This window comes from Spea bombifrons, chromosome 3 (genome assembly GCF_027358695.1).
Source record: "Spea bombifrons isolate aSpeBom1 chromosome 3, aSpeBom1.2.pri, whole genome shotgun sequence".
Classification (NCBI taxonomy): Eukaryota; Metazoa; Chordata; class Amphibia; order Anura; family Pelobatidae; genus Spea; species Spea bombifrons.
In genome coordinates, this window is record NC_071089.1 from 26,890,567 (window position 1) to 27,007,312 (window position 116,746).

General features: G+C 38.7%; 3 protein-coding genes across 3 annotated transcripts; all 3 read left to right on the forward strand.

The window, feature by feature from the left end:
- Nucleotides 1–4,107: 4,107 nt before the first annotated feature.
- LOC128484345 (alpha-tectorin-like) lies at nt 4,108–19,551 on the forward strand. The gene is made up of 9 exons (XM_053460686.1): nt 4,108–4,239; nt 7,823–7,911; nt 8,659–8,763; nt 9,632–9,792; nt 10,737–10,872; nt 11,542–11,636; nt 15,427–15,595; nt 16,963–17,077; nt 18,889–19,551. The coding sequence occupies exons 1-9, from the start codon at nt 4,152–4,154 to the stop codon at nt 19,056–19,058; spliced, it is 1,128 nt and encodes a 375-aa protein (XP_053316661.1). The 5' UTR covers nt 4,108–4,151; the 3' UTR covers nt 19,059–19,551.
- Nucleotides 19,552–25,140: 5,589 nt separating this feature from the next.
- On the forward strand, nt 25,141–36,440 carry FBXO30 (F-box protein 30). Its single transcript, XM_053460669.1, has 3 exons — nt 25,141–25,305; nt 33,423–35,436; nt 35,820–36,440. The coding sequence occupies exons 2-3, from the start codon at nt 33,436–33,438 to the stop codon at nt 36,021–36,023; spliced, it is 2,205 nt and encodes a 734-aa protein (XP_053316644.1). The 5' UTR covers nt 25,141–25,305; nt 33,423–33,435; the 3' UTR covers nt 36,024–36,440.
- Nucleotides 36,441–47,870: 11,430 nt separating this feature from the next.
- Nucleotides 47,871–73,765, forward strand: MTR (5-methyltetrahydrofolate-homocysteine methyltransferase). The gene is made up of 33 exons (XM_053459270.1): nt 47,871–48,004; nt 51,774–51,988; nt 53,193–53,282; nt 53,580–53,649; nt 53,982–54,074; nt 54,679–54,785; nt 57,361–57,420; nt 59,056–59,150; nt 60,480–60,580; nt 60,787–60,848; nt 61,206–61,273; nt 62,054–62,133; nt 62,374–62,486; nt 62,920–63,060; nt 63,225–63,410; nt 63,863–64,042; nt 64,192–64,308; nt 64,740–64,880; nt 64,974–65,063; nt 65,301–65,453; nt 65,540–65,647; nt 65,852–65,952; nt 66,334–66,401; nt 67,062–67,182; nt 67,409–67,490; nt 67,602–67,700; nt 68,427–68,502; nt 68,992–69,147; nt 70,367–70,563; nt 70,807–71,007; nt 71,713–71,905; nt 72,265–72,377; nt 72,621–73,765. Exons 1-33 carry the CDS (start codon nt 47,965–47,967, stop codon nt 72,708–72,710), a joined length of 3,807 nt encoding a protein of 1,268 aa, XP_053315245.1. The 5' UTR covers nt 47,871–47,964; the 3' UTR covers nt 72,711–73,765.
- The last annotated feature ends 42,981 nt before the right edge of the window (nt 73,766–116,746 follow it).

The following is a 116,746-nucleotide window of genomic DNA, read 5'->3' on the forward strand; positions in this document are numbered from 1 at the left end:
AAATCTAAATTTCAATGCAAAAAGAGGTTTATGCAATCTTCTAAAGTGACTTATAAAGGGATGTTTGGTATAATTTCCCACTTTGATTCTATGGTGTTCCATTTGTATCATATTGGTGTAGAGTACACCCACATCACGTGTCACCAACAGCAATGCCAATCATGGTCTGTAACCTATTAAGGAAACAAAACCAATCAAACTGAGCACTCCCGTAGCATAACAACAGAATGTAAATGTTGGGACACTGGTGAGGGATGCGCATCCACCAATCATCCATTGATCATCATGGATACTCTAATTCAACAGAAGAATCTGTCCTCCCGTATAAATCAACATGAGGTTCCGCCTCAATGAAACAATGATCTATTCTTGAATTACACAGGGCATCTGAAAATCAAACGCAGTGGGCTTCACAGTGCACGAAAGCAACAAAACATAAAGTGGCCGTAGAAGTAAAAATTATACTTACAGATCAGGATTGCTCTAAATCACATAATACTAAGGATAAAGTAGGACAGTATAAAACTACGTAAATAGTAAAATCTCAGAACATAGGCTTGAGGTCATTTTGTTATAGTTGAATTCTATGCATCATATAAAATGTCTTGTCATAAAACCTTTGCATCTTAACTTTGGATTTTATTAATTAGGGGAAATGGGATAGTCACCAACTACTGGAGAACTACCTTTCTGTTAACCTTGGTAAATAATTGTCAGTGGTCCTCTTTAAGGATAGTCCTTTTTTGGGAGTGAGATTCTTCTGCCCCTCTGTACTCCAGCCAAACACTAAGAATGGGATTTGCCACAAAAGGTGTAATAAAGATATGTAGGAGACGCCATTGAGCATTGGACTACCGGGCATATGACTAATGTGCCCAATATCCAGTCTAGACCTGCAGTAAAGTACTGTTTATAGAAAAAAAAAAATTTGATTTGTAAAAAATGTATAAATAAAATGCATTATTCTTCATCTTTTCTATACACCTTATTCAACTACATAGAAAGCTATAAACCTTTATAAAGCCTTGCCCACTAGCCATGCCTCTAACCATATCCCCTACAAGAAAAGTGCCCTTCGTAGGCTGCTTCATATGTTGGGAGATGTACTGGTTTACCTAATTTGAGAATGGCTGAAAAATGAAAGCCAACTAACTGTGTCTCTTTAGAGAATAAAGGTTGCCTGCTGTTGGCTAAAGATAGGAACACAGAGGAATCAGGTTAATGATTGCTCAACTGAGTACTACATTCTAAAATATTGATTATATCCTATGTTAATAGTGTTATTTACACTGTTTCGGGATAAAAAGAACCACTGTGTGATATCAAATTATTGTAACATTACTCCCACAACTTCAAAATGTGGTCAAAGTCTAGTTTCTGTAACTATCTAGGGATCAATTATCAAAAGCACCCTACCCACAGCAATCCTATGCCATACTGTACACACGTCCATTGTAAACTAAGAGTTGTCAGCAAATCTATGGGTCAATTAGGATTTAAAAATGATTAGGTAGCAATTTATTTGCTTTCCAAAGCTGCGGCTGCAGTAGGAATGATCAGGTTAACACTCATTGTGCTCCACAATACAGCTGAGATTTATACCATTGTGTATATTTCATCTTAAATTTAGGGGTGGTTGGGTGTCACCCAGGGCCGGCCTTTGGGGTGTGCGACCTGTGCGACCACACAGGGCGCCACACTCCAGGGGTCCTCCTCCGCCGCCGCGGGGTCCGCTGCCGCCCCCTCTGCACCTAAATGAAAACATTGTTGGTTTTTTTTGTTGCTGTTTTTTTTTTACTTTATTTAACATCCTTCATGTTAAATAAAGTTTTTTTTTAACTTTATTTAACATGGTGAATGTTAAATAAAGTAAAAAAAAACAACAACAACAAAAAAACAACAATGTTTTCATTTATGTGCTGGGCAGGGGCGCCGAGCGGTTGCTCGTGAAGGTCTCAGCAACCACTCAACGCCCCTTACTCTCCGTGACTCCGTCGCGGTGCCGGCATCTTATGTTGAGCGCCGGACTATTCCGGCGCTCAACATGAAATGCCGGCAGGACTCCTCAAGGTAAGTTAGGATAAGGAGAAGTAGGGGGGGGGGATAGTTTGAAGGAAGGGGCAGAAGGGGGTAGTTTGAAGGGGCAGAGGGGGGATAGTTTGAAGGGGCAGAGGGGGGGGTAGTTTGAAGGTACAGAGGGGGGGTAGTTTGAAGGGACAGAGGGGGGTAGTTTGAAGGGGCAGAGGGGGGTAGTTTGAAGGCACAGGGGGGTTAGTTTGAAGGGGCAGAGGGGGGTAGTTTGAAGGGACAGAGGGGGTAGTTTGAAGGGGCAGAGGGGGGGTAGTTTGAAGGGGCAGAGGGGGGTAGTTTGAAGGGACAGGGGGGGTAGTTTGAAGGGGCAGAGGGGGTAGTTTGAAGGCACAGGGGGGGTAGTTTGAAGGGGCAGAGGGGGGTAGTTTGAAGGGGCAGAGGGGGGTAGTTTGAAGGCACGGGGGGGTAGTTTGAAGGGGCAGAGGGGGGGTAGTTTGAAGGGGCAGAGGGGGGGTAGTTTGGGGGGGATGCCAGAGGAGTAGTTCGCACAGGACGCCGGAACACCTAAGGCCGGCTCTGGTGTCACCAACCAGGTTAGCGGGTCGGGTAGCAGCCCAGTCGCAGGGGATACTTGGGGTTCTGTCTGTACCCCACAATGCATAATAACTGTGGGATGATACAGACAGGCGCAAAGAAATACACCACAGGCAGAATACTAGGATATAGTCTGTATTGAGGAAACTGGCAGGACAATAAGTACAGGTAATAAGTCTCTTGGCAGGAAGCCCTCTGGTGGGGCACACGTCAGGAAGCCCACTGGTGGGGCACACGGCAGGAACAATACAGGGTCAGGTACAGAGCCAGAGCAAAGCGGTCCAAACACATTAATGCAAAGGCCCTGACTGAAGGGCAGAGCAGGTTTATATAGGCAGGATAATCCAGGTAACAAGGCCCAGCTGCTAGTGATAATGAGGTCTGGGTTACTATGACAATCTTCTTAATTTATGGGACAGTCAAGGTTCTCCTTGTCCTTTCCTTGTTCAGTTTTCTGATGCATGAAATGATGACATTGCCTCAGTTCTAGTCAACTATATTATCTTTTCTTAGCTCCTGCTACATAGCAAGCGTCTGGTGATAATGGTCTACAAGGCGAAATAGAGATCTGTGTAGCCACCGACAAAGACGTCTCCACTAGCAATTCCTCCACTGTGGTCAAGATATGATACTATCTTCTGGAGCCCAGCATCAGTCTGCACACAAGGAGGAATCAATAGCGTATAGTCCTGTGCTGGCATCTGCACCGACCTCCATTGCACGGCACCATCAGGGATGAAGGAGCGACACTATGATTAAACAAAGCCCTGTATCCCAGTACTTGAGTATACTGGCAAAATTAGCAGCCATTGCATAGACAAGGTTAACAAGAATACAAATAATGTCTCCATAGTTCTCAGAAACATATGGTTCTCTTTATGGAATACATGCTGTAAATTATTTATGATGCCTTAAAACACCTTTGTAAAAAAGTCTCCAAAGGCTTCTATGTTAATATTTACTATGCCCATTTGGTGCTAGAACAGCACTGTTGCGTTCTTATTTTTAAGGGTATCTTTATTTTGATTTGCTCTGAAAACGTTAGGTATTTATAGTTTCCTGGAATAAAAAAAAGGGTAGTTCTGACTCACAAGAGTTCATAGCTGACCGGACAAACACTATAACATTTAAAAGGCATCAATGAAGTAGGGCTTTCAAAGGGGTCCACACTCCAGGCCAATAAATAACATGTTATCATTCTGTTACAACACTACAAGAAAAAATGTCTTGTTTTAGACTTTTCATTGTGGGGCTATGTGGTCTTAAAAGAGAAATGTGGGTAGTTTGTGTGGGTTGCCCTGGTTATCACCAAAAGACTTTGTGAATTTGGAGAATCCCATTGTTGGCCTTTAGAGGTATTGTTTTCTTTCTCTGTAAGAGGCTCTTGTCTCTGTCAAGGTGATAAAATTTAGAAAAAAATATTTTAAGTGTTGTGGAAAGTCTGTTCTGTGATCATCTTCTCACAACTGCCTCTTACAGTGAAGGAAATCCCTTGGTTCCTGGACCTCTCCTGAGATTCACTGGCAATGCTTTGTATTAAAATGTTGGCTGCTGTGGGCCAAATATCTTTATTTTTGGTCTGTTGGACCTCAGCATATAATGATGTTGGAGAAGGTAAGTAAAACAGGATTCCATTTTTTAAATACTTTTATTTATTTTTATTATCTTTTATTTATATAGCTCCAATAATTTACGCAATGCTTAATACAATACATATATTCAAGGGGTACGACACGACGAGAACTGACAGACTAAGACAAATCGATACATTAGGTGGTGAGAGCCCTGCTCGCAAGCTTACAATCTTGAGGGAATGGGGTGAGGACAAACATAAGGCACAGAGAAAGGGTGAGAGGTAGTGTGCTGGTTGTATCAATGACAAGGAAGGTCTAGCAGCTAAGGTGGTGCGGCTTCTCTGAAGAAATGAGTTTTGAGATATTTCTTGAATGTTGGGAGGGTGAATGCTGAAGGTTCGGTGCAGCCCGAGTGAAATCTTGTAGATGGGAAAAGGAAGAGGTGATGAGTGAGGAGGAGAGCCTTAGCCCATTTCTAAACCTTTGGGTCCATGGCTTAAAGATTAGAAGACATTTTCTAGGACCACATGTTCTAGTCTTGTAGTTAGCGATAAGACGAGTTATCTTAAAATCCTACATTGAATCTATATTATTTCAATTGTTTCTTTTGGAATGTATTTCAAATACTCATTTCCTTGAACATGTTTTAGTCTTTTTCATATATCACCAGGAATATAATCTACTTTTATGGTGAAAACCAAAATGATTTGATTTTTTTAGCAGCTCATGGAAACAGTGATCATCTAAGTGTTGTTAAACTTAAAAGTCCATTAGGATTATGGAAATATCAGTTCAATATCAGCTGCATAATTAAGTATACCTGCCACAGTAATTGGTAATTTGCTAATTGCCACAGTAATTTGGCAATTTGCCATTACGAAAGGATTTTATCATGTGAGCACAGATGATACTTTCTGAAGTTCTAAAAGTCCATTAGGACTTATGTGACCAGATTCTTAAGAATCGTCCAACCTTCATTTGAAAGAACGTCAGGTGCTATAGAAGTATCTTCAGATAAATGTGATCATATTTTTTAGAAATGATATTGTAGTATTTTTGGTATACTTTCATGTCTACTTTAAAGACGGTCTGAATTTTTATGTTTACCATTAGGAGAGGTCTCTTAACTTTCTTTTCGTGTGATTTTCATGATTATTTCTCCATGTTATTGTATATGTGTCCTAATGTTAAGTTGTTCATAGATGCAGGCATCCTTTAAAAAGGAGATGAGGAGTAAGGGATAACTTAAGGACAGGATATTGACAGGTTCTTGTTATGCCACAGGCTCACAACTATACTGGGCATCAAAAATAAGTAAAAGCTAATTTAGGCACTATATGGAAATACATGTGTATTACAGTGCACATATCGCCAAATACAGTTCTGTACAAATAAAGTTGAGGTATGTCTATGGTTATTTTAACCATTTGAATCCCTATTCAGAATAAAGAGCTCTAGTTTGTCCTCAGCATCAGATCATACCCTTCATCTGACTAGTCCCAGAAGTTTGGGCTGTGCATGTAATAAATGATTCAATGTTCTCTAACCTGCTTTTTTGCAATCTAATGTCTGTGCTTCTGGAAAGCACTGCTTTACCAGCAGGTGGAGGACCACCACCTGCCAACTAGCAATAGATCCTCCAGAGAAATGAATGGCTAAACTGCAGGGAGCATTCTGTCATAAGGGCCCTCTAGCTAGATTATCATCTCTGTGCATGAAACATGAAAGCTTGCTCGAAGAATCTCCCAATGCTACTTCCAACCTCCCACTTCCCCTTGCTTGCCATTTATGTTACCTTATTTCTACATGGTGAAACACGAATGGTGGAGTTTGGAGTTGCTGCTTTGGAGTTTCTGTATATATGTTTATGGGACACACCACAACTGGAAACGTCTGTCAAAAAGCAAATCTAACTTGTCGATGTCTAGTCGGTTGTAATTGTCCCTAGTTTTCTAAAATGTTATTAACTTATACATTTTCCCTTTTATGGTGTTCCCTACAAGCACCAGTCTTTATTTTCTGAGAATTGTGTCTAGTATTTGCTTTTCTACGGTTTCCTCTGCCTATAGAGATCCTGGCAAGCAGTAATAATCAAAATTAAGGTCTCTGAATATATACGCAGCAATTTTTCGTAGTTTGGCTTTTAACTGGACTTCAGAACAATTAGATCCAAATCAATTCACACCTTAAAAGCAACCAGCAAACAAAAGGTATTTGAGAAAGCAAACAAGCCAGGGGCATAGCTGGAAACCACAGGGCCCCAGGGCTAAAATTGTCCCAGGCCCCCAACTTCACCATACAACATATTGCCCTAAAATAGATTGTGAGTACCTCCTTTGCCCCAAAACAGCTTGTGAGTGCTACATTTGCCCCAAAGCAGCTTATCAAACAGCCTGTCTGTTTCATCTTTGCTCCTGCTTGCCAATGCCCCCAAACAGCTTGTCTGTGCCATCATTGCCCCAACATACACTCTGGCACACATACGTAAATATACGTACACAAATTTACACATGCTAACACATACACTTACTCATATTCACTAACACACACGTAGATACTCATTCTAACACACAAACTCCCTCACACACTACTCATGCTAACACACATCACACACACGCCACCTTCCCATATGTGCTCACACACACTTACATATAGACCTCCATACTCACATAAACTCATACATAGACGCCCATGCTCACACACACTTATACATAGACATCCGTGATCACATACACTTATACATAGACATTCATGCTCACATACATACAAACATATATTCCCCTTCCCACTGGAACTCCCTCGCCTCCCCTGCAGCTTTCTGTCCAGCTGCTTGCACGGTTCTGGCTGCTTGCACACTCTGTTTCACCGCTGGGCCACGTGCTACATAAGGTGACCCCGCTGGGTTCCTCTCTCTCCGTGCCGGTTCAAAATTGTTTTGTGAACAATTTTGAAGTGGCAGGAGGAGACAGGAACAAGTGGTTGCAGGAGTAGCCCGGGCCCCCTAGAGAGACAGGCCTTGTCGCAGTAGCAACCGTTGCCAGCGCTTTGGCTACAAAACTGAGAAACATCACAAAAAACAAATGCTGAAATCACTTAAAATGTGCTTTAACTATACTCCATCAATTCTCAGAACGTTACACTACACTTGGAAAACAATGACTGAAGCGTTTCCGAAATCCTGTAAGGTCCTGCAACTTACCTTAGCTAACCAAGAATCCCTAAGCCAACGCATAACAGAGGAGAAAATAGATATTGTTCTAACACAACCGAAAAAATCCAAACGACCGGGCCTCGATGACGTCACAGCTACTTAAACCATATTTACAAAGGCTTCTCAACTCTTTTCTGTAGGGCTCCCCAGCACCTGCAGAGATGCTTTAAACCAACATAGTAGTCATCCCCAAAGATAATATGGACCCCAAATTAAGAAAGAGCTTTAGTAATGTGACAAATGTGTTTTGGGATATGAGATTGCTGGGTAATTTGGCCGAGCTGACACATTGGGCACAAAGTTGCAGTCATGTCCATGAAAGTAAACACATTTTATGATATGAAATGTTCCTTGACATATATTGAAAATCAAGTGAAAGGTGAATTTATAAAATGCATTCATAATCTTGCAGAAATCAACGAGACAGTCATCTGCACCAAGGACTTAATAGAAGTGGAAATCCCTAGTGTATTTTTCCTGACAAAGATCCCTCCAATATTAGTAAGTGCATCACTTAAACTTTTAGCAATGACATGTGATATTTATTATATCACATGTCATTTGCTAATGGTACATATTATATATTTGTGTGACAGAATGTTGAGCATTTAATTAAATAAATTGTAATGCATTTTTATAACAGTAGCTTTGACTACTTAAAATAAACTGTTTTTTACATACAATAGGATGTAAGTAGATATTAAAGTACCTAGGCACTTCCCCATATAGTCTGCACTTTTATAATCACTTATTGCTTCTGGACGATAGCGTTATCTTCTTGAAGGGCCCGGATGGGTTTTAGGGTCTACCAATTACCTAGAAGAAACCTGCTCTGAGCGTAATAACACGTGACACCCATGCCATGTTCTTGAAGAGGTTAGAACAAATTGTGAACATGAGTTTGTAACCAGATCTGGTGGAATAGACCCTCCTTGAAGGGTCATGGGAACCCAATAATTCTCTTAAGGGCTTTGAGAAATCTATCATATAAACCATTTTCTAGCCTTTTACCGTGTATTCCCCTATAGAGATCAGGAATTCATAGTTTATTTTATGAGAGAACTTTCATTACCTGGCAGTTCTTGGCACTCAAATGTGAGAATCTACCTTTTCTTGTATCAGAGAAACCCTATAACACCCGAGAAGGATCTTCAAATTCCATTTCTATGTTTTAGAATAAACATAGTACAGTTTTCATCAAGTTTCTTGGTGGATCAGAGTGCATCATAATATTAATTATTTTTCCAGATCACTGATTTGCACCTTAATGATCCAGAATGTCGCGGCAGAGAAATAGAAGACTCCTATGTTTTCAGTATTCAGACTAATTTCACAGAATGTGGAACTATAACGGTAAGGTATAACACATTTTTTCCAAATATGCTAGCATGTTTGGATCATAAATAACTAATCATACAATGCTTTCAAAATAGATATGAAAACCAGAGCCTATGGATCTTTAAATTCAACTTAAGAATTCAAGATGAATGCAAAGATTCTAAGAGACATGCAGTCTAGGTATAACCAACATCAGAAAATGACATCAGCTTGGCCATCATACAGATGTTCTTTTGGATAAATGGCCACCATGATAGGACAATTTCTGATTATATTAATTTAGCTTTTGAAATAGTTTTCTTCAATTGGAAAGGGAGTCAATTTCTGTTTTTTGGGGCCCACTACAATTATTTTAGAAAAAAATCCATAAACGAAAACATGTCTCCAATTTTTAAAGGTTTACACAAACATCCCAAGGGAAGGCATCATTACTCCCTCCTGGCCCACTCACCTTTTCAACATCCTCACTTACCCACATCTACATCTGCCACGCCACCATTCCATTTCCCCAGGCCATATTCCATGCATTTTGTCTTGAAACGCCATTGCGAACCTGATTTTACCGTTTGATTTGGGTATGTACTATATATGAATTGCCCTGTACTTGGCTGCTGTACTTACGTGGTGTCTCTGATCTTAAAAATGGTTTGTACCAAAGATGCTTCTGCATCACAGTACATTTTGTAGTGTATTTTCAGAGATTTTGTAAGAAATATATTCAATACAACAAAATCTGTGTTCAATATCTATATAAAAAAAGGTAAACGTTATATGGCATTCATTTAAATAGAGACTTATGAGTCCTTGCGCAAAGGACAGGAAGGTGCTCACCATTTATCATCAAAAATCCAATGACTCCAAAAATATTGGGGTTGTTTTTCAGGCCTCAGATGATTCGCACATTGTGTTCTTCAACACCATACACAGCAATTCGTCAGATGTGGTCACCAGGTCATATATCAACATCACTTTCGCCTGTCGGTATCCAATTAATTACATGGTGCGGCAACCAAATGGGGAAAGCAGAATCAGTGTTGATATCCGGTAGGTAAATACCTAGTATGTATATATTTTTCTATGTAATATAACTAAACATATACAGTATATTTATAGGCCATTTGGGCAGTCTTGACACAAGTGGAATATTGCCATCCTCACGTGTCTTTCCACCGTTAACACCCTTCTCTATCCTACAGCATCTCCCTCTCCCTCCAGCTACTCCGTCCAAGAGCTTGCCACCTACTTCAAGTTTCTCTCGTCCTTCCACCTCACCACCTGTCCCATTGACCCCACGTTCACATCTCCTTCCATCCGTTTCAAGTGTCCTTACCCCAACCAATGTTCCATCTAATTTTTCTTAGTTGGCGTGCGCAGAAAATTTCTCTTGTGCAAAAAGTTTCACAGAGCAAAAAGTTTGTGCGCACAATATCCACGCCGCATAAAGTTTCAAAAAAATGTAAAAATTGTTCTTTTTTGGGGGGAAAACTGTTGTGCGCAGAATTTTTGGACATGTGCGCTCTCTAAAAAAGCTATGTGCGCGCGCACAAGCGCACAGCTTAGAGGGAACACTGACCCCAACCCTAACTCATTCTCATTCTCCCATCCTAAAGAAACCTTCATCTCTCATTCCCATCAAACTAGCGTCCAGTTGCCCTTCTCCCATTTGCATCCAAACTGCAGGAACGATTAACTTATAATCTTTCTTCCTAACACCCTCAACCATCATCACAATCAAGCCATCTGAACAACTTCAACAGATCATCCGGACCCGATCAACTAATCCCCATCAAAGCAGTCCTCTCCTATTGTCTCACTTCCCCCTCAACCACGACTAGATTTTAAGCTCTCAAGAGCAGGGCCCTCTTCTCCTTTTGTATCAGTTTTTTATCATGTGTGACTTTAATTTATTCCACTGATTGTAACAACGCTACTGAATCTGCTAGCACTATATAAAAATGTAAATGTTATGTGAATTGGATTTTTTACAGTACAATAACACTGAGTACAGAAGACGGGAACTTCTCTGTGTCCATGATGTTATACAAAGACAAGGGTTTTCAAGATATGTGGACCACGGTACCATCACTTAAACTTGAAGATAACATATTTGTCAGAGTTCACATGGTAATGCATTTTACTTAGATGCCTTTAAATGTATATCAATTAAACCCTGTATTGTGCATATTTAGAACTTTTCTTTATATCTACTTTCTGGTTTTCTATAAATCTATGAATTTAAAGTTGTTTGTCAATTGTGCTCTGTGCATGAATCATTTCACAACTGTCTTAACTGAAAGTAGGTCTTGGCTGGTATCCTCGGGGTGTTCTTTATGCCTAAGTTATCTCTAAGTGTTAACCTTTACTGCCATCAGCTGCTTCCTTCCTACCTAAGGGTTTAGCATATAAAACCACCTCAAATGTGTCCCCATGATATCTATTAAGAAGAATAAACCTCTGAATGAAATCTTAAACTACCAGTCACTGGTAATAGTAACGTATATTCTATATTCTATACGGTGTATATTTATATATATATATATATATATATATATATATATATATATTCTACAGTCTGTTGCTGCCCCCTACTGGCTGTATACCAGAATCAGTATTTTATTTTATCATGTATCAAAGTAAAACAAAAAAGATATAATAACAGAAAAAAAAGTATCCTATCAAGAATAAATGCATTAAACCTCAATATCTGGTTCTATTTCATTTTAAGATTATGCTACCAATTGCTCGATAGAATTAATGACACTATGTTAAACTAATAATCTTCGTTCTTGACAGATTCCAGGTCATTTGATAATACGTTTGGAGAAATGCTGGGCTACTCCTACAAATGACCCTTCTCATCCTGTGCAATATACCTTTATACAAGACAGGTAAAAGCAGTACTAATAATGATGTGATGCTTAACAAAATATATGCTTTGTTTGGGTTTATAAAAAGAGATAATCATTTTTATTGCAACAAGATCAAACAACACAAAAACATGTCTTATGGGCAAAAATGCTGATAATTAGTATGCTTGGGAGGGTGTTGGGACTATGCAAAGCTGGCATGTAAAGAGTCCCCTATACCAGGGGCGTACCTAGAGTATTTGCCACCCGGGGCGGATCCTGTAAGTGGCACCCCCCCCCAAATGTAAAGACATCTACAAAATTATGTTGGCAAGAATATTTATTGCACCAATTTGTAAACTGTATGTCAACTGTAAACAACAAGAAATCTGAAAAAATAAATTAATAACTTATAAGTAAAATAAATAGGTTTAAATAACATTTACTGAACATATAATAGTGCTTTCTTTAATAACCCCCCCCCCAAAAAAACAACAAACACAACAAGTTTCTAAGAAGACCTAACAAATGAGTGACAAACATTACAAATTAAGTACTGGCTAAGCAGCTAAAGACACTATAAACTAAAAAAAATTCTGATATTATAATCAGGAGTCACCATAACATTGTTCTCTTTTCATTTAAGCATTTGCATATATAGTGTCGACTAATGATTATATATACCATATGAACCAGACACTGACTGTGGTATAGCATGACACCTATCACTATATACTGAGCCAGGCAGTGACGGTGGTACAGCATAATGCCTATCACTCTATACTGAGACAGACATTGACGGTGGTGCAGCTTAAGTAATTTCATTATATATTGAGGCAAACATTACAGTGAAACAGCATAACTCCTATCACTATACACTGAGCCAGATACTACAGTGGAACAGCATAACACCTATCACTATAACTGAGCCAGATATTGATGGTGGTACAGCATAACCGCTATCTTTATATACTGAGCTAGACACTTATAGTAGTACAACATAACTATCACCATACACTGAGGCAGACATTGACAGTTGTGCAGCACAACTGCTATCATTATATACTGAGACACGCGCTGACAGTAGTACAACATAACTGTTTCCATTATATACTGAGGCACGCGCTGACGGTGGTACAACATAACTGTTATTATATACTGAGGCCCACATTGCCGGTGATACAGGATAACACCTATCACTTTATACTGAGCACACATTGACGGTGGGGCAGCGTAATCCATATCACTATACATTGATTTCTTTTTGAAGCCTGAAAGTTTACATAAAGTGTGAGTGCATTACTTAGTCGTACAGCACCACTTTTTGTATACAATACTACGCAATCATTTGTTTTTTTCTGTTTCATTTTTTCGATTTTCCTAAACCGGTATACACGAGCGCCCCCTAGTGTCCTTTTTTCACTATACATTGAGCCTGACATTTACAATAATGCAGCATAACCCATATCACTATATACAAAGCCATTGATGTGGTGTAGGCCTACCACTTCAGTGTCTGGCGTAGTATATAGTGGTGGGGGTTATGCTGCATTATTGTAAATGTCTAGATCGATGTATAGTGATAGGGATTATGCTGTACTGCCCTCAACTGCAGATCAGGGGAAGACTGTGAGAGTCAGTACAGCCTTCCCTTCTTCTGACTGCACCGTGACATTGGGAGGTCCTCTCCCCGTAATCATCCCCAAAGTCCATTTGTCCCCTACGTCACTAAACCACAACTCTCTTTTAATTACTCCCTGTAGTTCAGGTGTAGATCAAATAAACAACACATGGAAACAGCACGTGTAACTGAATAAGACATAAATATCCTGTATTTACAGGTATACATAAATAATGTATGGAAACATAGCATTGCAGGTATAAATCAACAGAACACACAAACCCAGCATTGCAGGTATAGATCAACTGGAAATCACTCAGCACTGAAGGTATAGATCAAATAAACAACACATGGAAACAGCACCCCAGGTATTGATCAACTGAATAAGACATACAAATCCTGTATTTGCTGGTAAACATAAATAATGTATAGAAACATAGCATAGCAGATACAGACCAACACATTAACACACAAACCCAGCTTTGCAGGTATTGATCAATTGGAATTCACACAAAAACTCAGCATTAAAGTTATAGATAAAACACCCTAAATTACAGGCATAGATCACAGATTGCACACCCCAAAGCCAGCGTCCACATTGCCCACATAGAACCTGACCAGCACCCTGCGGTGGGGGTGCAAGGCCTCTGTCTCCCTGCATTGCCACTGTACGGAACAGTATAGAGTGATGGGAGTTATGATGTACTTTAGAGCATAATTATAATGAAAAAGACATTGGAAATGGTACAGCATAACACCCATCACTCTCACACACTTACCAATCCACACTTACCAATCCACAGATTCCACACATACCAATCCACACGTATACCAATCCACAGATTCCACACATACCAATCCACAGATTCCACACATACCACACATACCAATCCACAGATTCCACACATACCAATCCACAGGTTCCACACATACTAATCCACACACATACTAATCCACACATATACCAATCCACACATATACCAATCCACACATATACCAATCCACAGATTCCACACATACCAATCCACAGATTCCACACATACCACACATACCAATCCAGAGATTCCACACATACTAATCCACAGATTCCACACATACCAATCCACTCTCACTGTCACTCAGTCTTAATGAATGATTTCCTACCTTCTTTTCTACCTATTTTCTTCGTACAGCAGTCTTCCTCTTCGCTCCTCTTCTTCTGTCTTCTTCCGGGTCAGAGGGCACTGTGGGCGCGGCTTCAGTGCCGCCGGGGTTTGTTGTCAGATCCCGGCGGCACTGAAGCCGCGCCCACAGTGCCCTCTGCACAGCAGCAGTTGCCGCGCGGATCGCAAGGGAGCAGTATCGGAGGTCTTTAACAGACATCCGGCTCCCTTGAGTGATTTTTAAGCCGGTTCAGGGGAACCGGCTTAAAATCACTCAAAGGAGCCGGAGGTCTGTTAAAGACCTCCGATACCGCTCTCTTGCGAGCCTGCTCCTCCAGCGGCGGACATTACTGTCCGTCTCTGGAGGGGTGCCGGGTGCCGGCAAGTTGGCACCCCCCTGATGAGCGGCACCCGGTGCGGACCGCCCCCCCCGCCCCCCGCTAGGTACGCTACTGCCCTATACATCTTGTAATGCTTTTGTGACTAATCATTTTGTTTAGTAGTTTTATCGATAAGCTAGTAATCTAGAATAATATTACATAGAACATAGAATTTGACAGCAGATAAGAACCATTCGGCACATAAAGACTGCCTGGTTTTCCTGCTGTTAAGACCTTAATCTGTTGAATGATCTGCCATATACCCATTCCTTGCATGTTCGATTCCCCTTACTGTATTAACCTCTACCACTTCTAATGGGAGGCTGTTCCACGGATCTACTGTGTAGTCAGTAAAGTAAAGCTTATTTACATTACACAAAAGCCTCTGACCCTCTTGTTTTAGATTATAACCTTGTTCTAATATTTCCCATCCTTTGAAATAAACTTTCCTCCTATACTAAATTACGTTATGTATTTAGATGTTTCATCGCCCTTCTCTCTTATCTCCTCTGTATAAAAAATGTGCATTTGGTTAAACACATATAATGGATGTTAACTAAAGTAATTTTATTTGGATAAGGGCTGCCATGTGATAGATTTCCACAGGGTACCCTGCTTTCAAACATGGTTATTGTATATTATTTTACCAACAATTATGTAACAATAAATCATTCTTTTCTATATACTAGCTGCTCCCATGTATTCTTGGATGAAACCCTGTCTATTATAATGAATGGAGTTAGTGCAGAAGCAATGTTTAGGATCCAGATGTTCAAGTTTGTGGGACTCGCTTACAACAATGTCTTCCTGCACTGCACAGTCCAGATTTGCCATAACACCGAAAACATCTGTAAGCCAGTAAGTATTAGTATTTGAAGTGTAAAGCAGCAGCTAGTCCCAAACCTGCCTATTTTTCGTGATGTAGTCTTAGATTCAGGATAAAAGTAAAAAAACAACAAAGTTCCAACAAAGTGAAGTTAAAAGTTGAAAATGAGTTCCTCTACGACACAGGACAAGAACAACAACAGAAAAAATCCTCTATAGAGCCGTGGTCACTGACGTGTTTCGTCCATGTTGGTGACCATAGTCATGCTCTATTGGTGTTTTTTTGTTTTTCTGTTTGTGGAAATTCATTTTCAACTTTTAACTTCACTTTGTTGGGACTTTTAACTTGAATTTAGAAATATGAAGATGAAAGATTTACTACCATGTGTGACACCCCTCACTGCCTTTATCTGGCATAGGTAATATGGTTATGTGCATGTTTGGGATTTTTTGTTGTTGTTTTTATCTTTTTTTTTATTTGAATGACGGCTTAAGGCACCGTACCCAGGAGGCAACGACTACTTTAGTGGAGTTGCCACACTCTATTGAATTTAGATTCCTGATAGCTTTATGTCTATCCCATGTTTAAATTCCCTTACTGTATTAAGATCTACCACTTCTCCTGGAAGGCTGGATGGGGTCTCCAGAACTGTATACACTATTGTACTACAATACCCTACTCAAAATGTCTGGTACCCCTATTCACTATAGCAGTTACCCTACCAGCTCGATACTCTAGGAAGCTGTCTAGGTCCCCCATGAGACATACCTGACCCTGAGAAAGTTATCATGTTGATATTTTGCATTTTGTGTATTAAGAAGGATACGCAGTGAAATTCTCTGTGGTCCGCTGCCCCAGAGACATTTTAATGCCATCTCAATCCATATCTTGTCATGTGTCCAAGACCTATTGATAATTGTTGGAGTCTTTTTTTTAATTTTGGCAATAAGGCTAGTTACCAGTCTCTATTCTAAAGAAAATGGAACTAAAGTGAAAGAAATTGAAAATGAGTGAAACTCAAATAATTTAAACTTTTGATTTGATTAGATTTTTTTTCCTCCTGGTTTGGCTCTAGGTTCTATATGATCCAAATTTCAGATTTGCAGGTCCCTAATAATATGTATTGAGAATAAAATAGAGGTGTTTTTAAAATTATATTTGTGGTGAGTAAATCCAGTAATCTGGTAGTCACGCATCAATGAGGTGGTGGGATGGAAATGGGTGGCTTATTGTTAATAATGGGTAGGTCATAAAGCCAAACCGACCTATTGGGGGTACCAAAAAACCTACGCCCAGACACTAGTGACCCTACGCTCAGCCCTGTCACTATCCAAAACCAATTCCCATTACTTTGCTAGAAAGGTTGACTGACTTCTTGTTGTCATTTTTTTCCAACCAGAATTGTACTACTCACAGGAGAATAAACAGAAACAGGAGAGATTTACCTGCTGCTCATACAGTGACCTATGGCCCAATCGAACTAAAGATATCAGACGACGGAGGTCCTGAAACAGGTATGTTTTATTCTCAAAATATCTAATTTAATTGAGGCCTTAAAAAGTACCGTATTACATGTCTTTGGAATTATTGGAGTGCAAGTTCAATAACTAAAGGTGGGACTCAGGGAAGGGCTGGCACCTTCTGGCCCAGGAACCAGCTAAAGCCAAGGGGCCCCATCAGCCGTTTCCCTTCTCCACCCCGGTAACTAACTAGTGCTGACACACATACTTACACACACTCTCATACTAACAGTGACTTACACACTAACATACCTATACATACTCTCACACAAACACACACTTACACACTCATTCTAATACACACTTCATCTAGCACACACTCACACATACACATTCATGCTAACATGCAAACACACATACATATTCATGCTAACACACACTCTCTCATGCTAACACACATGCCCTTGCATGTCTCGGGTGCCGGCGCTTCACTGCTGAGCGTCATATGCCGGCGGTCAGCGTGAAGCGCCCGAGCGGTTGCTGAGCGCCGAGCGGTTGCCCGAGCGGTTGCTGAAAACGACCGCTCGGCACCTCTTGGGCCCCCCTGACTGACAGAAATCCAGGACTCCTCTGCTCCCCGCCGCTGCCGCCGCCGCCGCCTGCCTCAGCGCTGCCCAGAGTGCAGTGTTGGGAGCGTGAGGCGTTTGTCTCGGGTGCGGGCCCTTCACGCTGACCGCCGGCATATGACGCTCAGCAGTGAAGCGCCGGCACCCGAGACAAACGCCTCACGTTCCCGACACAGGAGTTGACGGTAAGTGACCTACAAAGGGGGGTAGGGAGGGAGTGGGTAGATCGTGAGAAGGGGTAGGGAGGGAGTGGGTAGATCGTGAGAAGGGGGGGAGTGGGTAGATCGTGAGAAGGGGGGGAGTGGGTAGATCGTGAGAAGGGGGGTAGGGAGGGAGTGGGTAGATCGTGAGAAGGGGGGTAGGGAGGGAGAGGGTAGATCGTGAGAAGGGGGTATGGAGGGAGAGGGTAGATCGTGAGAAGGGGGGTATGGAGGGAGAGGGTAGATCGTGAGAAGGGGGGGTAGGGAGGGAGAGGGTAGATCGTGAGAAGTGGGGTAAGGGAGGGAGAGGGGAGATAGTGAGAAAGGGATAGATGGGTTGGGGGGGCCCCTTAACAGATTCTCGCACCGGGGCCCTGAGGTTTCTAGTTACGCCCCTGCACACTTACAGATACACATTAACGCTAACACACACACTTACGCTTTCACACTCATGCTAACGCGTACAAACGCATAAACAGTCACATGCAGTCTCTAACATACATACGTACACACTTACTCACTGGATAAACTGTGTTTGTCTACTCCATTTTTGTGTAATCATCACAAAGAGCACTTAGTAGCCTAATTTGTCTCCTATCTGGTGACTAGATAGTCTTGGATTTTTCTTTTGTGTTTAAAATAAGCTGTGTTCTATAATTATATACTAAATCCCACCATTAAATATCAGTGTTTTCTTTCGACAGACTGGTGAATAGATGTTTGCTCCTACTATGTTCCACTGAACCCTGCTAATCTATTTAGAGGATCATGAACCCACAAAGAATCCTTTCAAATTGAATTCCAATAGCTAATTCTTGTTTTGGTAGTTTATAACAAATCTATTTGAAGTATTCTTATTTATTGGCTCATATAGTACCATCATTATTCTACAACGCTGAAGACTCTGTAAATGAATGTATATTGTATATCCAGCAGGCGGCCACATGTATGTAAAGTATCGGCTGCTTGCCTTAAAGATCTAGGTCTGATTTAAACCCCTAACTGGCCCTGCTAATTGCCCCTTCTTTTTTCTTTCTAGGTAAAATGAAATTTGTATCGGTGGAGACGTTAATCATCACCAGCGTCCTGGCTGTGGTATTCTTGATCATTGGAGTATTTGGGAAACTCATGCTAAATTCTCGCAGATCGTATCCAGCCACGCAACCACAGTTAACACTCGCCAACATCCACTCTGAAGTGGCGTCGTGATGAAACAAATTCACTATTAAAATTCGATATATTTCTAACAAAGGTTCTAATTCATGTTGTTTTGGGAAACTTTACCTAAAATGCAAGTTTAATGTCTACAAATTGTTAATTACAATATTATCAGATCTATACTTAACATATAAATATCCCAAAGTTGGAAGTTTAATATATTCAGCATTTGCTCAAATATAAAATGACCCTGATTCTAAAGCAATCCACCAAATATGAATCATCATAAAAGAAAATGTACTTAGTAGACAATGTTTAGAAATAAACTAAAATCATTAATAATTCAATGTATCTGGGCTATCAAAGTATCCCGGATTAGAATTTAGAAAAAGAAACAGCAATTTGATATTCTAACAGTTTAACTTGTCAAGGTATGTAATATTTTAACACAAATATTATTATTATAATTCTGCTAAATATCTGTAAAATATGCATTTTACTTTTTAAAGTTTCTGAAGTACCGTATATACTGGAATATCAGCAAAGTGATTATTCACAGCTTGACTTGTAAATTGTATTTGTTACTTGTTTTGTTTTATATTAATCCTGTTTCATGATACAAATTCAGATTTTTATGTTGCAAATATAACTGAAAAAAATGATTTAACTGGTTTAATTTACATGGGTTTATGGTTTATTTCCAAATTTGGGAAATTTGGGTTTGTAGGTAATTCTTTAAGATGACGTAAACACCGGGGCTATTCCTGGAAATTCTTTTTTAAAGTAAAACACATTTACACAATGGTTACTTTGCGGCGGAGGGCTTTGCACACTCCCGTAGTGCAGTACCAAGGCCAACCTGCCCGTACCTGGTGCCATATTTGTGTGGCTCTAGGTTTTTGGGGGCTCTAAGCAAAATATTGAGATGGAGCCAGTGATATGTAAAAATTAAATTGAGGGATGAATTTCTTTAACATAGGACTCTGTGTTTGCTAGGGTCTCAGTCTCCCTAAATCCCCCATCATGCTAGGCTGGGTCCTTATTTGATACCTGGGGCTCATATATTAATCAGGGGCCTTTAAATACTGAGGTGCCTCCAGCTACCCTTGCTGGAGCATGGTTGTCCTAACACTCTCGATTCTGAGATTATTTTATCTGGATTGTGACCCTTGATTTTGGGTTTTGGCTTTGGCATTCTTTGCTTCCCTCGTTGTACCTTGTTTCAGCCTGTCTCAGTATCTGGCTTGGACATTGACCATGTTCCTGTTTGATCCCTCGGTACCTCATCTGTGATATTCAAAATAATAGCATTTATAAGGAAGAGATCAGATCCCTTACGAAAAATTACTGCAGTTTTTTTCTGAAGTAATACTGCAGTTTTTTGGACATGAAAAACTGCAATACTGCACTTTTACTGCAGTATTACTGCACATTTACCGCAGTTTTACTGCATTTGTACTTCACTGTACCGCAGTTTTACTGCAGTTATTTTTGTAAGGAAGTACAAATGCAATAAAGCTGCAGTACATTGAAGCACAACTGTAGGTTTGCAATATAAAAAAGTGCAGTAAATGTGCAGTAATACTGCAGTAAAAGCGCAGTATTGCAGTTTATCATGTCCAAAAAACTGCAGTATTACTTCAGAAAAACTGCAGTAATTTTTTCGTAAGGGGAGTAAATGTTGTAGGCAAATAAGCTAAGAATTGTTTTACCTGGGAAAGCATTAGGATAAGCACTCCCACATATTAATCTAGAATATTTGTTATAAGTTAAGATCATTTGAGCAGGGCCCTCCTTACCTCTTATTTCTGTAAGTCAAATTGCCATGTTTTGTGCTACTTATTTCCTGTTTACCAATTGAACAACCCTGCGGAATATGATGGCGCTATATAAAATAATAAATAATAATATAAGTCTTTGTAAAACTATGTGAATGTAGGCAATCATGTATAATTGATAATACAATTTCAGGTAAGGACTGGCATGAGGTTCCCATCAAGGAACCCTAATTTCAAAACTGATACTCGCAGATTATTATTTTTTCCCCCTATTAACATCAATTATATAACAATACATTTTTAACATAGAGATAATGCAGTGATTAATAAGAAACCATGCAGTTCATACCTCAAATCAAAGTGCACTGGTGACACCAACATTTATTGGGTTTTAAGACCAAACTGAACAAATGTTTAAGGTGAGTATTGCTCCCTCTTTTGGAGTGTTTGAACCCAAATCAAAGTGGCATTCCAGCACATCCATATAAAATGTATTTTAAATGTTTTTTTTTTTTGTTTTTTTTTTTTAAATCATCACTTTGCTTGCATTGACATGTGGAATATAAATATGATATATGGAATATAAATACCGGCTTAGCTGGAGACCTGTGCCAGCTGACGGTATCACACGCTTTGTACATGTTTACCAGGACCCTCTCTCCTTATATCAACGCGGGTAGTAAGCGCCTTACTTTACTTGATGTGGTGGTAACATCATCACTGCATTTTCCCTTTTCAGTACTCTAGTCTGCAAATCTATATAGATTAGTATTTCTACACTATGCAGATATTTAAGAATAGCATTACTTCTCTGTTGAGCAACGGCATTGCTGGAGATTATTATTAGGTTCCAGGGGCATATGGAGACTAAAACCAGCACAGGTTTCTTTGCTGGGACCATTATTGGGAGTAAGGTGGGCTGTTGTTTGTTGAACACATATACATTTTACATGTTACTGACCAGCACACGTCAAGTGCAGCCCTGAAGTGAACAAGATGTATACTGTAAATTAACAGATAATCATCAATTTGTTATACTTCTTGTTTGAGATCTATGTACGTGTCCTGGAAAAATGGGCAACGTGGTCAACCAGGTCCTAGAGATTGCGAGGATTAATGGGTGGCCTGTACTGTCCCTATAAACTCACCAGTCTATAGTTTTTCCCTTTGTGTTTGTGACCTTCTTTTAAGTATCAGGGTCACACTAGTATGTCTCTAGTTTTTAAATAACTTCACTGAGCTTCTGAGAGTTAATGCCACAAGGGTCTGGTTCCCCTAGTTATCAATGTTATGTTTTTCCAGACGGGCAACCTTTTCAGATATGGTATATAGGTTTTAACAAGAATGGTTGACCATTGGCACTTCATCAGTGTGAAGAGAAAAATAAATTATTCAGCATGTTTGTGTTCACATCACTGGTTGTCTCCCATATCTGATCCTTAAAATCTCCAATATGTACATTTTCTATGTTTTTGTATTAATATATTTTTAGAACTATTTATGTTTGGGCTTGCTTGCATCATTCTTTACAATCCTCAAAATCATTGATGATTCCTTCTGTGTGAATAATGCCAAAGGCCTACTTTTTTTTTTTTTTTTAGTTTTCCCCCCTATTTATTACAGTGGCGTTTATGGCATTTGTTAGCATTTATTCCTAAACGGTAAATACTTCATAGGATAACTATTCAATAATGTTTTAAATGTTTTCTGTTGTTAACGGGATAGCTGTGTCTTCATTAGGGTACCAAGTATAGCTTATTTAATAGTGTTAGATAAATCAGTGAGATAGAATATGTCCATTAAGTTGTCCATGGTCCTTGCTTCCTGGTTCTCTCTACGTACGGAGGATGATATTTTTTCAGTCCTCGGAGCGCTGCAGCATCACCTCTCCCAGCTGGACTGCAGATCTCATGTCTCATGACCATACCTGTGAACTCTCTGGATTTGAGGTTACAGAGTTTTTGCCCCGATCTTAGGCTCTCGGGGTGAAGGGGCAGATTCTCAGGGTTATCCAGTCTGGAACTAACTCCTTATTATTATAGACTGCTGGGATCAAATCTAAGACTCCAAATTGGTGCTTTTGCTGCCAGTAATGGTTCATATTCCTGCTTGAATGCCAATGACTCAATTAAGTTTATCTTTCAATAATGACAAGTCAAGGATTCCATGAGTACAGGTATAAGTGCCATTTGGTTAACACATCTGGCAAGTATTAGGATACTACATAGAATCTTCGCAATAGGCCAAAAAAGGGTTAATATTTCAAGAGCCTCAGGGTCAGCTCATTTAGCTGTATTTTGTGTTTATTCAAACTTAAGATGAGCCACAGTTGTAGCAACAGTGGATTAGCTGAGTCCACCAAGGTTCAAAAATGAAATTAATAATAATGGAAATTCCCTAAAACAACCAACATGATTAATGAATAACCATTACAAAATCAAACATACACTACCAGGCCAAAAGTATATGGCAAACATTTTAAATTAAATATGATAGAAATCTAACATTTATTTTCGAAAATATAATTGTTTATTATGTTTCTTTTTCCCCCGGACACCCAGTTGGTGATGAAGAGACTTCACACTACATCCCCACCCAAGGCATACGGCCAGTATTGTCCTCCCCACCCCACATATGCCGTATGTGTTGCCAACCGCCACCTATAAAGTGCTCCCCTGAATTATGGGGGCTTGTGAATTTGATTAGCCTATTTACTTCCTTACGGGAGTTTATACGTCTGTCATAAAACAATGCAGCCCTATAGGTTGTAGTCACCAACATGTAAAGTTATACATGTGGTGGAAAAAGCAGATATGGCAACCCAATGCCCCAAGTAGCACATGTACAATGCCCGTTTTTGCCGTGAAATATTTTAACACTCCCTGACCTCAGAACAATCCATTTACTTATCAATGTTTCAGGGTCCTACTTGGACACCTTTGTATGTTAAATTAGGTAAAATTGTTTAGTGATTCACATAAGCCTCTTTGCTGGGACTGCACTGGCAAATTTAGGACTTTCGATGTATGGACAAAGAACCAGATATCCGGCTAACAGGGTGTTTAGGGACGTTACTAGGTTTTCCATATATCCAGACAAAAATGCTGGTAAAATATTTGGTTCTTCATTTATTTTTTATTGGTCTTCAGTTGCCAACTTGGCCACTTTTCACTGGCCTTATATTCTTACCTGGGAAGTCTGACAACCGAATCCTCCAGCTTGCGGCAGCGGGGTCCTGACACACGCCACTCCCTGCCTATTTTCCCTTTAAATGGGGGTGTTTCCCGCAACTTCAGCAGGCACGCCCACCAACATGAGCGGGACCGCCCAATGAGGTCAGCGGGCAGTCCTGGCCACGTCCCGCAAAGGTGGGCTGCTCAGATTAAGCAATGAAAGAAAGCCTCTGAGACACACATCTACTGCCCCTTCTTTACTTCCCAAGTAGCTGATAATGCTGGGTATGAGTGTATTACAGTGTTCTTTAACCCTTAATAATACATTTTAGATACAAAATACATTATTCCCTCTTAAAAGCCACAATTGTTTTAATAGATAACTATCAAGAAGTCACAAAGGGGTTTATTCACTAAAGCGAGAGTTGTCAGGAGAGTTGTTCCAGCAAAAGGCTGAGTTGACCCTGTATAATGTATAAGTCAAAGATTGAAGAAGTCTCAATGATACCTTATAAAAGAACAGTCAACATCTTCCTGCAGCAGAAGATCACTGGGGTTTGGACTTTCATAATCAAGCCACCACTCTCCTGAAATCTCCATTTAGTGAATAGACCCCAAACTCATATAATGTGTTCATGAAAAGCCCCACCCCGGGTCACGCCTCTAGCCACACCCTCTAAACCAAAACTGTCCCTCCTTGTTGTTTGGAAGTTAGGAGAACTATGGGGCATGTGGCTGATATACTCAGTCTGTAAGACTCCTGCCGCTTGAAGTGTTTAGAATCTGGAGTTTTACAGCTGGTGGAAAAATAAACAGTAATTGTCACTCGGTAAATATATTGTGAATTAATATTAAAATTAATATTGTATTAAAATAGGGTTTTCAACCATGGTCTCCCAGTTGGAATAGCAAAAAATGGAATGTTAAGCGTTTAAATGATACCCTGTTGATGTTATAACTTTGCCAGGTTTTTGCTTCTTTATTACATCGGTGCAAATATAGGACTCCAACATGGCGTAGCTTCCCCGGCACTAGCGGCATGAATCGTAGTTTGTGTTGTGTCTCTTTCCATTTAGAACTCTGAAGCCTTTCGTTTGGTGGGAGGCCAAAGTGGGGGGTGGTGCCTGGTGACGATGTTGGTGACGATATCCTCGAGAAGGAGGAGGACGTTGGCGGCGGAGGAGATACTGTGAGACTTGGGAGTAGTTTAGAAGAGAGCCGGGGCTCAGCCGGCCATAAACGGACCGGGCGAGTCTGAGCCGGGCTGTGTAGAATCGGACAGGCCTGTGGCGTTCGGAAAGACTAGGGCGGCGGACCAGCCTGCGACAGCTTCTGCTGGGTGACGAGGTGAGCAAACTGGGGCCTTAATAAACCGCTAATGCAAAACGTACTGTAGGAAGCACTGTTTACGGTCTGTATTAGAAGTGTAACTCAGGCTGAAGATCACAGACATGCAGTCATTTAGATCGCTAAACCCCACTGCGTATGGAAGCCGGCGTGTTCCATTTTTATTTGCAGTGAGCCGGCTTGTTTCTGGATTTTCCTCCCCTGCCTGGTATTTATAGCTGGGATGGGATCTGGTGTGTTGGGCAATATGGTGCTACTCCAGGGTAACCCGCAGGATAAACTACTGCCAGTAGGCTTTTTAAACTATAATCCCACCTGTTTCACTTTTGTCTGTTTTTCTAGTGCATCTGTGGCTTTTACACCTATAGATGACCTTTACATTTTCCCATCAGTCCCATCAAAGGTTTTTTTTTTCTTCTAGGAAGGTTTAAAGTGCAAGTAACTTTGTCTTAGTCCCATATGTTCAACTGATAGTAATTTATTACACAACATCTCTATACAGATCGGATAAGTATGTGTGCATATTGATGTTGACTAAAAGTAATTTACAGGCTGATTGCCTGCGGTTTAACGAATGTATCAGTTTGTCTTGGTCTGTCAGTTATAGTTTTTCATACCCGTTTTGTATTTTGGGGAAATTGTTAGCGCTGTATAAATAAATGGTAATGATAATGCTGTGACAATTACTGCAGGCGGGACCAGACATACCTGTGGAATTGATGATACAATATTAAAACTTACTAGCAGCTTTAGAGTCATGGCTTTCTGGCTCCTACGTATGCCTATATTGGTGGTGGTAAGGATGAGTATTTCCTGTAGGATAGTCTTAAGAATGGGAAAACATCAGTCCAAGGGCAGATTAGGACATTGAACTGGATTCAGCCCATTCATGTGGCACCTTCGTGGTCTAAGGAGAGGATCTTCTGATGGAAAAGTGATTAAATGAGATGGTTGTCCTGGGGCATCCTCATTCTGTAGCATCTCTGTCCACCGTTGACCTGAAGGCACCTCAGTTAATGCACAAATGGAATTGCCATAGCAATGATATTTGATATCTGTTTAGTACATTAAAAAGAACTCCTGCTTATATAAAACCAGCACAGAGTCCATACATATATTGACTATTCTGTCTCTTTTTTTGACAGTTTGTTACATTAAAATGTATGAATTTCATTTCACTTTGTAATATTATGTGCTTGCCTGTCAGCGATGGATACACATATGGTAAAATTGATACTCACTTTGGACTTTCAGCTCCCTTCCAGATCCATTATTTAATGTTTATGAACTGCAGTTACCGGACCTAACCCTTCAAATTATTTGCCTTATACCTTACACAAGTAGAAGTATGTGAATACACAACATATTTGCCACTTCTTCTGGATAAGGATCGCACGTCACAGTTTTGTTTTTCACCGGTGTTTCCTGGACAAGGTCTTCCGTCAGCTTGGTCCTGACTCGTGTCAAAGTCCTATAGTTCTAAGAAGACTGCATTGCCAGCCTTTTTACTTACCGTAGTGTCGGCATAGTAACCTTGGAAATCAGAGCAACAAATACAAGCAAACATTCTTTGGCTACCTCTGTCATTACATAACTCTTAATATTCTAGTTTTTCTAAATGTACATGTATTTTAGGAACCTGCTGGGAAACTGTGCCCCCTCATTGTTGTGTGGTCTGTGTGGCATTCTCCTGGTCTAGTGTGAGGACCCCTCTGTGCTGAGATGCACATGGTTCTAGCTTGGCATGTCATATTGTTGCCCACCTCTAATACCCCATGTTACCAAATTAGAATATGTTTCATAATGGGAGATCTAGAAAATCCTATATATATATATATATATATATATATATATATTTTTAATTTTTTTACACTACAGAGCTGCTTAGCTCTGTCTACCTTAAATGAATGCCATGTAAGGCTGTTCTGCAGTAAGCGTGGACAGTCCTAACATTATTTGCTCCAGAGCCCAACTACTGGAAGAAGATGCTTTGTGCCTGAAGTCATGCGAGGTAGATCTGGCCTGAAAGCGGGTTTTGGTCCTGTTTCATTTTTATCCAGATAGTTGTCTTTTTCTGGCACCTGTCTGGTTTGTTTGTGTGTGTGTGTATATATATATATATGTGTGTGTGTGTGTATATATATATATATATATATATATATATATATATATATATATAATGCAGTACACAAACACTGTTCAAGGCATCTGTGTGTGTATTGGTTCATGGCCATGTAACGTAAAACAGGTGTATACTGTAATTCTCGCTATACATTTATCACCATTATATAAAGGGGCTTGACTCACTGCAGTATATTTAGAAATGCATAACAAGACTTGAATGAAACAAAAATAAAATGTTATTTTTAGGACGTGAATGACACCCAGAAATAAAATGCACGCTGTCTGTTCTGTACATCTCAAAGTACCAGCTGTGGATGACACCGCAGTTTTTTTTTCTTTTTCTTGATTACAAATCATAACAATCTTAAGACATTAAGACCTAACTGCGTGGAGAGATATTTTTAGAGTTGTTAATAGTGACGACTTATAAGTCGGTAAGGTATGGGTTAATAAGCCCAAATGAAATACAGGTCAAATATGTGTACACATCTGCGTGCGTATAGCTGTATGTATGTACTAATGTCATTATTAAATTTATCAATAAAATAGTATATATTAATGGCCAATGTCAAACGTTAAACCAGAACCACATTTTCTGTATATGATGTTCCACTTGGCATGAAAGAACTCCAGTTGTTTTTATTTTTATACTTATCGGTTTCCCGAGACTCGTAGCAGCCTATCCTATTCCGTATAGTCCTGCTCAAAGGAGCTTTCAGTGGATCCACGCACAGCTGTCCTGCTGGCCACAAGTGACAGGCAAGGCTGATAAAAGGCAAAGAATGTTCTTCTGTTCCTTGTAAATCATCACATGCTTCTTGAGTCTTCATTCCTCACCGCAAGATATTCTACACTAGCTAAACCTTACAGCAGATGTTCTTACCATGCCTCCCGCATAATCTAGTTTAGTGTATGTTTTAATCATTGTTTTAATGGTTATTTTTCCCTTGGTTAATGTAAATAATTGCTTTTTAAGGCCCAAGATGTAAATTGTGGTGTGGAACGCTACACATTAATGTTCTGTTTTTTTATTAGCAGTTAAAGGATCCAAATCATCAAAACGTATGATATCCATATTGGCCCAATGTATATTATCATCAAATATTCTGTTATTTGGGGAAAGGGTTTATAGAACCATATGGACTTTTTCTTAAATCTTTCTCGCTATGTGGCATTGGGACGCTTTATCACTAGCTGCCTCATTCATCGCTTTGAAAAAGCAGAGGTGTAGAATGAGATCTATTTGTAGTTTTAGCATATATGAAGCTGATAAAGTCCACGTGATTAACTAATAGGAAGGTAGAAAATATGATTTCAGTTTAAAGCAGTCCTTGTATTTACGAATGAAAGCGCTGAATATTTTCACCCCAGTCATTGTTATGGTACTATTCCTATAATCCTAGTAACTAACCAGCTTTGCTCGTTTACTTTACAAATGGATATTGACCCATAAGTCTGGCAGCAGCTTTCAAAGGAGACACTCGCTTCTTTATGCAGACAGTTCGTTCATACCAGGATTCCATGTGAATGAAAGCTTGTGAAGTGGTTAATGGGTTTTTGTTTAAGAATATACAGTACATTTATTGCATCATCATCATACAACATCATCTTGTAATCTTGTATCTGCATCAGCCTCTGTACCCGAGCTCGATTTACCATGTCATGGAAGTTTAGTAGGATTTTACTATTTATGTTGTGTGTTTATTTTCAAACACGTAATTCGACTTCCTGAAAGTGAAGTGGTCCAACAATTCTACGTGTCATTGGGTTCAACAGTTGTATCTTTTACTTGGCAATGGGTGTTTACTAGCACAGAGACAAGTTTTGTTTTTTTTTTTTTTGTTTTTTTTTTTCTCCAGACAACTAAATTCTATCAAGTACTTTGTTCCTTCGTTGCAGACTAAAATATTTATCACTTTTATCCCTTTTGAAAGTAAAATCACCCTCTTATTATTTGACACTGCTGGTACAGTGCCCAGAATCACAAGGCAAAAAGCTGTACTGATTTTGTTTTTAAAATTAGTTTCTAGATTTGTGTTTTGGTTTTTTTTTGTTTTTTTTTTTTGTGTTTTGGGACACATAATTAATTGGACTTCAAGAGTAATGTATGTATGTTTTTAGTTCCATGGATTTTTTGGATGTTGCCTAATGTCTCCCACTTCATTGTTCCATTTTGAAGAGTGATTAAAGGAGCCTTCCACCTAGAAGAATCACCATTAATAACTAAACAGAAGGCAAACCAGGTTTGGGTCATTATCTCTACCAGCATACAAAGCTGTTTCTATGAACTATGAGCACTGATCCTAGTTGATCACTGGTGATGGTATCTGCACACACTTGGCATGCATGGGCACATTTAGAGGCTCCCAATGTATTTAGCATTTGTGGTTGGCGCTGGGTTTGGAGCCAATGGCTTTAAGGTTTGATGTAGGTACGGTCGGTCACCTTTTAAGCAGCATGGGGTGGTAACTTCAGCAGTCGTTGAACTTACTTATAACTTGGCCGCCTAGACTTCTGATTTCAGTATTTGTTGTGTAGAGTACATGTTGCTACCAGTTAGTGGTTGCTAAATTGGAAGAATCTCGTTATTGTTAAAACTATTATAATGTTAGTATTGGTGTGCTGCTTTGGCTGTAAATGGAATTCCAAGTTCATGTTATCCTCATCTTTGGTCTCTACCCAATATGCAAACAGATTTATCACATCAGTTGTACCACACCCAAGTAAGTTTGTGTCTTAAGTGTCAGTAAGGAATGTTTTGCTGATTATTTGAATGTTGATAACTTGAAATATATGGAATATTGTTGTGCAGGATTTCTCACTCTCTGAGGGGGGGGTGCGTTCATCTAACAAATTACACTAGAACTTCTCTGCCATACTCCCAAAGTCCCATACATGTATGTTTTTGTTATCTATGAAATGTACACATGCAAATAGAAACCTAAAAATGTATAGTCCCATTGGGCATGATAATGTAATGGTACTTTACCTAGAGCCTAGAGCTTCACCTGCCTCACCTACCTTCATGGCCTGCAGGGCGCCATGGCGAGAAGGAAATATTGTATAAGAGTGTGATTAGCAGGCAGGAAATCACAGCGAGACATGGTTAATATATAATCTATATATTTAGAGGAAAGCAAGTGATGTCATCGTGACCTTATTGGGCTGATACCTTCTACTTAAGAGAGATATCCATGAGGTATACGAACACCACAAGGGCATCTCTACTCAAGTTTCAGTGGTTTGTCGTGATGGCCAGTGCAAAAACGCTAAGAGTAAAAGTGTGTTAACAATAATGTAAAAATTATACATTTTATAAATCTTCCAAACAACTTAGACCCTTCTCGGTATAAACGTTACTGTAAATTTAAGAAACAAAAAAACCCTGATCCTATGGACCTGTTATACTTCAAAATAAATAGACCTTGTTTAAATCTCAGGCTGGATTTGAAGAGATGGCATCAGGGTTAAACAGCCAAGGCCCTGTTACTTTACTGTTTTTGGTCTCCGCGCATTTGTTTCTAATATAGATTTACTAAAGTAAACCCTGTGCGATGTCTGCTCTTTTGCATTGTCACTCCAAGATGGATACAGTATGAAACCCAAGCTTACTAATGAGTTGTCCTTAAATAAACTCTTCAGGTTCTGTCCTAGCAACTCTTGAGAGGATATGTGTGAAGCCAACACTATTTTTGAGTACAGCAGATCTTATAGAATATGTAATAAGCTTGCCTGATAGAATTATCTTGTCGGCATGTTTTCATGGACGCGCTGTGAGGCACAGCATACGTTTTTTGAACGAGATTTTGATGTACTTCTGGTGTGGTTCTTTAATATTCAGTAAATTTTATTTAGCGTTGCTAAGGAAGTGACTAAGATAAATGATAAAACACAGTTGACTTTCTTAGGTTTCTAAAGATTTGTTTGGGTGTGCTTTTTTTTTTTGGCAAAGAATAAAGTATGAAGCGGAAATATACTGAGAAATACTTTAATAAATCCTTGACCAGGCCTGGAAAGTAACACTAAGCTTTATTAGACAGCAGAAGGTCACTCGACGTTCAGTATGTGTAAACGTAAACCATTTTTTCATAGGTCTACTAGGTTTCCTTCTTTCTTATCTTCTTCCTGCAAATGTAGGGTGTTGATCCATAAGCTATAAAGTTCTAACTATGGAAGTGGTGACTCCAAATACCATGGATGCTTTTAACAATTTCAGCTGATATGGGACTCTACTTTAAGCATTTCATATACCTTATGCACAGTTTTCTGGCTTTTCTACTGTATGCTCCCTAATTCGTGACAAAAACCTTCCACAGTAAACATTTGGTCTACTTCAACAATCAGAAATATTTAATAATGTAGGACCTTTAGTCTATTACATGTGTCTAATATTCATGCTTAACTCCTACCTATTGAGTTCTACATTGGTTGCTTCACGTTGGTTTGTATGTCCAGAAGCCACCTCTATACAGAGCTTTACAGACTTTTCTATTGTCGTTTTACCCGTAGTAGTAACGCCGTAGCTCTTGGCTCCTATGTGACAGGTACTTTGTCGAGCCTCCCCATACATTATACATTATATTTTATCACTTTGTTTTCTTTTTGTATGGAAATCACTAAAGCTTAAATTGAATGCTAGTAATGATACCTTGATTGCAAACTTCCATTCCAAATTTCCCCGACCTGGCTATTTTCTGTGGAGGAGATGTATTTGACGGTACAGGTCTCCTTGCATGTCATATACCTAACTAGCCGGTTCCAATGGTCTGGGAGGGTGTGCAATAACTGTCAGGAAAGGGACGCAGAGGTCATGGGAAGTTGCAGCTTCTCCTTGAGGTGTCTTTTTAAACAATGGATATGAAAGTACTTGTAAGCGTTCTTCAGGTGCTCACTGCTACACTGGAGGTTAATCTGATCTCTTCTGGTCATGGTTTGTTACTGTAATCTGTCCGGTTTCTTTTTAAGTGCTATTTAACTTGAATGATAGAAATACTGTTGTCACCTTGACTGCTAACCTCTACTACTAAAGAAATCCTGTGCCAATGGAAATCATTAAATAAACATTATAGACACAACCGTAGAGTTGCTTAGTCATAGCAGTGTTTCTGGTGGACGGAGCTTCAACGCTTTTCATTTTGGAAGGCTTTGGTTGTTTCATTTACTAAACAGAGGCTCATATGACCCCTTTGAATTGCCACAGAGGGGCCTGTTGTTGCTCATTTAATCAGCAGGTTGTTTGTCTTTGGAAAAACAGACTTATGTTATGGAGAACCTCAGATCATGAGTTACCTCTGTTGAAATGTGGTTATATTTAGTTTCCCGTACTTGTTCAGCTAAACCGCCCTAGGCCTTTTCTGCCTCTAAGAAGTGGTAGCACATTACTTTAGAGATAGATTGTAACCAAAACCAAAGTATGGCATGTAAACAAAAAAAAAAAAAAATCTGGTGACACTACATAGGCAGCCTCCTGATAGAACTTCGTTTCACTTGGGAAAAACTCCATGACCTGATTTTAATCATAGTGAGTACTATGGGCAGTTTCATTTTTTTTAATATATATATATATATATATATATATATATATATATATATATATAATTTATTTTTTTAGAAAAGAGACTGTTAATATCACTAGCTGTGTGTATACTAACTTGTCTTTTATAAATATCCATATAGCGGGTGCCCCTTTTTGTTCCATTATATTGATCTTTTGTGAATATGCTGTGGAGATTGGTTAAATGTATTATTATTGCAATTTATATACACCAGGTAGTTAAAGCTACAGAATATTGAAACGTTTTTCTTGGGCAAAACAACAGTTTATGTATTTGCCCTGTTAGTCACTCCTAGTTAAAATGTGCCTTCTAATAAATGATAGCCTATAGTTTACTAAGAAACATTTAGCAGTCATGATGACAATTTAACAAGGTTTTAACATTGGTCTCTTGTATTTGCATGTAGCGCGTCTTAATTGTTTTTTTCTTTTTTACTAGACCCAGTTACAACATGGAAGAACAGAATCAGCATTCGCACTGTGTTCATTGTTTCAGTCGACGTTGTATGATTCGGCCAGAGTCTGGTGTTTCCTGTGACTTGGTTGGCTGCCCACATGTTTGTGGAGCCGTGTACCACTCCTGTAAAGCAGATGAACATAGGATATTGTGCCCCCTTGAACGAGTGCCTTGCATAAATAAGGGGTTTGGATGCCCTTTTAGTGTGACTCGTAACAAGTTAGCTGACCATCTACAAATATGTCCTGCAAGTGTGGTATGCTGTACGATGGAGTGGAACAGGTGGCCTGTGAGCTATGCGGATCGAAAATCGTACGAAAATCTCAGTAGAGATGTCGATGAAGTAGAGCAGTTAGATATGGCCTTAGCTTTACAAGATCAAAGAATGCTTTTAGAGTCACTGAAAGTGGCAACTATGATGTCTAAAACAACCGCGAAACATGAACCGCAAGAAGAAATTTCTGTCAAGCTCACTGATAATGATAGAACGCTCACTAATGGCTTAAGCGATGGTGAAGATTCTTACAGTGCACTTTATCAAGCAACTGTAGAGACCACTAAGAGTTTAGCAGCTGCTCTGGATGTCCTAAATAATGCTACAAGAGACATTGCTATGCTCAACGGAAGATTGCGTGATGCTAGTTGTGAGATGAATAAAAATTTCCAACTAACAGAGCAAAATGGTGCTGGTATTTTGAATCATAATGACCAGGAGTTGGAAGATGAAGAAGATGCTGGAGCTGTAGGTGGGATAGCTTGTAGCTCATTGAAGCACTTGCATCAAAATGGTTCAAGTGATTTCTATCCTGGAACAAATGGTTGTTGTGAGGTAGAGAATGATGCCTTTAACTTAACCGCTTCCACTGTCATGTGCAATGGCTTCCATTCTGAAGATGCACTAACTGAAGGAGAGATGCACGTAATTCGACCCAAACAAAATGGTGCTGATGGTGTTTTACAAATAGAATCCGGGGAACTCTTGAACACAAATAGTTCTTTGACTGTTACAGTTCAACAGCCGCTAGTCTCAAGTCAGATGAATGGGGTGAAGGAAGAGGACTCTCCAAAAGAACAAATATTAGACAAAAAAGATGAACAAGGATTAAAAAATGTGGCTGTGTTTGGTAGACGCCCTTTTCTTGTTGACGCTTATTGGTTTAAAGCCAAAATGGAAGACAAAGCAGTAGACACAACAGATCTGGAGATACAAGAAGATCCAATGGGCCTAAATGGAATTGACCTGATTACAGCTGCATTGCTGTTCTGTTTAGGAGACTCTCCCGGTGGTAGAGGGATTTCAGACAGTCGTAATATTGATGGGTATCATGTTGACTTTGGGACGCAGACCTTTTCCTTTCCATCTGCAATATTGGCGACAAATACAATGGTAGGGGACATAGCATCAGCTTCTGCATGTGATCATGCTAATCCTCAACTTTCTAATCCCAGTCCTTTTCAGACACTTGGTCTGGATTTGGTGCTGGAATGTGTTGCCAGATACCAAACCAAACAGAGGTCCATGTTTACATTTGTATGCGGACAGCTATTTAGAAGAGATGAATTTTCTTCTCATTTCAAGAATGTTCATGGTGATATTCATGCTGGTCTGAATGGTTGGATGGAACAAAGATGTCCATTGGCTTATTATGGGTGTACGTATTCCCAGCGTAGATTTTGTCCATCAACGCAAGGATCCAAAGTTATTCACGATCGGCATTTGAGGTCTTTTGGAGTTCAGCCTCATGTACCTAGTCAACATGAATCAACAAGATGTTCATCGTTTGGTCTGCCTGTTGATCGTTTCAGTAGTTTGCCTTATGAAGTACTACAGCATATTGCAGGCTTTCTGGATGGCTTCACATTGTGCCAATTGTCGAGAGTCTCTAGACTTATGAGGGATGTGTGTGCCAGCTTGCTCCAAGCTCGTGGAATGGTGGTTTTGTTGTGGGAAAAGAGACATTATCCAAATGGAAGTTCATGGCAAATTAAGGACAAGGTATGGTTTTGTGTATTTTTTATCTTTACCCCCCCCCGGTGCTGCCTTCAAGTGTCTTATTTATGATAGTTCCCATTGATTTTACCAAATGTATGAAAAACAATTCATTCTACTCAGTTAATCTAAAGTTTTGAATATTTCTATTACGAAAGAATAAATAAACCAATAAACATGCTGATTACACTTCTTTGCCATTTTGGTATGCCTAGTGAGAGTTTTTATATATTTTATACTGTTGGTGGATAGTCCAGGGTTATTCTAATGTATTTCCACTGTCGGGAAATTTTTTAAGGATTTTTATTATTGTACTTTAAAAACAAAAAAATGGTTTCACTTTTTTAATTTTTTTTTAAAACGCTTCCTGTGTTTTAAATTTGTTCTAGGTGTGGAGATTCAGCACCGCATTCAGTACAGTAAAAGAATGGAAGTTTGCAGATATCGTGAGTATGGCAGATCATCTGAAGAAATGCAGCTACAACACTGTAGAGAAGAGAGAAGAAGCTGTCCCACTTCCCTGCATGTGTGTGACCCGGGAACTTACAAAGGAAGGACGCTCGCTCCGATCGGTCTTGAAACCTGTTTTTTAACAACAAAAGTAAACTTACTCCACTAGCACGAACACTCAAGCACCAATTTTACTCTATATCATTTGTGACACTTTAATATTTAACTAAAAATCCACTGTATCACTGTATATAGCAATGGCTTTGGAAGTGATGTTTATTTTTTTACGTATATAAATATATATTAAAGAGAAAACCAGTATCGTTGGAAGGAGTAAAATCAAATGCCTTAAAGATTGACAGGAAATTGTGGTTCTCTGGACGACGACTTTCATCAGACATTAAATAAACAAATGACTAATATTCCTATAGGATCTCTGTCGTTAAGTACCGTATGCTGATTCACCAGTGCTGTTATCCAGACAATTGTAGAGAAACGTTTTACGAACAATACCAACCTTCTTCCTCTTGACCTGACCAAAAAGTAAGATTGTATTTTTTTTTTTTTTTTAAAAAAAAGAGAAATCTTTGTTCTTTTTTTGTTGGTCAGTTTGTTATAGCGGAATTCAGGAAAGGCAGATTATGTGGGTGTAAAACTCTTGGGGGGGCCTTTGAGAATATTTCAGAAACCCCTTTGGTATTGGAGAAATGTTCTTGTGGTAGTGCCATTTAATAGATTTTTTTTATCTAGTTCAGGATACGCACTTAAATTTAATCATTTAAGTAGTGAATTGAATGGAAATATATGCCTCAGTAGCACTTTATCCGGATGTCTCCAGGCTGCATTAGGGATCAAGTTTATCCAATATGTAGCGTAAAGGGATACTTTTTCTTCCTTTTTGGTTTTTGCATGGTTAGTCGAATTGGTTCTAAGCACTACCTTGAATGTTTATTGGCTGCGGAGCCCATTATGATAGGGGGTTCAGCGTATAGAGTATCAGACTTAGGTCTGCAGTTTTAACAGGCTGGGAAAAAAAATCCTTTAGAGACAAATTTTCTCTGTTTTACTACAAATTATTTAAACGTACAAGTTGCAAAGGAATTTTAAAATTTGGAGTTTTTGTGTTTTTACTTATCATCTTTGTAAGATGAGACAAAAAATGCAGTTTATCATTTATGCATTTTGTTATTGAGCTTTTATTCCTAGGCCATAAACTATCACGTCTTCCATATCACATGTTCTACTTGAGTGCCTTGCAGGCAAGCAGTGCTGATGATATTTTTTTTTTGTATAAAAACTTTTTTTGTGTGAGATTTGTAGCTTTTTGACATTTACCAGTTAAAGTCTATTAATATCCCTTTCAAAACTCTGGTTAAAAAAAACAATTACGCTCCTGTTCGTCGTTTTATCATTACAGGTGCCTTCTGAGTTGGAAATATTTGAGGGAACAGTTTAAGTTCAGGCTTAAAAGTTTGCATTGCGAGTTATAGAAAAAAAAGTATATATACCATGTGTACAAGTTTGGGTGCAAAGTTTTTTTTGTTTTTTTTTTTTGTTTTTCCTTCTCGCCAAGTCTCATTTATATAGTTTTTCAAAGGTTGTGATAAAAGCCCAGGTAAAGCACTTTGTATATTATGCAGTATTTAAATATCCTATTAAAGATGGTGGTTAAATCCAAGACCTAGTGTTTTGTGCTTGCCAATTTCATCTGGACCTTTTTGAACTTTTTCAACATTAAAAAAACAAACCTTTTTTTGATCTCTAAAAATGTTGGGCTCAATTAGTCATCGGCAAAACGTGCCGTGATGCTAATCAGTCAATGTGTCGTTTTGCATGGTGCCAATTAGACAACCAAGGCACTGTAGTTGAACACAGCAATACTGTTTTTGTTGGATTTAAGATAGATATGTGGCCCCTTGTATACCTGTAATGTAAATGCTACTTTAAAATGTTAAACGTTGCTTTATGTTACAGCTTTAGGACTAAATCTGAAAGATTATCCGTGGAATTAATGCAATGCCGACAGTTCTTCTGATTGTTAGTGCTGCTACTTGGGCCTACTACTCAAAGAGAACTCGCTAACCTTCCATTGATCTGTATAACCGTCAGGACCATGCTGCCATATGACTGCTTTACCTCTTCATGAATGATTTTGAAAAAGCCTTCACTATATATAATATATATATTACCTCCTCTGTCTAAAGGGAACGGTCAACAGACACGCAAATGGTTCATTTTGCCTTTGTGCGTATACAGCACTTCTTGACCGGAATAGACTGAAGTCTTCAGAATTTCATGTCAACAACTTAATAAATATCAAACAAGAGAGTACGGGCATTGGTAGAAGAGTGTCAATTGCCATATACATTATCGAGTAACAGAAGTATGGCACAGAGGGTACATTGAAGTATTGAAGCATGTTTTAAAAAAAATGCTAATACCTTGTGGTGTCCTTTAGACTATTTCAACCCTTCAAGGTGGCAAATTCCTTTTTATGTCTAACATGTCAGTTGTGCATGGCGTCTAGGTTTCTACCAACAACTCGATAACGTTTCCCTACCCTTAATTTAAGTGTTTTGTAATGGTTATATTTGATTCTGTTAATATCACTATTGTGTTCAAAATGCTTTATTTTCAATTACTATAAAATATTTTGGTGTCTAATAAACTCTAATAAAACATTTTCTTGTTTCTGATACATATTTATATAAGTTTCATTCCATTATTTGTAATTGGACATCGTGCTTACAAGCAACATGGTCCCCTGGTGTACTTGTTGGGACGTCCTGATAATCCGTGATGAGGTGGAGGCATCTCAGCAAGTTCTTCCACTCACAGAAATCCTCTACCCTGCCAGAACGTTCTCTGTGCTTTAGTTGGCCTTACCAAGTTCCCCCTGTAATTAGGACCGAATAGACTTGGATTAATTCTATACTTATGTCTGCCATGCCATCTACCGCTTTATAATATCTGTATTCCAGTTTGACGGTTGTTTGTATAGCCATGTGCAAGATGAAACATACTGGGTGCTCTCTGTTCTGTAAAGATAAATTGTCACCAGCCTTTACACATGTATGAACAGGTACCCGGTCTGTCCCTTTTTATAGTGTGTGATATTACACACTTATGGCTGCATATTGCATTAACTATTTCTAAAGAAATGTCTCAAGAACACAGGAAGGGACTGAAAAGAGATCTATTGGATAGTAGCATAGTAAATTAGGTTGAAATAAAGATACAAGTCCATTAAGTTCAACATTGGCAGTAATATATTGCATGAACTTATAGGTCATCTAATAAGATCATTGCTATCTTAACAAAGAGCTGTACGAAAGCCAGATGTTCATATTAAGACTTCATTATCTTTCCATGTATGTCTTACTTTTACAATAATTGGGAACTGGATTAGTATAAAGCACGTTATCTCTGCCTGCAGAAAGGATAATATAATTTAAAATGACTTTATTCTTGTTTTAGTAGGATTTCACTTTGAGGCTTCCGGTTTGATATGCGCTTCTGGAGATGAATATTGTCATCAAAGCTGAGCAAAGGACAGGAATAGAAATCTCAACGTTCCTGTCATTTATGATGGATGTGACATAACAGGCTAGGTACCATTCCTAATCCAATGGGATTTAGGAACTGTACAACGAAAAGGAAAACTTAGTGCAATGTACCGAACAAAGTTATTTTAACCTAGAATATAGGCATGTAATACATGTCATAGATCAGGGCCTTCCAAATGCGGCCCACCGGACTTCGAGGTGCAGAGTGGCCAGTCCTGTTCACTCACGCGGCGGACCGGCAGACCACATTCAAAACCCGGCTGCAAAGTTCAAAGCAGCTGTTGTGCGTTCCGGGGGGTGGGCCCACAGAAGGTGTTCCTCGTGGCAAGGAGAGGGTCATCACATCGGAGGAGAGCAGGAAAAAGTAAGTATTACCAATTGCCATAATGGAAGTGTAATTTCTGCTAGCTTTTGCTACTGTGGCGGCTTCTGCATGATAGGAGTGTCATTGCTATATTAAATATGATTACTAACTGCAGTCACACTCCTATCATGCCAAGTCAGCCAGTACATGCTGGAATCTGGGAATGCCTGGGCATGATAGGAGCGTGATTGCAGTTAGTAATCATAGATTTTACATAGCAATGATACTCCTATCATGCACAAGCAGCCAATACATGCACATGACCTACAGCCTCCCTGTACCCTGCCCCCTCTACTTACACATCCATGCTATCACATGCATTCATCTCAAACATTCATTCCCTCATTCACGTACACTCATTCATGCACCCATCCCCACCCTTACCTGAACTGCAGATCTTCCGGTGCCGCTCGCTGTTTGAACTTCTCTTGACCTGCCCAGGGGAATAGGAACGGAGCGGAGTCACGTGAGGTTATGCGCATTTATGTGACTCCGCTGGGTTCCTGCTTCCCCTCGACGGAGCAAGATACGCTGCTGAGCAACACAGAGGGAAGCAGCAGGGCCCCTACGGATGATTATTTTCGGTGGGTTTTTTATTTTTTTTTGTTTCGGCATTTTGCCAAATTAACCCTGTATTAATATGCATTATAAAGCTAAAAGGCCATATTTTCTCTCCGTGAAAAAGGAGTGCGGCCCACGCACACATACACTTCTGATGAAGTGGCCCACTGCAGAAAAAACTTGGACACCCCTGTCATAGATCAAGTGTGCAAAATGGAAGCAGAACAGTTGTCATTTCATAGTAGCAGTCATGTAGATATGATTCCTTATATTCAACTGAATAGAATTGCTAGATCTTTAACTATAAAGTGCAAGCTTTAAATATTTAAAGTGTGTTTTTATTTTGTTATTGATACTGTAACTCAACAGTCTTATTTTCACAACATAAAGGTCATTTAGAAATTAAATTCAGGGCATAACCTTTCCGTTCATTTAATTACATGTATACATTTAGTGGGAGGTTGAATATAATCTATCATTTGTATGCTTTTTTTACTCAAGCTCAAGTTGCTTGTTTCATTGAGGTTTTCAAAGGTTAATAGGGTTGGAAAGGTTATGACATTTGTTAAAATGTGATTATAAAACTGACCAGTTAATTCAAGGCGACAGGTCCTTACATTACATACAGAATAGATACAATCAGCCCTGCTTTTGTTTCACCAAGTGGTTATTAGTATGCAGATGCCTGGGTGGATTTTTTAAATGTCAAATTTGATTACAGCGGTAAATAATAGAATAAAAAATGTTTTGGTGGGGGGTAATTTTTTTTAAGGGCTTTGATTTTCCATCTCTCTTCCTGGTACCCTACAAAGAAGATGCAGCAAATTCTGTGCAAAACCGTGCCACGGAGCAGATGTATTTTCCTGCAGTAAGGAGAAACCTTTTAATCCTCCAAGTGTGATTCATAAATACCCCCTTTCTAGGAGCTTCAAAGTTCTCGACAGCCTTAAAACGTTACAATGTTTGAATAAGCAGCAGAAAATGTGCGTATTCATTGAACTGTGTAAATGGATCCGTTATCCTAATGTCATTTTCAGTGATAGAAATAGCTATAGATACACCACGTAGACACAACAAGTGCTTTGGTAAAACCCTGTTCCATAGTGTCCCTCCGGCCTTTTGAAATAATGGCATGTTGGCTGTGCAAGCCATATAACAAAATAATTACCGGTATATCTGGATTTTTCACGTAATACTGCAAGGTGTTGGGTGTTGACAGGAGAGAAATCAGAGCTGGGAAAAAGCAATAAATGTGAACTATTGGGGTATTGGCAACTTCTCTATCACTGGTGGAACAATAGGTTCAAGTGGGGGTGCAGTTGCCTCCCCGATCCATAGTCTCTAGGACCACTTTGACTGGTGGTCTTACACTGGAGCCTACATAAGCATATTGTATGTATTTATTCTCTTGTTCCTTCCTGCTAATTAGAGTGTCAGGATGTCAGATGATGGTTTGTTACACTTAAGTGTCCCAGACAGTCTCCTAAACAAGGAATACATATTAAAGTACTTTTGTGAGTACTCAAATATGCAGTCCTTATATTAACACAAGTAATTTTAATTCAGCAACCTCCCTATGTATTATAATGGGTCAACTTTCTGCCACAACAAGAGCTTGGATGGCCCCACATAGTATATCATTAAATAGGGAAAGATGGCATAATGAGTTTGGTTAATTGAAACCACAACTCTTAATATTATATTAACTCTTAGTCAATAAATTTCAGAAACGGCAAAACACAAGGATTTCACTGTTACGAACAGCTTTTCCCCGTCTGTAGGGAACTGTGGTTAAAGGCAATATTTGGTTATTCTTACTAACAAAAACGATACGGCCCAACAGTTCAGTTGTCAATTCTGACATTTCAAGAGCTACTTGTTTCAAAGATTCCCAGGGACAGAATTGCTACCTGTGACGGGACGCCCTGTACCCCGACTGGGTACACCTGTCAGCTGTTCATTGCTTTCTCCCTGTACCACAAGGGTTAACCGCTTCCAGCGCTAGACGATACTGCTTTGAAGGGATCGGGAACCGACTCTGTATCCTCGGTGTAGTAACACCGTAGCCCGCCGAGACGTAGCCAATACGGTGCTGTAATTGCCCTGAAAAGGACAATGAGTGATATAGCAGGTCCCTTGATCATTAGACAAGACTAATGTTAAGGTGAACAACAACAACACGTTATTGGGAAACACAGAGCCTTTTATACACCACTCCGGTTGGGACCCTGAGCGGTAGCAGTTTCCAAGTTTCCTGGGACAGACCGCAATACAGCCGAGCATGCGCTCCATGACCGCGCCGGCGGAACCTCGTTCTCCTGGAAGTCATAGAAACTGGGGTTCCATGGGAGGCTCCCTCTCTGAACCACCCCTTGCCTGTACCCCACCACCTGTGGGTTAAAGTTGGTGGGCAAGTGCTCGGGTCCTAGCCAAGAAATCTCGGCACTAGCCCTAATATATTAGTGATACTGAATATCATAAAAATGGCAATTTATATGCACACACACATACATTAGTCCATAATTAATTTAAATAAACTACCCAGCTGATCACATATGTAAAATGCTTTTTGTATTACACATGGTTGGGAACAACTCTTAATTCTAAAATTCAGGACTCATTGCCACAGATGTATAAAATCAAGTACCTAGCCATGCAGTCTGCATTTACAAACAAATGTATCGTTCTGAAGAACTCATTGAATTGTGATAGGATGCCACCTTTGCAATAAGTCAGTTAGTGGAAATTCATCCCTGCTGGATATTCTGTGGTCAACTGTAAGTGGTGTTACTGGAAAGTGGAAGTGTTTAGGAACCGCAGCAACTCAGCCATTAAGCAGAAGACCACATGAAGTCACAGAGCGGGGTCAACGAGTGCTGAGGTGCATGGTGCGTAAAAGTCGCCAATGCTCTGCTGATTCTGAAGCTGAGGAGTTCCAAACTTCCACTGGCATAATATCAGCACAAAAACTGTGTGGGGGCAGCTTTATGGAATGGGCTTCCGTGGCCAAGCAGCTGCATTCAAGTACATCACCAAGTACAATGCCAAGCGTCAGATCAAGTGGTGTAAAGCATGCCGCCAATGGACTTTGGAGCGGTAGAAACCTGTTCTGTGGAGTGAGGAATCAGGCTTCTCTGCTTGGCAGTCTGATGGGGAGTCTGGGTTTGGCGGATCAGAACATTACCTGTCTGACTGCATTGTGTCAACTGTAACGTTTGGTGGGATAATGGTATGAGGATGTTTTTCAGGCTTTGGGGCCCTTACCTCCAGTGAAGGGAAACCTTGATGCTTCGGCATACATTTTGGACAATGCTATGCTTCCAACTTTGTGGGAACTGTTTGGGGAAGACCCTTTTCTATTCCAGCATGACTGTGCTCCAGTGCACAAAGCAAGGTCCATAGAGACGTGGTTGGATGAGTTTGGTGTGGACGAACTTGACTTTTCATCCAACATCAGTGCCTGAATACACAAATGCTGTACTGGATGAATGGACAAAAATCTCTACAGAAACACTCCAAAAATCTTGTGGAAAGCCTTGTCAGAAGCGTAGAAGCTGTTATAGTTGCAGAGGGGAGAAAAACTACTTTTTAATGTCTATGTATTTAGAATGCAAAAGTCCCTGTTGGTGTGATGGTCAGGTGTCCCAATACTTTTGTCCATATAGTGTGTTGAATTGTTAATGCTGATTGTTGGGTTACACCTTTGATTAATGCTATATATAGTTTCCTATTTGTTATTGTTTGGTCATTAATAGAATTATATACTTAACACACAAAATGTAAAATGAAATAGTCTTTCAAAATACAAATCATAATGGAAGGCCAAAGAGGGGCAAGTTTATTTTAGCGGGGTGAGGTAAATCTACTGAAATTTTGTGCTACTGAGCAAGAGATTTACTGTGAATGTTGTTTTTTTTATTTACACCCTCCAATCAACATACCTGGGAACTTTTGGGCTCCGCATTCCCTTGCGGGACTCGGCCAGGACTGCCCATTCCCATCAACATCGTCAGCGCTCCCGCTGATGTCAGCGGGAAACACCCCCATTTAAAGGGAAAATGGGTGGGGAGCGGGGAGTGTCAAGACCCCGCTCCCGCAACCCAGAGGATTCGGGTCTTGACCTGGAGAACCGGAGAAGCGGTGCTTCAACCGGAGTTCCCAGGTATGTCAATAAACATATTACAGTTTAAATACACATTTAAAGATGTAAAATGCTGTGACACACAACAAATGTCCTAAGTGCCTTAATGGAGAACAGAGGAGGAAATAGGGACTATTTCTTTTAAAGTGGCTTTTGGAATATATAAATGAAGAACGTTACCGGCCAGTATTGCTGAATATCCACAGGACGGCAGTGTGGGATAATGGTTGGTTTCAATCCAAAATTTGAATTTGTATGAGATAAGTTACATGCTTCAAAGTTGCTTGATAGAAAATGGTCCGAGGGTGACCCAGTTAAAGAACCCTGTATTTCACTGTATTGCTCATTTGTTACATATTGCATCCTGAGACTGAGAATAGGGCATTAAAAGGCGATCCAATCATTGTGCTAAAACAATCAGCATGTGAGTAGATCAACAGAAATTTTTATAATGAATTTGTGACATCACCATATCAAAATGCATTGCAGAAAAGCGAATTGCTGGTGTTGTGCAACAGGATGATGTTCAAAATGAGGGAGAGAGTCTACATAGTTAATAAGAGGAATGGAACAAGGCTAGAGAAGTTGAATTTGTTTGCATCTTAGAGGGCATATGATATCATTATACAAATACATACAGGGATAATACTACCCGTTCTCTTATGACCTGTTCATTAATAGGAAAGAACAAGAGGTCATGAATTCAGACTTGAAGAAAGGAGTTCTTTTACTTAAAGCAGCGAGAAGGAGTGCATTACAACGGAGATTGTGGAATAAAACTCAATAGATGCCTTTAAATGTGGGATAGAATTGTTAAGCGAAGATGAATATAAAGGGGTATAATTGGTTATAAGGACTTGATTAGTTAAAGCTTGTTGATTTAGTGAGAAATAAGTGCTACTTTGGAGTAGAAAATGAATTTTTTGAGACACAATTGAAAATCACTTCAATGTGGGTTTTTTTCCCCCCACCTTCTTCTGGATCAACTGCAATGTTGAACTTAATGGACTTGTGTCTTTTTTCAACCCAAATGACTATGTTCAGAAACTTTGTGCACGCATGCACAAGGAGCGCATTCTACCACTGTGGTGCAGGAGGTCCCAGGGTTTAGGGGTTCCCAAAGCTTCTTGGTGGACTAGTGAGCTTCGATAAGCTGCTTATCTGCTACTGATGACTTCTGTCATTATAAAACTGATGCGTAGTGACTTGTTCTCAGACACCACCACTTAACTCCATGTGCATTGACAAGGGTATACACATGTGAGTTTATTAGGTTAAACCTATTTTCCATTCCACTTTTATGTTCTATTTAGAGTCTGACTTCCCTCATACTCATACACAATAAGTATTTGTGTGCTTACCTGCTTTGTGTATCCTTATGTATCATTTATAAACCTGTTTAGGGAGGCATACAACATTCCTTCCCAGTACTCCCAACCATCATCATAATCAAGTTATCTGCAGCTTCAACACATCATCTGAACCAGATCAACTCATCCCCATCCAAGCTGTCCTCTCCTTTTGTCTCGCTCCCCCCTCAACCACCGACTAGAATGTAAGCTCGCAAGAGCAGGGCCCTCTTCTCCTTTGCTGGCGCTTCATAAATAAATATAATGTAAACGTAATGAAACTTAACAGCCGTTCTTCAAATACAAAGAAGCACTGACCTGAGGTAGAACGCTGACACAACAGATGTGCTAGAGTATTTATTACATCGGGGGTAAACCGTATAAGTAAGTCAATATAAAAACAAAAAGGAAAAGAACATGAAATACAACTTTTAATGAGTCTGTAATAAAATGATGCCAAATACCTCCATAAGGCAGAAGTCTATGAAACAAACACAGAGAAAGGTAATGTGCATTTTGTCCAAAAATATTAAACACAAAGTTAAAAGGCACACACCAATCCTCCAATAGCCTTCTCACTGTAAATTATTAATCCAAATAATAAATATAAATGTGATGTCCGCAAAGTGAATATCCACATACAACAATGGTGGTGAGATATTCCTAGAGAGTCAGACCTACTACTGAACATCGACCCCCACATCAGTGCTGGCCTTAAAAAATGGAACACCAACAAAACGTCACCAAAAGGTAAGCAACTAAACGTATTGGAATAACCGGTGGGGGGGAAAGCAGAGGAGGCAGCCTGATGCACGTTTCATTAGCAATGTAACAACTTTGTGGCAAACAGTGAGGTGGCTGTGCACTGCACCTGGATGTTGCCCTAGGCCTAGTCATCCTTAAACTACGAGGACAGAAGGGGCAATGGGTGCTAATAAATGGGCATACAACATGCCTTGAATGCCACCAAATGGTTTTATGCTAAATGAGCGGTAAGAAAATCGTATGCGTTTACAGCACTTTCTTAGCTGTGTAGAAGTCATTATGGGCTTCCATTCTCACCATTAATGCAGAGCCTCAGTTGAATGGCGGTCATCAATTAGTTTGCTTTAACGGATGCTTGCTTTAGGAAACTTTTATTTGTTTGTCACTTAGAAACCACTTATTTCTGCTGACAACCTTTAGATAGCAGCCATAACAATTAATCAAACCATTCCCACAGATTTTTTGTTTTTGGCTACCTCAGTTATTTATATGTACCCTCCTCCATACGGCCCGTTTCCACTTTACCTCATCAAAGAGCGCCAAAACAGGTTTTAATTGCGCCAAAATGTGGCAAACGAATTAATTAATCTTAAAGAAATTTCAAAGATTTTATCATTCGTTTTTGTTTGTTTCGTTATTGGAGATTCATACAAAATGGTGAAATCTTGTTAAAAATAACACAAGTCTGATAATTACACACCGTATTTGCTCGATAATAAGACAAGTTTTTTTTCTGCGCAAATGCTCTGCAAAATACCCCTCGTCTTATAATTTGGCCTCAAACAGAGGTCTGACTATAAGACTAAGATCCGGATATGAGTGCATCTCGCAGATGTTCACCGGCTGCCAGAGAGAAGGATCCCTCGCTGCATTGCAGAAGACCTGGATCCTATAATCGAGCAAATACGGTATATGTATTTATATATATAGATATCTATATATCTATATAGGTATATAGATAGACATATAGATAGATATAGCTATATTAATCTAAAAGGACAGTTCAATGAAAAGTTAAGTACTCATTTTTATGGTATTGGAAACAAACACAGGCGTGAGTGTTGTTGGCATTAGTATTTTTTTTGGGGGATATTCATTCTCTACCAAGTCAAGCTGCTGAGTGCGCCCCGCTGCAGCTTAGAACAGCACATGACCATAGGTATTGAGGGCAACTACTGCTAGCCGGCTTCAGGTGCGCTACTGAGCATGCGCCGTGGGATTCCGTTCACAGGAAGCACTTGTGTCATAACCAGTTACACACTGCTCCGGCACCTCTGCTGCCTGCCCGGTCTAGTGCCGCGTGTCCTGCGCGCTGTGTGTGCAGCCAGAGCCCGCAGCATGCCTCCCACCTTCCAGCAGCAGCACTCCGGCGCTCCGGGTAATGCCAGCCGTGTATGCGTGTGTATATGTGTGCGTGCGGTGCCACTGGGCACGTGCGGTGTACGCAGATACTCTGCCAACTCCGTGCGGTTCACTCACTGCCTCTCTCCTCACAGCTCTCACATTGCACTGGCTAGTTTACACGCGTGACGTCACTGTGTTTTATAACGCTGTTATTATTGTGTGATTACGCTTATTATTCTATGTTGAATTATTTTAATGGAATGTAAATGGCAGATGGAGAACTTTACACTTCGGATTTCTTTATCAGAGGCATTTGTTGCCACTTTTGTTACTGGCAATGCCCACTTACCACTGTTGCCTGTAGGGTGGTGGCCAGTCATATATATATGTTGCCTGTCAGAAAATGTGTAAAGTGACAGTTAAATGGTCCGGATGACACGGGCGCTGCTGCCAATCTATACGCCCTTACATCCTGGTGAAGTTTATTACTTTTTCATTTTTGTTTATATACAAAGGAGAGAGCACACCACAAAGTGATCAGGATGATTAGTTTAATCGTCACAAAACACTGTGTTACTAGTTTGTTACACATTCTACCATGGACAAACAGAGCATAGCAAGTAATGTATCACTTAATTTGACCCTGGGGAGCTCTTACAGTCTTTGAGATAGATGTTGGGTTACAATATTCCTTTGCTGTTTAGAAGTATAGCGACCAAGTTCTAGAATGAGTAACCCGTTAAAATGCCTGTTGAAATCCCGCCGCGGTTAGCAGTACGTTACGGCGTTGGTGTTGGATGGCGTTGGAGGTTTGGCTTGTGTGATGCTGTTTGGAGCTGTACTGCTGCCGCTTCCATTGCAGATCTTTCTATAAGATTCAGACTTACAGAATGATTTAAAGCTCATTGTACACAGATTAGTTGGCGATATATGGTAAGGGTTTCCAACAAATTTCTTGTTGTTACCATTATGGTTTTTCCATATGCACAGTTACAAAGCCCACACAGGCTACTGCTATTCTGTATATACATTTCATTATTTATTTATTAGGTTCCCCCCCACCTTATCTAGATGTTTAGTTGATCTTGACCCTTGTACTTTTCCGAGTAGGGAATAGTGAGCTGCCACGGCTATCATATGTACTTTCCTCTTCCAAGCCAGCTTGTATAGGCAAAGGTTGAGTTTCTAAGTTCACGCTTTGCGTTTCATGTGAATGTCGCAGATGATGCATTTCTCGTAAATGAAGAATTGTTCATGTAATTAGGAATTCTTCAGTCGGACCTGTGTTTTCATAATTAAATAGAATTGTCACATTGTTTTGTTACTAGAATGTGAATACAAGCAAACGTTGGGTACCCAATCTAGACTCCATAGGAGTGAAGACCTGGGGCCGAATCACTGTTGATGGGGTTGTCCCTTTCGCAGCTTTTAGCAGTCGATTCAGAAAAGAGCAGAAATATATATTTTGTGTGTACGGAAATTTAACATGGTTTCTTCCACAGTAATCAATAGCTGGTATCACCAACATTTTGACTTGGGGTCTCCGGCTTCTGTTAAAACATTGGGCTAGTGATTTCTATATCGCTTCAAAGCAGGATACGCATTGAAGCGCGTGTATAGATGCTGCGGGGCCCTATACCATATGTCCCCTTCTGTCACCCATGACAGCTGATCACAGGAGCCATGTCCTGCAGCGCTGTATGCGCCCAGAGGCATAATGATTATTATTGGTACACACTGCTGTGACTTGAGCACAACGTATTTCAATTATTTTTCCTCTGTTATCCAAATGTGGGTCTGTTGGCTTAAAGTAATTTTGCTGCATGTTACAGATTCTGCAGAATCCCACATATGTATTCCCCCCTCCCCCATCTAGTTGCTGTGTTCAGCCAAACACATCTCCATTTACGTGATGTACTTACTGCCTGTCCCTTCCGGCCCTGGCTCGGCAAACATGTTTAGGAGGGTCTAATGAGACCCCACTGATTTCAATGGGAGCATTCTCCTGCTACTCATTGGCTGCTTCAAGCAGCCAATACGTGGTAACCGTTGTCAGACCACATAGGAAGGCAAGGAGCTGTAGCTTCTACTTAAGGCAAGTCTTTAATTACTCACAAAGTAATTCAATATAAAAGTTTTGTTTGGTGAGGCTATTGAGGACAGTAAACTATCCATTTAAGCTTAGAAATAAAACACATTCAAGACTTCTACAGTGTCAATTGACATCACAAAAAATCTGCAGGGGCCCAGTGTGATCGCTCTCTGGAGTGATTACATTCGCCATATATAAAGGCAGCATACCTTTCAAATATAGCGGTGCCTTGCTGCTGGAAAGAGCTTAGCCGCTGTGGCTGAAATGCCTTGATACCAGGGAGCCGTGTGATTGCTCTCCATATTGGAGGCAGCATACCTTTACCAAGATGATGGCGCCCTTCTGCTGGCCAGAAATCAGAAAATCAAAAAAATTATAACGCAAATCTGGATAAATATTATAATCTATTTAGCAGATTTATGCATTAGCTTTTGTGGATAAGTAAAATATTTTTGAAATAAAATTCAGAAAGATTTTTTTCTTCTTCTTCTTCTTCTTCAAATTTTCACTTTAAAAAAAGCCCTTATTGTCCTGAAAAACAGTATATAATTTGTGTGGGTACAGTAAATGAGAAAATGACAGCAGGAATGTTAAAACAGCCCTTGTCAGAAAAAGTAAAAAAAAAACCAGTCCGGTCATGAATGGGTTAAAGTACTCCGTACTGTAATATGCATTCTTCCATAGTGGGGTGTCAAGGACTGTAACCCTTTAACCTGCTCTTGAATCTGCTATCTCATGCATGCTCGATGAACTGGTGTTATCTCGCAGGAATAAGAGGTATTTTAAACTGCTGGTTACTTTTTAGTTAAGTAATCTATCCCGTTTATTTCCTGAAGGTTTTTAGTGCACCAGTTTACTTTAAGAATGTTAATACTAGGATTATTTGTGTCACGGAAATACACTTCACTTTCAAAAGGCACTTTCCCAAGTGGGGGATTGAGGTCAACTGAAAATGATCAAGGCTGTCCTCATGTGACCTTTCAATATAGTATTGAATGTGTTTTTTAGGCTTAGAGGAACAATTCACTGCCCCTGAAAGCGTCACCAAACAAACATGCATATAAAAGTATTTTGTGAGCACTTTAATGGGCATTCTTTAATAATTGGGAACAAAAGACTTGGGTAGAAGCTGCAGCTCCTTGCCTCCTCCTTGGTCCAAAGATCCTCACCACCGTTTGACTGCTTGATTGAAATCAGTGGGAGAGCATTCTGTGCCCTATGGGGTCTCGGTAGACCCCCATGCGATGCTCGCTGCATGTGTTTCATTTTGATGAATTATTCAATAGGTGCATTACAAAGGTATTTATTGTTGGAAATAGCTGGAAAAAAGCTTTGTTATGATTGGCAAATCTGTTTTCCTTCCCAAGTACTGCAAAGTTGAGAAATAAACAGATATAACAAGCATAAAGCAATATCATTTCATGGTAGTAGCAATATAATATGTGGTTATGGGGACAGTTATCACAATATATATATATATATATATATATATATATATATATATATGGGCAGTATCTCTAACTTTCGTTAATGTTGTGACTTTAAATTGTAATACACTTATGGGCTGAATGTCCCTATTGGAGAAAAATAATATCAGAAATAGTCTGCAAGATTTAAAAATCATACGAGTCACACTCATACAGAGTATTCTTTAATGCTCCATACAGTATCACCAATCACAGCATATTAAATTACTTTTTCCCCCTTTCAGCTGAGGCTAAAATGAGCCTACAGGAAGAACTGGATTTGATTCTGCGGGAGAAGATCATGGTTTTGGATGGAGGGATGGGCACTATGATCCAACAACATTGCCTGTCCGAGGAAAGCTTCAGAGGGCAAGAATTTGTAGATCATCCAAAACCTTTACAAGGAAACAATGATCTGCTTAGTATTACTCAGCCGGAGATAATCTATAAAATCCACAAGGTATGATGTCCTTGGTTGAGTGGTAGGGTTTTTTTTTACATTACTGTGAGATTTTCGAGGATACTAGTATAGCACTGCTAAAGGCTTATTTTGTTGGGGGAAAATAAATAAAATAAACACAAGATTGACCTGCTAAGGAACATTAGGTACCGCAGAAAGCCATGTTCACTAAATGTCTGGATTTCCTGCGACTGTTGCAAAAATCCTATAGATCCACAACCAACCCAAGAGTGTCCTCAGAAGATCCGTGTTCTGTTGCTGCTTGTGTGAATATCCAGTAAACTAAGCTGTTAGTGCGGAAATGTCATATCTCCCTTGTAGTGCGTTGTGATATACTATATGCTTCAGGGTTAATGTTCAGGAGTTACTGGCACGTGTTGTAAATTGGCAGAAGTGTATTTTTCACCTGGAAATACTACAGTGAATCAAAGTGTACATCAGCAGGTTCTTCATGCAGGCTAAGTTCCGTTAGACACAGAATTCTATATAAACCTCTAGCTTTTATGATAAGTTTTCAAAACAATACTTGTTTTGTCTATTTACTGGAGACGTTATAATTAGACCGTGTTCTTCCCTTTCATTTTTTAAAGTCTCTATACTCCCACTTACTAGTGAAGGACATTAACAAAAAAAAAAACCCACGTTCTTTGCTCACATAAAACTCACAATTTATGATTTTGCAGTTTCATACAACAAACATTTTACATACGTCTACAGTTAAGTTCTACAAATGCTTATGAATCCTCGGTCTACGGTGCAACAATAAAAATAGTAATTCTTAGCAGCCCCAGGTGATAGAGCTTGCGTTATAATGGTTATATAAAAGACGTTCCGTTTCTCAGCTTCAGATTTTCTGTTGCTGAACACATTTTATGCTTGGCAGTTTTTTTGACCAGCCCTGGCTGAAAGAAACTTATATTATCAATTAAATGCCTTCCTTATAGGGAAGAAACACAGCACGATTGAGTCTTCTGGTACAGGAGGGGGTAGATTTCCTTCTAGCCGGCTTGAGTTTTTATTTTTTTATTCTGGGATATACTTTATCTTCTGCAAGCGAGAGTGTTTGATCAAAGTAATGCATGCTTATCTTACGCAGAACAAATCCTAATTGCTTTCAGATCTCAATGTACATTCTCACATCAATGAAGGGTCAGGGCAATAAAAGTTAATATTTTGCTTAAAGATATATATTTTTTTTCCGCAGGAATATCTATTGTGCGGTGCAGATATCGTGGAAACCAACACATTCAGCAGTACCAGCGTTGCGCAAGCAGACTATGCTCTCGAACACCTGGTCAGCATTCATGTCAGAGTTGCATCACGTGTCATACTTTGTCACAATATGTTTCAAAACAGTAGCTGAACTAAAATATCTATTCTTGGGTCGATGATAAAATTTGTTTCCTTATTTTGACTTCAAACATTTTGCAGAGTAACTATTATCAATAAATACATTATTTTCCAAAAAACAAATTGATTTAGTATCCTTATGGGAAAAGGTCCGGTGAGACTTCTGTCTTTATGTCTCAATGGGAAGTTCTGTATGTGATCTGCAGTAAATGTTTCACGAGTGATGTTCCTCTGTTTCCAGGCATATCGCTTGAATAAGATGTCCGCTGAAGTAGCCAGAAGAGCCGCTGATGATGTAACGTCAGAGACCGGTATAATTTACGTTTTGCACTTAAATGAAAAATGACATTAACTAAGACTACAAATACATGAGTAACAAAATACATAGAGCATGATATTCTATCGATGTACAAGAAATAAATGGGAAAGGTATAGTTTAAAAAAAACATGGATGGTATAACAAGCTCATGATTTGTTATTTTAAGTTAAGATTTTGCTGTAAAATACTTTGCCGTCCTTGATGCGTTGTTTTATTAGCTCTGGTTGCTTTTACATAAGAAAGGTAGTCTTGTCAGGACAGGCTTCTGTGTCTTCAGTGCTCTGTTAACAATTTGTGGCTAACGTCCTTGTTTTCCCCTCTTAGGTGTGAAGAGGTTTGTTGCTGGGGCCATGGGACCGACTAACAAGACCTTGTCGGTCTCTCCTTCTGTGGAAAAACCTGATTATAGAAATATTAGTAGGTGTCCTACGGTTCTGATATATTGTCAATGACAATTTGTAGAATATTGTCCATAATGTCTAGAGTAGGCTATAAAATCGACAGAACATAAATTTATTAATATTAACAAATTCATACTAAATCCTTCCAGACAATAGAATCCCAGTGCCCTGCTTATTAAGTGGGCTTAGCAGCTGAATTATAGGTCGTCTTCAGAGTATGAGCTGGATCATACATGTGGAAAGATGGCAGTGTATTCCTTTTCTAAAACTCACCTTCTTAGGAATGATATTTGCCCTCTGAATGGTTTTAGATACCCTATGTCCCACCTTCAGCCGCGTCGGCTATATACCTCCGTGGGATGTCTCCCTGAAATATGTCTGTCTTTGCAATGCCTGGAATGGGTAAAAAAAATGGGTAGATGGTCCACTATCTATCACTGTTGGCAGAATGGAGGATTCAAACATTGGAAAAAAGATTTAAAGACGCTGACAGTGGGGAATGGTAGATGGCTGCTGCAAACTTGACAATGATATCAATTTAAATCTCACTATTCAGTTGGTATAACAGTTAGTAGGGTTGTACGTATAATCGGTCATACACAATGTTTCTATGTTTCCAGCTTTTGATGAGCTTGTTGAAGCTTATACAGAGCAAGCAAGAGGACTTTTGGATGGTGGAGTTGATGTTTTACTGGTAGAGACTATATTTGATACAGCTAATGCTAAGGTAAGATATTCTAATATTCTATTAATAATAGTTTTCACAAAAGATGCTTGGACTGACATGTATCCTCCATGTTGTGTGTTGCTATCGTCTCTTTGCCACAAATACGCACTAGGTGATGGGAACTATATATATATATATATATATATATATATATATATATATTAGGGCTGCAACAACTAATCGATAAAATCGATAATAATCGATAATGAAATTCGTTGCAAACGCTCTGAAAAATACCTCTCATTATATAATAGTTTAGTCTGACTCACAGCAGCAGCTCCTACTTACCAGTCCCTCCCTGTAATCACTGTGACAACTGGCCCCGCCCCTTCCTTCTCCCAGAACCACATGGCTGTGACACTCATCTAACTGTAAGTATAAAATTAATATTTGGGCTACTGAAAGTTAGGGGAGGTGGGGGTTAATTTAGGGGCAGTTATGGTTAATGGGGTGTTTAGGGATAATTTAGGGGCAGTTATGGTTAATGGGGTGTTTAGGGGCAGCTATGGTTAATGAGGTGTTTAGGGGCAGCTATGGTTAATGGGGTGTTTAGGGGCAGTTATGGTTAATAGGGTGTTTAGGGTTAATTTAGGGACAGCTATGGTTAATGGGGTGTTTAGGGTTAATTTAGGAGCAGCTGTGGTTAATGGGGTGTTTGGGGTTAATTTGAGGCAGTTGTGGTTAATGGTGTGTTTAGGGTTAATTTAGGGGCTGTTGTGGTTGACAGGGTCTTTAGGGTTAATTTAGGGGATGCTGTGGTTAATGGGGTGTTTAGGGTTAATTTAGGGCCAGTTATGGTTAATGGGGTGTTTAGGGTTAATTTAGGGTAGCTGTTTTGATTGGGTATTTAGAGTTAAGTTAGGGGTAGTTATGGTTAATGGGGTGTTTAGGGTTAATTTAATGATGAGGACTGAGGGTTAATTTGATTAATTTAATAAAGTTAACTTAAGGTGCAGTTAGAGATAAAGGGGGGCAGACTAAAGGGAATCTAAATCCTGGGGGCCGTGAAGATTAACCCAGTACTTATTTATAAAAGTATGGTGTCAGTGTGCTGTGAACGGGTCTGTGACTCTATGAGGGGACTATGAGATATCGGGCATATCTGGGGAGGACAGAGTGACATATCTGGGGGTATAAGGCATATACATTATATAAGGCATATGTGGGGAGGGCAGTGTGGCATGTCTGGGGAGGACGGAGTGGTGTATCAGGATGTATAAGGCATATCTGGGGGTAGAGTGAAGTGGCATATGTGGGGAGGGCAGCGTGGCATGTCTGGGAGGCAGTGTGGCGTGTCTGGGGAGGATGGAGTGGTGTATCAGGGGGTATAAGGCGTATTAGGGCGTATCAGGCACAGTGGCATATGTGGGGGTGGAGTGGTATATGTGGGAGGCAGCGTGAAGTGGTATATGTGGAGTGGCATATGTGGGAGGCAGCGTGGAGTGGTATATGTGGGAGGCAGCGTGGAGTGGCATATGTGGGAGGCAGCTTGGAGTGGCATATGTGGGAGGCAGCGTGGAGTGGTATATGTGGGAGGCAGCGTGGCATGTCTGGGAGGCAGCGTGGCAAGCATGGGCTCAAATGTGCATCAATTGGGGGGGCTGGTTGGGAAATAAAGACAAGAAATGCATTTTATCAAAGCTTTTTTTTATTCTGCTGTTTGTATTTAACATCATTTGTTTATTAAATTATTTTAAATAAATGAAAAATTTACATTCATTTTTTTTATCCGATTAATTGACAAAATAATCGGCCAACTAATCGATTATGAAAATAATCGTTAGTTGCAGCCCTAATATATATATATATATATATATATATATATATATATATATATATATATATATATATATGTATGTAATGAATCTGTTAATATGCACGGTACTGAGTTTAACATTGATAACTGGTTGAATAGCATTCAAGTTTTCTTTGTGAGCTTAAGTTATGTAAAGTAGAGCCCTGCGTGGGACTGCTTTTTTAATCCCGCTCCTGCTGATTTTTTTTGCCCAATCACGCCTGCTCCCGCAATGTGGGTGTTCCGCTCCCGCCGCATTTATGGCCAATTAAGCCCACCTCCTTACCTGAACTGCAGATATCCCGCAAGGCTGCCCTCGAGTTGCTCCCTCACAGCATTTCTTCTCTTGCTCTGCCCAGGAACAAGGTGGAGTCACGGGAAGTGACATCACATCACGTGACTCAGTTTTGCTCCTGGGCGGAGTAAGAGAGGAGACGCTGTAAGGGAGCAGTGAGAAGGCAGCCTTGCGGAACTGCGCGGGATTACCGGCCCATACCTGGAGTTACCCCACTGATGGCAGCCCGGGTTTCAGTGAAATAACCATTTTTATACAAAACCCTTAAACCCTGTAGAGATTGGAATGGTAACATGTGCCCCTTCATCTTGGGTTTTTACCATTTTTTCCGTTCTTTCCTATTTTTTAACCTACACCACGTACGTTTTATTTGGTTTTGTGAATGTCTCCATAGAAGTTATTTTTGCTTTTATCTCGCGCTACTTATGGAAGTTTTATGAATGGGATAATCATGTTTTTTTTTTTCTTTTTCTTTAAATACATAGGCGGCCCTGTTTGCTATCCAGAAACTCTTTGAAGAAGAATACAAAGCCAGACCTATTTTTGTAAGTCATTTTTAACAAAATACATAGTTATACCTAAAACTTGGATATTATTGTGCAGATGTGACACTTATCTCCAAAGTCATTCTTCCTATATGGTTTTCTTAGTTAATGTTAACTCAGTTTAGGCTGGTTGGTCGCCAGAACTGTTAATAAATACAATAAGTATCTTTCTAGAACAGGGGCGTCCAACCTGCGGCCCTCCAGCTGCTGCAGGACTACATGTCCCATAATGCTCCTTCAGCTAAGGGGCTGGCTGAGGAGGATGGGAGATGTAGTCCTGCAACAGCTGGAGGGCCGCAGGTTGGACGCCCCTGTTCTAGAAGTAACTAGAACTTATGATTAGGGCTGCAACAACTAATCGATAAAATCGATAATAATCGATAATGAAAATTGTTGACAACGAATTTCATTATTGATTAGTTGCAGCAGCTCCTAGTTACAGTTCCTCCCTGCAGTCACTGCCGATTGGCCCACCCACTTCCTTCATCCAGTCCCTCTCTGCACTCACTGCCGATTGGCTGCAAGGAGGGACAGAGAGAAGGGGGTGGGGCCTATCGGCAGTGACTGCAGGGAGGGACAGGGAGCCAGAAAGGGCCGGGACCAAAGTGTTGATTGGCCCCTCCCATTTCCTATACCGTCCAATGGCTCAAGAACTCGTCTAACTGGTGAGTATAAGATTAATATTTGGGCTACTGAAAGTTAGGGGCAGTTATAGTTAATGGGGTGTTTAGGGTTAATTTAGGGGCAGTTATAGTTAGTGGGTGTTTAGGGTTAATTTCGGGGCAGTTGTGGTTGATGGGGTCTTCAGGGTTCATTTAGGGGCAGTTGTGGTTGATGGGGTCTTCAGGGTTAATTTAGGGGCAGTTGTGGTTGATGGGGTCTTCAGGATTAATTTAGGGGCAGTTATGGTTAATTGGGTCTTCTCTTCAGGGTTAATTTAATGCTGAGGACTGAGGGTTAATTTAATTAATTAAATAAAGTTAACTTAAGGTGCAGTTAGAGGTAAAGGGGGGCAAACTGAGGGGAATCTAAATCCTGGGGGCACTGAAGATTAACCCTGTATTTATTTAAGAGTCTGCAAATATGAGTGCACTATGGGATATCAGGGGGGTATACGGCATACCTGGGGAAGATGGAGTGACAAATCTGGGGGTATAATGCATATAGGGTATATAAGGCATATGTGGGGAGCGGAGTGGCATATCTGGGGGTATGTGGCATATCTGGGAGGCAGTGTGGCAAGCCTGGGCTCAAATGTGCGTAACTGGGGGGGGGGGCAGGTTGGGAAATAAAGTTTTATCAAAGTTTTTTTTATTCTGCTGTTTGTTTTTTACATCCTACGTTACTTTATTAACCCCTTAAGGACAATGGGCGGTCCCTAAACCCATTGAAAACAATGCATTTTGAGCCCTTACATGTACGGGCTTTGTCATTAAGGGGTTAAATTATTTAAAATAAATGAAATTTTTTTTTATCCGATTCATTGATTAATCGAACAAATAATCGGCCAACTAATTGATTATGAAAATAATCGTTAGTTGCAGCCCTACTTATGATATGTAATACGTATATACTTGGAACAGCATGACCCTCTCAAAGTTTCATCTATTTTTTTTCTTCTCATACCATTTGTAGATTTCAGGAACTATTGTTGATAAAAGCGGTCGAACTCTTTCTGGCCAAACTGGAGAAGCGTTTGTGATTAGCGTCTCCCATGCCGAGCCAATGTGGTACGTATTAAAGTAAATAGACAACGTAGACCGTGGACTCCTATATTAACTAATGTATTAACAATAGTGCATTTGTCTTTTACATTGCATAAATACTGTATTTGTTCGATTATAAGACTGAAGAAAATGACCTCATGTTATAATCAAGGTCGTCTTTTATTCAGACGTCAGAGCCTTGCTGCCAATCTTCTTCTATAGCACTCCTGCCATCTACTATATCCCCCAAACTCGCACGCTTGTAAAGACTTGCCAGCCAATATACGGACACACGTAGGCGCAGGCCATGTGAGTTGTGCTGGGCATAATGCAGAAAGATCTCCCGTAGCCGTGCCATGATAAGATCCTAAGTTTGGGGAGTCATCTTATAATCAAGCGAATATGGTAAATACTTTTCTGTAAAATGTGCAGACTTATGAAAAACCTTAGCCAGTGTCTTGATGCAGAGACTGTATCTCTTACAGTAATACTGGCTGAGCACATACAGAACACTTGGTTACATACTGTTGTAAAAATAATGTATACATTAAAGTTACAAGCAGGATGGCTGACAACTATGAGAGTTGAAGTTCAGTGGCACCTAGAGAGCTGCCTCTCTGTTCACAATATTAGGTGTGGTGGGATTGCTTTGTTTGCTTAAAAAGTGTTAAAGGAAATGCATACTGTATCTATAAATGGTACACTGCTTCTAAAAGAAGTGGACTTGGCTCTTTTGTGCGCACTACTCCTCTAATATGTAGCTGACTTACGCACTTTTACTGGAGTGATTGGTTGTAGAAATTTAGAGATGCTTGAGGAATCCTGATGTCACTTTTTGCTGGTTGATTTATTACTGACGTGTTGAAGGGCGCAGATCCGAAAGTAAAACATGTATGTGTGCATTCCACATTTGTCAGCCGTTGATACCTGTCGAGTGTATGGGAAGTTAAAGGGACGGTTTACTATCTCACCAGACATGAGTGCTTAATAACCTACTTTGAAAACTAAAACACAGCATCTCTAGAGCTGAAACCTAATTTTCTAGCCGCTTTATGACAGGAAAGATCTCCCATTACAATCAATGATGGCACCAAATGCCTATAGGGGGACCTCAATGGAAATGTGTTCAGCACTGGAGCTCCTGTGTACACATCTCCCATCAGCGCCGTATTCTGGCCTAGACATCTGGGGCAATCATCCTTTTGAGAGTCCTGGCAGCCTGATTTGCTGCTCCTCAATGGGCCGGTTATAAGAGAGATCTCTGATCTTCCCAACCAGCCCATTTACACCATGAAGACATACACTGATGCTTACAGCACATCCACAGCTAACAGTTTTCATGTGATTTTTCAGCATAGGCTTGAACTGCGCCTTGGGAGCTGTTGAAATGAGGCCTTTCATTGAAGCCATTGGGAAATGTACGACATCCTATATCATCTGTTACCCAAATGCAGGTAAAATGTTTTGTAGAACTATGTTTACGTAGTTATAGTAACCTTTTATGTACTTTGGTAGTACATGCCCTCTCTTGGTTACACATGAAAGCATATGCCACGAGTTAAAATCATTTTTATGATTTAAAGTAGTAGGTGTATGTTGTTTCTGAGAGTAAAAGGCAACACTACCTTTGGTTGATTTAAGTTTTTTATTTATCCTACAGGTCTTCCTAACACGTTTGGTGGATACGATGAAACTCCAGAAGTCACTGCCACGCATATAAAGGTAACTGGCCCTGCAGTTTTTATGAAACCGCCATATCGTACGTAACCGCGTAATACATGTATTGGAACTCAATGGACATGGCGCCTACCACTTATACTAGACTCAATCTGTTAAATGTTCATGTAGAAACATGCCGGGCAGTGTCCATTTTGAAAGGTGGTTTAAAAACATGCCATTGCTCTAAATGTTTTTTACTCTGTGCAGCTATACACGATGACAGTGTTAAGTGTAAATTATGAGATAATTGTGAGGTGGAATATGTCTGTTCGATTAACTCGAAGTTACAATACCCACTTGCATATCCCCACCAAAGTCTTTGTACCCAAGGATTTATAATAAGTGTTTCTCTTCTTGCAGGATTTTGCATTGGACGGGTTGGTGAATATTGTTGGAGGTTGTTGTGGGACCACCCCGGCACACATCAGGTAAACGATGCAGCTCCCAGAGTAATGAACACGAAAACATAGGATTTGACGGTAGATAAGAACAATTCGGTTCATTTAATCTGCCCAGTTTTCCCTGATGTAAAGACTCGGATCTTAATCAGTCCTTGGTCTTTTCTTAGATTCTGGATATCTTTCTGCCTATCCCATTCATGCTTAAAACCCTTCACTGTATTAGTCTCTACCATTTCTCATGGAAGGCTGTTATATTTATCTACCCCCCCCTCCCCCGGGGGGGGGGGTAAACCAAGCATGTCATAGTGGATGACCTACAGGTTCTAGTTGCTTGCAAACAGGTTACAAATTGAAATGCCGTCTGTCTTTACAGGCCTGGTGTGGTCCTTAAGGCTCCTTGTATGGGCCTTAGCTTGCTTCAAGTCCATTGTTTTGCAGCCCTTAGCATGTAAAAAAAAAAAAAAAAAAATCCAAAAAAACGATAGTTCTTTGTAAGTAACTAATTAATTTGAACTTCTTACTAAATCCATTCAAATGGAATTGTACCTTGGTCTAGTTCCAGCATTACAGATGGTAGACAATTGTGGATCTCTGATGCAACTTAAAATACTTAGATATTCATTATAAAAAGCAGAATTCATTATGTTTCTATATTCCTGATATATAAGGTACCTGAAACCACCTGAGTTCGATTATTTAATATAACTACATTACTTTTTGTTTGTTAATAGTTTTTGATTTGCTGGGATCTTTTGTCATGTTTATGTATATTAAATTCCCTTTATCTTTTTCTCTCTCTCTCAACAGAGAGATTGCAGAAGCCGTCAAGCATTGTAAGCCTCGAGTTCCCCCAGCATCTGTGTTTGATGGTTACATGTTACTATCTGGTAAGAAAATTAGAGACCTTTTTTTTTTTTTTTACACTCTTCAATTCTTTGTTGAAGTTGTGGCTTTCCTGTGTATTGTTTACACAAATGAAACATGTGCACATTTGACCGAGCAGTAAGGCAAAGTGTTCTTACACGTCTTTCACACGGGTTATCCAGTGCATATGCTGAAGGATTCTGTTTACCCCTAGCTGTGTATATGAATAATTAAAAGCTTTGCCTCGTTTCTTTTGAATAAAGGTCTAGAACCGTTCAGGATTGGCCCTTACACTAACTTTGTGAATATTGGTGAACGATGTAACGTGGCGGGATCAAGAAGATTTGCCAAACTCATCATGGCAGGGAATTATGAGGTATTTTTTTGCATTCCTTTCTTAGCTAGATAAAGCTTGACATGGGACATACCTATACTAGCTTAAGAATGTGTAGCCTGTAGTAGCTTTAAAATGTACTTATGTTAAAATTCACACCATTGAGAGAAACCCAGAAATATGACATTTGTAGCTTCTGTAGTATTATTATTATTATTATAATCTTATTTATATAGCGCCAACAATTTAGGCAGCACTTAATACAATACATATATTCAATGGATATGACAAGACGAGAATTGACAGACTAAGACAAACCGATACATTAGGTGAAGAGAGATGTAAACTTTAGTAAAATATCTGTGGTGAACGGTGTATATTGTACAATGTACTCATTGTTAGGTTGTTAAAATTGATTTATTCCAGTGTGAAGGTACAATTTTTCTTAATCTAAACCCCAATCTCCCTCAAACAGGAAGCTCTGTCGATTGCCAAGGCTCAGGTAGAGATGGGAGCTCAGGTTCTGGATATCAATATGGATGACGGGATGTTGGACGGGCCTATTGCCATGGCCAGGTTTTGCAACTTTATAGCATCTGAACCCGACATTTCCAAGGTGGGCTTACTTCTAAAGTTATAGAGTTGTAGTAATATTGGTGAACTTTTTTAGCTAGGGGCTTTGGTTTATGTGTGTTTAATATGATTTGCTTTTGATTAACTATGTAATGGCCATTATATTCCTTTTTCTCACCAAGTATTTGAACATTCCTTTTCTGACAGGTGCCATTGTGCATCGACTCCTCAAATTTTGAAGTGATTGAAGCAGGATTGAAGTGCTGCCAGGGAAAATGTATTGTAAACAGTATCAGCCTGAAAGAAGGCGAAGAAGACTTTTTGGCTAAGGCAAGGAAAATAAAGCAGTTTGGCGCTGCCGTGGTCATCATGGCTTTTGATGAAGTAGGACAGGTAAGGTTCTTGTAAACTCTGTTTCGGAACTGTTGTTATCTTCTAATACATTTCATGGGATCAAGAAAATATATAATAGTTTTACCAACTAGTATTTAGTTTTATTTGCTGGAATCCTGAATGTGACTTATCCTTTCATGAATGCACAAAGCATGGATGTTACAATTAAAAGCAAAAATTGTGAATATATACTAACCCACAATAAATAAAATTTGCTGTCAGGTTGGATTTTCTATCCCAATATACTGGGAAAGATTGTGGAGCTAACATAACACTTGACCTCTTGGGACAATTTGATGTGGGTTGGGGAAGAGAAGATTGCCTGACTGACACAGGTTTTTGTTTAAATAAAATATAGAGCACCTTTCCATCCATATTAAGTCTATGGGCTGTCTGTATAAGTATAGTAGATCACTGTATGCAACTTATTCCATTTATTTTTTTGTGAACAGGCCACAGATACAGAGACAAAGGTCAGCGTGTGCACAAGAGCATATAATCTTTTGGTGGAAAAGTTGAACTTTAACCCCAATGACATCATTTTTGACCCTAACATTTTAACAATTGGAACGGGTATGGAGGAGCATGACATATATGCTATAAACTTTATTGAAGCAACCAAGATAATAAAGGTGAGTTTAAGTATTTATCATTTATTTTTATATCAATGGGTTTCAGATCAATGTGCAAACTTATTTTAGAGTCTGCCATTAACTTCTCTAGAGTAAAACGCTTATATGTTACAATTTGACTATATGATAACTTACGTTCTGGTTGCTAGTCTACTCTAAAAGGAGCCAAGATCAGCGGGGGACTCTCCAACCTTTCTTTCTCATTTCGTGGGATGGAAGTCATTAGAGAAGCAATGCATGGAGTCTTTCTTTACCATGCCATCAAGGTATGTAATGCTGTTAAGTTATTGTTCAACCAAATTGACCATTAAGCCACACTAATAGCAAACAACATATGCTGCCCAAGCAAGATATTAAGTATGATATGCAATAGTATGTGGTAAAACACAACTTTTACAAAGGCACAGGTCACTGGAGGGAAAAAAATCTGTCTATTAAGACAAATTTCTAGGTACGAGGTATCTGTATGTTAGAAACTGTTCCTCTGAGTTGTCTCTGGTGCTCAGTTTTTATCTATTAATATATTGGTTGTTTTTGAATGTTCTTGAACATAAAACTTCCATTGCTTTATTTCATGAGTGTTCTGCCAGATTTACCAAATGTTGTTTACATGCAGTTTTATTGAACTCTTTCTTTGTGTTATGTGTAATATAACCTTTAGCTTATTTTAGCCTAATAACAACCTTGTTTGTTTTAGATCGGCATGGACATGGGCATTGTGAACGCTGGAAACCTGCCAGTGTATGACGATATTGACAAAGAGCTTCTTCAGCTTTGCGAAGATCTCATATGGAACAAAGATCCAGAAGCCACTGAAAAGCTTCTGAAATATGCCCAGGTATTACAGCGCACATCTAACTTGTGTACATTGAAAATGTTAAAAATATTCGGGCTTTTAAGACTGTTCATGATATGTGTCCATCTTATACAGACCAAGGCTAAAGGGGGCAAAAAAGTGATCCAGTCTGATGAGTGGAGAAATGGCTCTGTAGAGGAGCGACTAGAATATGCACTTGTCAAGGTAGGTACGCCAACATAGGAGTTCCTTATCTCTGTTTCATGACCGCACTCTGTAAACATGGTAGCCAAAAGTAGACCAGTACTCTTTCCAAATGTCATGTGAGAAAAAAAATACACTTTGTACCTTTTTAGCAGACAGATTGCATGGAGGCAGACTGTGGTGTCCCCATATGCCTGTGCTAGTAGGGAGGGTGTTGAATTGGGCTTTTGCGTTAAACTAACCTTAACTTATGTTCAGGGCATTGAAAAATATGTCATAGAAGATACAGAGGAAGCAAGATTAAACAAAGAAAAATATAAGCGACCTCTCCATATTATTGAGGGGCCTCTCATGAACGGAATGAAAGTGGTTGGCGAACTGTTTGGTGCTGGGAAGATGTTCTTACCTCAGGTACTGTGTAGAAACCTTTATTTCCGGTCGGCACATTAGTGTGTTTGTCAAATGTTATGATCTGTTTTCTCTTCTGGTGCATACAGGTTATCAAGTCTGCCCGGGTTATGAAAAAGTCTGTTGGTCACCTCATTCCATTTATGGAGAAAGAAAGAGAAGAAATGAGAGCCTTGTCTGGCAGCATGGAAGAGGATGTAAGCACGCGAGCCCCCGTTTTCAATACTGATTACTAATGTACTGGGGATAACATCTTGCCCAGTTGATTTTTAGCTGAATGAAATGAGCTGGTCAAAGGCATATGTTCTTTAGCATGAATGATGAATAGCTGATTCATTCCTCTCACAACAGATCTGATAATAGTCACTAATTAAGTCTGTTATTGTTTTTCCTTGGCATAGAATCCATATCAAGGCACCATTGTACTGGCAACGGTTAAAGGAGATGTCCACGATATTGGCAAAAATATAGTGGGGGTGGTGCTGGGATGCAATAATTTCAGGTTGGTGTTGTCATTCTCATGCACACATGCTCATCTTTAGCTCTGTGTGTGTGTGTGATAATTGTAGTGTGTGTGATAGTCATAAAAACAGGTTTGATACAGTTAACACCTAAACTGCCTAGCAGTATATAGCAGAATAGCAGTGGGAGTCTTCTCCTGTGCAACTGAGTTTTCCTTCTTAAAATGCTTGCACATTGTGATGGAGCCAGTTCTGTTCCTGTGCTGCCAAAACTGGTATATTTAGCCTGTTGTGAGTTTTAACAAATGGAGTCCAGATGTGATAAATGGCTGATTTATAATATACAAATGTGTGTGCGCTTCTTTATGACATGATTTGCCTTTGGTGTAGTTTCTAGTTCTCTTTCCACCCTTTCGTTCTAGGGTTATTGATCTGGGCGTAATGACCCCCTGTGATAAAATACTCAAATCTGCGATTGAAAACAAAGCTGGTGAGTGAAACACTGTGTACTATCCTCCTCTCACAAAAAAACTAAACAAAACACAGCATTGTCAAATATTATAACCCCCATTCTATGACCCCTTACAGAAAGTTTATCAGGATTACAATAAAAGAAAGTTTGCTTAGTTTATAGCAGTTTAGGTTGAGAAAAGACATGTCCATCAAGCTCAACCCTTGTTGAAAACTTTTTTTTGTTTTGTTTGCCGTAAATGGACAGTTTAATGTCCCTGACAAACCTATTTACGAAGAATGCATAAGTACTCTGTAAGTAGTTAATATGCATTTTTTTAAATGCCTGACCTAGAAATTGTAGCAGCCCTCCTACTCTGTAGTCCAACATTTGTTGCCACCAATTGGCTGCTTGAAGCAGCCGGTCGGTGACCACAAAGCATGCCCGTAGACATGGATGGGAACGCTTTCCACGCATGCACAGGATTTGCTGAGCCTGACTCTATTTTAAGTATATGGCGTGCAGGGAGATGTGTTCGACCAGGGCAAAACGCATATATTCTGCAGGATTAAATTTAAAATTACATGCATTATACTCTAGGACCAACAAATAATTAGACAACCAAAGCAGTTTAAAGCAATTAAAATATTTGGTTTCGTATGCATGAAGAATTGTAGCTCTGTGTTTGACCTTTTGTAGACATAATTGGCCTGTCTGGTTTAATCACTCCTTCTCTGGATGAAATGATTTTCGTTGCCAAAGAAATGGAACGGCTTTCAATTAAGATCCCTCTTCTAATTGGTGGAGCCACAACGTCTCGGTACGTGGTACAAACTAATAGCACATTGCATAGTAATAAAGTTTCATGCCTACCCAAGAAAACAAGTAATAAAAAAACAAATATCTATCTATATATCTATACAATATTGGAAGACAATTTATTGATGCATTATGAGAAATTCTACCTATTCAGAAACTGTGATGAGAATTTAAGACTGTTCTAAACTACCGTTTGTCATAATTCCTGCCGCGGGTCTCTTTCCTAGGACACATACAGCAGTGAAAATTGCACCCCGCTACAGTTCCCCAGTAATTCATGTGTTGGATGCATCCAAAAGCGTGGTGGTTGTAAGTATGCAACATACAGCAGCAACTGTCATGGAAAGCACTGGGAAATTAAAGTCATTGTGTTTGCTATAAAGCATTTAATTTACCACTTGTTAATGCAATTTTATTTAGTGCTCTCAGCTTCTCGATGAAAATTCCCGGGAGGACTTTTTAGAAGAAATAATAGAGGAATATGAAGATATTCGCCAAGAACATTATGAAACCCTAAAGGTAAGGCTGTGTACTTTTACAATTACCTGGCACTAAGATTTCATCTATTAAGATTTTTCTCTATAATTGTCCTAAGATGTTAGGCTGTCCTGATACTTTCCTCTCCCAAGGTCAGACCCGTAGGCAGTTGCTAGTATTGTAATGGTGAGAACCTTATACAGTCCTGCAGAAAGAGCCGTTCTTTAGCAAAGTGCTGCTATCACATAGCAACCAGTGGAACAATTCCACAAATTCGCATTTAGCCCTTTGTACTTGTTTTATTTGCATAATTATGAGCATAGATAGAGTTTGAGTGGGTCACCACCAGGGCCTAGATTGGGGAATTTAAATGGGCCATGGAACATTAGGGCCAGTGGCTGATAAATGATATATGTGCACTAAATGCTCTTACACACACACTGCGTGTATCCAGCCTGCATATTCAAAGGGTAGTAAAGTAGTAGTAGTAGTAAAAGGTAGCTGACCCATGCCATCGTGCCAGATCACCACTCCAAAGCAACTGTGTGCTGCACATGTGTTCGTGAACTACTTCCATTTAAAATAATTTTAAACGGCAGTCATGAAAGTTGCTTCGGGATTCTTTGGTGGCAGCATTAATGGAGTAGTATCGTGCCAGCTTTTGTTTATAGCGAAAGGTATAGCACAGGAATAATTCCATGTCCAAAGTCATCTTTTCTGACAATATGTGAAATTAACTTTTAATAACTGCAGTCATTTCTAAATTAGGAAAGAAAATCTTTAACTTTACAAAAGGCGAGAAGTCAAGGATTCCACATTGATTGGCATTCTCACCCCGCTCCAGGTATTTTTATTTTTTTTCCAATTTGATTTGCTGTAGAAAAATATTTTGAAAGAATTGTTACAAAAAAAAAAAAAAAAAAACACTTCCCAGTACTGTGTTGTATAGGTTTGGGAGTTGTGTGCTCTATAACGATACAGCAAGTAAGAAAAATAATGTTCGATTTAAAATAGAATGTATTTGGTGTTGGTGCATGTAATTACTGCTGCGCATACAGCAATATTATCCAGAAAAAGGCTTTTTTTTTCTTGCTGTGTAAGTCTTTGTTTTTGTTTTTCTGTTTTTTTCTTCAATAATTTTACCGATCTTGTTGAATGAATATTATATTTTCTTGTTATGTGGTGGTCTATAGTGTATTCCACCTACGAACACAAACATTGAGTCTAATTAACAAATGTAATTGTGTTTGGTATTTACTACAGCAGTTGAGTTGTTTCAGTGTTGGTGGCAAAAATCCACCTAACTACTTCATATTCGGTTTTCCTTTCCTAGTTCGACCAAAGTTTACAGGAACCAGAGTCTTCAGAAACTACGATCTGGAGAAACTGCGCAACTATATTGATTGGAAACCATTTTTTGATGTTTGGCAACTCAGAGGCAAATACCCCAACAGGGGATTTCCAAAAATCTTTAACGACAAATCAGTGGGTAAGAGTTCTTTCTAAATGTTTATAGTTTTTTTTACTAGTTTAGTGAAAAAATGCTTGCTTACTACCAATGAAGTGACCTCACGATGGTAAGCATTCTGCCCGGTGAGTGCTTTAGGCAGCTCTGAATGAGGTTGCTAAAACACCAAGCTGGCCCTCCATAATGCATAATTCAATTTAAAAGAGGATTTAGCAAGCTCACTGATTTACCTTTTATGCAATATACGGTGTATCATGCAGGATGATTTAATTGGGGTTGGTTACTTAAACCTGCAACATTCCTCCAAACTTTAGCGAATAACCCTGATGTGTCTGATCAGATATTGAAATTGAAATTGAAGAATTAGTGAAGGATATTAAATGTCACATTAATGTCCAAACATATGTATTCTTCATTATGGTCACTAGTGCTTTCTGTGAATTGAGCTCCAAAGACAATTTTGTGGTTGCAAAATGTTACATCAGTTCAACATCTCAGGAAAACCATGTTCTGAGCTATCAAATCACCAAGTTTGCTGCAGCTTTAAAAGATTTTAATAGAGTCGGGGCCGTGATAAGGGTGGTGCGCCCATTACTGGTGTACTCTCACAACCCTTGCCAACAGGCCCCCAGTAACTGGAGCGTACAAGCGGGGTCACGTAACATAAATGATGTGGTCCTACAGTGGTAGATACTGCTGTAAAATAGGCCCCCTTGGCCGAGCATACCGATAGACTGCATGCCACATTTCTTCAGGCCCAACACGCTGAGTCTGAGTGCCGGGACATGGCATCATTTCCTAGAGCCCAGACGTAGCATGTGAAGACCTTGAGAAAGCAGAAGAGCTGACACCAGCCTACCCCCTCCTGAGCCAACAAAGGTAGATTGCAAGTGTTGATAAGTATGTAAGTGTGTGTATGTCTTAGTATGTGTGTAAGCATGAAGCATCAAGGAGCAAAACAGGCCGTTGGCGTGCAGCTCGTCGAAAGATTGTTGGTTATAGGGGACCCTGAATAAATACTGCAGCAGGTGCCACTAACCCTTGGCTTGCCCCTTATAAGTTGTGCTTATGGTAGGATCTTAAGGCAGAGTAATGGGTGGAACCATGGCAGGGGCATGAGGCCCAGGCATTAAATCTGTACTGGGCCCCACTATGGGCTGGTTAGGTTTTGTTTTATTTGTGTTTTCTTCTCCTAAAAACACCGTGTAACCCTTTATTTTGTTGTTTATTTCTTTTATAGGGGAAGAAGCAAAGAGAGTTTATGATGATGCTCAACGGTTGCTACAGGTTCTGATTAGCCAGCAGAAGTTTGAGGCCCGTGGAATTGTTGGCATTTGGCCAGCACAGAGTGTGCAAGATGATATTCTGTTGTTTGCGGAAGAAGATTCTGTGCAGTCCTCAGAACCTATTGCTACTTTTTATGGCCTGCGGCAACAGGTGAGAGACTACTGTCCTTCGCATTTCATGTTTTAAACCCTGGGTGTGATTTGCTTCCGTTTAGGGCATCATGGATAGAAGGTTACATTACAATCCCTGCTGAGGCAGAACATTAATGTAAAGTTGACTGCACACCTCTGACCTCCAGCATTCTGTGATGCAGGCAGCAGACTCACACTGGAGGTTTTCTCAACTAAACCTATATTAACTAATTCCATTAATACTTTGTTTTCTGAATTTTAGGCGGAAAAGGACTCTGCCTCTACAGACCCGTACTACTGCCTGTCTGACTTCATTGCCCCAAGGGATTCTGGGGTTCGCGACTACTTGGGTATTTTTGCCGTAGCCTGCTTTGGAGTAGAAGAGCTAAGCAAAGCCTACGAGAGACAGGGAGACGACTACAACAGTATCATGGTCAAGGCTTTGGGAGACCGAATAGCTGAGGTGAGGTTTGCGCCCGGCTTGCTGTGGTGATGCAAATACTCCAATTCTTGGAGTGTGCCATAGTTTTCTTTACACCTCTGCCCACATAAAATGGACACAGAATTTGCCATGGTACTTTACAATACATTTTTTTAAGGTATACTTGATGGTGGGTAAAATGTGTGTTTTATCCCTTTTGCGTCATCTAGGACAATACCCTTTTGCGTCATCTAGGAAATAAACATGTTTAGTACCAGTATTCTGTCCCAGCATATGCTTGTATTTATGCTAAATGGCAGCGTTTAGGCTTAATGGGATGCAATACAAATGAGAAGAAATACTGCTAATTAAAGTAAATGTTTAGTTCACCTTAGATATTTATGGGTAAAAAAAATTCTGCATGCAGGACACATCTGCACAAGACAAGAAAACCTATTCATTCAGAATCTGTACACTACTCTTCATACAATGTAATCTACAGCTTTATAAAGTCATTAATGAAAACTGCATATTGTGTTTTGTGTGTATTTTTGTTTAGTTACTTAGTTCAAATGTTCGCCTCAGGGAAGTTGAGATCGGCAACCACATTATCTAACCAGTATCCTTTCTAGTGTAAAGATCTGTAAAATGCAGGAGTTCAGTAATTAAATATATCCAATTTAATATAGGTAGAAAGATAAGGATAACACCAATAATCATTTTTACTTACGGCAATCATTACTTAAGGCATTCGCGGAGGAGCTCCATGAGCAAGTACGGAAGGAGCTGTGGGGCTACTGTACTGACGAGGCGCTTGATGTGGCTGATCTTCGCAAGATACGCTATGAAGGCATCCGGCCAGCACCTGGGTACCCCAGCCAGCCCGACCACACAGAGAAAATTACCATGTGGAAACTGGGGAACATTGAGGAAGAAACAGGTATTTTTGTGAAAAGCTGCCTTACTTCAACTCTGGCATTAAGACTTTGCTTGTTTCCAGCGGTGAATTTAATACGATAGCATGACCGCCATGGCTGCTTCCATGAAGTCTGTAGCTCTGCTTCCCGTTTGCTGCTATGAAATTGTAAAAGGAAATATGAGAGAGAAATCCTAAGCTTTTTCTAAGGATACACAGTTTCCCCATTTCTAATTGGTAATAAAATAGATACTTGAAATAGATGAGGACTGATAGTGGCACACTTGTATTTTATTAGCGCTTACGTCCTAGTCAGGTCATTGAAAAAAATCCAATGTACAGTTTAATACTTCTATTCCTGTTATTTCTCTTTTCTCCAATAGGAATCAAGCTTACAGAATCCTTGGCTATGACCCCTGCAGCTGCAGTCTCTGGTTTATTATTTTCAAACCCGAAGTCCAAATATTTTGCTGTTGGAAAAATTTCAAAAGATCAGGTATGCTTATTGACATGTATGAGAGAATTGTGCTGAAAACGTTCACCATGTACTACAGGAGGCATGAATTCGCCTAAATAGAACTATAGCAAAACTATGAAAATTGGCCTGCCTTCCATGGGCCACAGTACTAAAAATTACCCTGGTACTCAAAAGGTTAAGCGCGTTGTAAGAGAGCCGTTTATGGTACGTCTGTCTGCAGGATAACGTGTACTCATTTTTTTTCTTTATGCCATTTTCCAGGTTGAAGATTATTCTTGTAGAAAAAATATGCCGGTGGGAGAAGTGGAAAAATGGCTTGGCCCAATCCTGAGCTATGATCCCGATCAGTAAGATCTCTTCAAAGTGCTAACAACGGTTTTACGAACAGTAGATATCTTCCAGTTAGACTCACAGATCAATCAGTCTTAAGTTTTAGTTAAATTGTTTATTTTGAAGGTCTCTGGCTTCCTCGTTACTTAAAAAAAAAATAATAATAATCAAGGAACATTTAATAACCACTCGAAACTTTTTTAAATTAAGGAAGAGACTGGGTTAACGCCTGACTTGATGCCATTCTATGACCTTTTTATTTGATGGACACATAACAAACACAATGTGTGAGCCTTTTGTGAACGAATTAAGGCACATTTTGTCTCTTTCTCCATAACAGAACTGGAAAGAAACATCCTGTTTTTTAACTGCTTAAAAATGCTACATTCTAGAATGCAGTTTACTATGGTATTAATAATGCACTTTAATACAAATCTGAATAACTGTGTCCTATGTTTCATAAAGTACTTTATTTTCTTCTATGATATCATGTACAGCTATAGACTATTTGAGGGGAAAAGAAAAAGTACCAAGCAACTTTTTATATAACATTCATTTCTTAACGACCATGAAGCATTACAATGGATAGTCAAACAATCAGTAAAATATTGAACGTAACATTTCCAATGTCCGGCTCCAGTGATGACTACACGGCTATTATGCTAACTGAAGGGTCACCCCAGGCTGGATATTAACCTGCAGCCTTCAGTTATTGATAAATATCACATGCGGCCTCAGTTGCTAAAGTATTGCCCATCCTAGGTCTATAGTGACGTCCACATCATATTATACAAACCTTTAATGTAGATGATTAAATTATACATAGTTCACGTGAAAGAACCTTGGAGAAATCTGTTTCTTTGTTGTGTTTGGAATACCCAAGATGCAAATTATGGAAAAGCTGCTGCATTAACCCCTTAAGGACAATGGGCGGTCCCTAAACCTATTGAAAACAATGCATTTTGAGCCTGTACATGTACGGGCGTTGTCATTAAGGGGTTAAAGGGATACGATACACAACACAACGGTTTTGAATTAACTATGTATTGTCAATTAAAAATATTTTTCTTCCATAAGTGTGTTGCATTGTTTATTGCTGTGCTAATAGGTACTTTTTTCTGTTTAAGTGTCTTTCGGCTCATAGCCTTTATATGATACTTAATACTTAAGATAAACAATAAAAATGACCCTCCACTGGATATTACCTTAACGATATACCTGTCAATATATTGTTCATAGAAATATTTCTTAAAGGAACAGTCATGTATTTTTCTGTATCTTCACTCTGCATCCCTTAACTATACATTATACAGGGTCAGGCACTTCATAATACATGTCTGTACATAATACTATCAGGGATTTTAAATGTATAGCTTTCCTGCAAAGCCCCACTTTACTGAATAAACCCCAGTTTTGAGTAATTGGTAATAGCACTGTGCAAAATGTAGGGAATAAAGGGTATAAAGCGGAATCAATGCTGTTTAAATACGGACTGCCTGTAAAAGGCACAAATGGTTTTATTTCTGCCCTATTTTTGTTATCCACTAGATGGCAGCATTCTACACAGTACAGTGTCCTGAATTATTGCATTGTTACAGCAAAACTACAGTATTAACCCCTTCAGGATGAACGGCATTTTTACATTTGTGGACGAAAGCATTTTCAACATTTCCGCTATGTTCTTGTTCAGCCAACGCTCATATATATCTTTTTCAGGACCGGTATAGCTTTCATTTGAAAGCGTATTTATCTATATAATCCATCGCTTTGTATGAAAAAAGTTTTGCTTTACAACTTTACAATGTTATAAGGATTTATTATTATTATTATTCATCAACAAATTATCTTAAGGGTTTATAGCGTGGTATTTGTTTTGTGATAACCAGAGATATAAGTGAATAAATGTGATAAATTAAAAACAGATCAATGATATAAAAAAAACTCAAAACACCCAATTCATCAATCTAAAATAAAACAAAAATTATAAATATACATCATGTTTAAATGAAAGCAGAATGCATGAATAAATGTATATGATGACTGCACATGGGCAGTCTCATTAGACACACGCAGAACTCTCACTGACTGGAGGTAAGTTCCCAACACTGGGCAGGAAGAAATTAATATCTTTGGCTTAAAATTATTTTGCAAGCAAACTAATTAGGGAGCATGAAAGAAAGCGAATGCATGAGGGAGAATATTGCAGAATCCATCTGTGTGTTTGCGAGGGAGACCATGCATAAATGTAAAGCACATATGAAGGATGGAGTGACCCTTTAACGTTTGTCCTATTGTGTCCTAGCCTAGATAAATCCCTCAAAACACTATACGTCACCTATCATGCCCGAGGGGGAGGTGTGATGAATAAGCTGTTCATTGCTGTGGCATTTAAAAGGTTAAGAGAGGGGCTACTTCCAAATCAGTTTGGTTTGGCCTTGTTTAAGCATTCTCTCTTGCTGGGCTTGTGGCATCAAGCAACAATGCAGAAGCCAACATCAAATCTTATCTTGACAGATAAAGTTCTGGATTGGGTCCATTGAACATTTACATGCAGTAAAGGAACTCGTTATTTTGCACTCGCACACTTGGAAGTTGAAGCCAAGATAAGGCTTCCTTGATCAACAAACATGATGAGGCAACATGATTGCGTGAGAAGGACAAACTTACTATGCTTGCCAGGCAAACGGATTGCCATCATGTAACAGTCCTTTTAACTCCCCTGCCTGCCTCAATCAGCACATCATTTAGAACCTGATTCAAGAAATGTTACAATACAATGTTATTTGGACTTTCACATAAGAAATAAAGTGACCTCCGTTATCACACAAATCAAAATCTATTTTATATTAAAAATTATATATTTGGAGTAAATATCCCGCCGAGGAAAGTCTTCCTTACTTCTGTGTGAAGAGAACAAGCTGCCAACTAAAACAAGCAATTAGATTTATGTTGCGTGTTTTCTTACAAGTATTGTAACCGGAGCCCTTGGGTCTTTAGTCAAAGTTATACCTTATTTTGGGCCAAAATTCAGATGAGAAATAAGTTTCTGAAATCTTGAAAGTTTTTGTGACTTTAGATTTTTTCCTGCGTTGGTCCAATAAAAGGTATCAACTTTGATTAAGACTCCACCTTCTCTTAGCAAATACAGCTATATTCATTTTCCTTAACCTGTTATATATAAAACAGTAGTGCAGGCCTGGACTGGCTAACCAGCATACCCCCATATTTATCTGATCTGCCGCTCCAGCTCCCGCAGTGTGTGGCCGTTGGCTGGATACGTGCGACTGCATGCTGTGTGTAACGTGCGACTGCATGCTGTGTGTAACGTGCACCTGCGCATGTCCATACATTGTTTTGTGGCCTCTGGCCTTAAAGTGCCAGTGCTGCTTTTCAGTCCTAGTCACACCCTACCGTAGTGTTATTCCTCTATTTTCAAACTACCATTTTACATTAGTTTTTTTTTTTTCACAACACACCTTTAAAATATCAGATGCAAAAAATGTCAATCGGATATTGAAATTCTGTAGTATCCTACTTTATTTGTATACTATTGATAAAGTTAACTAACCTCTTAAACTGAGAAAGTTAACTAGGCTGCAGTACAACATTATTTTGGAATTTACTAACAGCTCTGAAAAGCAGTATGGTGTCTGCTATGAACATTCAGAAATACAATTGTAGATAGAAGTTGTATTTTTGGGGGGATTTATCCACTAAGGGATTGGTAGTGAGCGTGGTGCCTAAATTGGGTCCTGGGACAGTTGGCAACATTCAGTCAGGAAAGTAAGTCCAGCCAAGTGGTCCAGTAATAAATCAGTCTTAAAAAATTATTTCATGGTGTCCCCCCTTGCAAATACATTGGGGGGATTTCAAGCATGAATCTGTCCTAATCATACTAGTAAATCAATGTAAAATGTAAACATTTTCTATATATAAGTGGTTCAAACGTAAAGAAAATAGAGCTAAAACAACTAGTTCTAGGTAACTATCTACCGGTACCTATATAGCTATATATAACTAAATAATACTGTCTGTATAGCTGCTTGATCCTCACTTATTTCATGGACTAGTCATATTATCACGCGAGGGACGTCTAATCCCTGGAAGGGAATCTTTTCGACCATGAATTATTTTATTTGGGAACTGCTAATCTTTATAGATAATCTTACGATCACAAGTCATATGTAGACAAATACACGCAGAATGCCATGTCCTTATTACTCCATAAACTAGTGCTTTGTGCCTTAATGATCCATCATCTTAACCCTTAACACCCTCTTTGTAATCTAACACTGCTCAAGAATCAAAAAGTACAAAACAATGTTTCAAATAAATCATATAATACTATAAGTATATTTTTGTCTAGTTATTGTAAATATTGTTTTTGTGCATGCCATCAATATATATATATCTATTTATATATAATATATAGCGCCATCATATTCTGCATTGCTGTACAATGGGTAAACAAGACATGACAAGTGGTATATAGCAAACAATTTAATTTACAGAAACAACAGGTGAGGAGGGCCCTGGTCCCATGAGCTTACAATCTAGAGGTAGTTGGGGTGTATTACACAAGAGGTAAAAGTGCGACTGTTAGGGATAGACCAGCCACACTAGTTTAAAGCAATATGTTTTTCTACACTACTGAGGATTAAAATTCAAAGCCTTTAATTATCTTTCCCGGATACTTACACTGGGTATTATTTATAAAATGTAACGTTTTGTTATCTCCATAGCAACCAACAGAAAGCACCTGCTGATTGGGTCATTCTGCTGTCTGCTAGGGTGATAAGACCACTTTTAAAACTTGAAAAACATTCACCAGAGTTTCCTAATAACCCCCTGATTTTCAGTGGGACCACCTGCAGGCACTCGTTAAAACTGACAGCACATACTCCCTATGTCAGCAGCTTACATACTCGTGCATGTTCTAAAATACACATAACATACAGTAACTACTGCTCATAACACTAGGTTTATTCCAAGGACCAGCAGTTATTCTGCCTTAAAGCTCATGTGTCTGGACCACCAGTCATCATACCTGGGAACTTCTCGTCTCTGGCTCCCTGGAGCCTTCCCTCGCGGGACGCGGCCAGGACAGCACACTGACGTCGGTGGGCGGTCCCGCTGATTTGGTTGGCGGTCCCGCTGACATCTGTGGGCGGTCCCGCTGACGTCTGAGGATGGGGAGCGGGGTGTGTCAAGACCCGGAGAACTGGAGGAGCAGCGCTCACCCGGCAATCTCAGGGTCAAACGCAGAGAGTTCCCAGGTATGCCAGTCATGTGTCTGGACTCAGACCATCAGTCACAAAAAGAGCACAGTGAGACATTTGATGATATCCCTTGTTCAGTTCAATATATGGCTTATTTTCTTGATAAACACTTGATAAACTATGCTTAACTGATTAGCGAAACCTAAGACCTCGGTAATAGGTCCTAAATTAAATATACGACTGCAAAAGGTCCGTAGAGTGTTTAGCCGCAGCTTTATTGATAAGCAATCCACCTACTACAGAGCCTTATGATCCGATAGAAGGTTTCTCCTCACTAGCGACCAAGAGTCCCAGCCCAGCAGATGCCATAAACAGTGACATATCCAGAACAATGCAAGAATTCAGCGCATACACAGCATACCATTAAAAAAAGGGGCTGCGTCCAAGGTAAATACACCACTGACCACAAGCCATCTTTAGGACACCTCAAGCCTTTCATTTGCGCTCCAGGATCGAAAACTGTATAAGCCCTGGCAAAAAGGAACTCTGCTGCTGCGACAATAAAGGCGGACAAAAAAAGCACAATTAAACCCAACAACATAACATGTACTAAAGACTAAACACAATTAAAGGGCTTAAGGCCTAGGCACCTTGCCTATATTTTTTGTCAAACAGTCTAGGACAGTCCCAACCCTGCACAACCTATAGAGGTAGCCTCCATAGTGGAAATAGGCTGGTTGGGAAGATTAAAAATCTCCCTTGTAGCCGGCCCATTGTGTGATGGGACACCAAGAGCTGCCCCCTCTAGTTTTGTACCAAGGGGACTGCCGGCTGCCGACTTTCCAAAGCTTTATTGCATTGCCTGCTTACTTTTAAGTCATTGGCCATAAGTACTCCTAAGTCCCTCTCTTCCGTTGTCACTGTCAGAAGAGTGGCCCCAATGCTATAAAGTAAACAACCAATAATAAGCGGTACACTTAAAACATCAAAACCACCCAAACATGATGAAAATGACTGCGGCCGGCGGTTTGCGGCTGCAGGCTGCCGGCTGCCGGCCCTGCTTGGCCTTCATCTAACCATAAACGCTCTACACCTCCCAACAATCCCGGGTTTCACGTGACAGCCTGGATATTTATGCACTGATCCTTTTGTCCTGGGTAGCTATGTCATTTTTGCTGGATAGTGGGGAGCATGCATGAGCCATTTGGAAAAATCCTCTGACCTTCCCTAACCAGTCCAGTGAGCCATAAAATCAATGCCTCGATTTCAGCTCCTGCGAGGTGGCTTTTTTGGGAAGGCAGGTGGGCAGCCATGCCTCCCACCTGTCAACTTTCAGAACATGATATAATAATCAATAATGATCAAGCTAACGTGTAAAGGCACAATGTTAGAAAGCTGTTGTTTATACTCAGTGATTGCTTTATTTTGTATTTAATTTAGTCATTAGTATTTTAACTAGTCTTTTGGCACTTGTATATCTTTGTTAATTTATAGGGTTTTTTTTATATATATATTTTCCTTTTTGATATAATAAAGTATTTTTTTTATATTTTATTAATGGTTTTGCAGCTAGTTTGCATGAATTCTGGCCTGGCCCTGCGCTTCCACGCTCGTGGCGCACAAATACCGGTGTCCCAATTTGGATACCTGAAATGTGGGAAGGTATGCCACTCCACCTCCAATACCCCAACAAAGTTGTCCTGCTTTGGACGTGTTAAATGTTGGGGGAAACGTACCACATAACTGAGGATATCGCTTTACACATTTTGGCTGGAACCATGTGAAATTTATATGTGCAGAAAAATGGTAACACTATGATAGAAATAATACTTTTTATACTTTCATTGGCATCTATAGTGTGAATAATGTATAAAAAAAAATTCTTTATATATTTACTATCATTAACACATATTGCCACTAGATGGCACTATATTGTCTGCTAGAGTATAATGCGATTCTTAAAAGTGTTCCTACAACCATATCATTCAATAAAGTGTTCTTGAGCAAAACATAGCATTGGCTGCTATGGTTATAAGACCACTCTTTAAACTTTATGCCCAATGTCCAGTAAGCTGAAATAAAAATTAATAAAGTATGCAATAAGAAGTAAGTTTAGATTTTTGTATTATGAATATTTAGAACCCCTATTTTTAAATGAAAAAAATAAATAAATATACACACATCAATAAAAACATTACTGAAATTGTGCAGGAATGTATTAGTTCTGAGCGATAACTAACATAATAACAAAGAATAATGATAGCTTTGATGTGACATTGTGGTGCTACTTAACACAGACATGTTTAGAGATAAATATTGCTAAAAGTTATACACTCTGTCAGCCATTTTGTATCAATATTGATTTATATTGAACAACTGAAACATAATTCCATTGATAGATCAAGCACTACTAATAATGTTAAACTGCATTTAAACATCCATTTTCACACATACACATTCATGATCACACACACAAAACATTTACACACCCATGCTCACACAGACTTACACAAACACATCCATGCCCACACACATTTACGCATTCATGCTCTCACACACTTACACAACAATGCTCACACATACACTTTCATGCTTGCACAAAAACACTTACACATACATGCTCACACACTTCTTTGCTCATACACACTTAACATACAAATCCATGCTTCTGCACGCTTACACATACAGATCCATGCTCCTGCATGCTTAGACATACAGATCCATGCTCACACACATTTACACATATAAAGACTTATTCTCACACACACACATACATGCTCACACACTTGCATTCACACTTACAAATACAGATCAATGCTCACGCACACTTACACATACACGTTTACATATGCACTTCTTTGCTCTCACACACTTACACATACACACCCATGCTCACACATATACATTCATGCTCACACATACAGACCCACACACTTACACATACATGCTTTAACATACACTACTTTGCTCATACACACAGTTAAATATAATAACATTTAAAATTCACACTTCTATAATCCTAATTTCTTTACAGTCATAAGACTAAAAAGGACACATCAAACATGTGTAACACCCTTTGGATTATAGCTTGTTTTGCCCATCATATTTGTAGAAGACAAAAGATTTTATTTAACAAGGTATAAGCGAAAGGGTGTTATACATTTTCGATGTGTATCTTTGTTCAAGTAAACCATCAGCTGTATATAGATATCAAAATAGTTTAAATGTATGACTCCTATAATTATATAGCAAGCCACACACAGACGGTGGTACAGCATAACTCCCATCGATATATACTGAGCCAGAAATTGATGGTGGTACAAGATAACTCCTATAATTAATGACATTGGTACAGCATAACTCCTAGCCCTATATCCTAAGCCAGACACTGATAGTAGTACAGCATGATTCCTATCATTATAAAGCGAGCCGGACACAGACGGTGGTACAGCATAACTCCCATCACTATATACTGGGCTAGACATTGACAGTGGTAGTAGTAATCAGCGCGCATTGTGAGGGAGGCGTGCTCCTTTTATGGATTCTGCATGTAGTCTCTTTAGTCCATGTTTGTTAGATACAACTGGCTTGTGTGAATTCTGTTCTAATGCGCTTTCAGCTGGTTTAATACTGGGCTATTTATAGAATTTACCCTAAGGGCTGAAAGCTGCTTACCCTCCCCTGCTATGTGCACTATATAAAGTATGTTTTCTATATGATCAAAAACACTGATTGCTAACAGGTATATAAAATCAAGCACATAGACAGTCATCTTCATAGATGTGACTTTAACCCTGACACTGTCATAGGATGTCAAATTTGCCACAAGTACGTTTAGGATGAAATGGAACGAAGATTGCGATCCATTCCTTCTCGTCCAACATTAGTGCCTGACCTCACAAATGCTGTTTTGTTCGAATGGGCACAAATTCCCACGGTCACACTCCAAAATCTTATGGAAAGCCTTCCAAGAATAGTGAGGGCTGTTATAGCTGCAAGGGAGGTGGGGGCAACTACATCTTATTGCCCATAGTTTTGCAAAGCTCATACTGATATGGTAGTCGGGTGTCTACACTTTTTTGGCCATATATTTTAAGCGTTAGCATGAATGGCGGCAGAAAAGCAGGGAATTACTTTTCCAAATGTACTGTAAATGAAAATGTATGTTAATTTAAAGGTACATAAAATCTTAATCTTTTTTATACAATACAGGTTAAAAACTTTGAAAATGTAAACAGGAATTCATATTTCAACTTAGAATTAGGTTCACATTCTCACGATAACCAGGAGCATTGGTATATAATTTCTAATCCATGTTAATTACTGTAAAACATCCTCTGATTTTGATCCAAGACACCGTTCTCAGGATATATACAGGATGTGCTTCTGGCAGCCTGATTTCCTGAGATTTTTTTTAGACCTTCTTCATAGACCACACATGTTATTAAAGCCATTCATGAGAAGACATGTCTACAGAAGGGAGGAATGCAGCAATTCCCGGCTATGTCATGTTTGCTGCCTACTTTTTCAAATACCAGCTGCGTTATCAGTAAAGAAGATAATTTTACTGTGTAGTATAGAGATGTAGTTAAACTATTACTCCATGTGTATAAACAAATGTATTTAGTCTAGTCCTAGAAGTTGGAATTTCCATCTAAAATGGGAACATCTTAATGGAGAGTGAGGTATGGAGCAAATACTAATCACCTATACCTATCAACTTACACAAATCTGAGGAGGCAGTCCTGATCTGTGACCCATAACCGACCTGATAATTGGCCTAATGTCTCGGGTCTTTTGAACATCAGAGAAGTATTCCAATTAATGGCATTCACAAGCACGTTACAGAAAGCCCTGTGCCTGTGTGGATGAACGTATGTCAAGGGGAGTGTCAGCCCAGCACACGTCATTTGGTAGCCCTTACCCTGTAAATGTTAACCAGCTAATGTCTAGGATCCAGGTTCCTAAAAGTTGAGAGGTATATGTATTTGCTCGATTATAAGACGACACTGATTATAAGACAACCCCCCAAAATCAAAATATTAATTTAGGAAAAAAACAAAAAGCCTGAATATAAGACTACCCTATAGGAAAAAAGTTTTACCAGTAAATATTAATTCATGTAAACTAATTTTCATATTTAATAAAAGCTATGATTGAGAAAAATATATATTTTTTATTTCCTTTTATTTGCCAACCTGCCCCCCTCCAGTTATGCACATCTGCCCCCAGGCTTGCCACTCTGCCCCTAGAAATGCCCTATACCCCCTTATTTGCCACTCTGCCCCATGATGTGCCTTTTAACCCTCTATATGCCACTCTGCCTCCAGAAATGTCTTATACCCTCCTATATGCCACTGTGCCCCATGATATGCCTTTTAACCCCCTATATGCCCCTCTGCCCCATGATATGCCTTCTACCCCTATATGCCACTCTGGCATATAGGGGTTAAAAGGCATCTCATGGGGCTGAGTGACATATAGGGGGTTAAAATACATTTCTGGAGGTATATATATACATATAACTGCTAACAGCAATCACACTCCTATCAAGCCAAGGCAGCCAGTACATGCTGGAACCTGTGGATGATAGTAGTGTGATTACAGCCTCCCTATACCCCACCCCCCTTACACATCCATGCTATCACACACACACACTCATTCACAAACATTTAAATACTCATTCATTCCATACAATATTCAGCATGTGACAAAGGGTGCTACATTGGAGAAACGGAAAAGCTGCACCTCAGAATGAACCTACACAGAAGCTCCATCAAAAACCATGAGGAAGACAAATATTGCACCCCAGTGGGACATCATTTCACACAGAAAAATCACTCCATCCAAAACCTGAAAATTAAAATACTCAAAGGGAATTTCAAAGACTCCCAGGAAAGGAAAACATTTGAGATGAAAATGATAACACATTTCAACACCATAAAAGAGGGACTTAATGTGGATTCTGGTTTCCTGACACACTACCAGAACTTCATATGAACATTCATCTTAATGTCCAACATGTGTCTAATTGTTGTTATTGTCTCTGGTGTGTTAATGTGTTTATTGGTTTCCCTAGGTTTGTTTGTTCTGTCCTTTGGTTTTCTCTTTACCTCTTTACCTGCCAATTATTTATGACACCTCACTCTACCCCCACCCCCCCTTCTCTTATACCATCACTTGTTTTAAGTTGTAACCTCTATCATGTTGATCAGTATTGCTTCAGATCTGATGAAGAGAGGATAACTCTCGAAAGTTTGTCTTTTAAATATTATGTTAGTCCAATAAAAAAAGGTATCACCACATACTCTGCAATGCTCTATTTTTCTGTTCATGTCTACTGGACTAATACGGCTTAACCCATTTACATACAGTATCTCACAAAAGTGCTGCCAGCATTGCTGCAGAGGTTGAAGGGGTGGGGGGTCAGCCTGGCAGTGCTCAGACCATACGCCGCACACTGCATCAAATTGGTCTGCATGGCTGTCGTCCCAGAAGGAAGCCTCTTCTAAAGATGATCCACAAAGAAAGCCTGCAGACAAGCAGACTTAGGACATGGATTACTGGAACCATGTCCTGTGGTCCGATGAGACCAAGACAAACTTATTTGGTTCAGATGGTGTCAAGCGTGTGTGGCAGCAACCAGGTGAGGAGTACAAGGACAAGTGTATCTAGCCTACAGTCAAGCATGGTGGTGGGAGTGTCATGGTCTGGGCATGCATGAGTGCTGCCAGCACTGGGGAGCTACAGTTCATTGAGGGAACCATGAATGCCAACATGTACTGTGACATAGTGAAGCAGAGCACGTTCCCCTCCCTTTGGAGACTGGGCCACAGGGCAGTATTCCAACATGATAACGACCCCAAACACATCTCCAAGACGACCACTGCCTTGCTAAAGAAGCTGAGGGTAAAGGTGATGGACTGGCCAAGCATGTCTCCAGACCTAAACCCTATTGAGCAGTGGCGGAACTACCGGGTCACAGGGGTCGCGACTGCGACCAGGCCCTGGAGTTCTGCCAGTCAGGGGGGCCCAAGGGGTGCCGAGCGGTTGCTGAAAACAACCGCTCGGCAACTCTTGGGCCCCCCTGACTGACAGAAATCCAGGATGCCTCCGCTCACCGCCGCAGCGGCAGCAGCGGCGACGGCGAAGGTAAGTGACCTACAAAGGGAGGGTAGGGAGGGAGTGGGTAGATCGTGAGAAGGGGGGGTAGGGAGGGAGTGGGTAGATCGTGAGAAGGGGGTAGGGAGGGAGTGGGTAGATCGTGAGAAGGGGGGGTAGGGAGGGAGTGGGTAGATCGTGAGAAGGGGGGTAGGGAGGGAGAGGGTAGATCTTGAGAAAGGGATAGATGGGTTGGGGGCCCTTAACAGATTCTCGCACCGGGGCCCTGAGGTTTCTAGTTATGCCCCTGCTATTGAGCATCTGTGGGGCATCCTCAAATGGAAGGTGGGGGAGTGCAAGGTCTCTAACATCCACCAGCTCCGTGATTTCGTCATGGAGGAGTGGAAGAGGACTCCAGTGACAACCTGTGAAGCTCTGGTGAACTCCATGCCCAAGAAGGTTAAGGCAGTGCTGGAAAATAATGGTCTCCACACAAAAAAATTACACTTTGGGCCCAATTTGGACATTTCCACTTAGGGGTGTACTCACTTTTGTTGCCAAGGTTTAGACATTAATGGGTTGAGTTATGTTTATGGGAACAGCAAATTTACACTGTTATACAGGCTGTACACTCACTACTTTACATTGTAGCAGAGTGTCATTTCTTCAGTGTTATCACAGAAAAGATATAACAACATATTTACAAAAATGTGAGGGGTGTACTCGCTTTTGTGAGATACAGGATACTGTTTATATCAAGGAATCAGTACGCACCCAACAAATACTTTAAAAGCTCCTTTCTGAAACATAAATATTGGTTATTCTGTCATTCTATATGGCCATATATTGCTTAATAGACTTATGCACATAGACTATAAATGATTTGTACAATTTTTCTTTTTTTTAATTTTTGGTCCATTTGGAGGGCTTCTTCAGTTCCACAGTTATTGACAACATGAGATGCCAATGGGGTAATAATATTTTGGTGCTAAGCTCACTCAGCAACTGTCCGAGTCTTGCCTGAGACCATCATAGGTGCCCACTCAGCCAAAGTCATGCCCATTTGCTTGCAATTTACCTATTTCTAATAGAATTATTAAAATAAGCAGTGTTCTGGTAAGGAATATGGTGGATAAAAAATACTGTGCTTTGATTGGGTGGTGTTGTTGACATGTGCAGTTTTTCTGAAACTTTTGTCCTAAATCTAGAATATATATTGTATAGTGGCCATAATACAGTTGCAGGAAAAATATGTGAACCTTTTGGAATTACCTGGATTTCTGCATACATTGCTCATTAAATATGATCTGATCTTTGAATAAAACAATAGACACACATAATATGCTTCAACTCATAAGACACGAACAATTATACATTTTTATATATTTATTGAGCGCACTCACAGTGCAGGGTGAAAAAAGTAAGTGAACCCTTGGAGTTAATTACTGGTTGACCCTCAGTTGGCAGCAATAATCTCAACCAAACATTTCCTGTACAACAGTTATACAGAATTTTGGACCATTCCTCTTTACCAAACAGTTTCAGGTGCGCAATATTCTTTGGATCATGACACAGCATCTCAATTAGGTTAAGGTCAGGACTCTGGCTGGGCCACTCCAAAAGACATGTTTTCTTCTGTTGAAACCATTCTGTTGGTTTAGAGCTGTGCTTTAGCTCTTTGTCCTGTTGTATCACCCAACATGTGTTGAGCTTCAATTGGTGGACAAATGGGCTTACATTATTCAACAAAATTCCTTGATACACTTGGAAATTATTTTTTCCTTGATGATAGCAAGCTGTCCAGTACCTGAGGCAGCAAAGCATGCTGGTGAATGTCCCCTCCACCATAATTAACAGCTGGGGTGAGGTTTTGATATTCTTGTGCGGTGCCTTTTTTATCCATAAAGAGCTTCCAAACAAGTTAAGTCTGGTTTCTTGTGCCCACAGAATATTATGCCAGTAGTACTGTAGAACTTCAGATGAGAACTTCAGATGTGCTTTTTGGAGAGCACTGGCTTCCTCTGTGGTCTCTTCCTATGACTGCAGTTCTTGTTCATTGTTTTATGTTTGGTAGACTCATGAGCAGAGATGTTATGATGTTCCAGATAGTTCTGTAAATCTTTAGCTCACACTCTAGAATTCTTCGGAAGCCCACTCCTAGGAAGAGTTGTTACAGTGCTGAACTCTCTCCATTTATAGACAATTTGTCTTACAGCGGACTAATGGACATCAAGGCATTTAAAGACAATTTTATAACCCTTCCCAGCTTTATGTAAGTCAAGAATTCTTAATCTTAGGTCTTCAGAGATATATTTTGTTCAAGGCATGTTCACACTTCTTGTGAATAGCAAAATTCAGGGTTAGTTGACTGCAATTAGGTTTTGGAAAAGCCGTTAGCCTAGGGGTTCAACTCCTTTTTCCACCTTTCACCATGAATGTTTACACGGAGTGTTCAATAAAGACACGAAGTGTGTAATTGCTTGTGATATTAGTTGATGACCAATTTGTGTAGAAATCCAGGTAATTCCAAAGGGTTCATATTTTTTTCCCTGCAACTGTATATAATACCCAAGCTTTTCTGCAATTACGTACTCATAGACTAAATTTGAATAGGCATTATTCAGAATGATCATGACAAGTTAATGTGTTAGGAAATTGTATTCGTTTTGAAAAATATACTAATCACAGGGATTAAAGTAAAACAATGTAGAGGGCCATCTATCATCTGTATGTTTTTAGTTAGAGTTAACATTGTGGCTTCCTATAAAGATAACCAACCATTCAAGCTCACTGTCATCCAGTGATGAATCTATGGCATCTAGTGATTATAGATGTATTTACCTCTTATCAGTCATGATCAAATGTGTTTAAGACATAATGAACAAGCTTGGCCCCTGCGGCTAACGCAAGGCAAACATCCTCTGCTAAGACTTGTTGATCAAGTAACGCAGTGAATCCCATGTTTGAGAGACACTTCATTCACGGTCTGATATAAAGATCTTATTTTGGCAGTTAATGATTTTTGCTCAGGATTATTTGAATTTTTGAATTTAGTTACACTGTATAGTAAAGGGGGGAAAGTAAGCCAATAAACAGGGCAAAACCATAAACCACAATTAGAAACATTGATCAATTTTACCCATCTAGTCGTTTAATTTCTAGTCGGTTTGACCCTCAGATAGTGATTTTCATTTCATTTTGAAACAAAGGCAATTTTCAGTACATTTAAACAAAAGTCAGGGTCAAACTTTAAGTAAGGTTGGAATATATTTGTATCTCGGTTTTTCTAGAGCTACAGCTGAAAAGGCAGTCAAGGTGAATATTCTTCATATTCTCACTCCAGGGTGGCTCGGTACCCTCAAGTAAAACAGTTTATACTCCAAATGTTGTTTACAAAGAGATTTTTGTAAGAATTATTACCCGGTCCACTGTCGCAGCGATACCGTGGGCTTTTATTATGTAGTTTATAATTAATTTAAAGACAAATGGTTTTTAGTTTAGCAGAGTTCAGCATTATCTATATATGTTTCCATGGCTACAGAACAAGCCAATGAGATGGCAGGAAATGTAGAATAGGTAACTGGACCACTTGACTCTTTATTAAAGGTAGTAATGTGCCGAGTAGTGCACTAGACATCAAGAGAGAGGCATTTTCATCTTAGATCCAAATAATATATGACAAAAGACTACTCCATAGTTTTTGCCCCCATTTTAGATATCGTGTTTTTATACAGTTATTCAGTGTTTACAAAATTTCTTTTATAGAAAAATTCTGCTTTGACTCTATTTATCTAAACATTAACTTGACTTTTAAGACTTTAGAAAATCGCAAAACTCGTCAAAAGGAGGGACATCATCCTAATGTGTCCCATTAGGATGAACTGTCCCTAGTAAAGTGGCAAAGGAGCCGCCATCAATTTAGACCTTTCTTCCTAGGAAGAATATGCCACTGCTCTGTGCCCCCCACGATTCAGATGCCTCAGGTGGAAACCCTGGTGACCAGCTCTGCACATTAAGACGGAAAAACAGATGTGTCCCTCTCATACGTGGCAGCTGCTGTGGATGTTGTGATATGGAAGGAGGTCTCCCCCCGCTCTCTGCGGCAGCTAGTTAAGGAGTCGTGGGGCAGAGAGGGGTCTCCTTCTTCTTCACAGCGGCTGCTGCTGGTAGTTACAGCGAGGTCTTCCCCTTCCCCATGGAGCAGGCACTAAAGGGGGTCTCCCCCTTCTCCCTGGTGGCTGAAGAGGCTGTAACGAGGTAGAAGGGGGTGTCCCCTTCTCCATGGCGGCAGGCACCTGACATTCCTTGAAGCTTGAAAATTCATTGTTTATTTACTTATTTATTTTAAAATACTCAGATTAAAAATCAATAGTATCACAGTGGCTAATTCTCATTTTATCTAGTCATTGAAAATATATAATTTATGATCTATATATTCTTCCCAAAAATGGAGCAGGATAGCTTTGAACCATTTAAGATGTATTCTTATAAAAGCACATCGTGGTGAGTTTCTTTGAACTCCTATATGATTTCTACAGAAACAATATTTTAAAAAATAATTTGTTTTATTTTTTATGATTAATCTATGTGTATCATTTTAGATAAACTAGATTACAGGCAGTGAGGTAGGAGCTTGTCTCTTTTAAAAATGTGACAAAAAGACTTAATATTGTATCAATTGATTATAATGAATGTAACATTTTTGGAATGTAACACTTACTGTACAAAATGTACAGTGCCCATTCTGATTTTGCTTTTTCAATGCTTGAACCGGTACTAAATATTGTTTTTGGTGCTGAGAAAGTCACGCTACAAAAATATGTCATTAAAGAGGAAGTTCTTCATTTTTTGAAATACAAAGGATTCTATGTTATTTTGTTTGTGCCTACAAAGGTGTTTATAAATTCTTTAGGTTAAGATCTTTCAGTTGGGTTGTTACTATGTACACAGATACGGATAAGTGAGCTTACATGACACTTGGCGTGCCATGTTAAAAAACAGAGACAAAGACCTTCATAGCAACTCTTCATGCTTTCCATTCACACTCAACATGAAAACAATGTTCCTAGTAACAAAATTTCCAGAGGGTGGTTGTTGCACCCGAAACCTCAGTTCCTTCCTTAAGACATATGTTATATAATACATTGCACTTGGTTGGGCAAACAATAGACCTGAGAATGTTACTATGCTGGCTGCAAGACCAGAACGTTATTAGATTTATAGAGTTTATATCAATTGAACAGAAGGTAGCAGCAGTCTCAAGGATAGGCCTTGGGCTAGATTGTGGTGCTAATGGTGGTATATTCACCTACGACTGCCTCTTTTTGGTTGAGCCGCTGGGTAATTAGTTGTTGTTAGGACTTCTCACCTACCGCACAACGGACACCTAGGGTTAAGGAGGGTCTGTGACCACTGGAAAGACACACAGATAGGTGGTATGGAAACAAGTGGCAAGGTAGCAGGAGTATAATCAACAGAGCTGTGGATTCAAGTTGAATGTAGCCGTGGTCAAATATGTTACTAGTAGCCAAAACACCAGAACTAAAGAAAAAAACAAAATCCATAAGCCGAGGTCATACATGACAAATCTTCATCAAGGCAAATCATCTGGGTGCTCATGGAATCTGTTGTCTAGTTTGACACATAATACAATAAAGGATTCCAGGTTGCTTGGGAGTTCATGAAATGTCAAATGCAGTCTCGTAGACCCCTATGAAAAGCCACTTCCTGAGCTTCCTGATTCCAGTTGGTCTATAGGTAAGGGCGTAAAAGTTTATACTGCCCAATGGTATTGTTTCTCTTGTCAGCTCTAACACCGAAGCTTCGGCCACTGACCAGAAGGCTTGATAAAGGAAGCCTGAACTATCCAGGAGCAAAGAATTTCCACCAACCAATGGAGAGCCCCAAACTAGAGCTTGAAGGGAAATTACAAAGGAGACACAATTGGCCTGGAAGACAGCATGAGCCTGGAAAACTTGTGGATAAGTCCAAAAATGCAGCCAGCATAGTAACATTCTCAGGTCTATTGTTTGCCCAACCAAGTGCAATGTATTATAACATATAAGGAAGGAACTGAGGTTTCAGGTGCAACAACCCCCCTCTGGAATTTTTGGGCTGGACTTCCCACAATGCTTACCCAGATGGATGTGATGGTACAGTCCATCATGAGTTAGAGAGCCATTATTGTCATTCACATGCCTTTTGTTACTTCAAGCTATGAGCCATACAATATTCCAGGGTTTACCTTTGGTCAACAGTTTTTACCATGTATTTCACACTTGCATTAATACGCCTTAGCATTGTTCTACAGTTTAAATTTTTATTAACACGCATACACCTTTCATAAGCCAAAATGCTACTTTTTCAAAACAACAAGGGAGGTACGGCTGATTTTTATTTTCCTAAAGAAGTAGCATTTCTGCTTTCTTAGAAAAAAATCTCTCAAGGTTTCCGTGACAGGAAACAGGTGTGGCACTCAAAAGATGAACAGTTTATTACATGCTTCAAGTTCTCTTAAAGCATTTCCTAACCTACTCTTGGTCTTTTCCTTCAAAAAGCATGACATAAAATAACATACCAATGGTTCAAATGACAGGCTGATTCTCAACAAATCATTGCAGGTACACGAAGAAGAAGATTATGTCCTGCTGAGTGTGAGAAGTCTCTGTGGCTGTAAAATTAGCATTCAGATACTTGTTGCAACAGAGAAGTGATTTTTAAGGCTAAGAACTGATGAGGTCATGCGATATATTCAAGATACTAAAACATCAGACCAATTTTGGAGCTTATATTTTCAACTAAAATATATGCCGCTGCAAGGAGTAAATGTTATTAACCATGCTACTATGAGACCTTCTTCACCATTGTATGTGACAAAGAGAAAATAAAATCTTCACACATTACTCCATAACATATTCCTTGCTTGTACATATATATAATCAGTGTGATTGATCTGATCAATCAGAATTTTGCTTACTCTCTAAGGTTATAGCACATAATTAAAGAATGCTTCAGGGTCATCAGTTAATCATCAGATAATCCAAATGGTTCCCGTTACTATATGTGACTATCCCTATCCCAATATCCAATTCCTGCAACTCACTTCCACCTGCTGTCGGCGTGGGAATTGTGGAACCAGCCGCGGTGCTAAAACTTCGAGCGGTTGTCGCTCCCCCATAAAGCCTCCGGTCAGTGAGATATTTGGAGGCAATTGTAAGAGGCATCTGGGCATATACGGCTGTGGGGTCGCTCCATTAGGGGGGATGCGGTTTTCCATACGCCAGGAAGTTTCACAGCAGGGAGCCTTGGAAGAACGGCCTCAGGTAGACGCCTGAAGCGTTTAGTTTGAGCACCCTTAATCAAGTCTTGACCCAAAATCGTGGGGTTTTGCGCACCAGACACTTTATCATAAGTGTGGGCCCTGGCTTATATAGCATTAGTATGATGCTGCCAATGTAAAGAAAAAAATGGCTGATCAAGAGGTACAAGAGGAACACTTCCATTAGAACATCCAAAAGACTGCATGCTCAGAAGATTGTGACATATTTCCCTTGTAGCATGTAATACATTTTAATGATGTCATTTATGCTCAAAAAAATGTCCACATCAAGTCTAGTAAAATAGCAATTTGTTGGTAATTGATTTTGGATAACTTTTGTATGGCATGTTTGATATCTTTTACATACGAAGGAAGTGTTTCCATGAAGGGTCTTAGAATCTTATCAAGGCATATGCTAGCATGTTGTGTACGATTATAATTATGTAGTTCAACTTTTGTTAAATTTGGCTTAACCTTCAGGGAAGATGGATTTATATTTTCAATCGCGTCTATTACTAGGAGATCACCAGGTCTATGTTGGGGGATTCTGTGAAGGAAGGGGTATACCTAGATGGTGGATTTAAGTTGGTCAGATGATGAGTATCAAATGGCTCTTCTTCTAAAAGAGCATTGAGATCTTTCAAGCATTTATAATCTTGAATTAAAGTGCATCTGATTGCTGGAGTGTCTCTTTAAATTGCTTCATAATCAATTTAATATGAACTGCTTATGGTTTCTTTCAAGTTTTCAATTATTAACAGGGATAGCTCGAATCAGAATGGTTCATGTAAAAAAACACAACTAATTTGTAGCCATAAAAATACTGTTTCAAGTAACTTTCCGTCCAGCTGTGTTCCTTGTGTTTGTTTTAAAAAGATGTCTACTTGTGCAAACAGCTCCACAGACAGTGCTAACGGGTAGTAAAGGGCATGAATTTTAAGAGACTGTGGCTGGAGGAGGTTCTTGCCATGGTTGATCAAGTTCTATGTTTTCTGTCCAGTAGCCAGGCTTCTGATGAACAAGAAGAACAGAGGTCTCATCGTTATCCTCGAAAAGCAACAAAGGACTATGCAGCAGCAGGGCAGCCACTCATCTGCATCCAAAGAAAATTTGACCCACAGCCCTGGCCAAGGGTTACTTCCAAAGAAAGAAGAAAGTCAAGCTCCAGTAACTTTTCATGACAGATCTTGTTAGGGTTAAGAAAACAGCTTTGTTCTCCTGCTGTGATTAGATTTGAATGGGAAACCATCATCCTTTGTTGTACAGGCTGCCTTTGTGTAAATGGTTGTTAATCATTATGATCCAGGATTTAGAAGTTTTATTTTGAGGCTCTACCTCAATGATTACAGCCTCTGGTTTGCATTTCATTGTTGTTTCCTTTAACTGACTGAGTGGAGGAAGAAATAAAGGTCTATGCGTTGAATAACACTTACATTTCATGCATGTTATTAATTTGTTTTTTTTACTCCTATTTCTCTTTTTTTTTTTTAACTTGTTTTTGTATTAAAAATCTTAATACATAAACTTGTGTATGGCAACTGAAACCACTGGTTAGATCTTTAATATAATGTAGGCATCTCTATGTGTACCAGGCCTGTATTAAGAGTCAGAAACAATGGAGTTATGCCTGGTGGGCTGATTCCTGTTATTGTCGTTCTAATACTTTGGCGTGCGTCCACCTGTTGGATACACATGGTCACATGCTCCAAAAGTCTTTGAGGTCGATATAAAAATGTAGCCTGTGGCCTCATGGCTGTGATTTATCAGCCACTGGCGTTAAAAAATATAGAATAAGACAGAGCGTGAATAATAAACTTACTTGCAGGTCTGGTAAAGTAGTCCAAGTGAGTCTGAATATCTTTATGAGTGTATCTTGAGAATATCTTGTGAGTAGCTTGTGGCAAGATGGTGGCTTGCAGAAAGCTTGCTGTCTTACTTTAAATCTATATTCATCTTACACTAGTTTCATAAAATGAAATTACTATCAAAAACTTTGTTTTGTACAACTCTTATAAGATTGTGTTTAGTTACTTACAGCTCTAAATACGGTGTTAAATAACAGACAAATTGTCCGGATGGCCATATTAAAAGTGCTGTCCCACAAATCATGCATTCTCTAGTCTGAAGATTTAAACACATTTCTATGACATTAAATGTTCATAGCAAAAATTCTTCTGGGAGATGTTTGGGCATTTAACCATACTTGGAATAATGTTTTAATGTTTTATTTAGCTACAAAAGTGCTCAACAAGATGGGCGGCTGTTCTCCAAAGATTTTAAGAATATTTGCATTGCTTTTCTCTTATATTTATTTCCTCTGAATTTATAATGCTAAATCACCACTTCCAATGATAGCACTTTCATCCATAAGTAAATTGAAGATATTAGGATTGGTAAAGAAACAGAGTTCATTTTTTTGTGCCCTAATGGAAAGCCTTGGTCATAAAAATTAAACTTTGATGGAAATATTTATTTCTATTTTTATGTCATTAATCGTATTAGCAAAGTTCTATATTGTGTCTTGTTTTAATTTTTCATATATAACCTTATAATATTTTAACATTAATAATAACACCAAGCCTATATGTGATCATAATTTTGTTAAAGTTAAATGTTTTTTTTAATATACAGTCAGGATTGTTTTATTTATTTGCTTCTATTTTGTTCTATTTTGTGATCCAAGTTCCAAATAATTTCCTAAACTATATTTGTATGTGCAGTTTGTTAGCTGAATTGTATATTTATTTTATATATATATTTTTTCATTTTGTGATATAGTTTTAGTACAATAGATAATAAACTTTAGTAAGCCAGCAAGTTGATAATCAGACAATACTGACAAACATTTAAAATCTTGTAACAAGGAGTTTAAGAATACAGGTCCATCAAGATGTCCATTGAAAATGTTTGGTGCTATATGTGGTGTTTTTGAATAATTTCTCCTGTTGGGACTTTGTTTACTTTGTCATAAACTCAACACAAGTAATTGAATAGAACTACTTGCATTAATTGAAAAACAGAAATACATTTGTTTCTCAGTTAATAAGTTTGGTCCAATATATCTGTACTTTTATACATTTTTTCATTGTAACCTATGCAAGAATTACTATTTATGTACTTGTAATGGGATGTGCACTACTTCTTAGATCACCTGCTTGTGTAATTTTTTGTATCTGCATGTAACCCTTATTTATATATAATACAAAGAAAATATAATGTTAATAAGTAAGTGATACTGATTTTTCCTCCTTTAAGAAGTTATACAAACACTGGGATATTTGGGTCTTTTCCAAATAATAATAAAACAAACTACATTAGTGAAAAATGGCTTCACTAGATTTTCTATCATAGATAAAAATAATATTTCTCATGTATTAGGATTTTTTCTCATCATTTGCCAAATATTATGTAATTTTTGAAAAGGGATTGGTTTTATGTGATGAATGGCTGTTTTTTTTTTTTAAAACACATAGGAGTTTTGGGAATTTTTGATCACTAATCACTAATAAACTAATAAATATCTGAATATTTAATTAAAAATCAATGTATTCATAAAAAATCTTTACATAAAAAGTGGAAATATTCTTTATTAAAAGAAGTAACAAAAAATATTGCATTTATAATACTACATATCATATATAGTTATTCCAAGTTTTACAATATTATAAATAGATAATCATTTAATAACCAGGTAGTTATAGTTATAATTAATCTATTTAAGTAGTTTATTTATAACAAGAAAGGATTGCAGTGATATGATTATATTTTATTATACAGCCAAAATCACATTTTAGAAACATGTTTTTAAATATTCCAAAAGCTCAGGTAAAAAAAAATATCACAATGTATCGTATATGTGAAAAGGAGAAAAATACAAATCTAATTAAAATACACATTATTATTATTATTATTATTATTATTATTATTATTATTATTATAAGTCTATGGACCATTCATGTATTATCTTTATCTTAGCAATATTTAACATATACTTTTTGAATACATAAAATATATTTGGATGGAAACATGAACATCAAATATATAGAGAGTATGTTGCATTTGAATAAAATATTTGAACACGTTGAATGAATTTTAATACACCCTCCTTTATTACAGAATACAATTTTAAATATTTTTATATTTAAAAGTAAAACTTTATGGGTTTCATCTTTTTATGTTTTAATCTTTATATTGGTTCATACTGTTTTTTTTTCTTTTTGAAAACAAATTTTGGATGTTGTGTTTTTTTTTAAAAATTTAAGTTTAAAACATAAATAAAAAATGACACTACCTAACTCTTGAAAATTACAAAAGTGGTTTTAAAAAAAAAATCAAGCACAGCTGATATGCCATATTATATAAGATAGAATTTTTAACTTAACCTTTAAAAATGCTTGAAAGACAATAATAATAAAAAAAAACTCAATAGTTGATTGAAGCTTAAATTTACTACCAGTCATAAATTAGGATATGATAATGTCACTAAGTAAAATGAAAAAAAGTCTAAAAAGTAAATTAGTTTTATCAATAATTTATAAAATAAAAAATATCCATCTTCAGAATATATACTACTATCTTAAACAGAATGTTTAAATACAATGGATAATGGTGTAATTAATGTATTAATAAATATATATGATTAAATCATTATAATTAAGTTGTCTGAGACATGTAATAATTTATTTAAAAATTATTATAAAAATCTTGTTTTTGAATAGTTTATAATTAAGTATATAATATTATAAAGTATTTAAATTAGTTTTAGAAATATATAACATAATTGGTTCAATAAATACAATTGCTTTATTTACTTTATGTAAAACAGAATTTTTCAAATCAAATTATGTTTTTCCAGAAATTGACATTCATTATTCTGGAAAGTAAACAGAATAGAATTTCATATGTCCCTATCAACAGAAGTTAGAGCCAACTCGAAAATGGAAATTTGGTTTGAGAAAGAGCCAGACATAGCCTCTTTTGGACATTTTTTCTTTGGGAAATTTGTTTATATCTAAGGAAATATTATCATAATTGCCAAATCCTTTTATACGGAACTCATGCTGGCTCCATTGCAACCATGCAGAAAGTGAATAAAATGAGAGATTTAAATGTAAAAACAACTAACTTATTAAGTTATTTAGATTTAGTGTGATTACACATTAAGCAAATACACAGAAGAAAGGAAAGAATAAACAAAACATATTTTTTTGTTATATATGAAAAGTGCTTCCTGTTTATTAGAACTTTGTCTTATTGCAATAAAACTAATAGAATAGTCTAATCGTCAAAACCAATCCATCAGTTGAAGTAGTGATAATACCACTTTTGCAGGAGAGCTACTTTTTATATACAACCCACTATATTTTATGCCTATGTCAGAACACATAGAGATCAAAGCAGCCCAGTGTTAGTTTGGGCTATTTAACTTAACTTACCAGTGCCCTGTTGCATTAACAATGAAGGCTGACAATACAAAAGACAGGTATTCTGTAGAAATTAGAAAAGTCCTAATGACTTCCTTGGATTTTACACACACACTTGCCCCATGGTGATGCCTCGGCTTTAGACAACCTACACAGTTCCAGAAATAGCCTTCGCCTGGCATTTCTAAATCATTTAGCTAACGTTCTCCACTAACAACTTTCCCCCAATGTTCTAGAAGTAAAGTCGCTGCTGGCGTAGTACCAGTGCTGTTCTATGGATTGTCACGTAGGAAGCGGCAATCTCCACCTTGATGAATTAATCAAATTTGACTGTCTCGCCTATGATGTTTAGCAAACATGCCCGCAAACAAAAACTGGAGATGCATGTTGGTTTTGATTTTACGAATTCATGTGAAAAATGTCCTGACTATGTCAAAGAGGATGGAGACACCTTCACGGACTGTTGACTACGCCTTTGCAAAACTTTAGAACAGTTTGGCAGACAGAAGAAAAAAAAAAAGAAAAGAAACCATGGCGGATACCTTAATAAGCATCACATCTGCGGGGTCATTTGGGTAGCTCCTCTCTCATTAGTTTGGCAGTTTTCACAGCCATGTCCTTATCTTTTGTAATTCTAGAGAAATGCTCTGAGAAAATTCCCTGAACCAATAACATTCCCTGACTTTGGGTCAGTCAGACATAATGAGCCCTCGATGTATGTGCAGTATATGTTTACGTTAACCTCTTGTGATCTGAAACAATGTCTTGTACTCGTCTAATACAGGGGTTTGTATATCTCATTATTTCTAATTAGGGTCTCCAAGCTGTTACTTTTATCCAGGAAAATGCCATTCCTGAGAGACAGAGGATAAGTGCATTCTCCAACAAAGTTATACGACTCATTTTCTTTGCTTCTTCCTTCTTTAGCTCCGCGACATACTACATACTCCTTACTTTTACATAAAACATCCCAAAACTGAACGTTATTATATATAAAATAGTGAGAGATTATATAATATAATAATAATATAATAATAATATAATATAATATTGAGAGAATATATAATCTCAATATAATATTGAGATTATATATTTGATTTAATATTAGAAAATTTACCAAAGTTTTCAGTATAATTTAAAGTACACTAGTAAAATTGAATGCATTTTTTTCATTTGTTCTTGCTGCCAAATACATTTTAAGTCTTAATTTCTTCAATAAATGGGTATTATTATGTATTGTTTTTCATAGTGCCAAGATATTCGGTAGTGCTGCACAATGTATTAAATACACTGACTTAATTCATTATTTATATCACTAAATTCACAAAACGAATGAGTAAACGAATGAGGAACGTTTACAACTAATTGGTAATTTATTTTAAATACGTTCCTTTTTTAATATTAAGTTTTGTGGTGTTTTTTATTTATAGTTCTATATATTCTGTTGACTGTTAGCAGCTAATCCTATAGTTTCTTATCTATTGTGTAATTATGTATAACTTAACCGTGAATTTTTTTTGATGTAGAAAACTTTGCTGAAGTATTTCATTATCAAATCTCAGTAGGGGATTATACACAAAAATATGGATTTTACTGCAAACAAATTGATCAAATCAGCATCATATTAAACTGCAATGGTGAGACGTCAACTTTTCAAATGTGGCACCATAATCATTTTAATACATTACCCCTCATATATTAGCCATAATTTGTATATATGCAGAAAATAAGATCACCGATTTTATTATTTTGTGCGAAACTATGCTAAAAACATTTTGCGTAATCCATTATTTTCTTTAAAAATTTGAATTCTTATTATAATATAATAATGTGGATATGTCAAATACTATATTGTAGCGGTGAATGTGTTTTTCTAACAAAAACTATGATACATATTTTTTACAGTTCATGTATATTAAAGATTTTGTTTTACAGTTTTGGACTATTTTAGCGGATCTGTGGTTTGTGACACAAAACTTTTACAAATAACTTCCTTGTACTGAATTCTCTTCTGTAAAAGAAGTGGAATAACCTAATGGGGAAAGTAATTATTAAAATACAGATGAAACTGGTTGAAGCATCAGCTGAGTGACGTTTTGTAAGTCATTGGGAAATGTATATTTCTATAGAGAGCAGAATGTGCATTGGGAACAAGCTTTTCTAATAACATAGCTAGGGTAATGACCATGTATCTCTAATAGCTATTATAGTTAGAGAAGAACAATATTATCTGTGTGAACTTGGCAGACAGTTTATAATTAAACCAAAATGTCGGCATCTTTCTATGCGCACGTTACTAAAAAGCGACTCACTGTAGTGTACATAATTGAATCATACCATTGGCCACAAATGCTGTTTTAAAAAACGGGACATTAAGTTGTAAATATGAAACAATCAGTCATGGGACGTGTCAGCTATAATCTACTAGACTTGTACAAATGGACCAAAAACTATTTTTGGTCCATTTGTTTTTGGACAACGAATTTCGTTTTCTACCCTTTCTGCTCGGATGAAATTCAGAGGGCTTTTTCCATTAGGGAACAAAATTTGTTGTCACCTTCACTCACACTCTCTCATGCTCTCTTACACTCTCTCTCTCACTCACTCATTCTCACTACACTTTGATTCACTATCTCTCAATGTGTCACTACCTTCTCCTCCGACCATTTCTTTGTCTCTTTTCCAGCATTTCTCCTTTTTCTCTTGCCTCCTCTTGTTCTTCTGTCAGGTAAAGAAAGAAGATAGAAGAACAAGGGACAAGAAAGGAAGAAGGGCTGTGGCAAAAGAGACAGGAATACGGAAGTGGTTGATGGAGAAGGTAGGAGACATTGAAACATGCACAAGTCTACTACAACATTTCATTACCTTTGTAAAATCTTCAGTTTACACTGTAATTCCTTCCTCGTTTATTTTGTTCCTAAAGATTAAATAATTTGCTAGGTTTTGGAAGTGTCTGGCTGCCATAGTATAAATATTTTTCATGATCCCCTTTTTAATCTGTTGAAGGCTTCTCAGTTTTACATACTACATAAGGGGTTGGCATTGGTTTATTTCCGATTGTGTTTTTTCTAGTAAGTGGCCAAAACCCCCCGAAGCCAACCAGAAATTATGTTTGATTTCTGAAGTGTGACTTTATTTTCCTGCTACTTTGACTGTATCTTTAAGGCATTATTCCCACTAATGTTCAACCCAAAGTCCCCTTAGATAACCTGTTATGTACTTTTTGACTAACAAGCTGTGCAGAACAATGTACACGTGCATTACATATGAAGGATGAAGTCAAATAATTATTTGGTTTTTCTTATACTTATTCATATTTATTCCTTTCTCCTTTATTTCCCATCACATTATACTGTTTCCACCCAAACGAATGACTTAGATCATTGGGTGTTTCATATGACCTCAGCAACATCTATAACAACTTCCGTTATTAATAATAAAAAAAAAAACATTATGTGAGCAAACCTTTAGATCATATATCAAAAGATTGGATTAGTGCCTACCCCTGTCAGCATTTCCTTTTTGTATGTCTACATGTCATTAACAATATAGACTGTATAACTTACCCCTGGTATCTAGTGCTCAGTGATGATATCTGATTATTGTTTGTTTCAAAACATGTCTCAAAGCTGAATGTGAAATAATTTAGTTTTGTACTTATATTCACTTTCCCAACTTGGCTGACAATAAAAATCCTGGACAAAAGCTGGGGATGTTATTGTCCCACCAGTACCTGGAATAGAGCGAATAGAAGGATGTAATGTGTGCCTATAACAAGTATGGAAAAATCTAACCTAATTATGCATGGCTACTATGAAAGTATCAGTAAGTAACAGTAATAAACCTGTGTAACGGTGTTACCAAAATGCTTTGTAAACATTTTACAATTGGTTGCATCTCTGGGTGACAACTAATATTTAGGGGAAAATGAACACTATGTTGGTTTGGGATGTTTGAAAAACATCTATCCATATTTATTGTACTATTATCGATTTAACAATATCAGCAAAAGATTATTTTTTGGGGTTTTTTAGTTGCCTGTTGGAAAGCATCAAATACTGAAATCAAATTATTTTATGAACCTTCAAAAACATTGGGCTTCAAATTCTCTGGGTGGGTTCTTATTCGAACCAAATATTAGTTAAACCAAATTTATACAAGTAATGAGACTAAGGTGAGGTTACCATAATATTCGTTTCTACAAAAATAGATTTGAACATGGAAAACAAACTTTTAAACACAAAACAACAATCGGCCTTTCTAACCACCTCCACTGTTTTTGGTGATCACAATGGTTGTCAAACCACACTTTCAGTCCCACTTAACTTAGAAAAGGCATTTGCTCAAAAGAAAATGGAGCTCATATAGTATAAAGCTTAAAACCTCTAGATTGTAATCTCGTTTGGCCCTCCCACTTGTTGTTTCTGTGAGTCAAATTGTTATGTTACATACTACTTGTTATGTCCTGTCTACCCATTGTACAGCGCTACGGAATTTGATGGCGCTATATAAAACAATAAATAATAATAATAATAAATTTTTTGTAAAACGTGAGCTAACTAAATAAATTGATAACCCCAGTTGTGCAGAATCATTAGACATTCTATTGTTTATATTAAAATGGAAGCATTATCCTCCCTTTCTTCTGCATTGCCCACCTTTCTCAACCCCTGTCTGTCTTGCTTCTTTTCTGCATTATAATTTCCCCAACTCACTTGAATACCAAATGTTTTCATTGTTAAAGGGGAAGTACTGATTGTATTACCCAGCTGCATACAGAGATTTAAGGTGTATCTGACAAACCCAAAAGAAAAAAAAACATTACATGCAAACAAGTAATACATTATATGCTTAAAAAAATCCATATGCTTATAAATATAACAAAGTATGCCAAAAAATAATGCAAAGACTAAGATTAATTACATAAAAATATATGAAACCAAAATTGCTGAGTGTGATATAGAGAATTTATTAAGTGAAATATAAAAATTTATTAGACTACAGTTATCACAAAAAGACAGATCCTTGGCATGACTGTCCATATGACAAAAACATTGCACAATCACTTGAATAATATTATTATATATATGTACGAACATCAGATATATATATATATATATATATATATATATATATATATATATAGTTAAAGCAATATGTTATTCAAACTGTAGCTATATGTATTCTCTATATGCGTTTTATTCCTTATTGTACCATGTGTTTATTTTGTGTTAATTGTTATGTTTAGTGATATAATGCCAATATAACCATACATCTTCATATGGTCAAATCAAAGGTAACATTTCTACTGAAGCAAAAAAAAAATCTTAAATATAATCTCAATATTTTATTATGATCTTTTATTTATATAGCACCAACAATTTACTCAGCACTTCCTACAATACATATTCAGGGGGTATGACAAGACTAGAGCTGACAGACTAAGAAAAAACGATTCATAAGTTGGAGAGAGCCCTGCTCGCAAGCTTTAGGTCAAAGACCGTGTTTTTGATTTATCGATATTTTTACTGAAGTTCATATACACATATGCTATTGTTTATAGGCAGAACAGCATTCTTTACATAATATATATTACTTATGTCTATAAGAGCAGGAGGACCAGATGTCCTTGCTTTCTGGTGAGGGGGAGGGCATTTCTTCTGCTACCTCCTAGTTTTAGTTTCAACTGAGTAAAGTCATTATGTAAAATGAAGGGTCACCCTTCTCCAGAATGTTGAGCATAATGCATAGTTCAATTGGAGAGATGACTTTTAAGAAAACTCACTGAGGCTGACCGTTAATAATAGTACTTAACAAAGTTGAGAAACTAGCAGCAATATTTAATTTTAAGCTTAAAACCCAAATCCTTAGCAACAAGGGCAGTACATTCCCCTGACATACTTACATTGTTACCAAATGTGTAATATATGTGAAAATAACATTTTGGTAAAGTGCAAATTAAGTCAGTTACGCAAATATTAATTCAAATCGAATTAACATATTGTATGTTCATTTGTTGAGACCAACAATATTTTAAATATGGCAGGATACAATCCATAAATAAGATATATATACAAATATATTTAGTATTATTTTGCATAATTAGAGATCTAGTACAAAATACAGTCATATAAGGTCATTGTGCCTCAGATTGCACTGTTTACTGCTTTCATGCCTTAAGGGTTCCGGATAATTTCAATGCGTGAATTTCGTTGGTTGGCACTGCCACTTGTACGTGATTTTGAGCACTCAAAGGAGGAGAACAAAGCGTGGCTTAATAGTAATCCTAAATGTCTCAGCTACTCAGCTACAGCTTGGTTTGGCAAAGATGTGGCAATAAATACAGAGATGTACAATTACCCTTAGAGGTTTATGATACAAGTTAATCACTGACTTGATCTGGTTATGCTTATGTAACCAACACTACCATAGGATGTTTATTTGGTTGCATTATCTAAAAATGCAACTGCATTTTCCATCTATGGCCATCTTTTAAAAAGTATTTTTTTCTTAATTTATTCTAATATTAATTATAGGGCGTGCCAGAGACCTTGTCCTCCCCACTACTATAATGTCAAAATAATATATGATAAACTGACATCAACATAACATGAATGTTGCTCCATAATGAAATGTAAAAGAATGCACAGAATACCTAAGGAAAATGTGTTTCCAAATAATTACAGGTTTCCATTCTTTCAGATGTAATGAAGTGGAAAACTTGTACGCTTTTCTAACCTATAGTATATTTCTAATGCCAGAATGTCATTAGCTTTAACAAAAGACTATAATTAATGAGCTTACCCCTAACAAATCCTCTAAACCCAAGTCCTCTGGGTTTTAGGTTTTCTACAATGAACATCTAAGCCACCAATGCATGTGTCCTCTCGGAAGTCTACTGTTTGCTTAGTGACTGAAGTGGCCTAGGGGATTATCTCATACATTGATAACTGCTAGTGGGGTTCAGTTTGCGCTGTTTGTATCTGAACAATTTCATGAAGGCCTTTTCAGGATAAATCTTTTGATTTATAAGGTGTGGCTACATTGCTTTAGTCTTGAATTTAGGTGAAACTGGAAAAATAAGCTCAAGGCGTCCTCCAGCTTCCCTCCGTTATAACACTACTGTGTTTTCGGCATCCTCCAGTCATTTGGTAATGAGGTTTTATGTTTTGCAATACTAACAATGCATTCCTAGCAATAGGGTAAAGAAGACCCTTAGGTTCCTACTCCATGTGCCTCTCTATTTTTCTTTACCACTTGGCCTTAATATTATGTGTTCACTGCAGGAATAGTAGTTCTAACCTTAAATAATAAGCACATTATGTGTGTGTAAGCACATTTCAAATTGCATTTAGCACAATTTGGCCATAAAGTCCAATCATAATTACATTGGAATTGCTTACATTTTCTTTTTTATGACAGCTATCTATAATGTCTCAGAAGTCTCAATATACCTCTAAATTTATGCATACAATGATTTACAAATATTGTATTTTTCATTGAAAAAAATTGAGTTTGTGTTTTGTTTCTCACCTCTAATGCACAGTAGCTCAAAAATACTACTATATGAACACTGATGCAATTATGAATATGTTAAAGGGCAAAAATGAGAACTGTTTACATTTTTCATCTTCCAAGTTCTCCCATTATGTTTTTAGAACCATAATAAGGAAATTAGGTCATTCACGTAGAACTTATGGGAAAAGATCACTTTCTAGATATTCCACAGTATCTCATGAATTATGGGTTGAAAAACATCCTGGTGTAGCTTCGAAACATTAAAAATCAAGACGTAACAAGCTCTTATCTAGATGAGATGATATCACCATGCCTTAAGGTCTTTCTATGAGTCATGTATGACTAGACAAAGTTAACTCCTCACACTTTCCATTCATTACAAAAACTGCTAAACTATGTCATTCATGACATACTCCTGAACAACTACACATAAAAACATTAAGAAGAAATAATATTAACAAATAAAATAGATGAGTATATGATGCCAAAAATAATCATTACCCAATTCCATGGAAATCAGCCTACTTATTCTTGCTTTGCATATTTGAGTTTTTACCACCAGCTCAACTCTACTTCTCGTTATTTAAAAACAATGAAAACATGTTTATATACCATTTCTCAACTATGTAGCGCTTGTTGGTCTATTGGGCAATAAAGTTGAAGGTCATGAATGTTTTAATTCTCTTCTGGCAGCATTTTTGCTTTCTAAAACAAGTTATGATGTCATAACTTGATGTATTCAGTCACAGCAGTCACACATGTGTACATGATCAAGAGATCAATACAGGAGAGTTACATGCCATTTGAGAAATATTTCCCTGGAGGTCAATAGTGAACTGGACAAAAAGTATAACAATAATATATTGTGTTAGAAAATTATATTTGTTTCTACACATATCAAACTCAATTAGAGTTTATTAAAAAAACATACTAAATAAAAAGATATTTTTTAAAAAATATATAGCAATGTATCATTGAAAACACTATTATTAGTATCCACTGATTATATAAAACTGTTCAATTATAGACAAAAGTATAATTATAACATCAATAAAGAACATAGCTTGGCAAAGAAAGGATATTGGCTTCCATATATGCAGGAAAAATCTGGTTAGGACATTTAGAAGAAAAATACTTGTTTTTGTGCAGTTTAATATATAATTACATAAATGTGTATAGATCAAAAAGTCACATAAAAAGTCTTAGTAAATCTGTGCCCAGTAGCCACATTTCTATTTACAGAATAAAGTGCTCTTTTTTGGATAATTGAAATGTTGAGAGGTATGGAATTAACCATGCATTGAATATGAAAAGAAAAGTTTCTTTGTATATTATTGTTAACTGTAAGCAGTATATTTGTTCAGTGCACAAAGATTTTAAGAAATATGGCACTGTGTTGTAAAATGGCAGACCAACATTGATAAATTAAAGGTTTTGCATTTGCTAAGAAAAAACAATATTCTACTTACAGTATTTTTGTAAATATTTTGTTATAACTTTTCATGTGACAACACTGAAGAAATGACACTCTGCTACAATGTAAAGTAGTGAGTATACAGCCTGTATAACAGTGTAAATTTGCTGTTCCAATAAAAATAACTCAACACACAACCATTAATGTCTAAACCTTGGCAACAAAAGTGAGTACACCCCAAAGTTGAAATGTCCAAATTGGGCCTAATTAGTAATTTCTCCTCCACAGTGTTACGTGGCTCGTTAGTGTTACAAGTTCTCAGGTGTGAATGGGGAGCAGGTGTGTTAAATTTGGTGTTATCGTGCTCACACTCTCTCATACTGGTCACTGGAAGTTCAACATGGCACCTCATGGCAAATAACTCTCTGAGCATCTGAAAAAAATAATTGTTGCTCTACATAAAGTTGTTCTAGGCAAGACCATACAGCAGTTACACAGGACAGGTTCCACTCAGAACAGGCCTCATCATGGAAGTTGAGTGCACGTGCTCAGCATCATATCCAGAGGTTGTCTTTGGGAAATAGACGTATGAGTGCTGCCAGCATTGGTGCAGAGATTGAAGGGGTGGGGGGTCAACCTGTCAGTGCTCAGACCATACGCAGCACACTGCATCAAATTGGTCTTCATGGCTGTCGTCCCAGAAGGAAGCCTCTTCTCAAGATGATGCGCAAGAAAGCTTGCAGTTTTCTGAAGAAAAGCTGACTAAGGACATGGATTACTGGAACCATGTCCTGTGGTCTGATGAGATCAAGATAAACTTATTTAATTCAGATGGTGTCAAGCGTGTGTGGCCACAACCAGGTGAGGAGTATAAAGATAAGTGTTTCTTGCCTACAGTCAAGCATGGTGGTGGGAGTGTCATGGTCTGGGCCTGCATGAGTGCTGCTGGCACTGGGGAGCTACAGTTCATTGAGGGTAAATATGAATGCCAACATGTACTGTGACATACTGAAGCAGAGCATGATCCCCTCCCTTTGGTGACTGGGCCGCAGGGCAGAATTCCAACATGATAACGACCCTAAACACACCTCCAAGACGACCACTGCCTTGCTAAAGAAGCTGGGGGTAAAGGTGATGGACTGGCCAAGCATGTCTCCAGACCTAAACCCTATTGAGCATCTGTGGGGCATCCTCAAACACAAGGTGGGGGAATGCAAGGTCTCTAACATCCACCAGCTCCATGATGTTGTCTTGGAGGAGTGGAAGAGGACTCCAGTGGCAACCTGTGAAGCTCTGGTGAACTCCATGCCCAAGAGGGTTAAGGTAGTGCTGGTAAATAATAGTGGCCACTAGGGCTGAAACAACTAATCGATAAAATCGATAATAATCGATTATGAAAATCGTTGGCAACGAATTTCATCATCGATTAATCGGATCGATTTTTATCGATTACAAAAAGAGGTTTTTTTCAGAGCAAATACTCTGAAAAACCCCTCTCCTTATATAATCCGACCTCAAACAGAGATCGGATTATAACACCGGAATCCAGATCCCCCGCTACGCTGCAGGAGACCTGGATTCCCCTCACTGTCGGCCGGTCTCTCACTTCCGTCTCTCTCTTCCGTCTCTCTCCCCCTCCCATCTGCCTCCTCCCCCCTCCCATGCGTCACTCTGCCTCTCTACCCGGCTCCGTTACTGAAGGCACTTTCATTGCAGCTTCATAGAAGCCTCAGTGTAAGTGAAGGTGAGTAACGGAGTCTGTCTGTGCGACGCAAACCCCCACCGGCTAACAGAGAATCATCCTCTCTGATAGCCGGTGAGGGTCTGCATCGCACAGACAGACTCCGTTACTGCACTTCACTTACACTGTGGCTTCTATGAAGCTGCAATGAAAGTGCCTTCAGTAACGGAGCCGGGTAGAGAGGCAGAGCGGTGTATGGGAGGGGGGAGGAGTCAGAGGAGTGTATGGGAGCCACCCTCCAATACAACACCTTGGCTCCCCCCCTCTCATACGCCACTCTGCCTCTCTACCCGGCTCCCTGATGTCTTGTCAGAAACGGAGGTTCACAGGAGGCAGAGTGGAGTATGGGAGGGGGGAGGAGGCAAAGTGATGTATGGGAGGGGGAGGAGCCAAAGTGATGTATGGGAGGGGGAGGAGGCAGAGTGGAGTATGGGAGGAGGCAGAGTAGAGTATGGGAGGGGGAGGAGCCAAAGTGATGTATGGGAGGGGAGGAGGCAGAGTGGTATATGTGAGGGGGAGGAGGCAAAGTGATGTATGGGAGGGGAGGAGGCAAAGTGATGTATGGGAGGGGAGGAGCCAAAGTGATGTATGGGCGGGGGAGGAGGCAGAGTGGTGTATGGGAGGGGGAGGAGGCAGAGTGGTGTATGGGAGGGGGAGGAGGCAGAGTGGTGTATGGGAGGGGGAGGAGCCAGAGTGGTGTATGGGTGAGTTATAGTGGTGTGGGGGGGTATTATGAATTTTTAGGGCATATAGGGGGTATAAGGCATATGGATATTAGGCATATCAGGGGGGCATAAACATATCTGGGGGTAAAAGGTATATCAGGGGGCTCAGTGGCATATAGGGGGTATAAGACATATCGATATTAGGCATATCAGGGGGGCATAAAACAAATCTGGGGGTAAAAGATATATCAGGGGGCTCAGTTGCATATCACTGGCATATAAGGAGTATAAGGCATATCAGGGGCACAGTGGCATATCAGGGGGCACAGTGGAATCTGGCATATAAGAGGTATAAGGCATATATGGGGGCAGAGTGGCAAGCTGGGGGTCAGATGTGCATAACTGGGGGCAGTTTGGTAAATAAAATTAAACAAGGCTTTTTTCTCAGTTTTATTAAATATGAAAAATAGTTAACATATGAATTAATATTTACTAATAACTTTGTATTAAAACCTAGTTTGAGAAACACCTTGTTTGGGTTCTTGTAGCTTTTATTATTATGTCAGTAAAATAAGAAGGTGAATAGAGAGAGGCCATTGCAATAAAGAGATGAAAGTGTAAATTGTACGTTTTTTATAGCAATTTTTCTTCAATTTAAAATAATGTATTTTTTTTATCCGATTAATCGATTAATCGACAAAATAATCGGCCAACTAATCGATTATTAAAATAATCGTTAGTTGCAGCCCTAGTGGCCACACAAAATATTGACACTTTGGGCCCAATTTGGACATTTTATTGCCAAGGTTTAGACATTAATGGCTGTGTGTTGAGTTATTTTGAGGGGACAGCAAATTTACACTGTTATACAGGCTGTACACTCACTACTTTACATTGCAGCAGAATGTCATTTCTTCAGTATTGTCCCATGAAAAGATATAATAAAATATTTACAAAATGTGAGGGGTGTACTCACTTTTGTAAGATCCTATATATGGTCATGTTTGGGGAGTCCACAATGCTAGATGTTTTGGAGGCAATGGAGGACCCCATATCAATATAGACACAAGGCTACATGCGCTGTATGTGTGTAGAGACATCAGAGGAGGACTTAAAAGAAATGGAAGTGTCATTTTTACAGCAATAACTAAACAATGTATGCCCCAATTTGCATGCAATAATATGCATTCCAACACATAAAAATACAATTTTGTAACTAGAATTTTTCTTTAAATTGTAATTACCTATCTATTCCAATATGACACAAAAAAAAATCTTCAAAGGCACCTAGGGTTCTTTTGGGCTTATTAATGACATGTGAAGTCTTTGGGTTTGACCTGGGGTCTCCATGTGAAGTCCAGCCTTCTTGGGTCTCTTGCTCAGTTTCTTCATTCTCTGAGCATGTATGTATTCTAGCTCGATCTTCTAGACAAACACCACAACTCCTTATCATACTGTCTTGTGGTAAACAATTTAATAACAACAATGGCAGCTTTGATAAGCAGACTGATGCAGCATGCAGGAAATTAATGCGATGTCACTTCCTGCATGCTGGATCAGACAGCACGAGAGAATGTGAAATATCATCCGATTGGATAATCTCTACACTCTTCAAGCCGTTAGTTGCAAGCCCGGTGACCATGATTGTTACGCCAACAATACTACCAAGAGTAAACTAATTAATAAAAAAAGTAAAAAACACCAAATTATGATGTAAGAAAATATAATAAAAACACATCCAAAAAATTTTAAATGTCAAGCAATGAGTGTTAATACAAGGAATGCATGATAGCTAATAAGACCTCTGTAAATAATCAGTATAAATAATCTACTGGTAATTGAGAATGGAGTCCACTACTAGACAGAGTAATCAAGGAACATTTGGATAGTATATATTTTTATTGCGTATTGTTTTTTTGATTATTTTTTATGTTAGTGTGGACAGACAACTGATAATAGTTACATTTTAAAGATGACACAGTATGTATTCACACATTCAGTTAACTCTTTTGTCAGATGAAAACGGATCTGTGCATTGGAACCTGACCTGACATGAATGAACCCAAGTGCCACCATGCTGACAACTGATTTCTCTCTCCTTCTGAATATTATTAAACAGTGACCTCCACTGGTCATTAGTTGTAGTTATTAATAGAACTTCCAGGCTCCACTTCTAATACTCTGTAGAAACCAACAGGTGCCTCTTCTACAAGGTGGCTTCATAGCATACTGGCTTCTGTACATAAAGTTTACTCTTAATGTCAGCCTATACAAATATTAACAGAAAAGCACAGCTATGTCCACTTCAAATCACTATCACTTGTGCCAGTAGCATGTATAATAAGGCATTGCGTGCAAATATTACTATTACCTAAGGCTTTACATAAACTACATGCTCAGGTCATTGGGAAATAACAGGTATTTCCAGTTTTTTCTTTGTACTCTTCTGCACGCAAACCAATTAAATTATGATCTAAGACAGCCCGAATGGGAGAGGTGAGGAATACATCCTAATTCATGCTAATGTTATGTTTGCATCCATCTGCCCCTGTTCATGATGGCAGGGGCTGCGACTCTCCTTGGACCTGCTGCTCTAGGGCTAGTAGGATTAGGTCAGAATACCTACCAGGTGGTGTGGTAAGAAAGCGTTTTCCTAGGATGCTTAAATCCCTTAGGCTTGGCCTTAGTAACACGTGGCCCAAGAAGTCTGCATACTAAACACATGCTTACTCAATTGTAGTAATTTATTTGGTACTGCCCCCAGGCACACCTATATTTTAATAGCCCGTCTTTTACTATTTTATTGAAATCCCTTATATTTGGCAGCACACTGCTCTAGTCTGCCCAAGTTCCTGATCTTGATTAACTATAAGAATTTTAAATATAGCTGGAAAAGGTTTTTTACTGGATAAAGAGACAAGGAAAAAAATATGTTGTTGATGTTTGGCTGTATGCTGTAATATAACCGCACACATGAGAGTTTTCTGGGTCTTGACTCCAGGTGAAGCACTACTTCTCTAGGTCTTCTGGTCATGGCCTCCAATCTCCAGGACACGGGAGTAGTGTTTAGACAAGCTCCACTTCCCACTCAAGCTCCCATCCCCATCCAAATAAAAAAGCAGATTGGGTCTAGCCCCATCCAATGCCAGCGGAGGATCACGGTTGACTGAAGGGATAAATTAGCAGTCAAATTACTTAAAAGAGCAACAAGACCTTAAGTTTAACTTATCTGATTAACATACTCACCTTCAAGGCTTCTCAGCACTCATTTCCATTCAACTTAGCTTTAAGAAGAAAAGAGATCCACAAACTGTGCAACACCGGGAATCAACTTTTTACAGACTTTTTTTTAATAAATATTCTTTTGGGGCGTATTTGAAGAATTGCTAAGAAATGCTATTCAGGAAAATGTTCTATGCAACAACTTAATTAGTAGGTCTCAACTTGATTGTAACAGTAATAGGTTGTTGTGTCAAAACAAATTGTTTGCGTTTTATGAAACTTTAAGTCATAATGCGGACCTGAGAGATGCAATGAAACCTGGGCAAACAGTCTTGGGATGTACACAAACATTGGTATATTAATAACATGAGGATAATATCATTCATAACAAACTAATTTACATTGTGTTTCACATGTGACATATTCAACTATTTTTCAGAGCAATTCCTTGTTTATAGGCACAGGCAGGCTGGTTGCAGTGGCACCACGTCTGTTTTTGGCTTAGCGTATAGTGATAGAGGTTATGCTGCACTACCGTCAATGCCTTGCTCAATGCATAGAGATGGGAGTTACACTGTACCACCATCAATGTCTGGCTCAGCGTTCAGTGATAGGAGATATGCTATACCATAAATGTTATTTATTTAAACTTACTTATTAGTTAATAATTTATTTTTTCAGATTCCTAGTTTTGTTCCAGTTGACACACAGTATTACAATTTGTAAAATAAATATTGCCAACATTAATTTTTTTTTGTGGGGGTGTCACATACAAGAGCCGCCCGGGTGCCAAATACTCTAGATACGCCCTAGGCATTTCTGAATAGATGTTTGTAGCAAATATATAACCAACATATCTTACTCTTTGTGTGGTGAAGCCACAACCCAGGTATTATCGTTCTCGTTCTAACTCCTCTTTACCATGTTTTGTTCCTCCATATTATTTGATTATCTCTTATAGCAATCAAGACAGTATGCTTTAATTGATTTTGGAAAGTGTAGGCCACAGCACTTTGTTAACAGACAAAACACACAGTGACACCACATGTGTGCCCAATTTCCCTCAAATTATATTGTTTTCCAATCTTGCATAAATGTGTAACATTTCATGTACCTGAGTATAGTTTGAATGTTTTGACATTATATTTTATGTCATGGGAGTGGTAGGACCTTGCCAGAAAATGGAAAGATCTGTGTAGCAGCTGATTCTTCTACATGGTGCATTGAGAGAACTGCTACTAAAACCCAATGCTAGATTGACCTCTCATCGTGAAGAGACACAGCTAGGATGGATGGTTAAGCTTTTAGATATTGTGACAACCCAGGCTTATGGTTTGCTGTTTGGGGCTATGTCCTCTCATGCATAGGGGCAGTCTTAACACTCAATGGTGGATGTGAGGGCATGGTGCTGCTCTCACGTGGTAGTACAAGCGGCAAAGCCATTCACTAGAGAATTTCAGTGCGTAGTAGTGTTTCTATCCCATAATTTTGATATATGTAATATATATATATATATATATGTATTGTATATGTAACCTGTACTAAACTTAATGTTGACAAAATCTTGGGTTCACACTTTTACCTATAACAATTAATAACATGCACACACTCTGCTACCATACATACCATACCAAACACACTCTGCTACCATAATCATTCTTAAATGATTGGCCATTTAGCCTTTTCCACCAGAAATATCTACTTTGTTGCATTATTTGCAAAAAGACACACCTCACCTTTGAGACTTTGTAATATAATATATAAAAACATTTAAAAAATACAGTCCCTGGTCCACTCTTTTAATAACTTTGGGTGTATCCCATTGGGTGTCATGGATTTATCTGTTACTTTGAAGAGTTCAAAAATAACTTCTTCCTCTGTAAACATGTTTTACATGTCTCTCTTTTTCTCTTTTCTAACTGAGATCACATACCTTGAATTTATTCTGTAAAAACTGAACAGACGTATTTATTTAGGGAGTAAGCTAGATATCTATCCTGAATGATATAACTTATTTCATTTTTCTTTATACTATCTTCACACTTTCTCTCGCCTCAATTAGATAGCTAAAAAATGTTTTATCGTCCTTTTTAGCTGGGCATTTTTCTCCTCAGTGTGTGTGTTGGCACATTTTATCATGTGTTTTGCCACCTTTACATCCAGATATATTTGCCCTTTGTTTAAGTTGCTGATTGTTGTTGATTGGTTCACGTAGAATTTGTGAAGGTTAGGTGAGGAGAATGTGCAACATTTATGTACAGATTCATGTAAACATTTAAACTAAATATCTCCAAAAAAAATGAAACTGGCAAGCAAAGTCCACGTCCTATAGGATATTTTAATTAATTAATTAATGGAGTTATGGTATAAGTTGTCATATTGCTGGTCGCCTTTAATGTGCTTATCACGGAGTTTATTTGCCGTAATTTATTGTTAATAATGTGTTAAACCACCTTTGCAATGACCCTCTTTCTATAATTCATTTTGAGGTTATCAAGATACGTGGCCAGTGTTTCAGAAGAGAGACTCTTATGTATTGAAGCATACAAAGAGTTGACTGTGCTTGGATGTCTTATCTAGGGGCAGATTTGTTCTCTCAGACTCCATGGCACCAGACACTACAGAGCTGAAATGTAAGCAGACTGCTGATTGGCCTAGAGTACCCATATACATGGTTCAGTGAATTTATGTCTCTCCCGCTGGATTTTACAGCTCACAAATTTTACGGTACTTCTTTCCCTGAAAATTCAAGTATCCCTATTGGTTGCATCAGACGCCTCTGAGCTAAAGAATTTAAGACTTTCATGTGTTTTTTTTACTTAAAAAAAATTATAATTTTTATTTGTTGCTTCTGACGCAATTTAAGGTTGGATAAAAGGTGCAGAAGCCTTCACTGGGAATCTGATCAACAAGCCATATGTCACATTTAAATGGACACAGAGGAAGGCAATATATCACAATGGTCTTTGTATATACATACTAACAGAGTGGGTCCTCATTATGCAGGGTGTAAAAATACTTCCAATTTGTCCAATTTGGATTAAAATGCAATGTGGTCCCACTGAATCAGCTCCTTAGTAAGCAGTATAGCCGTGGAAACTTAGACAGGAGTTTCCATCTTGGGGTACTTTGACACAGTAGCGGGAGAAGCAATATATGGCCACATAGTGTGACTTTCATGCTTTCTCATAATTTCTCTCACACTCTGATGATCTCTCTCACAGTTTCTCTTACACTCTCTCTCGTGCTTCTCTCAATGGCAAGAAACATATGGACCAAAAACTAAATCAAAAGAGATACTAAACAAAAAAAAATGATTCTAGAGTGGCTGTGCTGTTAGTATGTGTGTTTGTGTTAGATGGACAGTTCGAAGAAATTCTGGGTCGACACACTACCGCTAGCAGTGGGTGATTACAATATTTCTACAGCTTATAAGTCATATATTAATTGTTGTATTTTCTAATAAAGGTAGACCTGGTTTGGATTTCTGTTCCAAATCTACTTGACAGTCACATCCAAGTAACCCAGCTTTCTTGTCATAAATGTCTTTATGATTGTTATGTACTCGCTGGGTTTATGCTTAGATATTTTATCTGTATATGTTTTTTTTCCAAGACAGAAGAGATGATGTACTGTACACTGAACCTGGTGCCACATGTCCTTCAGAGGTGGAGCATGAGAATATGATGGCATACACCTGCACACAGTAGATGTGAAGCTGACTTCAGAATGAGGCTGCGGAGATGGTCTGAGTCACGCCTAGGGTAGCACCCAAGGCAAATGCATCACCGAGTGGCAATGCACAATGCATATACACATATAGTTACAGTAGTTTCAGTGTATGAGGCATACTTATTGTGGTAAGATGGAATAACAACCAGATACATCAGACGGAGATGTAGGGTCACTGGTTACTGACAATTAACAGTCAGGGTTCCCTTTATGTATAGTGGTACCCAGAGTAAGCTTTCCCAGTGCCCCTTACCCTTTGAACCTGCTCTAAAGCCTCTATTCATGCCTGGTATCAGGACTGAAGTAGCCATATGGTAAACCAGGCAAATGCACAGTGGGCCAATGACAACGTGCTCCCAATTATTATCTCTACTAGAGCCAGTGTGGTATATTTGATCCCTTAGTGTGCGGTTTGTGGCTGCATACACTCTGTGAGAGTGTAGTGGGTGGCCACACTGAATCCTGTCGGCCATATTGGCTGTGGACCTTAAAGTGCAAAGGCTGATAAATCCTCAGTCTGGCCCTGCCTTGTATTGCAAGATTGTGGAGGATTGTATACCTGCTGGCTGGTTCATTCATGTCTCTAGCATTGGAACTCCACCTTCTGACTCTGGCAGCTGTTGAAGAGGACCAAGAGATTGCTGCCAAAGACCCTTAAGGGAGACAGCCCAGTAGACAATGTAAATATTGTATCTTATGGAACA

What these genes read in the sequence shown, in the direction of transcription:
- FBXO30 (XM_053460669.1), top strand. Translation starts at nt 33,436, where the DNA reads ATGGAAGAACAGAATCAGCATTCGCACTGTGTTCATTGTTTCAGTCGA. An exon ending in CATGGCAAATTAAGGACAAG is followed by an intron (nt 35,437 to 35,819) that starts GTATGGTTTTGT and finishes AATTTGTTCTAG; the next exon opens with GTGTGGAGATTCAGCACCGC.
- LOC128484345 (XM_053460686.1), top strand. Translation starts at nt 4,152, where the DNA reads ATGCTTTGTATTAAAATGTTGGCTGCTGTGGGCCAAATATCTTTATTT. An exon ending in CAAAGATCCCTCCAATATTA is followed by an intron (nt 7,912 to 8,658) that starts GTAAGTGCATCA and finishes TTATTTTTCCAG; the next exon opens with ATCACTGATTTGCACCTTAA. An exon ending in TATTTGTCAGAGTTCACATG is followed by an intron (nt 10,873 to 11,541) that starts GTAATGCATTTT and finishes CGTTCTTGACAG; the next exon opens with ATTCCAGGTCATTTGATAAT.
- MTR (XM_053459270.1), top strand. Translation starts at nt 47,965, where the DNA reads ATGCCTCCCACCTTCCAGCAGCAGCACTCCGGCGCTCCGG. An exon ending in TCCCATGCCGAGCCAATGTG is followed by an intron (nt 59,151 to 60,479) that starts GTACGTATTAAA and finishes GTGATTTTTCAG; the next exon opens with CATAGGCTTGAACTGCGCCT. An exon ending in CTTTAACGACAAATCAGTGG is followed by an intron (nt 69,148 to 70,366) that starts GTAAGAGTTCTT and finishes TTTCTTTTATAG; the next exon opens with GGGAAGAAGCAAAGAGAGTT.